This window comes from Vicia villosa, linkage group LG7, assembly GCF_029867415.1.
Source record: "Vicia villosa cultivar HV-30 ecotype Madison, WI linkage group LG7, Vvil1.0, whole genome shotgun sequence".
NCBI classification, from domain to species: Eukaryota; Viridiplantae; Streptophyta; class Magnoliopsida; order Fabales; family Fabaceae; genus Vicia; species Vicia villosa.
Window position 1 is genome coordinate 102,239,482 of NC_081186.1, and position 131,482 is coordinate 102,370,963.

Consider the following 131,482-nt stretch of genomic DNA (forward strand, 5'->3'; position numbering starts at 1 on the left):
AGGCTCAGCCTTCAGGCGTGATCAACGCTGATGGTTCTGATAATGAGTGGGATGAAGATTGGTATAATTATCTTCATTCGGAGGAGTTCGCTCGTCAAGAAGAATAAAGTGTTTTTATTTTGTTTGATGTGTATTTTGTAACGCTCGTCGGGCAGAATAACATGTTTTTGTTTTGTTTGACGTGTTTTGTTTTGTTCGGATTTCGGATTGTATCGCACAGTGTTTTTGTATTGGATTTATCATGTTAATAAAAATACGTACTACTGTAAGTAACAAATGACGGAGGAGGTGTAACCGGGGCCGGAACATATGACGGAGGAGGTGGATGTCCGGAGGAAGAAGAATCGGAGGTACGTCCACCGCTAGACAAAGGAGCCAATCATTGTAAGCTATAGTTTATCATTATCATCTGGGGACGTCATTTCTAAAAAATCAAGATTAAAAATAATAAGATTTTTTTCCCAATTTTTTGTAATGACGTCCCCTGATGATAATGATAAACTATAGCTTACATTGATTGGCTCCTTTGTCTCGCGGTGGACGTACCTCCGGTTCTTCTTCCTCCGGACATCCACCTCCTCCGTCATATGTTCCGGCCCCGGTTACACCTCCTCCGTCATTTGTTACTTACAGTAGTACCCCTTTTGAAATTTGGAAGCCTTTTTTTCTCCCCACCACTCTCTCATCCCCACCTACCCGCGTTCAACAATATGTAACTTTAATTTTATGTATTATTATCGTTGTAATCTTCACCCGATTAAATAAAGCGAATTGTTGTTGTTTTTCATTTTATTCTGTCCAGACATATTTTCGGAGGTTCATTTCCGAATTCTCCAAGGGGGGTGCGTTCGGAGATGAACTTCCGAAACACCACATTTTCTGAAAATGTAACTTTATTTCGGAGATGCATCTCCGAAACCAATATTTTATATTAAAAAAAACACGTTTTCGGAAGTTCATTTCCGAAAACACCTTTTTTTCAAAAAAAAGTACCGTTTCGAAAATGAACTTCCGAAACAAGGAGTAATATTGTAAATTCACCAGGGGTGGGCAAGAAGGTTAGGAGGTGGGTGAAGAAAAAACCTTATTTTTTTATATTCTACTCAACTAACGCCATCTTTATCATAAATATGAACCAAATAATCGTGCATTGAACATTCTATTTTCTTGGATATAGTATTCTACTATTATATATAGCACGAGACAATCATCCAAAATAAAAAAATTCGAACATATATTTTCTCATATTCTTAATCAGTGAATAAAAAAATATATTATATCATTTTCTAAACTAACTTTGTGATCCCAAACCACTATAAATAGCAAGCAACCCTAAGGTTACAAAACACACACAAAGCTTTTCTCTTATCTATAAACACGTTTGTTTGAGAAGCATCAAACTAAAAGATGACTTCATTGGTGAAAGATATCCATGGAGGAGGTGGCCAAATCCTGAAGGGAACTGTGGTGTTGATGCAAAAGAATGTGTCAAACTTCAATCCTGTCTCTGCAGCTAAAAGTTTTAGCCCTCTCATTGGAAATGTCATCTGTGCCAGTACTGGTGATGATAGCGATGAGTGTATAGTTGATACCACCACTACCTTCTTGAGCAGTTCATTAGCTCTCAAGTTGATTAGTGCTACCAGGGCTGATGGTAATATCTTCCTAATTTCATTATATACACTATCATGCATGCAAACAGACACATCTTTACTTTGATGATAACTTCTTTTTATATATATATATATATATATATATATATATAAAGTGATTATTTGACACCGGTGTCAAATATTAAGTTTTGACACAAAATCTTATCTGTTCCGTTTATTATTATTAATCTAGAGGCAAAGTTGATAAAAAAAATATTATTACTGTTGAAAATTTAAAAATAGTCTTATAAAGAAATAAAAAAAAATTCAAAAATGATCTTATATCTTTTATGGACATGGATAGCATTATTGTCAATTTTTTAAATATTTGTAATTAAAATTAAAATAATTAATATAAGTCAAACAACAACGATAATAACATGTAGGTAAAGATAATTAATATGGATAAAAAAATAAAAAAAATATAAAAATTGACAATTAAAATCTGTAAACATTATATATGTATTTGTGGATGAAAATATTAGTATTCAATGTTTTAAAACTTAGATCGATAAACCGATCAAATTGGTCCAATTGTAAACTGTTCAGCTAGGTGGGCTAGTTTAAATACAAAATCAAATTTTCCATTAAATTGAAGAAAATTGATGTGATCTGATTTAATAAGAGATGCAGGACTTGTTTCATTTGATTTTGTGAAATATCTTTAATTTTTTAAATTTAAAAATAATAAAACTTGTTTAGTAGTTTTGTTTCACAAAACTATCTTTTTAAAACTATTCAATAAAGTTTTACAAATTTAAAATCTAAAATAGATTTTGGATTTCGATTTTTAGTTTTAACTTTTGAAATTAAAAGCCAGAAAAAATGGATCACTTTTTATTAATAGCAAACTTATAATATTGTGATAAATTTTAAAACAATTTTTTTAGAAAATTACCAAATATGTATATTTTTAAAATTTTTTAATACTATTTTTTAAAATTAATTAATAAAATGATTTTTAAAAACTAAAAAAACTAAAACTTATTCGAACAAACCTTTATTTACCAAATAAAAGTTAAATAGATAAATTAACATAAGTAAAAATAGAATTACAAACCACAGTATATGAAATCTTTTACGAATTTAGCAATGAATCTGCTTTATTTGTTGTAATTATAATTGATTTATAATTTCTTTTGTCGGGTTTATTTCGAGTCTCAATGTAAATAAGTTGGAGAACCCTTTATTCTCCCTTATATAATATCTTACTTAAAAAAAAACAAAAACTACAACCCCACATTAAGTATTTAAAAAGAAGAAGTTGATTCAAAACTAAATATATGAATTATCTATTTCATATAATATATAATTATCAGATTTTTATAAAGCCACAATTTATCTTTAACCATACTATTTCTATTTTAAATGTAATTTATACTATTTTAAAATTTAAATTATAAACAAATAAAAAATAACATATATTATATCATCTGCTAAATCTTTTTTATTTACACAAATAATAAACACACAAAAAATAATATCTATTATATCATCTGCTAAATCTTTTTTATTTACACAAATTATAAACACACAAAAAAATAACATGAATTTGAGTTGTAAAGAAATTAAAATTTGAAAATTAATTCATGAGTGAAATTGAAAATATAATTTTTGACTTTTTTTATAGGAAATGGAAAGGGAAAAGTGGGAAAGAAAACTTTTTTGAAAGGTCCTCTCACCTCCATACCAACATTAAAAGAAAAACAATTTGCTTTTAGTATTCATTTTGAATGGGACCATAACATGGGAATTCCGGGAGCTTTTTATATTGAAAATTTTACGCATGATGAAGTTTTCCTTGTGAGTTTGACACTTGAAGATGTTTCAAACCATGGAACCATAAACTTTGTTTGCAACTCGTGGGTTTACAATGCTCAAAAGTACAAAAGTGAACGCATCTTCTTTGCCAATAAGGTAAATAGATAAAGTCTATTCTAACAAGTAGCTTATTAAATAAATATTCTCTTTTCCGAAGTTTGACACCATGGTTAAAACTATCTAGACATATCTTCCAAGTGAAACTCCATCTCCATTAGTGCACTACATACAAGAAGAATTGAAGACTTTAAGAGGAGATGGAAGTGGAGAGCGCAAGGAATGGGATAGAATCTACGATTATGATGTCTACAACGATTTGGGTCAGCCTGATAGACATGCTACTTTGGCTCGTCCAGTTCTTGGGGGATCAACCACACTGCCTTACCCTCGAAGAGGAAGAACCGGGAGAGAACTGATAGGAAGTTTTCCTATCAAAACTAAGAATTAGGGTTTCTACACTAAAAAGAGAAGAACATTAAAATTGACCAAATAAAATAAAGGAAAATAAAAGACTTTTTCATTTGATTCATCATACCTAATGTCTCAATGAGACTACAATATATAATACTATTAATGGATAATAAACTTAAAGGCCTAAATACTAATAAAAGCCCAATTCAACAACATTTAAAATAAAATACAACTAACATAATTATAATACTAATTAAAATATCTAATTGCACCTCCTATCATTACTCACCCCTTAAAGAACAACCTTGTCCTCAAGGTTGTAGACAAAACAATTTCATTCCAAGCCAAGACAAGGAACTGGAGCAGCACCAAAAGCAAATGAATAGCACATACAATACCACAACATGCCACCAAAAAGAAGATATATTGCTCCAATTTCATAATAAGTTGCAGCAAAGACTTGTAGACCCATAGTTACTGTCATGTCTAATAGGCTACCCTGTAGAAGCACTTTCTTTCCAAGTTTATCCATATTGAAACAACTTAATTCAAACAAATTGCATGTTGAAACATAATTATTTTTCATCTTAGATGGTACACCAAAGCTTTCAAAGACAGCTGAAGAGAAATAGAAAACAACATTTAAGTCAGAGAGTTGCTGCAAAGAAAAAATTCCTATTCCCATGAACATCACTTTGGCATGGCAGGCAAACAATAACCCAAGGAGTTTTGTTACACCAGTCTCATCATCTTTGTCAGACTTTGATTGTTTGCCCCTTCCAGGTTTAACAGCAAAGATATTCTTTTTTCTGTCAATAATTTTCATGGCACCATTTGACAGCCATTCTCCAATGTCACTTGTATGAAGCCAATCATCAACCATAACAACTGGTGGATTGAAAGCGTGCTTGCGGAATCTCCCCTGTTGTATGTGACTATTGGAAGCTGCAATTTCAAGTCGAATAAAATTCACTTTCAACTTTAACAAATGTTGTGTTTTTCCCTCAACGAAAATAGCAAAGGTAGAAGGAAAAATTACAATGTTGATTGTCTTCTTTAAACGAGAATAAGGAGGTTTTGGCGGAATTACTAACTCGACATTGTCGTGAAAATATCCACTATTGGAACCATCCGCTAGCCGCCTTACCGGGTCGAGATTCATGAAATTCCTAGGAACGATACCCTTTATGTGCTCTCTGACATATAGGGATAAATCAAAAACAATGTTAACTTCGAACGCTGATTTCACAACATCAACATTATTGACTAGGAGTTTCAAATCGACGTTGGATGGGGTTAAGACCGGAACGACGTTTTGAGAAGCTCTTAACAAATCATCTAAACAAAACTTTCTAGTCACATTCTCAACGAACACCAATCTCCATTGTAATGATACACCCAAAGCTGAAACGGAAACCGAACCCGAGACCAAACAAGAACCTGAATTACTCACACCACCATCACCAGCACCATTTTCAACATCAACACTCTTGGCATGTACTACATTTTCAGAATCACTTTTTGATCTTTGTCTATTTTGTTCCAGAGACAGTGTATCCAAATGAGAGAGCTTGTTGAAACTAGAAAAAAATTCACAGCTGAAATTATTATAAGTTACTTCTTTTCGATGTCCAAAACAATAGAGGAATATCATCCATGTAAGGGAACCACTGAGCTTCAAATAACCAATATCAGTCATAATGAAAAACAAGCGAGAGTAGTGAACCATGGTACAAATCTCAAGCAGAAGTGGTGTAACATAAAATATGGAATCCATAGCCAAATGAGAAGGGACAAGAGTGATTAGCATGTAATTGACCAAACCTGTTTGAGGTACAGAACATTGATGCTGGTCCAATTGAAAAAACAACAGTATCATATTTATGTAGTCTTGACACAATGTGCTATGAGGAACAACTCGTTCCGACTTGTGTGGGCTATTCAGAAAATCAATTTTTGTAGTCGCAAGTGGTCCTGGATCGTAGGTCATGGAGATGATACGTAACATCGCTTTGGCGAAGAAACTGATGCGCAACCCCTCTTTGGCGAAGCATCTGGCAGTGTCTCGTTCCAACATTTCATCAAACAGATGGTGAGTTTGTTCAAGTCGCAGCAGCAAGGCTAGTACCGTGATTGAATCAAGTGGCTCTGGAAGTGGAGATGACCCTGATTGAATCGATTCAGCACCATCATATCCATCAAGCACCGAAGCCCGACTTCCAATGACAACAGTGAAAACCTCAAAATCATCCTTAAGAGCTTCTTTCCTTGCCTGTTCAGCCTGATGGCCAACTAAAATATCTTTCTTTTCACGCTTTTTCAACTCTTTTTCCGCAATAGGCACCTCAAGTGGTTTCACATCAGGTCTATGCTTTTGCTCTAACTCCTCTTCAAATTTATCATCAGACCGTGATCGGGTTGCATCCCGAGATTTTAGTGTCGTCTTTGAAAAGCTTTGATCTGGAGGTTTTGGTGGAACTGAAAAATCTTCATCATCCCGAAACGCAATTACCTTGAAGGGAGCTTTGGCCATGAACATTGATGAAGAATCAAAGGCTGATGTGAGTTGAGTTGTGTGATCGAAACTTGATGGTTTCTCCGGTGGTGAGTTCTCTTCCAGGGACTCTATTTCTTCATCCTCTTTTGTCATCAGATTTGTTTGCGACACTTGATTTGTGTACAAATACGATGCTTCTTCTACATCCTTCTCAACAAGTTCTGAAATTGGATATAAAGACTCCGTAACACTTTCCTCCACCAAGGATGATAACTCTTGGACCAATTCCTCTTCCTCATCAGAAATCGGTAAAATCTCTCTCCATTCAGATTTAAAATGCCAAAGAAACACACTAGTGAAAGTATCCCAACAAGATGGTGGATGAAGTTGAGACCTCCAAAGCCACCATCGAAGAGCATGACCTCGAAATGATGTGATAGCTTTTACCACTTTTAATGTTTCCCTTGTTCCTTGCTCTTTGAAAAATTTCTCAACACAAAGAATCCACCAGTAGGCATCTTCTTCTTCTTCTCCATAGAACACTGGAAGTGCCATATAATTGGGGAGAATGAGATCGAAATGAAAGCACCAATTGATAGGAAGTTTTCCTATCAAAACTAAGAATTAGGGTTTCTACACTAAAAAGAGAAGAACATTAAAATTGACCAAATAAAATAAAGGAAAATAAAAGACTTTTTCATTTGATTCATCATACCTAATGTCTCAATGAGACTACAATATATAATACTATTAATGGATAATAAACTTAAAGGCCTAAATACTAATAAAAGCCCAATTCAACAACATTTAAAATAAAATACAACTAACATAATTATAATACTAATTAAAATATCTAATTGCACCTCCTATCAAGAACCCACCCAAAAAGGTTATGCTTCACAAATATGTCTGTTTTCTATTTTTTGTTGTCATATTTATTTTAACATATATTTTTGTTGATCCAAAAGCCTACTCTAAGTATTATTCTAAAGATTTTAGTATTGTTACTAAAAACATATTTTTTATTATATATATGAACAGATCCAAAAACTGAGAGTCGGAGTGACTATTTTTACATTCCAAGAGATGAATTGCTTGGCCATGTGGAATCGTCCGACTTTCTTGTTGATGTCTTCAAAAGATTATCTCAAAATGCCAAATCTCAATTATTATCTCTAAAACGTTTAGGCATGTTTAAAAATGATCAATCCGAGTTTAACACCTTTCAAGATGTGCTCTCGCTTTTCTATGGTGAATCAAATAAATCTCCACTACCAAAAGTGATCGAAGGTATATGAGTAAAAAATTCATAATCCTAGCAATATATTTAATCATATACAATATCTTATAAACAAAGCTCATGGATCTTTCGAAAATTTCTGAATATGAATAGTGGATCATTCGGCGTGGATGACTGATGAGGAATTTGCAAGGGAGATGATTGCTGGTGTGAATCCAAATGTCATCACAAAACTTTTGGTAATTAAATTTAATAGCTAAATATTTCAAAGTAAGTGCAAAAGAAATTTAAAAAAAAAAAAAAAAAAAGAAAACTATCAAACCCACTTTTCATGCTAGATTTATAATTGGTAACTAACCTTACTGCTTACTATATATTAAATGTAGGAGTTTCCACCAAAGAGCAAGGTTGATAGCCAACTCTATGGTGATAATACCACCACAATAACCAAAGAACACTTGGAGCCAAACATGGATGGGGTCAACGTAGAACAAGCTATCCAAAACAACAGATTATACATACTTGATCACCATGATCCACTATTTCCATATTTGAGGAAATTAAGTGCAACTGGGGCAAAGGCCTATGCTTCAAGGACCATTCTTTTCTTGCAAAATGATGGAACTTTGAAGCCATTAGCCATTGAACTAAGTACACCGCATCCTGAAGGTGATAGTTTTGGTCCTGTAAGTAATGTTTACTTGCCCGCAACTGAAGGTGTTGAAGCTTCAATTTGGCTCCTTGCCAAGGCATACGTTGTTGTAAACGACTCATGTTATCACCAACTTATCAGCCATTGGTATGAATTTCAGTAATCATTTTTATAATATCAAGTACTATAATTGATCTGTCTACGAGTAATTTCTTATCTACATGTGTGACAGGTTGAACACTCATGCTGTTGTTGAGCCATTCATCATAGCAACAAACAGGCAACTTAGTGTGGTTCATCCTATTCATAAACTTTTACTTCCACACTATCGTAACACAATGAACATAAATGCTGGTGCACGGAAAATTTTGATCAGTGCGGGAGGTATTATAGAGTCAGCATACTTGTTGGGAAATTATACTATGGAAATGTCTGCTGCTGTTTACAAAGATTGGGTTTTCACTGACCAAGGACTACCTAATGATCTAATCAAAAGGTAACCCTACCAAAAATTATATCTCATTTTTTAGATATATTGTTTGCGCGTTAATGTTATCTTTCTTGTATGTTATCTAGAGGAGTGGCAGTTGAGGATCCATCTGCTCCATATGGTGTTCGCCTTCTGATAGAGGACTACCCTTATGCTTCTGATGGACTAGAGATATGGGCTGCTATTAAGTCATGGGTTGAAGAATATGTGAATTTCTATTACAAGTCAGATGCAACTATTGCACATGATTCTGAACTCCAAGCTTTCTGGAAAGAACTTGTAGAAGTAGGTCACGGTGATTTGAAGAATGCTACATGGTGGTTTAAGATGCAAACTCGTAATGAGTTGATTGAAGCATGCACTATCCTCATATGGATTGCTTCAACACTTCACGCATCTGTTAATTTTGGACAATATCCTTACGGAGGATACATTGTTAACCGACCAACTAAAAGCAGAAGATTCATGCCTGAGAAAGGATCTCCTGAGTATGACGAGCTTGCTAAGGACTACGAGAAAGTGTATTTGAGTACAATCACACCAAAGAATGGTGCCCTTTTGAACATGACCATGCTGGAGTTACTGTCAACACATGTTTCTGATGAGCAGTACCTTGGACATAGAATTGAAGGTGATATTTGGACTTTTGATTCACAGCCAATAGAGGCCTACAAGAAGTTTGGAACAAAGTTGGCTGAAATTGAGAGAAAGCTCATTGAAAGAAACAATGATGAGTCATTGAGAAATCGATACGGGCCTGTGAAGATGCCATACACTATACTTTATCCTTCCAATGAAGCAGGATTGACTTTTAGAGGCATTCCTAATAGTATCTCCATCTAAAAATTGTCAAGGTTGTTGTGTTGTTTCTTTGAATAATCGATGAGAAGGAATCCAATTCCCTCACCCTCTTCGTATTTATGCGTGTTTGTTTGATTTCTATGGTCATGTTATTATGTATGTTTGTTTGATTGTTGTAACATATTTCATCAATAAAAACTAATATGTGTGTACCGTATAGTGTGATGGATTTTACTATATCAATTGCAAACTTTATATTTTAAGAAAATGAACTATGAACATTTGTACAAAGCAATCAGGAAGAGAAATAAAATATATTTCTAGATTTCAAAAATCAAAAAGTCGTAAAAGAAATTAATCCGCAACAACTCCCAGGAACTCTACATTGGACCATAAGACCGTGAGCTCCTTGATCCCCATCGGACCTGCTCCAGCAAACACATAGAATCAAAAATAAATCTTCTGATGAAGCCTCTGGAACACAAAACATAAAAGAAATTAGAATAGTTTACCATGATGGAATGCGAACATCAAGGACATGGAGAGTATGATCATCTTGTGATTTTCTTCAACCCAGGAGCATCGAGAACTAGTAACACGATGTAGTTCGAGGAGCAAAATCGTAATCGAAGAGTCTCCAATAGGGGCATTTTGGATATTAGAACACCGCCGGAGCACCGCCGTTTTTGCAAACTGTCAACCATATAGATGAATCACCGTCAAGCATGTGGATGAATCACGTCTAAAATTTAAGTGCAGAGGAAGGAAGATCACGACGATGATATCGTGTAGAAGAAAGGTAGAAGAAGATATATGAAAGAGAATATCTTACCACACCCTGGATATCTCACACACCATGTGAATTGTCTAAAATGTCCTCCAGCTTCCGAAGATATACCTCCGGAAGACCAATTTTTTTGTTTAATGTTGTTTTGTTCTGTAAATATACATACAGAAGTTTCTATAGATGCAAGAGTGGAACATTGGGTCATTCCGTAGATGCACCTACGGAAGAAACCTGTTTTTTCAAATGTAAGTTACTTCCATAAATGCATCTACGGAAGGTTCTAATATTTTTTTTCTTTCTTTTTCTTGTTATAACTACCTAGTAACTAACTCGATTTTTTTAAATCACAATGCAGACATTATGACCGATCATCCAGACATAGTTGTACATGGGAAGAATGCATCCGTGCGGCGTGAACGAATGTGTGTAGTATCACAGGTGACAGATGGAGCTGCCGTTTCAGCTCATGTTCCTGCTACACCCGTTCCAGCCAGGCCTTCTCAGTCTGTTTCAGTCGAGGGGCCTTCTCCATCCGTTCTAGTTGAGAGGCCTTTTCCATCTATTACTACATCACGGAGGCCTCACGATGATGCTGAGGGTTCCTCACAGATGCCCTCCGCCCGCAGACGTTGACGAGGTAGTTCTTCTACTTCTGTGTCGGTACCAATGACAGACGATGCAGGATCTTCGGTGCCATCTGCTGAGTTGCACGAGGATGATCTGGTGCTGGAGCCTGCACGGTCGGCTTCCAGACGATCCATAACGGGATGCTGATGGCATTTGCAGAGAGGTGGCATCCAAAGACCTCATCCTTTCATCTTTCTCACGGTGAGATTACCATCACTTTGGACAATATTTCATGCCTCTTACATCTACCTATCAGGGATATCCTCCTTAGTCACGCTAGGCTGACGAAGGAGGAAGCGATGGAGATGTTGATTGAGGAGCTGGGGTTGATCATGCTGACGCACTTAAGGAGGTGGACAGGACCCGCATGGCGCACGTGAGGTTCACACCTTGCAGCGGATATATGATGCGGAGCTTCTTGCGGCACATCAGATTGTTGGTGACGAGGCAAAGGCGGATATGCACAAAGAGTGGGTGCTGAGATATTACTTACTATATTTGATAGGTACTCAGCTCTTTGTGGACACGAGCTCGACGTACATAGACGTCGTTTACCTGACGTACTTATCGGATATCGCACGTGTCCATGAGTTCAACTGGGGAGCGGCTACACTAGCATATACCTACCACAGACTCGAAGAGGGATGCCTATGGAAGGCAAGGACTGTGGCTGGCAGTTGTACCCTCTTAGTTGTAACAACCTTATATCCTTCTAAATTTTCTCAAAGTTTATTATATATTTGTGATAATATGTTTGATCACCGTGTTTTTTTTTCCAGGGTTGGATACTACAGCACTTCCCTAATATTATTGGCTGGGGTGAGGTGTCGGGTTACATTGAGGACATGCCGCGTGCCAGAGCCTTCGCCCCCCCTTAGAGGAAACTAGGTGTCGGATCCTTACAGGCGCTGTCTTGATCGCATGACTGCGGAGGACGTCCAGTTCGACTGCTACGTTGATCACCGTGAGACGGTTCCATTTGATGAGATCATACTATATTCTGGATGGTTGGCTGCCAATTCAACCATCATTGTTATTTATCTTCCGGAGCGCGTCATGCGTCAGTTCAACTACCAACAGATGGTACTTCGCCACCCTTCTGACTCCGCTCCTATCGCCATGACCCGTCATCAGCTAGATGAGGTCTTTGCAAACTGGGAGCACCACATGGTCCTACCGAGGCTCGGGCGACCACATCAGAGAGGGACTGGAGCTACGTCGACGGGTACATCACCTGGTACTACAAAGTGTCGCACCCATAGATGCTTTCCACCGCACGTGGTTCACCGCCCAGACCAGCCCACAGGGAGATTTTGCGGACTCATCAGTCTCAGATGGACCACACTCAGGATGTTCTTCATCGGTGTTGTGAGATTGTCGACATGGCACGGGCAGGCATTGTCGATGTTTCCTGAGGAGTCTGCTGGTTTGCGTCTAGTGGAGGGTATCATTAGGGTGGCAGAGGAGGCATTTTTGTACCATGGAAACCGTTCCAGGACAGGTGGGCACTCAAAGGTAGATGTAGAATAGCCAGCAGATGGCGCAGTGAACAACATCATATATAGAAATTAAGATATCTCTCAAAAGATTAGAAATACTCAAGATTAGCTTCCACCTCCACTTAGCCAAAAGAGTGAAGTTGATCAAACAGGGATCTCTAAACCCCAAGCCACATTTACTCTTAGGCTTACAAACATCATCCCATTTAACTCAAGAGATCTTAGAGTCTCCCTTAACACAACCTAAAAGAAACCTTCTTTAAATTTGAACTATTTTCCTCCAAACTATTACAAACATTTTTTTAAATAAGACTTATATTGATTCCCTACTTATTGATCAAAGGGGGTGTTATAAATTACGATTATAAATTTTTATTAAGGAATAACTTCTATATTAATTCTCTACTTATTACACATGTCTTATAAATAAGAAATAACACAATACACTCTATTGATTAATATTATTTTGTTTATTTTTATAACATTATAGTTGCTTAGAACCGATAATGTTACAACTTCGATGGCGCTTTAAAGCATTATTGTAACACTATTGCATGCACAAAAAACGTTATCAAGTTCTTTTCTAATATATAGTGCTTTGAGACAAAGAAAAATCGAATATACTAAACTGATATCAAGTTTGGAGAACCATAGTTTTGACCGTTCCCCTACAAACTCCGTCCGTGAAGTAATAAAATGACATAAAAATTTCATTTCAATTACAGAATCTTTTAGCTTTTGTATAGCACAAACTAAACTCCAAAAGTAGTAATATTGAACGTGCTTCAATCGAAATAATGCATATAGTTAATTAGTGTGAAAACGTGATTAACAATAGGGCAAACAGAATAACACCAAAATTGTCACATATAACAATCAAAATAATCTTGAAAATATTATCATGTTATATTTTTGGATCATATAGGTATTATTATTTAATACACCACGAGATAATCACCCAAAATATGAAATATTTGTTAATTATTTAATCAAAAAATTATTTTATCTTGTGAATTGTGATCCAAAATTACTATAAATAGTAAGTACCTTCCATGGTAACAAGACACAAACTTTTCTTTCATTTGCTAAATATAGTATAAACACATTTGTTTGAGAAGCAAAGTTAACTAGTTAAGATGACTACATCACTGAAAGGAATTGTGGTGTTGGTGCAAAAGAATTCGTTTCACTTTAACCCTCACGCAGCAGCTCAAAGCTTTGGCGGTTTCATAGAAACTGTTATCGATGGTCCTGATGACATCGATGACTCTGCACTTGATACCGCCGAATCTTTCTTAGGATTGTCCGTGGCTCTCAGATTGATCAGTGCTACAAGGGCTGACGGTATTTACTTTCTTATTTCAGTATATACACTAATGAACAATTTTAAATTCTTTTTTATATATAAAATTTTTATGTAATGGTGACTAGTTTAAGTTTTGACATTTTGATAGGAAATGGGCAGGGAATAGTTGGAAAACAAACATTTTTGGAAGGTGTTCTCACTTCCATACCAACATTGGAAGACAAACAAGCTGCTTATAGTATTCATTTTGAATGGGACCATAACATGGGAGTTCCAGGAGCTTTTTATATTGAGAATTTTAAGCAAGATGAATTCTTCCTTGTGAGCTTGACACTTGAAGATGTTCCAAAACATGGAACCTTAAACTTTGTTTGCAACTCATGGATTTACAGTGTCACAAAGTACGAAACTAACAGAATATTCTTTACCAACAAGGTAAGATATAAACTCTACTTGTCTCTCAAAATTATTGTAGCATTAGTATGTAGCTTTTTAATTTATTAATCATGTTTTCCAAATATTTGACATATAACTGGTTAAAATTATATAGACATACCTTCCAAATGAAATACCCTATCCGTTAGTGTATTATGTACATGAAGAATTGAAAGCTTTAAGAGGATATGGAACTGGAGAGCGCAAGGTATGGGAAAGAATATATGATTATGATGTCTACAATGATTTGGGTGAGCCGGACAAAGATGCTTCCTGGGCTCGTCCAATTCTTGGGGGACCAGGATCCTTGCCTTACCCTCGAAGGGGAAGAACGGGAAGGAAAGCAACCGAAACAGGTTAGGCTCCAAATATTTATTCTACTTATGATACTAAAGATTTTAGTATTGTTGCTAAAGATCATACTTTTGTTATTATATATATGAGCAGATCCAAAGAGTGAGAGTCGAACTGACTATTTCTACATACCTAGAGATGAATTACTTGGCCACGTGGAATCGTCAGACTTTCTTGTTGACATATTCAAATTAGTATCTCGAAATACCATACCTGAGATAAGATCTCTGGATCTACCCGAGTTTAACACCTTTGAAGACGTGCTCTCTCTTTTCTATGGTGAATCAAGTAAATTTTCGATGCCAAAAGTTATTCAAGGTATATTAGTCACAAATTCATAGTCCTAGAAATATATTTTATTATATACAGAATCATATAAACAAAACTCATGGACTTTTTTTGTAAACTTCTTACTATGTGCAGTGGATCATTCTGCATGGATGACTGATGAGGAATTCGCAAGAGAGATGATTGCTGGCGTAAATCCAATGGTCATCAGAAAAATTTCGGTAATAACTCGTAAAAGTTAAATATTTTAAATCAAGTAAATCCAATGTTCTCTTTCATGGTATATTTATAATTGGTAATTAACCTTGTTGCTTATATATATTTAATGTAGGAGTTTCCACCAGAGAGCAAGGTAGATAGGCAACTCTTTGGTGATAATACCACCACAATAACCAAAGAACACTTGGAGCCAAACATGGATGGGGTCAATGTGGAACAAGCTATACAAAACAATAGATTGTATATACTTGATCATTACGATTCAATATTTCCATTTTTGAGGAAAATAAATGAAACTGGGGCCAAGGCATATGCTTCCAGGACCATTCTTTTTTTGCAAGACGATGGAACTTTGAAGCCATTGGCCATTGAACTAAGTCTACCACATCCTAAAGGTGATATTTTTGGTTCTGTTAGTAATGTTTACTTGCCAGCAAGTGAAGGTGTCGAAGCTTCAATTTGGCTCCTTGCCAAAGCTTACGTTGTTGTAAATGACGCATGTTATCACCAACTTATCAGCCATTGGTATGAATTTCATTCATCATTTTTATACATTCAAGTACTATAGTTGATCTGTCTATGAGTAATTCAATATCTACATGTGTTACAGGTTGAACACTCATGCTGTTGTTGAGCCATTCATCATAGCAACTAACAGACATCTTAGTGTGGTTCATCCTATTCAAAAATTATTACTTCCACACTACCGTAACACGATGAACATAAATGCCAGTGCACGAGATACTTTGATCAGTGCAGGGGGCATTATAGAGTCAACATACTTGTTGGGAAGGTATACTATGGAAATGTCTGCTGTTGTCTACAAAGATTGGGTTTTCACTGAAGCAGGACTACCTAGTGATCTAATCAAAAGGTAAACTTGCAAATACTACAACTTGGTTTAGTCTATTTTAATAAAAAACAAAGTGATCTCAAAAAAAGCTATCTTCCTTGCTTGTTGTCATCCAGAGGAGTAGCTGTTGAGGATCCGTCTTCTCCACACGGTCTTCGCCTTCTGATAAAGGACTACCCTTATGCTTCTGATGGACTAGAGATATGGGGTGCTATTAAGTCATGGGTTGAAGAATATGTGAATTTCTACTACAAGTCAGATGAAACTGTTGTACATGATTCCCAACTCCATGCATTTTGGAAAGAACTTGTAGAAGTGGGTCATGGTGACTTGAAGCATGCAACATGGTGGTTTAAAATGCACACTCGTGCAGAATTGATTGAAGCTTGTACCATCCTCATATGGATTGCTTCATCACTTCATGCATCGGTTAACTTTGGACAATACCCTTACGGAGGATACATTGTTAACCGACCAACTAAAAGCCGAAGATTCATGCCTGAGGAAGGATCTCCTGAATATGATGAACTTGCTAAGGACTACGAGAAGGTGTATTTGAGTACAATCACACCACAGGCTGAAACCATTTGGAACATGACCGTTATTGAGGTATTGTCAACGCATGTTATTGATGAGCAATACCTCGGACAGAGAATCGAAGGTGATCTTTGGACTTCTGATTCACAGCCAATAGAGGCCTACAAGAGGTTTGGAACAAAGTTGGCTGAAATTGAGAAAAAACTCATTGAAAAGAACAATGATAAGTCATTGAGAAACCGATATGGGCCGGTGAAGATGCCATACACTATACTTTATCCTACCAGTGAACCAGGATTGACCTTTAGAGGCATTCCTAACAGTGTCTCCATCTAAAAAGTGTCATGGTTGTTGTATCGTTGCTATGAATAATCGGTGAGAAGGAATTCAGCTCCCTCACCCCCTGTGTATGATGATGTTTTTATGTATGTTTATTTGATTCCCTAATGTATTTCAACAATAAAAGCTACTATGTTTATGTTTGTACCTTGTTATGTGATGGACTTTCTATATCAAGTGCAAACTTTATAATTTGTTAAAATAAATTATGAACATCGAGGTTTGTACAAAGCTTCAAATATGAAATATGGCATCACAAAATAGTGATTTCACTTGCAGCCAATTACCAATTGTGTTATTAATATTTATACTACATTTTAAGAATCATACATCAACCAATAAGACAAAAAAATTATTGGATATTTAAGATGAAAGTGCTATAAAGAATTTTTTATGAAGACATGCAGAAGAAAAAACCTGAGAAGTTGAGATGGGACGATCTGGATACCAATGTTCAGGTTTGAAGTTGCAACATTCATCTCTTATATCATGTGCCAACCATAATTTATCTATTCCATCTTCAATTCCTTGCAATTTAACTCTCCAAGCCCCAAATCCAAACCCTAACCTAATTTCCCCCAATTTTACTATGTGCACTTTTAATATGTCAAATCCAATTTGTATAATGATTTTAGAAACTTTTTTTTTATAAATATGTATCATTGTAGAATGTTTAATTAGTAAGGAACATAACCGAGCGGGGCGAAATAACATATAACGGAGTCGAGCGGAACGGAATAAAGATCTCGCTCCTGGTTATTTTACTTAAAATTTCTTTTTCCATCACATATATCCAAAATTAGATGAACAAAAAAATAGGGACTTGGATGGAACGGGATGAAATGAATTACATCAATTTTCTATTCCATTTCATCCATATGTAGCTATTACTAGTACTACTATTATTATTATTATTATATTATTATTATTATTATTATTATTATTATAATTATTATAGGTTAAATTTAAAAATATTTTTTGTATTTAATAGGGATAAAAAAATAATTAACCATATGTACGCTATTGAGGCAATCCCTACGTACGTTTTGATGACAAAGCAGATTCCAAAATAAGTGGTTATATTTTAGCAAACCTCACTAGAGTTTGCTAAAATATACCTACTTATTCTTATGAAGGTGTGTTTTAGCAACATGCACCTTAAGGTGCATTTAACTATTTTGTAGTTAATGCTGGCTAAAATAGACCTTCATAAGAACAAGTAGGTCTATTGTAGCAAAACTATATATATATATATATATATATATATATATATATATATATATATATATATATATATATATTTAATATTCATGGGTATCTCAAGATTCACAGATACATGTTTGACAGATACTCACACGAGTATAAGACTCATACAAATATCATATTTATTAAATGGAGACAGATAGCGAAAAACTAGTATCCGTACCTATTATTATCCCTACTCTCAATTTATTTGGTCAATAAAACTTTTTTTGTTACTGACAAAATGAGTGGCATTTAATATGGAAAATAGTTTTTGTATAAGAATTTACATCAAGGACGGTCCGATCCTATGCATGGGCAAGAAAGTGCTACAGCACAGGGTTGAGATTTCAAATTTTTAAAAGGTTTAATTTTTTCATAAATAATAATCAAAATAAATAAAATATTATAATAAAAATTCAATAAATCAAAAAAATGATATAATGAAAACTCAATACATACAAAATTGAGATAGTCAAAACTCAAAATAATTATAATTAAATATATTATTGATTAATACATAAATATAATTTTTATGTATTTTTTAATTATTATAATTCTATTTATATTTTAAATTTGATCACATTTTTAAAATTAAAACGGAACCTCTGTATTGATTGGACCGGCCGTGAATTACATATTACCTATATACCAAGATGAAAATTACATTATTACCACTTTGTTTATATATAAGATTCTTTTTATTTTTTTACAAAGGAAGGCCTAAGCCCAAGAAAAAGAAAAACTACACCAACACAGATCTAGAGAACCAGTTACCCCTTTGATCTTTATTCAAGCATTCCTCGAGCCAATAAGGAGCCTCAATAAAGACTTTATAATCACACCCCAACACTTTATCATGAGCAGCCAATTGATGAGCACAACCATTCACTTCCCGAAAGACATGAGAGATCTCCACCTTCTCCATCTTCTCCATCTCCATATGAATACGACGCACTAGGCTACAACGAATCCGCTTATCTATAGAGTTACATAAATCAGCAGCTTTCTTTGAGATTCTTTTTACATTGTTAGAGTGTCTCGAGACAATAATGATAACCACATAGTCTTTGTTCAACTTGCTATTTATTTTTAGTTCCAATATTTATATTGTAAATACTATTAAATGAAAAAAACGTGTGCCATCTAAATATGATTATAGGAATAATAAACAGTCACCAATCTTATCCTTATCGTAACTTCAATGCATACTGATGCAGGTAAGAACCTAACAAATAGATGTGAAAATAAGTTAAATTTTGTCGAACTAAATTTTATAATATCAACAATAAAAATAACTAAGCGCTAAATATGAGATCTAGTATATGATAAATTATTATTAGATTTAAACCTAAAGTTGTTGAACGGTTGGTATATCCTATCACTATTGTTAGTATATTTAGGATTTGTTTACATAATTGACTTATTTAAATCTATTTATTGATATAAATTGTATAGTGTTGTTTGGAAGATTTATTAAAATAGTTTTCTTTTTTAAAAAATAATAAATTATTTATTATAAAAAGTTCTCCAAAATAATTTAATTTTTTTATAGTATATATAAAAGTAATTTTAATCTATTTTATTTTTATTAAAAAACAATTTATATAAGTTTATAAGTTTATTTATAATTTTTTTTTGTTATAAGTTGTAAATAAGTTGTTTATTCAAGTAAATTTTTTGAATTATATTAAAAGTATTTAAATTCTTTGGAGAATGGTGAATCATCATAATTAAGAAGTGACGTTTTAGAATGCGTCGATCGACGATGATACATAAAAGATTATATCTGAAGTGGAGAAAGATTTTTCAATCACCTTCTTGGATGCTATTGCTCATGCTCGATCGGTTTATGGTAGAGATCTTTATTGAGGTCAAAACAAGTTTTTTTCACAAAAACGTGGGAATCAAAAGTCGATACCCACATACGACGTCACTGTTTTATTCTAGAACAAAAAATAGAGTGAGATGCAGAAGCTGCTGCGAAGTAGAGCTTTCGATGCGGCGGGGCAAGGACTTTTCTGTTCTGGAACCAATAATAGAGTGAGATGGAGAAGCTATGACGGAGTGCACTATAGAGAGCGTCATTCCTAAATTGTCATTTCAAGCCACATGTCAAAGAAGAACATCGAAACGTTTCAATGATGAAAAGACATTTAATGTGCTTGTTCTCCACTACTTTTACAATTGATCCAGTGTGTTTCCACTTCTTACAAGAAGTATGAAATCCTTATAGGTTGACCATGACTTCTAAGACATCCCCGACTAATAACTGCTCGACAAATTTAGGGAAACTATTCTGAGTTGGCTAAATGTCTAAAAAGCCAAAGCTCAATCTACTCCAAATGATCTAACATATAAAAAGCTTTCACATAGGATAAACAAGGTACATTATTCTAATTTTCACTTTTTCTATAGTCATTTTCAATTATTAACTAATTTGGATGTTTGAATATTAACCTTGCAGGTCCATTCCGCTCCACCACATCAGAGATCAACACCTTCGATTTATTATTCCTAACCATCAATTGACACCAATTTTAATTGTAGGACAATAAATATATATATATATATATATATATATATATATATATATATATATATATATATATATATATATATATATATATATATATATATATATATATATATATATATATATATATATTCTCAACGAAAAATTTGAGATTATCAAATGAATAAAAAAAGTGTTATTTTTTATTTTCTTAGTTAATTATTTTAGTGTGTTCTTTCTTTTTTTAACTCAAAAATTTGGTTCGTTTTTCAACAATGATTTAACTCATTTTTCAATGACGACTTTTAGTCTATAATATCAATTTTGTTTACAAAATTTATATTTTTAGTGTTTGTTTTTCTTCGTTGTTCAAGTTTTTGTCTCGTCATTTGTAATTTTTTAATTTTGATATAAAAAACAACACATATATTTAAAAAAGTATCAAAATGTACTATTAGTTTTAAAATTTTGAGATGATTGACATAGTTTTTTTTTTTGTTTAGGGTTTTTGTCAGCGTCATTTGTAATTTTTTTTTAATATAAAAACACATGTTTATTTAGAAATATTAAAAAATACTATTTGTTTTAAATTTTTATGATGATTAACATAGTTTAATAAACTTAAATTATTAACAAAATATATAATTGAAATCAAATATAAATATAGTATAATAATAGTAGTGATAAAAATATTGTTCAAGTAAATCAAAAGTTTTTTTAATAATATATAATTTGATTATTTTTTTAAATATTAATATTTTCAATTTAAAAATAATTACTCAGATCTAAACTTGACCTGGATCAAAGTGTAGGTAATTTCTCAATTAATCTTTTAAAACTATGAAGGATTTATTAAAATGATGACATTTTGGAGAATATATTTTATATCAAAATAAATTTTTAAAAAATATTTAGTCACTATATTTTTACATATTTAAATATTGACAACCTTATGTCATTTTGAACGTTCCGATCTCTATTATTAATACAATAAATACAGGGGGCCATAAGCCAACGCTACACATATAACAACCAAATTAAATAACATAATCATGCAATGGATATATCATTATTTTATTTGCCACGAGATAATCATCCCAAAATTAAAAAATACACATAATATGTGACTCAACGTGTATTTTCACATGTTACTAATCATGGAAACAAAAAATATTATTTTTCTTCACATCCCAACCACTATATATAGTAAGCACTCCCATAGTTACAAGACACACAAGCTTTTCTTTGATTTGTCAAAGATAGTGTAAGCACAAAAATAATCAAAATGGCTTCGTTTTTGTTTGGTAAGGGTTCAAAACTGAAGGGAACTGTGATTTTGATGCAAAAGAATGTGTTGGACATTAATGAGCTCACTGCAGCTCAAAGCCCTAGTGGTATTATCGGTGGTGCTCTCGGTACTATCGGTAGTATCACAGGCTCTATAATTGATACTGCCACCTCTTTCTTGGGTCGTTCGGTCGCTCTGAGGTTGATCAGTGGTACCAGTGCCGATGGTAATACCTTCTTTCACTTAATATGTTGTGTTACTTAACATGAAAGAGTGCTTGTGTTTTTTTTTTTTTTAAATTTAATATTTTTTATTATTATGAGAAGACAAGTGTACTCATTTGATTGGTCAAAATGATGAAATGTTTATGGTATTTGGTGTAATAAATGGTTTGGACTTTCTGTTTGCTTTCTATCTATAAATGGATCTACTTAGACGGAGGGATGCATATTCTCACCTCAACATTTTTATATATAACATCTACTACTTTTATAAGTTTAAAAAAATGTTATTACCTTTCAATAACATTTATTAAAACAACATCAACATCTTGATATCTTCAATAGCATCTATTAAAATAACATCAACATCTATTAAAATAACAATGATATCTTCAATAACATCTATTAAAATAACATCTGATATCTTTATAGTTTTAAAATATATATTGTCTTTTCTTAAATTATCATCAAATAAAAAAATATTTTTATTTCTCATTAAAATACTATAGAAAATTTATTTATATCAACACAATTGTAGATAAATGTTATTTATATTTATGGTTCTTTTGATTGTCTTTAAGAGCTTAAATTAGTATATGTCTATTTTGGATCCTTCAGTCCATTATCCTTGAAATAGCTATAACATGTTACTATTTGAGAATCATCATAATGAGTAAAACTAAAATTCAAATTTTGACATTTTAATAGCAAGTGGAAAGGGAAAAGTGTCAAAAGAGGCATACTTGGAAGGTCTTCTTACCTCCATACCAACCTTGGGAGACAAGCAATCTGCTTTCAGCATTCATTTTGAATGGGACAGTAACATGGGAATTCCAGGAGCTTTTTACATTGATAATTTCATGCAAGGTGGTGAATTCTTCCTTGTGAGTTTGACACTTGATGATGTTCCAAATGTTGGAAGCATCAAATTTGTTTGTAACTCATGGGTTTACAATTCTAAAAAGTACAAAACCGATCGCATTTTCTTCGCCAACAAGGTAACGAACAAGATATAATCCTTTTCTCAGATGTAGATTTTAATTTTTTTTTAGCTCACAACTCTTAATTTCATAAATTTATGTAGACGTATCTTCCAAGTGATACTCCGGCTCCATTAGTGTACTATAGACAAGAAGAGTTAAAGACTTTAAGAGGAGATGGAACAGGAGAGCGCAAAGAATGGGATAGAATATATGATTACGATGTTTACAATGATTTGGGAGCTCCTGACCAAAAAGCTACCTTGGCTCGTCCAGTTCTCGGAGGATCAAGCACTTTGCCTTATCCTCGAAGGGGAAGAACCGGCCGAAAGAAAACTATAAAAGGTTAAACCCAAGTACTCTAAGTACACTCTTATTTTTTCTTTCAATTCTTTTGTAGTAAGATGTTGGTATTAATATTGTTGCTAAACTATATTTTGTTGCTATATGTATGTGAATAGATCCCAAGAGTGAGAGTCGAAGTGACAGTGTATATCTTCCAAGAGATGAATCATTTGGTCACGTGAAATCTTCGGACTTTCTTATTTACATACTCAAATCAGCATCTCAAAATATCGTACCTCAATTGAGATCTGTAGTGACATTACAACTCAATAACCCGGAGTTTAACACCTTTCAAGATGTGCGCTCGCTTTATGATGGTGGAATTAAGCTTCCTACTGATATACTAAGCAAGATTAGTCCAATCCCATTGTTCAAGGAACTCTTCCGATCTGATGGCGAATCAGCCCTTAAATTTCCACCACCAAAAGTGATTCAAGGTATGTATTAGTCACAATTTTCTATCATAGATAACAATATATATAATTATATACTAATTCATATAAAGAAATTTGATGAATCTTTTGAATTTTTCAATATGATTAGTGGATCATTCTGCATGGATGACTGATGAGGAATTTGCAAGAGAGATGATTGCCGGAGTGAATCCACACATCATCAAAAAAGTTGAGGTAAACTTAGTACTTAATATCTGTTAATAAATTTCTGGTAATCAAAGACTAATATGTATAATTTTCATGCAATGTTTATAACTTTTTATCAACATCATTGCTTGGTTAATGTAGAGTTTTCCAATAAAGAGCAACTTAGACAGCCAACTCTATGGTGATAACACCAGCACAATAACAACAGAACACTTGGAACCAAACTTGGGAGGAGTCACTGTTGAAGCGGTAATTAATTACACAATTCAATCTTAATTGAAAGGATTAGTTCTAATGTTTTTATTTAAAAATTAAAATCAACACAAGCTAATTTTTTTCTCGTGGAACAGGCTATCCAGACCAACAGATTGTTCGTACTGGATCACCATGATCCATTATTTCCATATTTGAGGAAAATAAATGCAACTGACACAAAGGCGTATGCTACAAGAACCGTCCTTTTCTTGCAAGATAATGGAACTTTGAAGCCATTGGCCATTGAGCTGAGTACACCACATCCGGACGGTGATAGTTTTGGTCCTGTTAGTAAAGTTTACTTGCCTGCAGGTGAAGGTGTTGAAGCTTCAATTTGGCTCCTTGCCAAGGCTTTCGTTGTTGTAAATGACTCATGCTATCACCAACTTGTTAGCCATTGGTATGAAATTCGTTAATAATGTTTATACAATCAAACATAACTTATCTATGTATGAGCAATTGCATGAACATCTATCTTCATGTGTGACAGGTTGAACACCCATGCTGTTGTTGAGCCATTCATCATAGCAACAAACAGACATCTCAGTGTGGTTCACCCTATTTATAAGCTCTTACTTCCACATTACCGTGACACGATGAACATCAATGCACTTGCTAGAAATGTCTTGGTGAATGCTGAGGGTATTATAGAGTCAACATTCTTGTGGGGAAATTATGCTATGGAAATGTCTGCTGTTGTTTACAAGGATTGGGTTTTCACTGACCAAGGACTACCTAATGATCTCATCAAAAGGTAAGCTTACTAAATATTATATCTTAAGTCAATCTTTTTGTTAATCAGATCTTAGAAATATATATTTTTTCTATACTAATGTTAACTTCCTTGCATGTTATCTAGAGGAGTGGCCGTTGAGGATCCATCTGCTCCATACGGCATCCGCCTTTTGATAGAGGACTATCCTTATGCTTCTGATGGACTAGAGATATGGGCTGCTATTAAGGCATGGGTTGAAGAATATGTGAATTTCTACTACAAATCAGATGGAGCTATTGCACAAGATGCTGAACTCCAAGCATTCTGGAAAGAACTTGTAGAGGTAGGTCATGGTGACTTGAAGAATGCTACGTGGTGGTTTAAGATGCAAACTCGTAAGGAGTTGATTGAAGCATGCACCATCCTCATATGGATTGCTTCAGCACTTCATGCAGCTGTTAACTTCGGACAGTATCCATATGGAGGATACATCCTTAACCGACCAACTAAAAGCAGAAGGTTCATGCCCGAGAAGGGAACCGCTGAGTATGATGATCTTGCTAAGAACTACGAGAAGGCGTATTTGAGGACAATCACACCAAAGAATGATACTCTTACTGACTTGACCATCATAGAGGTTTTGTCAAGGCATGCTTCTGATGAGCAATACCTTGGAGAGAGAAGTGAAGGTGATGATTGGACTTCTGATACACAACCAAAAGAGGCTTTCAAGAGGTTTGGAAAGAAGTTGGCTGAAATTGAACAAAAACTCACTCAAAGGAACAATGATGAGACACTAAGGAATAGGTATGGACCTGTGAAGATGCCATATACTTTGCTTTATCCTTCTAGTGAGGAAGGATTGACTTGCAGAGGCATTCCCAACAGTATCTCCATCTAAGAAGGGTCATGGATATTATGTTGCTGCTTTGAATAAGAGATGAGAAGGAGTTCAGTTTTCTCAATCTAGTCATGTTATTATGTATGTTTGTTTGACTGTTTTAATATTTTATTTACATCAAATAAGAACTACTATGTCTGTTCTGTAACTTCTGTTGTACTTGTATGATATCAAATGCACTTTTAATGATTTTATGTCATGAATCTTGCACTATATATAATATATCTACTATCTATTATCTATATAACAACAAAGTATATAAAGTTGTAGAAGAAGTGAAGAAATAGAGTTAAATGTGGACTTTCTCACTGTTTTAGAAGAAGTGAAGAAATAGAGTTGTAGAGAAAAAAGAAGCAAGAGGCGATACTTATGTTTTTACACGGTAAAGAGTAAGCCGTTACGCGTTAGTCCCTCATTTTTTAGGACACACTCAAATATTTTTAAGTGTATAAATATTTAAACTTATACATATTAACTTTTAGATACTAATATTAGAGATTAAGTTAATATTAAGAGGTTAAGTGTAAAACGGAGTCCTCTGTGGAATAGAGTTGTTAGGTGAGCGGTGCAATAATGATTTGTTACGGTGAATTTGAGCTTCCAGTATGGTGGAGAGGGAAATGACCCGTAAGATTAACACTCCAACGACCAAGTCAGAGAGAGAATGTAAACTTTGTAAAGTGAAGTGAGAGTGAGAGTTAATTTAAATACCTGAGAATGACACACCTTTCTCTTTATATATTGTGGGCGATTAAAAAAACCTGTAAGGGATACGATGCACTATGCGGACAGTCTTCTAATTGATCTGGACGGTGGGTGATGCATTAGAGGATGAAATTGTTAGCTCTGGGTGAGATCCATATGCACTTGTTTTTCACGTTCGCTTTCCTCACTCTCTCATTTGACCTTTCATTTTGGACCTTGTGGATGACTTAAAACAGTTGCCTTCTAACCATTGTTTGTGCTCTGCACTCTGCAAGATAAGGAGTTTTGCCGTGTACACCCTTAGGTCAAACGCCGACCAAAGTAAGTGAAGTGTCTTGTAGGGGCGTCATTGGTGATGTTGGGAAAAGATGCATTCAATGTTTTCTTTCAATTGATGACGTTTCACCAAGAGGTCTTGACACACGTGCCTAATTTGTTAATAATGATTTTCCTTTTGTCCTAGGTCCCTCAAGTGTCTTTGGCGAATTTTCGAGAGAATGTGGACCATTAGTGATGCATTTCTCGCTTCACAATATGGGATATTGTTTGGCTTTCCATAATGGGCATACTTATAAGAACTTTCTAGCATGCCACTTTCCTCTTTTTGTCATCTGTGGGTTTTAGTAGATTCTTCTTCTTCTTCTTCTCCCTTGCTTGTGGATTTCCTCTTCACTGTCAAACTTCTTAGACAGGTCTTCGTTTCAAGTCTATTTGCATGATTCCCTCAGCAGATGCATTTCCACCTTCGTTTCTTTTTTAAGGAAATATTTGAGTTTCTTCTTTCCCTCTTCGTTGTTTCCCTTCTCTAGGGTTTCATACATTCTTGCTTAGTCCTCAATTAATTTCATTGCTCTGGGCATATTTTGACAGGAAGTGATGGATTCAAGTTTGAACTCGTTTTAAGTTCCTTTTTTAATCTTGCTCTTCCTTCTAATGGAGTTCATCACTATGGTGGTAGCACCAACCATGAGAAATAAGGCAATGAGAGATATTTCAGCAGATTTGGTAGACCAAGAGATGTTGGATACTACATCTGTCTTCGCTCGTGGGGACGGTACGAATCGTGTTTTTAGTGAAGTTAGGTCCTCATTAGATTGAGGGGGTGTTCCCTCCGGATGAAGATAAGAGGATATGCAATAAATATGACAAATGTGTCATTCGTCTTCACGAGTGCCTATTCTATTTAATCGAATTTGTCTTCCATTCAACGACTTTGAAGTTGGCATCTTGAACCACTTGACAATGGATCATTCTCAATTACACTTGATGAGTTGACATATGTTAAGGTCTTCCATAATCGATATGAGTACAAGAAAAGTATGCTGACCTTGGGGCTCTTCTTCTACCTCTTCAAGGCCCAACACAGATCGAATCATCATGAGCATGGCCAAGGCTTAATTTTTTTAAGAGAGTTAGGAATAGTGCATATGATACCTGAGCCATTTTTCAATTTGAGTTGTCAAATGGTTAATGTTGTGAGCCTGATTAGATGATGAAGAGGAGGATCCTTGACTAAGGGTCGGTAATGCTTAATGCTGGTTAGGTGTGAATGCCAAATTGCCTTGAACTTGCTCATTATCTCTATTAAAATCACTTTGAGATGCATCTATTTTGTCAAGAATAACTGCATAATAACTAATTGTGCCATCTTGCTTCCAACGGGGTGGATAACCATGCTTTTTGAAGAAAGAATCAACTGTGTGGTTGGTCATGCCGCAATGAGTGCATATTCTGGAACCTCGACCTCTTCCTCCAAATGATCTGCCACCTCAAATGCCTCTTCCATGAGAAGTTCCACTAGGTTTGGATGCATTATTCTAAGGTTGGTTGAGATTAGGAAAGGCTAATACCTTTGATTCATCAAGAGGGTAAAATAGCTTGTCTTTCTTGTTGAACAAGAAGAGGGTAAACTCGGCAGATGGTTGGAAGGGGTTCCATCAACATGATTTGAGATCTCACGTACAGCTGAATATTGATCATTCAAACTTTTAAGAAATCTGATAACTTGATCACCATCTTGTAAGCATGAATCTTGATAACAGCTTGGCAAGTAATGTCACATGAACATTCAGGAATTGGACAAAAGTTGTCCTATTCTTGCCACAATTTCTTAAGTTTGGACTAGTAAGAAGATATAGACGAATCACCTTGTTTCAGGTGGCATATTTCTTCTTAAAGATATGAAATTCTGAATATATCACCTTGATAAAAATGATCTCTCTATTTATTCCAAATTTCAACTGCAGTATCCATCCATAACACACATTGAGCTATATCTGATTCAGCAGAATTATGAATCCATGACATAATCATGGTGTTGCACTGATCCCAAGCAACAGAGTTGTGATCTTCATCCAGTGGTCGAGGCAAACTTCCATTGATGAAGTGACGCTTATTCTTAGATCTTAGAGCCATTGTCATGGATCTTGACCTAAAATGATAATTTTTGGTCGAAACAAAGGAGAAACAAGAACCAACGCTGAATTTTCATTGGGGTGCATGAAATAAGGATTGAGAGTATCAGTTTGATAACCTTTGTTATTAGCATTTGATGGAGGTCTGCGATTGATGCTGCTTGCACAACTTGCAACAGACATGGTTAACAGGAAAAAAAATCTGAAGAGAATCGATAGAGAGAAGAATGGAAAAATTAGAAGAAAAACAAGGTGGATGAGATGAGTTAATTGAGTCCAGCGGTGGAGGCTCGATCACATGTTGATGATACCATGTTAAGAATCAAGCTGAGCATATGGAAATGAAAAAAAAAAACTGAATGTAAAAGAAAAAAAAAAGTTGTAGAGTTCTATTACTGATCATCATGATCTTTGTATACAAGAGAAGTAGCTTACTTATATAGCAAGCTATGTCTAACTAACTTGAACATTCATCTAACTACTTGATAAATAACTAACTAGAAGTTAGTTATAATTCAGCTAATCTATCTTATGAACTAGTTAGTTTACATCAATCTCTTCATTATCATTAATAGTAATCCTTAGACGATCGGTCATCCTTTACCTTTATGTCCAGCGACTAAACGAACATAATTATAATCATAATCACCGCATATTATATAGATTAAAGTATATTCAATATATTTACCATATCAATTTTATTATAATAAATTTTTACAAGAACTAAAATAAAACAATGGAGATCAAAAACAAATCAGAGTACATTTGCATGAACTGAAAAACAAAACCAAAAAAACGATATATTTATAAGGTGAAATGTATATTCAAGTATTCAACCCATATTTTATATTTTTTAGTTCATCTATAGAGTTATAAGGATAAACAAATTAGTACTAAAATTTCACCAATAAAAGATTGGAGATTCTCATTTAAGGTAAGAATAAGTAACTTTTGTAATGCTTACACGGAAGAATCTAATTATCTAATTAAAACAAGTAAGAATCTAATTATCTAATATAAACAAGTAAGAATCTAATTAGCTTCTCATTAGATCGTCTCATTTCACCAATAAAACATTGGAAGTTGGAAGGTCTCATTTCACAAATAGTAACTTGCAATGCATACAAGCAAGAATCTAATTAGTTAATGAAGGTGAGAATAAGTTAAATTTGGCCTAAGAAATTAAATAATAATGTAATGGATATATTTCACATGTTATTAATTATCAAATAAAAAAATATCACTTTTCTTCTCATCCCAACCACTATAAATAGCAAGCACCCCCCACGGTTACAAGACACACAAGCTTTTCTTTGATAGTGTAACACAATTGTTTGAGAAACATCATATTAATCATGTTTCCTTCATTATTGTTTGGTAGAGGCCAAAAACTGAAGGGAACTGTGGTGTTGATGCAAAAGAATGTTTTGGACATCAATGCCCTCACTGCAGCTCAAAGCCCCACCGGTATCATCGGTGGTGCCCTTGGTGCTATTGGCAGTATCACCGGCTCTATAATTGATACCGCCACCTCCTTCTTGGGACGTTCTGTCGCTCTCAAGTTGATCAGTTGTACCAGTGCCGATGGTAAAAACTTATTTTCCTCACTCTATACAACATACTCTATTAGTCTTATTTAATGAAAACCTTTTAACATAAATTGTATTAATTATTTGTTCAACTGAATTAACTACGTAATATACTATGTGTCATAGAGTGTACAAAAAAAGAGGTGCATGTGAAACATTTTCCATTTAATAATCATCAGTAGTGAAACTAAGAATTCGATTTTTGACATTTTATAGCAAGTGGAAAAGGAAGAGTGTCAAACCCGGCATTCTTGGAAGGTCTTGTTACCTCCATACCAACATTGGGAGACAAACAATGTGCTTTCAGTGTTTATTTTGATTGGGACAGTAATATGGGAATTCCAGGAGCTTTTTACATTGATAATTTTATGCAAGGTGAATTCTTCCTTGTGAGTTTGACACTTGAAGATGTTCCAAATCATGGAACCATCAACTTTGTTTGTAACTCATGGATTTACAATTATAGAAAGTATAAAACTAACCGCATCTTCTTTGCAAACAAGGTAAGAATATAATTTGTATCTCTTATGTAGCTTGTTAAATTTCTTTGACTCGTAACTTTAATCTCGTAAATTTGTGTAGACATATCTTCCAAGTGAAACTCCGGCTCCATTAATGTACTACAGACAAGAAGAGTTAAAGACTTTAAGAGGAAATGGAACTGGAGAACGTAAAGAATGTGATAGAATATATGATTATGATGTTTACAATGATTTGGGAGCTCCTGACAAAAAAGCCACCTTGGCTCGTCCAGTTCTTGGAGGATCAAGCATTCTGCCTTACCCTCGAAGGGGAAGAACTGGCCGACAACCAACTAGAAAAGGTTCAGCTCCAAACACTTTTTTTCTTTCAATTCTTTTGTAGAAAGATTTTGGATATAGTTGCTAAAACATATTTTGTTGCTATATATGTGAACAGATCCTAAGAGTGAGAGTCGAAGTGACATTGTTTATCTTCCAAGAGATGAATCATTTGGTCATGTGAAGTCATCAGACTTTCTTGTTTACATACTCAAATCAGCATCCCAAAATATCATACCTCAATTGAAATCTGTAGTTACATTACAACTCAATAACCCTGAGTTTAACACGTTTGAAGACGTGCGCTCGCTTTATGATGGTGGAATTAAGCTTCCTACTGAGATACTAAGCCAGATTAGTCCAATACCATTGTTCAAGGAACTCTTCCGATCTGACGGTGAATCTGCACTTAAATTTCCACCACCAAAAGTGGTTCAAGGCAAGTATTATTCATAATTTCCTATCATAGATAGCAATATAATTAATTATATGCTAAATTATATAAATACATATGATGTATCTGTTAAATGTTTTTATCATGAGAAGTGGATCATTCTGCATGGATGACTGATGAGGAATTCGCAAGGGAGATGATTGCTGGTGTCAATCCACACATCATCAAAAAACTTCAGGTAAATTTAATCAGAGACAAATATGTCTAAATTTCATGTCATGTTTATAATGGTTAACTAACCTTATTATTTGGTTCATTTGATGTAGAATTTTCCACCAAAGAGCAGTTTAGATAACCAACTCTATGGTGATAACACCAGTACAATAACCAAAGAACACTTGGAGCCAAACATGGGCGGAGTCACCGTAGAAGGGGTAATTGGTGACACAATTCAATATTCATTGAAAAAAATAAGTTCTATTATTTTTATTTAATAATTAAAAATCAACAACACTGGAAAATTGTATCTTGTGGAACAGGCTATCCAAACCAACAGATTGTACATACTTGATCACCATGATCCATTATTTCCATATTTGAGAAAAATAAATGCAACTGATACAAAGGCATATGCTACAAGGACCATCCTTTTCTTGAAAGATGATGGAACCTTGAAGCCATTGGCCATTGAACTGAGTACTCCACATCCCGACGGTGATAGTTTTGGTCCTGTTAGTAAAATTTACCTGCCTGCAAGTGAAGGTGTTGAAGCTTCAATTTGGCTCCTTGCCAAGGCTTTTGTTATCGTAAATGACTCGTGTTATCACCAACTTGTTAGCCATTGGTATGAATTTCGGTTATAATATTTATAAAATCAAATATAATTTATCTATCTATAAGATATTTATGAATATATGTTTGTTACAGGTTGAACACTCATGCTGTTGTTGAGCCATTCATCATAGCAACAAATAGACATCTTAGTGTGGTTCATCCTATTCATAAACTTTTACTTCCACATTACCGTGACACAATGAACATCAATGCACTTGCTAGAAATGTGTTGGTGAATGCTGAGGGTATTATAGAATCAACATTCTTGTGGGGAAATTATGCTATGGAAATGTCTGCTGTTGTTTACAAGGATTGGGTTTTCACTGACCAAGGACTACCTAACGATCTAATCAAAAGGTAACCTCACCAAACATTATATCTCATTTTTTAGAAATATTGTTTGCGTGTTAATGTTATCTTTCTTGTATGTTATCTAGAGGAGTGGCTGTTGAGGATTCATCTGCTCCATACGGTCTTCGTCTTTTTATAGAGGACTACCCTTATGCTTCTGATGGACTAGAGATATGGGCTGCTATTGAGACATGGGTTGAGGAATATGTGAATTTCTACTACAAATCAGATGGAGCTATTGCACAAGATTCTGAACTCCAAGCATTTTGGAAAGAAGTTGTAGAGGTGGGTCATGGCGACTTGAAGAATGCTACATGGTGGTTTAAGATGCAAACTCGTAAGGAGTTGATCGAAGCATGCACTATCCTCATATGGATAGCTTCAGCACTTCATGCCGCTGTAAATTTTGGACAGTATCCGTATGGAGGATACATCCTTAACCGGCCAACTAAGAGCAGGAGATTCATGCCTGAGAAAGGAACCCCTGAGTATGATGAGCTTTCTAAGAACTACGAGAAGGCGTATTTGAGGACAATCACACCAAAGAAGGATACTCTTACTGACCTGACCATTATAGAGATCCTGTCAAGGCATGCTTCTGATGAGCAATACCTTGGAGAGAGAATTGAAGGTGATGTTTGGACTTGTGATTCACAACCAAAAGAGGCTTTCAAGAGGTTTGGAAAGAAGCTGGCTGAAATTGAAGAAAAACTCACTCAAAGGAACAAAGATGAGAAGCTAAGGAATAGGTATGGGCCTGTGGAGATGCCTTACACTTTGCTTTGTCCTTCTAGTGCGGAAGGATTGACTTGCCGAGGAATCCCCAATAGTATCTCTATCTAAAGAGATTGATATGGTTTGTTGTGTTTCTGCTTTGAATAACAGATGAGAAGGAATTCAGTTCCCTCAATCTAGTAATGTTATTGTGTGTGTTTGTTTGATTGTTTTAATGTTTTACTTTACATCAATAAGAACCATTGTGTCTGTTGTACCTTATACCATTCTAAGACATGTAAATATGTAATATTATATGCACATGAACCTTGTTGTATATTAATACTACTCATATTTCACCTTAAAATATAATACTAGTATATTATTGAGTTTAAGTTGTGTTTTGGTAAAACAAGTTAAAATTGTACATGAAGGGTTTTCATCAAATGCTTTTTCTTATCAAACATCAACCATGCATTGATTCTGCAAATGTACGAACAATAGAAGCAACAAAATAAGTAACTTGCTCAGCAAGTTACCCTTTTATAGGAGTTAGTTGGGGTTTGTAAGAGAGTTAATTATTTCAGTTAGTGAAGTTATGCTACTTAGCTAGCTAACTAACTCTTTCTTTCTCAGCTTGTTTAGCCATCTTTTCCAGCTAATGAGAATTCTAGTTTTTCACTCATTCATTGCTTTCTCTTAGTTTATTCATGAAGATCAGAAAATCTGTTATGGCATCATAGAGCCGGGTTTTGTCCAGCTCTTTTCTGTTATCTTGCAATGGCGACAAATAGTGATAACAAAAATACTAGCAACATTGCCGGAAATTCATCTTCAAATCCAGATGCTGCATTGGATCCGTATTATATTCATCCACCAGAGAATCCTAAAACGGTGTGTGTTACGTCTCGATTGGAAGGAGACAACAATTACCATGGATGGGAGAAGCAAATGCAGCATGTTCATGCCACCAAGAACAAATTTTAAAATATTAGTCGTGTAATAGTGGACTTAGTAGACTCATTTGGTCATTACTCACACCAACGTATTATCTCATTAAATTATCTTATTTAAATCAACAGGTAATAGTCAAATTTGATTTCTATTAAATGAAATATTTACAACTAAACTCTACCTATGACCAAATTTTATATTACCAAAATATCATTATGAGAATGGTAGAGTTATTAAAAAAATTAAAATGATACTAACCATTATTCCTCATTTTCTTAATATATTATTAGAAATTGAATTTACTATCTATTTACATGGGTTGTCATTGATACGAATCTTATTTTAAAATGTGAGCATTAATTGGTATATCAAAACCTTACATGTATTTCTCCCTTATCCGTCACCTTGTACTCCACAAGCCATTTTTTATGATCCAATATTCACCCACCACCTACGAACCAATCAATTAAATGAGCAAGAGCCATCAAATCTAAATATTACTAGCACCATGATTATACAAAAAATGCAAATGCTAACCTATGTAAGTTATTAGAGTATGTAAGATAAAGAACATTATGTTTAAAATATGCATTTAATTTTTTGTTAAGTTAAAAATTGCTTTTTTTTTTTAAAGCATAACTTTTATATAATTATTATTTAACATGTGCCATCCTGCCTTAAGACACAGGTAGAATCACGCTTTTAAAATCTATTCTTTGTTCCATTTCTATTTTTATTATGTCGTTCCATTCCATTACACTAGTATCCAAGGCAAGTTTTTGTGGGGGGGTGTGGATGAAAAGAAGAAGATTCATTGGGTGAGTTGGAAAAAAGTTAGTCTTGCTTTTGATTTGGGAGGTTTGGATATTAAAAATATTTTGGAGCTTCTTTTTTTGATTGGTTGGAATATAGTAAGGGCAAGAAGGTTAGGGAAGGTAATTGGGGTCTTATTTGGATGGCAACGGTGTGGTCCATTTGGCTTTTCCAGAATGGTATTTGCTTTCGTAATGTTGGGTGGAATGTTGATAATACAGTGTGGAATATTAAGTTTTTAGCGTGGAGATGGTCTTTTTTGGGAGATATTACCAACTCCAATTATAGTTTTTACGAATTTACAAAGGATCCGTTATATTTCCTTTCGTAACTTCAGTTGGTTGGTAATTTTCTCTTTTTCTTTTGGTTCGGAGCGGGCATTTTGTCCCATTTGTTGTAATCGGTGGGAGAACTATTTGTTCTTCCCTTTGGTTTATATATATATATATATATATATATATATATATATATATATATATATATATATATATATATATATATATATATAGATTATTAAAAAAAACAGATTACATAAATATATTCTTTTTCGGTTATGTTAAACTACCGTTAATATTTATGGAGGAACATCAAATGCAAAGACTCGAGTTTAAATTATTACATTTTTTATTTTTAAAGGTAAAATTCTAACAATTAGGCTATTAAAAAATAATCTTTTTCATTTATGTTTGGAGAAACAAAATCACACATACACGCAAAAGAAAATTCCTTTTCATTTATGTTTGGAGAAACAAAATCACACATACACGCAAAAGAAAATTCCTTTTCGTTTATGTTTGGACAAACACATATGGTCACTTTTACGAAAGTGGACCAATGTTCGGGGCAATCAATATTATTTTGCATCCACATATTTAACATATTTGTAATGGTGGTGTTTAGCCTAGACCTACTTTTTTTTCCTCTTACAGAGAAGTTGTACTTTTTATTTATACTAGCAGGTAGGGATGACAAACGGGCATGCCCGTCTCGTTAAGGTCTGTCTTGCAAAAGTCCGTAAAAAAAAGAAAGGGGTGAGATGGACATTGTTAAGGGTGTGAGTCTAAAACATTAATCCGTCCCGCAAAAATGTAAGGACTGAGCGAGCTAAGTCCTCCGGCACTACACCTTTTAAGCCTAAAAATGAAAAAATTTATGTTAATTTTGTTGGGGGGGAGTTTATAGTAGGGAGCATTGATACAAAGTTGAGGAACAAGCACCTTTGTAGGAGACACACCACTTGTCCACCTAAAACCTTAAGGTGATAGGAATGTTTAGGGTTTAGGGTACCAATTTGTTGTGTATTCAATGCCAATAACGAAGTATAAAACAATGAAAGAATAAAGAACAGGGAAGAAGAAGAACACAAGAATTGGTTATAACTGATATTCTTTCACTTTCTCTTAGAAAACAAGATTAAAAGTTTACAAGAATAACAAATAACCTCTCTCACCCTAAATTAAGATTTGCATCGTGCAATGATGAGAGACTAGTATGCTATTTATAATAAAACCTAACATACTACAATTTGGCACTTATCATTTATTAGGTTTAAAGACAAGAGATTGTGTAAAGAACACAAATCTTTAACTAATACTATTTTCCACTCTTGCAATCCATCACAAAGATTTTTTTCATACTCCTTTAAGTTTCACTTTTTTCAATTCTAATGTTTTCTTTATTAAAATTTGTAATTTACAACGTAGCATCTAAGATATATAGTGTGGCATATTGTCTAGTCCAAATAATTAAACTTATTTAGACTCACTAAAAGCCTTTATTGTCTAGTCCAAATGATTAAACTTATTTAGACTCTTAGTAAGAACATTTTACCCTCTATTTTATCTATGAAACCCTGATTTTCATTAATAGAAACAACAATATCACTTGTAATAACAGTTTTAGTGGGATTACCTTGAACAATCTAGTGGGGACTTTTGATTGGAGAAAAAGAAATATAATTTTGTCTGCAATTGATGGAGAATCAAGAATCATTTCAAATTCCTTATGAGCTTCACCGTCTCCAAAGGGTTCAGAGTTCTTACTATTTAGGTTATATATATATATATATATATATATATATATATATATATATATATATATATATATATATATATATATATATATATATATATATATATATATATATATATATATATATATATATATATATATATATATATATAAAAGGGGATTTGATCATTAGTATTATTCAAAGACTTTTGTTTGAACTGCTTGGACAAAGAAGAAACACCTCTAGACTTACCATCACCATCTCCTCTAGCTAGCGTAATATCATTCATTCGAACACCATGAACATTTGTAACAACTTGAGCAATTGAATACTTAGTCTTCATGACCAGTCGTATTTTCTTTAAACATCACTCCTTTGTTTATCTTTTCAGGCTTTGTTTACCGTGAAAATTAGTAAACAAGCGCTAGTCTTCTAAAAAAAAGAATCTTTGATTACTCACGGGATCGACTAGATTGATCGTAGGACATGTGCTTTATATTTCAAACTATGTTCTTGATAATGAGAAACACTTCGACTACGTTCATGTTCTCATTGAAATGTTTGTTTTGATCTACGTAATTCTTTAAAGTAATGCTGAAACTTGTAAAGAAAGTAAAGTAAAGGCAATTGGAAGTAAATTGCAAGAATGTAAGACTCCTATATATAATAATTCTAAATAACCGTTTTCAACGGCCTTTTGATCAAAGCATGCCACGTTTTGCTCGGTATGCCTTTCTTTCGTCATGAAGCTCCACGCGCCCTTTAATAAAATAGATAAGGACAAAAGGTATTTATGTCTTTGTTCAAAACTTGACTTCCCTATCGAATTCCCCTCTTCGTCGAACCAACCGTTAAACTTTGAAAATATTTCTAAGTCCATGTCCTACACTTTCCCTTATCAGAAGCGACTTCGACAGGCTTTTAGCAAACATGCTGTTTTATCAAAAACTCATAATATATTTAAAAGATATTTCATTTCCTTCATTAGTAACATGGTGTCAGAAACTCCAGCTAACAGGTTTATCATTAAAAACCATCTCAAAAGTGAGCAGTTAGACAAACAATTTATCAACTTTCATTGTGCCAACATCTTGTTCTTCCTCAATGGGAGTAACCCTGATGTCAAACCTCTTTGGTAGAGACCTTAGAATGTGTCTCACAAACTTCTCTTCTGACATCTTATCATTGAGATAAAAAAATTTATTGGCAATGTCGCGAAGACGAGCATTGAACTCAGCAATATATAGTTTCCTTCTCAATCATTTTCAAGTTTTCAAATTTGGCATTTAGGAGTTGATGCTTGGACATCCAAACTTTGGAAGTTCCCTCATTAGCTTCTTCAAGAGTTTTATTTAGAATTAATGAAGGTGTTAATGATCTTGTAAATATTCTTGTCAACTTCATTTTAAATAGAATTATGAGAGCGAGAATGTTAAAAAGAAATTTCATCTTTAATAGGGTCTGAATCCTTTTCAGGTTTCATGGATTCAGAACCATCATCGACTTTGATCGTAACAGACATCCATAGATTTCTAGGTCTTAATGTCCTTGGAATTGAGAAATTGAAGTGTGAATGTTTGCGGAAACCAAAACTAGATTTTAAAAACTAGCGAATGAATCCAACTGCACACACAATAACATATTCATCCACCAACAATTTATTGCGAATAAATGACAACAAGAAGCAATGGCTATAATAAAACTTGAAACATCGAAAGAAGACTGATTGTATAGTCAAATATCATTTGAGAAAAACAATTTGACACAAAATTATATCAAATTCATCCCGAAACCAATTTTGGAGCTGCATGTGGGATGAAAGCAATCACATCAAGACGTAATTAAGAAACAAAACCTAGAAGAAGAACTGGAAATGAACCACACCAAAAGAGAGAACAACCAGATTTATGGCTAACTGACCCCTAACGAGTTAAGAGGCAAACCAACAAAAATCACCAGGGATGATGAAGGCCATTGACGAAAAATTGGGTGCGCAACAACCCCATCGAGGTGCGAGGTGGTTCAAAGAGTCTCATCGGAAACCGCTACGGAAAAATCTTGTCGCACCAATAATAACATAATCTATATCTTAGAGGGAATTTTGAATATTTGATAAGGGATGAGTGTCATTGAGGCTAGAGAAAGGGTAAAGCTAAAAGGAAGTTAGAGAGAATAATAGTCTCTTATTAAAATTTGTATGAGGTATTTTCTTCGAGGACCTTGAATGGTTGTTTAAGACATCATGGTTCTGGAGACTCTTTCTTTGGGGATCTTCAATGGAGGGTGACTTCCTTACCCATTATATTTTTGGGATTGGGTTTGTACTCGATAATAGACATTGCCTCACCGGCATTTGTGACTGTTAGGGTCCAATCTTGGCTATTACAATATTATATATTGAGAGATAGTGGGGTATATGGTATGAACTATGATTTTGATAGAGATTTGGATGGTCTTAGTGCTGCGATTCCAGCTTTTGACCTTAGTAGTTTTTCTAGCAAGCACATTGTCCCTCCTAAAGAACGACATGTTTTGGCGAGTGTCCTTTTTAGTAAAAGTGCTCATGAAATGGATGTAAAGTTTTACAAGACCAGAAAACACAAAGAAGTTTTTGGTTGTTTACAAGGCACAATACTCAAAACTTTCTCCTTGATATTCCTATTGATGGGCTATGTCAATATATGTCATCGGTGGAGTACCGCACTATCATGAGATATTGCCTTATAGTTCCCTTATTTCCTGTTGATAACATTTGTCATGTTTGTTGCGACGCGTATTTGGATACATTTGCGAAACATACAATTCATCATAGGGAGCTTCCAGGTTTCAAATACGAGCATGACTCTGTTAGAGATGTTATCTGTGAAGAAAGAGGCGCTTGTGAGTTTTTTGACCGGTACATATGAGGAGAGATCAACACTTAGGGCAATAGATGTTCTAGTGCATGGATGTGTATGAGGAAAATATGCATGTGTGGTCTTGACAAGCGTTTCTCCACTAGTGGGATTGAAGACTAGAAGTTTTACAGTGAGACAGTCATCCTTTCAAAAGTGCTTCAAGTAAAGTGGTCAAACATGAAAAGTGTGTTCTGGTAATCAACATGCCTTCATACCATTTGTCTTGATACCATTGATTTTTTAGCACTAGAAGTAGTGAATCTTTTACCGAGAGTCCAAAATTGTATGCATAATAATATTGTATCTCCTAAGTCAATGAATATAATTTTTAAAAAGATTGATTTTACCATCTAAAAAAGTAGCAGTACAATTAATTGTCATTTTGCCTTTTATTTCTATATAAACTTTATTATATACTTAAATATAATATAAGTAGACCGTTCAATATTATAATTCTATTTTTTTAATATTTAAATAAGAACCTAATGCTTTGATGGGGATTGATGGTGGCACTACATCAACATTTTAATTAAATGTATTAATAATTTATTTTAATAACTTGAAAAAATACCACATCACTTTTAAGTTAAGTATTATGTCTGTTTTCATCATTTTAAAAATGAATAGACTAAAATTGTGAAATTAAAAATTTAAGAATTGATAAAAATAGAGATTAAAATTTCATTTAAGCTTATTTTTTAGTTATTGCATATTGAAGGCACATGTCAATGTCACGGATGAAAGTATTTTTTATTTAGTTTCCAAATGTCATGGATGAAGATAATTTTGTTATATTCATTATAATCTGATTCCCAATTCCTAGTAGTTGCTGTCGTTGAAGAAATTAAAGATTATTCACATATTTTATTTTCGTAACGAATAGAAAAAACAAAGAGGGTCATGTTAGTATCTTTAAATTTTGTTTTACGTGTAATCAGATTTTGAGAATATTTAATTCTCCGTTATATTGATATTTTGCTTTTAAAAAAAAAACATAAAAAGTCATTCATACTTATATTACTGAAATAAAATTATGTTCAAACACAAATAAAACTTAACGACAATTTTTTTCCATTCAAAAAACTACATTTTTTAAAATATTTTTTTAAATGGATATTAAGTTAACTATCATTGATTTCCATAAATATTATAGTTTTTTCAAAATATCATGTAAAATAAAATTAAAAATTTAAATTAAAAATCATACAAAAAAACATATATAAAAATGTTATTTAATCGTTAGAGTCCAGTTTTAAAAATACAACAGTTAAATCCTCTAAAAAAAACTTTGCTAACTTTGATGTTCATCTAAATTTTCTTTGACTCAAAAAATTAGTATATAAAAGTAATATCTAATTTACAGATAATATCTAATTTATAAACAAAAAAAATTAAAAAAATAGTTTAAATTGTGTCCTTAAACAAAAAAAAAAAAAAAAAAAGACTACTTCATAAAGAATATTTTTGTAAGTTTACTAAGAATGCAATTTAAAATACCTCAACTGATCCATTTCTCATTACATCGTCAAAGCTGGCACATAGAATTATGCAAAGCATACATTATATTTCTGTTGACTTAGGGCATAAATGATCATATATTTTATATACCACGAAAACTGCAAGCTTAATCCTAATAATATTTATATGATGTTAGTAATTAATAATTAATAATTTCAAACAAAAAAACTTTTTTGGATCAGAACATTTGCCCTATAAATAATGACAAGGTTGAAGATTGCAAACCACAAACTCTTCTTTCAAAAAAAATTCAGAAATAATTGTAAGTACCAAAGATGTATGCAGGAGTGAAAAGTTGGATCAAGAGAGACCAAAAGGTGAAGGGGACAGTTCTGTTGATGCAAAAGAATGTTTTGGACATTAATGATCTTACTTCAGCTACAAGCACCAGTGGTTTAATCAAAGGTGGACTCAAAGTTGCTGGTGGCATTACAAACTCTTTGATTGACACTTACACTTCAGGTTGGGGCCGTTCCGTCGCTTTCAGGTTGATCAGTGCTACCGCTACAGATGGTAATAACTTCTTCACTTTTCATACTATTTACAATAGCGTCCAGACAGGCACTCACGTGTCCGTCTCTCTGCTCTTTTTAATCCGCACAGACGTGTAATATAATAAGATATACCTATTGTTTTTGTATTTGTTGTTACATTATAATGATTTGTTAAGACAAAAAATTTGTGACATATTTGTAGGAAGTGGAAAAGGGAAAGTGGGGAAGGAAACATTTCTAGAAGGTCTTGTTACTTCCATACCGATATTGGGAGCTGGACAGTCTGCATTTGATATTCATTTTGAATGGGATAGTGAGATGGGGATTCCGGGAGCAGTTTATGTTGAGAGCAATATGCAAGGAGAATTCTTTCTTGTAAGTTTGACACTTGAAGATATTCCCAATCATGGAACTATCAACTTTGTTTGCAACTCATGGATTTATAACCATTCAAAATATAAAACCGAACGCATTTTCTTCGCAAACAAGGTAACAAAAAAATCATGTTTATATTATTTATCTGCTATTTCTATAAAATCAAGCTTGATTATATTAGTGAATATAAAATCTGACAACTTCAAATGAATAAATTTATAGACATATCTTCCAAGTGAAACACCGGCTCCATTACTCTACTATAGACAAGAAGAATTAAAGACTTTAAGAGGAGATGGAACAGGAGAGCGCGTGGAATATGAAAGGATCTATGATTACGATGTGTACAATGATTTGGGTAATCTTGACAAGAAAGCTAGCTTAGCTCGTCCGGTTATTGGAGGATCTAGCAACATGCCTTACCCTAGAAGGGGGAGAACCGGTAGAAAACCATCTAAGAAAGGTAATAGACTTTTTGTTCTATCATAACAAATAAATGAATGACATGGTACTAAAATATGTTTATGATTCTAAAGTTTTTTTTATATGTGATTAGATCCGAAAAGTGAGAGACGGAGCGACTTTTTTTACATTCCAAGAGATGAATCATTTGGTCATTTGAAGTCTTCAGACTTTCTTGTTTACATACTCAAATCAGCATCTCAAAATTTCGTTCCTCAATTGAGATCTATAGTTACGTTACAACTCAATAATTCTGAGTTTAACACATTCGATGAAATTCGTTCATTATACGAGGGTGGATTTAAATTACCTACCGGTATACTTAGCAAACTTAGCCCTATACCATTTTTCAAAGAAATCTTTCGAACTGATGGTGAATCGGCCCTTAAGTTTCCACCACCTAAAGTGATTCAAGGTATATATCTAGTAGCAATACACTTTTATCCGAACAATATATTTTCATACTATATATTCTCTCTGGTCATTTTTATAAGAAACAATTCATTTTTTAAATTCATCGATCAAAAAATGAATATAACACATGAATTGTTTATTGTAAAAAGGACGGGAGAGAGTAGTACGAAAGAAATATTATTAATTTTTGCAACACTCTTATTTTGAGCAGTGAATCAGTCTGCATGGATGACCGATGAAGAATTTGCAAGGGAGATGATCGCTGGTGTGAATCCACACATCATCAAAAGGCTTCAAGTAAACTTAATAGTTTAACAGCTTCTATGAAAACACAGAATCTAAACTATGAATATGAATATTTTGTCCTTTTTTCTTGCTATATATATTCATCAGTTATAAACCTCATTTTTGCTTGCAACATTTAATATAGGAGTTTCCACCAAAAAGCAAGCTAGATATCCAACTCTATGGTGATAATACCAGCACTATAACCAAAGAACACTTGGAAACAAACATGGGAGGAGTCACTGTAGAACAAGTAACGACACGATTTCACATTATTACTATGAAATATGAATAAATAATTTTGTTAAGAGTGGTTAATTTTTATTCAAATAATATTTGTTGAACAGGCTATCCAAAACAACCAACTTTACATACTTGATCACCACGACCCAATATATCGATTTTTAAGGAAAATAAACGAAACTGATACAAAGACATATGCTACTAGAACCATCGTTTTCTTACAAAATGATGGAACTTTGAAGCCATTGGCCATTGAGCTAAGTAAGCCACATCCTCAAGCTGATAGTTTTGGTCCTGTTAGTAAAGTTTACTTGCCTGCAAAAGAAGGTGTTGAAGCTTCAATTTGGTTCCTCGCCAAGGCTTTCGTTGTTGTAAACGATGCCACATATCACCAACTTTGTAGCCATTGGTATTCATTTTTCATCAATGATATATATAAAATCACATATATTTTATCTATCTATGTTAATTTCATGAATATCTACATGTTTGACAGGTTGAACACTCACGCCGTTGTTGAGCCATTCATCATAGCGACAAATAGGCATCTTAGTGTGGTTCACCCTATTCATAAACTTTTACTTCCACATTATCGCGACACAATGAACATCAATGCACTTGCTAGAAATGTCTTGGTCAATGCTGAGGGTATTATAGAATCAACATTCTTGGGCGGTGCATATTCTGTTGAAATGTCTTCTTTTGTATACAAAGATTGGGTTTTCACTGAGCAAGGATTGACTCATGATCTACTCAAAAGGTAACCCTACAAAATATTATATCAAACATTTGCAGTTAAATAGATATTGATCTCAAGTATTTTTTTCATGTTATTTATTGATCATGGTATATTGCTTGTTATCTAGGGGAGTGGCTGTTGAGGATCCAGCTTCCCCGCACGGTCTTCGTCTTCTGATAGAGGACTACCCTTATGCTTCTGATGGACTAGAGATATGGGATGCTATTAAATCATGGGTTGAAGAATATGTGAACTTCTACTACAAGTCAGATGCTGCTGTTGCGCAAGATTATGAACTCCAAGCATTTTGGAAAGAAGTTGTAGAAGTAGGTCATGGTGATTTGAAGGATGCTACATGGTGGTTCAAGATGCAAACTCGTGCAGAGTTGATTGAAGCATGCACCATCCTCATATGGATAGCATCAGCACTTCATGCAGCTGTTAATTTTGGACAGTATCCTTATGGAGGATACATCCTTAATCGACCAACGAAAAGCCGAAGACTAATGCCTGAAAAAGGGTCTGCTGAATATGATGAGCTTTCGAAGAACTTTCAGAAGGCGTATTTGAAAACAATCACACCAAAAAAAGATGCCCTTACCGACCTAACAATCTTAGAGGTCTTATCAAGGCATGCTTCGGATGAGCAGTATCTTGGACAGAGAAATGAAGGTGAGCTTTGGACTTCTGATTCACTGCCATTAGAGGCTTTCAAGAGGTTTGGAAGGAAGTTGGCTGAAATTGAGCAAAAGCTTGTTGAAAGGAACAACGATGAGTCGTTGAGGAATCGATATGGGCCTGTGAAGATGCCATATACTTTGCTTTATCCTTCTAGTGAGGAAGGATTGACTTGCAGAGGCATTCCCAATAGTATCTCCATCTAAAGAGATTGATATGATTTGGTGTGTTGTTCTGAATAAAATATGAGGAGTAATCAAACTCCTCGTTATGGTGATCATGTTGTTTTTTTGTTTATCTGTCTGTTTGCTGTTGTGTTCTATTTTAATTTATTATGATTGTATGTATTATCCATGTGACACGGTTGAAGTATTAGTAGTTGTTTATGGTTAAACATATGGACCATAAAAATTAAGTTTGTTTATTATTTTATAATTAAAAAAATAATAATTTTAAATCATAATTGTTTGATCTTCATCGGACGGCCAGAGAGACGATTGATCTTCAACCAGGCAACGTCACAATGCTTTATTAGATGAAACGTAACTTATAATCTTACAGACTAAGGAACAATAAATAAGGTTCTACACCCATTAAAAAAACTCTCAATCGGTTTAAATACCAAGGCGGTTAAATATCATTCAAACAGTCATATACCAACCATAAGTTGATGCAGTTTTTACTAAATGCTATAATTTTACCGCTACAATTCAAGCAATTTATTATAGTAAAAGAAATACATTTTTGCTTATAATAGAATATAGAGAGTATTTTATATAACTAAATATATATTATTGAGTATTTTTTTCTTATTGATTAAGTTTAGTGTACTTGTTTTAATTATTTTCTTTATACTTAGCCACCTCCTAAATAATGTTAACTTCACTACGCCAAATAAGCTATTTAATAGCATTTTTTTTTGTTTTTCATAGCGCTTAAAAGCGCTATTAACCGCGCCGCTATTGTAAACGTTTTTTGTTTAATAGCACTTTAAAAGTGCTATTAAAGTATTGTTTTTTAATAACATTTTTCTTTAAGTGCTATTGAAGTGGGCATTTTGCAAATTTTTATTTGATTTTGATACCACTTTCAAAATAAGCGCTATTATAGGACACATGTAAGATAGCACTTTCAATCAAAGCGCTAATATATGACATATGTTTGATAGCACTTTCAATGAAAGTGCTAATATATGGCCCATGTTTAATAGCGTTTTCTCTTAAAGTGCTATTATAGGATGTTTCACTAATAGCACTCTTTACAAAAACGCTATTGTAGTACATTTTAAAAAATATATAGAAATATAAAAAAACTACATTCAATTCAATACCAAATAACGCTTTAAGTTACTCATTGCATACATATTATGATCCATTAATACCAAATAATATTATCCAACTCATGACTACAAAGCATTAACTGTTACATCGCCATCAAGTTTCACTAAAAAGATAAATATTCTTGTTCTAATATTTAATTGTATACCAGGATTGATCTCATTCAATATGACTACATTACACTAAATCAACTAACATTCAAACAAATGTTGGGTATTGCAAGAGATAACTGAATCCAGCATAGAAGATAACTTGAACACCTAACCAAAAATCACTAATCTAACATTTCACATATCGATTTCTAGAAGAAAAAACAACGAAACAAATTATACAGATTCATACCCCTTGGATCTTTTTTCCAGTAACAGGACACGTCTTCTTCTTAGTTGTCTGATAAACCAACTTTCCACCTAAAAAAACCCCAATTTCATACACCAATAAAAAACACAATGTTATTTACCGTGAATCTTCAAATTAGGTTAAAATATTACAAAGCTCAGAAAAATTAGGGATTCACTTATCATTAGTCAACAATGGTAGAAACTAAATTATCTTCAAATCCCTAATTTTACAACATAAAGCAATAATCTAATAGAAGAAAGATTACCATATACCACTAAAGATAAAGATGACGGTGGTGAGCTGACAAAGGCTGAGTTGACGGAGATTTGGTTTTCTTCATTCTTTCTATTCGAGTGGAAATCATACGTGAATCAGAACCGACCGTGCGAAAAGTGCATAAAATCAGAGGGAAGAAAGGACTGGGTGAATCGATGAATCGGAAGAAGAAGAAGAAGAAGAAGAAGAAGAAGAAGAGGACTATGAGTGAATCGATGAGGACTATGAGTGAATCGATGAATCGGAGTAAGAGGACTATGAGTGAATCGGAGAAAGAAGAGGTCGAAGGATGATTACCAAATACATGTTTTGTTTTTTTCCAAAACTTTGTGCGCCAAAACACAAAGTTAGCCACCAAAAGACTTTTAATTAATTTTATTATTTAATTTGTATTTTATAATTAAATAGTGCTTGATAGTCAAATAATTGCGTTCTTTAAAAAGCATTATTTTAGTGAGATTAGTGAAGAAAATTAATAGCGCTTCTAAAAAAGTGCTAACATAGTGAAGAACATTAGTAGCGTTTTAAAAAAAGCGCTATCTTAGTGAAGTTAAATAATAGCATTTTTTTACGAAGTGCTATCAGAATCACATTCACTGTATCCTATAATAGCGCCTGACCATAGAGTGCTATTATAGATGTGTTTGTTTCCTTTTTAATAGCACTTTCTTTAAAAGCGCTATTAAATTAGGTGATACAAAATATCAATTTTGGCGTAGTGCTTCTTCTGTGCTGCTAAATCATGCACTCCACTTCCATCAAAAGTCATGCACCCAAGATGTGGAACCTTGATGTCAAGCTTTCAAACATTCTGCATAGAGCCAAGCTATGTCCCTCTCAGTACAAGCATGTGTTCAATGCATCAAAGACTTGACAAATGTTTGTTGCAATTTGTTTTTGGTTGGAAACAATATCCAAACCATATAGGCCCTACAAAAGTAAGATTTTTTAATATATTTTTAGATTAATTAAACATATTTGGTTCTATATAATCTTATTAAAAAAGTTTAAAGGTTGACTCTTACTTTCAACAAATTATTAAAAAATATTTAAAAATGTAATGCTATATTTATTTTTTTATTTTTTTGGTAAAATGCTATATTTATTTTGTTGTTATTATGTTATACTATATTTTGGTTGAGTGTCTTAACTAGGTGTGTAACTGTTATGGGTTAGTTGATTGCATCTTATCTATAGGACTGTAAATGCTATTGATGGATAGCTGACATGGAAGAGGGGAATTGGTTGGCAAGGTAAGAAGTAGTTGACTGAAAATTTATATTGTGATGTGAATAAGGGCATATACAGTTAACAAGCATGTATTATTATGAGTGAATATATGTTAAGAGAATGAAAAGAGAGGGAGCTCATCATAAATTTAGTATTTCACGATGCAACAACTATAATACACATCGCAGCAACCACAATCGCAACTGCTACCGCGGCTGCAACTAGGCATGGCAACGGGGCGGATCGGGGACGGTTTTTACTTTCCTAAATCTAAACCCGAATCCCCAATCAATCCCCGTTACCCGCCCCAAACCTAAACGGAGATGGGGAATTAAAACTCAAACCCGTCCTTAACGGGTTCGGATATCCCCGCCCCGCCACCATGTATTTCGTAAAATCAATTTTTTTAATAAAAATATTTACTTTTTCAAAAATCAAATTACATTATAAATAACAAAATAAAACAATCTCAAAAAATTTCATACATATATTTAAAATATTTAAAATAATAAATACAATTCAAATTATTAAAACATTAACCACATATTTAATAATATAAATTATGAAATATAAATAATAATGTACATATTGAAATAAACGGGGCGGGTTCGGGGTGGGTACTAGTGTCCCCATTACCCGACCCATCCCCATGTTTTCTAATCGGGGAAAACCCAAACCCGAACCCAAATTCAGTCAAAGCGGGTTTTCCCCGTCAACTTCGGGGCGGGTTCGGATGGGTACCCATGAGTCTGGATTTTATTGCCATGTCTAGCTGCAACTGCAATTTAAAACCATGATAGTAATATTGCATGCTGCATTAATTTATAATTAAGACCATAGTTCATACTCAACAAATTAATAGTAATAAGTCATACTTATTGTGAAAGCAACCATAATGACTACAATCGCGTCACAGCAGCTACAACTGCATCCATGACCGTAATTTAAAACAATTAGCGTGATATTGCGTGCTGCAATAATTTACAAGACCATAATTCATACTTGTTTACAAATAAATAGTAATAAGTCAAATAATTAAACTTAACTAATAAGCAACTCAATAACTACAACGCTGCAAAATCTTGAAGGAAACACAGGTCAATGCTTGAGGGTGATCTAAGGACTCCCATTCACACTTTAGCTAGTAGAAGATCTCATGATGATCTGCAAACGTATTTTAATGCAAGTACTGTAGTGGTGGATATACACCTTTAATAGTATAGCTTTTACAAAGTTACTGGTAGTAGCATTCAGTGTAAAATAGTTATTGCATTAACCAATCATATCCTAACTTTTAAACCATACAAAAAGACTTCTATATTTAGGTCTTCCCAAACTTTATTGAATTTAACCTACCATGCAATAATAGTAATAAATATTATCCACTTTTATTTATGGGAAAACTTCCTCCAAAGTACAAACATTTCATAAGACAGTAACAACACTTACACACATGAGTTTTGAGAAATATGAGAGAGAAGATTGTACTATTTTAACGCGTTCAAAGCGTGTTCCAAAGAAATATTTACTTGATATTATCATAATTTATAGGAATCCTAGCGTCAAGTTGACATGCATTTACGTTGTAGTTTTCAATAACTGTTCAAGACTTGCTATATAAGAAGTCACAATGTGAAACGAAATAATAGAATAGCAGAAAAGTGCTTAACAAGTTTGTTGGAGAAGCTGCAAGCATGTTTTCAATAGCGAGTGGTCGATTTAAGAGAAGCCAAAAGGTGAAGGGGACAGTTGTGTTGATGCACAAGAATGTTTTGGACATAAACGCACTCACTTCACTTCAAAGTGTCACTAGTTTAATAAAAAGTGGATTCAAAGCTGCTAATGGTATTGCTGGCTCAATATTGGATACATATACTTCAACCTTAGGCTGTTCAGTGGCTCTCAGGTTGATTAGTGCTACTAGTGCTGATGGTATGTATAATTAATTACTTCTTAATCTCTTTTCATAGATTTCTCAATATTTTTGGACTAGTAATTTGTGACATGTTTGTAGAAAGTGGAAAAGGGAAAGTGGGAAAGAGAACGTTTCTTGAAGGTATTGTTACTTCACTTCCAATTTTAGGAGCTGGACAGTGTGCATTTAATGTTCATTTCAAATGGGATAGTGAGATGGGAATTCCAGGAGCATTTTATATTGAGAATTTCATGCTTGGAGAATTTTTTCTTGTGAGTTTGACACTTGAAGATATTCCTAACCATGGAACCATCCACTTTGTTTGCAACTCATGGATTTACAATACTACGAAATATAAAACCGAACGCATCTTCTTCGCTAACAAGGTAATAAAAAAGTTTCATATTTATATGACATGTTAAATATAGATTATATTTCCAAAAATCTTACACCAGTAAATATATAAATATAGTCATATCTTCCAAGTGAAACACCGGCTCCGCTAGTGTACTATAGACAAGAAGAACTGAAGACTTTAAGAGGAGATGGAACGGGAGAGCGTAAAGAATGGGATAGAATATATGATTATGATGTCTATAACGATTTGGGAGCTCCTGACAAAAAAGCTAGTTTGGCTCGTCCTGTTATTGGAGGATCGAGCACTTTGCCTTATCCTCGAAGGGGGAGAACAGGAAGAAAACCAGCTAAGAAAGGTTATAAACTTTGTATTCTATCTTTACTTAATTTTAAAGTCATTCTTGCTGCTAATGCTTATTTTTCTGTTGTGTATGAACAGATGCGAAAAGTGAGAGTCGGAGCGACTTTGTTTACCTTCCAAGAGATGAATCATTTGGTCACTTGAAGTCTTCGGACTTTCTTGTTTACGTACTCAAGTCGGTGTCTCAAAATGTCATACCTCAGTTACAATCTGCACTATCATTACAGTTCAATCGGCCAGAGTTTAATACATTCGATGAAGTTCGTACTTTCTATGAGGGTGGAATTAAATTGCCTACTAATGCACTTAGCAAACTTAGCCCTATACCATTGTTCAAGGAACTCCTTAGAACAGATGGTGAAGCACCTCTTAAGTTTCCACCACCTAAAGTGATTCAAGGTATCATTAGCAAAACACTTTTAGTCTTAGTAATCTTAGTAATGTAGTTTCCTACCAAATATTGAAAGATTCTAAGATGTTTTGCATTGATCTTATTTTGAGCAGTGAATCAGTCTGGATGGATGACAGATGAAGAATTTACGAGGGAGATGATCGCCGGTGTGAATCCACATATCATCAAAAGACTTCAAGTAAGCTTAATAGTTTAGCAATTGTTATTCTCACACAATGATTTAACTAAGAAATTTTTGTCCATTTTTCATATTATATTTTCAATTGTTTAACCTAGTATTGCTTGCTACATTTATTGTAGGAGTTTCCACCTACCAGCAAGCTAGATAGACAACTCTTTGGTGATAATACAAGCAAAGTAACCAAAGAACATTTACAACCAAACATGTCTGGTGTCACAGTTGAAAAAGTAATTAAACAATTTAACATTGTTTCATTTTTATTTAAATAATTGCAATTACTGACATATTATATTTTTTAAAATAGGCTATCCAAACCAACAGATTGTACATACTTGATCACCATGATCCATTATTTCCATATTTGAGGAAAATAAATGCAACTGACACAAAAGCATATGCTACTAGAACAATCCTTTTCTTGCAAAATGATGGAACTTTGAAGCCACTGGCCATTGAGCTAAGTAGCCCACATCCACAGGCTGATAGTTTTGGTCCAATCAGTAAAGTTTACTTACCGGCAAGTGAAGGTGTTGAAGCTTCAATTTGGCTCCTCGCTAAAGCTTACGTTGTTGTAAATGACTCATGTTATCACCAACTTGTTAGCCATTGGTATGATTTTAGTTCATAATATTTATAAAATCAAATATAACTTATCTATCTATGAAATATTTATGAATATATGTCTGTTACAGGTTGAATACTCATGCAGTTGTTGAGCCATTCATCATAGCAACAAATAGGCATCTTAGTGTGGTTCATCCTATTCATAAACTTTTACTTCCACACTATCGCGACACAATGAACATAAATTCACTTGCAAGGAGTATCTTGGTAAACGCAGAAGGTATTATTGAATCGACATTCTTGTTGGGAAGTTATTCTATAGAATTTTCTTCTGTAGTATACAAAGATTGGGTTTTCACAGAACAAGGACTGCCTCATGATCTACTCAAAAGGTAACCCTACAAAACATTACATCTTCATCTTGGTTAAAAATATATTGGTTTCAATCTCAATTGTTTTTATTTTTATGTAAATGATATCTTCATTACTTGTAATCTAGAGGAATGGCGGTTGAGGATGCAACTTCTCCGCATGGTCTTCGTCTTCTGATAGAGGACTACCCTTATGCTGCTGATGGACTAGAAATATGGGCTGCTATTAAGACATGGGTTGAAGAATATGTGAATTTCTACTACAAGTCCGATGCAACTATTGTACAAGATTCTGAACTCCAAGCATTCTGGAAAGAACTTGTAGAAGTGGGTCATGGTGATTTGAAGAATGCGACATGGTGGTTTAAGATGCAAACGCGTAAGGAGTTGATTGAAGCTTGTGCCATCCTCATATGGATAGCTTCAGCACTTCATGCAGCTGTTAATTTTGGACAATATCCGTATGGAGGATACATCCTTAACCGGCCAACGAAGACTAGAAGGTTAATGCCTGAGAAAGGAACCCCTGAGTATGACGAGCTTTCTAAAAACTACCAAAAGCAATTTCTGAGGACAATCACACCAAAGAATGATACTCTTACTGATTTAACCATTATAGAGATTTTATCAAGACATGCCTCTGATGAACAATACCTTGGAGAGAGAATTGAAGGTGATCTTTGGACTTCTGATTCACAACCAAGAGAGGCTTTCAAGAGATTTGGAAGGAAGTTGGCTGAAATTGAGCAAAAACTCACTCAAAGGAACAATGATGAGTCATTGAGAAACAGGTATGGGCCTGTGAAGATGCCATATACTTTGCTTTATCCTTCTAGTGAAGAAGGATTGACTTGTAGAGGCATTCCCAATAGTATCTCCATCTAAAAAAATCATGTATGGTCATGTTGTTATGTATGTATGCTTGTTTGATGGTTATTATGTTTTTATTTACATCAACATAAAACTATTGCATCAGTTGCATTCCTTGTGTTGGGAAAAATAAAAAAGAGAAGATAAAGATTATTGGAAATGAGAGAAGGATTAGATTGCATCATACTTGATGATTGTTTATATACACAACATGTGTTACTTGCAAAGCAAGTAACAACTCATAACAAACTAAAAACAACCAAAACTAACCAACTTTAGCTAACTTTCCTTAGAAACAACCTAGCATTTTGATTGTTTGAATTACACTAACACCCCTTCTTAATTCAAACTATCAAATGCTATGACTCCAAGTTCCCTTCCAAGGTGGAGGCATGGCCGAGGACGGTGATGGTTTGCTGGTCCTCTGGCCTGGTGAGGATATGTCCCTGACGGAGGGGCAGAAGTGATATGACTATTGAGTCGTTCTGAGTGGACCAAGACTATTGAGTCGTTCTAAGTGTTGAAGTGGATTGGATCAATAATTATTTTGAAAATTTTAGTTATTTAAAAAACAATTTTACACACGAAAATTTAGATTTAAACTCACAAATAAATTGAAAATATGTTTCAAAAAAAACATATATAGGAGAAAAATACTTAATTTTTTTTTTAAAAAAAATTAATATTTTATAGATTTTGTATGGTGAAGTGAAGGAAGGAGGGATACGGTAAAATCTTCTTTCTTAGTTTTGAGAAAAAACAAAAAGACATGCGCAACTTTATTATGAATATAGATATAGACTTATCTATGGGTCTATTTTGCAATAAACTTTTAAATAACTTGTACGGCTTTTTAAAAATAATTCATTATTATTAAGTAATGAAATCTTGGTAGTCTGACTTTTGGTTGTCGAAAGATCTGCATGATGTAATGATTGATTATTTAAAGAATTAAATTGAAAGCACTTTTAATTAATTATAGAGGTTGGATATTAGAATAAATTTGATTTTTATTTTAACTATTTTATTTTAACTACTTATAAAATAAATCAAACGAATGATAGTAATAAATTAACCATTCAAAACTTCTTACATTAATAGTGTATAGTAATTGATTTTCAATTAAGATTTAAATAAATGGGTTGTCATGAAGCATTTTCTAGAGTTGATAGAATCGATTCTAAGACCCTTAAACCACATCATCCATCCCTCCTTTAAAGTGAGGACGAACAACTTGCATTTTTATAGTCAATTGGCACCTTGGAAAGTGAGGAGGGTGTCCACGATTTAAATGTGGTCATCAGGGTTCGTTGTCCCATCACGGGATCTTGTTCTCATAGGTTTTTATAGATTCATACGGATGGATTTGTCGTTGATCCGGAGAGTGAAAGCATTATTCCTTGTGGTATCCTCTTTTCCCCAAGATCTTTCTAAAGAAGATGATGATGCTGATTTTGTCAATGGTGTCTATAGAGCTTTTAAGGTGATTTTCTTCGCGATGATGGGGACTTGGGTTTTCCTAGAACATTCCAATTACTCATGAATCTCGAGGGAGTGGAAAGCTTTGGAGGAGGTGTTTGTTGACTTTATCATTGAATAAAGTATTTTCCATGTCTAGTTGGGTTAAGTTCATATTTACCCTTATATGTCTCATGGAAATTACATAGGGAGAGTTTTCAAACTTCCGACCTGTATTAATCTCCCATTCTATTGACCGATGACGTCTAACTGCCCTTGGATTGAGAATAAGAAGTCTCTTAAAAAATTGTTTGTTTTGTGGTTTGTCATTGGAACCCTAGAAATATTTTTGCCTTAGGGAGAACCCATATGTTGTTGTGGGGATGATGGCAATCCATGGGATTACGGCGAAGCACTTAACCCATATTGGTGCTCTTTGTTAACCCTCGCAGCCTCGTTGATTTTGGGATTCACCATCAGATCATGCTTATATGGAATCGTGGAAATGTGGGAAGACGATTTTAGTATATGACACCAAATGATCTAATAAGGACCTTCTTCTTCAAGTGTTGTAGATGACAAAGGACATAATGACGGATTGTGGAACGATCTTCTAGCTTTGTTCGGGGTTGGGGTGTACTTAGAATCTCTTTTTGCTCAAGTCAATCTTGGTCATAAGTAGTGGCGGAGCCAGGAATTTTAGGTAGCCTGGGCAAAAACTTTACCTCATTGATTATTTATCTGTTTTAATTTTTACACCCTATTTTTATTAATCTTGTCCCTAATTTTGCCCCTGAGTCTGCCTAAAAATCGACTATTAAATTGGGGAAAGTACAAAGAAAATAGGGGTTGAGCCCGGGCGCTTGCCCGGGCTAGCTGGGCCTTGGCTCCGCCCCTGGTCATAAGTGTGAGATTTTAGGTTATAGAATAATGTGTACATGAGACTGATTGCAGTCTATTTTTCATAGTGAGTTTTTAGGGTTTTGAGGTTCTGTACCTTCTGAATAGTCATAATTATCTTAGAGAATAGATGTAAGAAGATCTCTTAGAGTGTAATCTAATGGTCTTCATGATTTTGCCAACTATGATAAAATGTATTTCTAGGGCAGGTTCATCTCAAGATTTTGAATCACTAAAACCTCCTTAGGCACTTCTCCTTTTGATATGATATTAGAGTGTAACCACTTTGTAGATCTAAAAATTGTGATGGATAAATTGTTGTCACTGTGTAATGTTGCTAGACATGGACATACTAGGTCTTAACCCATACCATAACAAATACGAGTGCACTTTTCTACATTTTTCATGTAAATATATTTAAAAAAATCTACAAAAATACATAGATATGTTTTAATCCTTTTTATTTAAATTTAAAGATAAATGGATATAATAGTTTTTATATGAATCGAAAAATAAAAGATGATAAGAAATGTGGACCCAAAAGAAAAAGATGATAAGAAATATTTTCAAGCTTGATTAGAAATCTTGCATTCAAACTCAACCTTGAATACACCATAGTATTAAATTATCTCAAAGAACAGTTTTATAGTTGACTATATTTTTTTTTTCGATTTAAAAAATTAATCTTCGTAATTATGCATAGAAAATAATGAGTTTTATAAAATAATTGATAAGTTGAAGACGCCACTAACAAAATATCATATACGCTTCTCTGAATTTAACGTCACAAGTAATTGTAGCTATTGTTTAAAAATGTATGGCCCACTAGAGACAAATACCCACGTTTATTAAATGTTACTTCCCAAAGTTATATAAGTTTCAAGTCAACTATTAACTTTTCCTCTATATGATAAAAAATCAACTATCAACATAGTATCCGTCACACACACACACACACAAAAATATATTATCCTGTTTTTCCTACAAAAACAAAACTATCAACCAAGTCACCATGCAATTAATTAATGTTATTGTTAATATGATTTTGTTGATAAAATAAATCAACCACGTGAACCACGATTCTCGCAAACATGCATTTTTCTAGTGTGCCTGGTAGTCATTGAAAAAACTAAAATATACTAACAACACTCAACAATAATTGACATTAATTATAGTAAAAATAATAATGGACGTTATAATAATAATAATAATAATAATAATAATAATAATAATAATAATAATAATAATAATAATAATAATAATAATAATAATAATAATAATAATAATAATAATAAGGGTCTTGCTAACCAATACCCTCAGGACAATGGTTAAGCATTCCAAAAAAAAAATTATAGAAAATTTAATATTTCAATTTACTATTTTTGAATACTTAACCATTGTCCGGTTAGTATTTCCCTAATGATAATATAGTTCTTTTAATTTGTGTAGAGCTGCTTTTAGTATTAGCTTTTCATCTTTTTATATAAATAAATTAGCATTCATAATAAAAAAAATTGATTTAAAATAATAAACATATATAGTAACTTTTAATGACACTTATACAAATTTTATTTATAAATTAAATTTACAACTAAGGAGTGTGTAGTACATACACACTGACTTTTTTAAATTACAGGGTTATAATATTATTTTTCAATCTAGTATTGCATGATTATTAAAGTATATTAACAACATACATATATAGAGTGTCTGATATTTATTAAATGAACGATAAATATTTATTTAAGGATAATAAATATTTTCAATAAATACACTTTAATATTTTTTTGATTATGACAAAAAATAAAATAAAAATGATTTCTTTCCACGTATTCTTCGGTTTCAGCTTAAACCCGAACTGAATAAGTTTTTTAATTAAAAAAATTACATTGTTTACATATAATATTAAAATATATTGTTACAATAAATTCAAGTTTTGACAAATATTTGCTCTTATTACTGGAGAACAACAAATCTTTGTTGTTATCCAGATTAGTTTTACACCCTTTGTTCTCCACATACACTCAATAACTTATCCAACTTTGGATAAGTTATCTGTTCTAAATATGAGAATTTTTCCGCACTTGCAATCCATCACAGAGATATGATGTTCACGAGCGTTTCTAGAGCAAATATTTTCATGAGAAATGCTTTCACAAGAAAGATAACAAGATATACCTTCTGATTAGCAATATCTTGAGCAGATTTTATTGTATACCTTTTGATTAACAAATAGGAAAGTTATTTGAAAACAACAACAACATCAACATCATTATGTGGAATATATTGCAAGGGTAGGAAAAATGTTTTCTTTAAGATAGAAAGAAGAATATTGAAGATTTTTCTATCTTACAATCCATCCAAAAGAATGATGCGTACGATTTTGGAGTGGCTACATATAAGTTAGATTTACGTAAAAAAATTATCAACGAGTACTTTTATAGTAAAATCTGATTATATATCCCCTCGATTATTAGAGAAACCGAGGGAGAAGATGATTTGTAAAATAAAGGTGTCTTTTTGGTTCTAAATAAAACTTAAAATTGCAGGAGTTAGGAATCGAAGTTCAAACCCTTAGCACCCTTATATGTCAGTTTTGTTTAAAACCAAGGTATAAGATTTCTTCTTTTCTAAAAAATGAAAGCGTTATAGGTCATTTGACCTCGAATTTTCAATGGTTGGGGTGAATGATTTGTCATAAAATGTATTATTTGAAGTGGTGGTGGCACCTCCTAGAGGAAATCCTTGCCAAAATTCAGGGCAATACGAATAAACTATCTAAAATCCCAGGAGAAACTAAGAGTTTTACCAAGAGGGACCAAACATAAAAATATCACCAAGAGGTCCAACGCCTCGCTTGAGGGACTTGCAGTCTCATCAGTCAGGCCCTATATAACTTTTCCTGATGGACTAAGATTCCTAGTATATATAAGATTCCTAGTATATCTAAGATCCTAGCTTAAGAAACATAGAGCTTTACCGGACAGGACCATGCATCAAAAAATCGCCCAAGAGGTCCAACGTCTCGCCTGAGGGACTTGCAGTCTCATCGGTCAGACCCCATTTAACTTTGCATGAAGGACTAAAATTCCCATACTATCTAAGATCTCAGCCTGAGAAACTTAGAGTTTCACTAGGCGGGATCAAACATAAAAATCTCGCATAAGAGGCGCGACTGGAGTCTAGCCTAGGAGATTTAATTATAAGTCTTGATTTAGGGTTTGATAGAAGTCCCGCTCGAGAGATCCAACGCCTCACCTGAGGGACTTACAGCCTCATCTCTCAAGCTTCATATCACTTCTCCTGAGAGACTTATAGATCTCATCAATTGTTATAAACCTACTAATGCCTTTAAGTATTCCCAACAATAACTCGTATGAATTTGAGATTCCAACATTAAAACTTAACTCCGTCAGACTAAGCAACGTTGATTGGACCATATACGCCAACCCAAGAATGAGCGAGTTGACTACCTTACCCTAATACACTTAACAGCTAGGCAATATCTCAATTCTAAATTAGTACTCCCTCAGTTTTTATTATAAATCTCTTTAGAAAAAAAGTTGTGTCAAATTATAAGTCACTTTATATTACCAATGAATTATTAATGTTATTTTTTCTATCATATCTTTAATTATTTATTATTCTTTGTTCTTTCAATTCCTTAAATGTATCTTTCTTATTTAATTAAAGAAGGACAATTTTTATTTTAAAAAAAAATCATAATTTCTTTTTTCATACAATAAATAATCACATTTTTTTTAATATATATGAAAATATCAAAATAATGTATAATAAAAAAAAGATGAATTGTTTTTTTAATAAAAACAACACTAATTACCACTCACCTTTACAACTTCCTTCCTCCAATTAAGATCATAAGGTCATCGCTAAAATAAGTTGGTTTAGTTGGTAAGAAGTTGACTCACACAACCAGAGATCGTGGATAAGCCCTCTCTAAATCCCTAAATCCCTGCTCCGATTCTGACGAATCCAAAGAGATTTCTCACCACTTCCAACCCAAGAATGGGTGAGTTGACTACCTAGCACACTTAGCAACTAGGCAATATCTCAATTCTAAACTAGTGTTTTATTTTTTAATAAAAAAACACACACACACACTAATTGTTCTTCTATAAATACCCACCGAGGTTACTTGACTTTCTCACAACCCTCCTATCCATCTTTAGCAACTGTTTTTTGCTTGACTAAAAACCAAAAATGTCCTTCATATTTGGAGGTGATAAGATCAAAGGCACATTAGTGCTTATGCAAAAGAATGTGTTGGACATAAACAGCTTAACAGATCCTGCAAAGATTCTAGATGGAGCCTTGGATGGTTTTGGATCCATACTTGATACTCTTACTTCCTTCTTAGGTTCATCCGTTTGTCTTCAGTTAATTAGTTCTACTAAACCTCTCTGTAAGTTTTCTTTCGAATACAGCGGAGTTTGTTTTCCGTTTATCTTTTATTTTTGTATAAACTTTTAAGCTTAAATATTTTGCAGTAAGTGGAGAAGGAAAAGTGGGAAAAGAAGCTTATTTAAAACAAGCAATTACCAATTTACCAACCTTGGGAGACAAGCAAACTGCATTCAGCATTGAATTTGAATATGATAGCAGCTTTGGAATTCCTGGAGCATTCAAAATCAAAAACTACATGTCAACTGAGTTCTATCTTGTCAGCTTAACTCTCGACGATATTCCTAATCTTGGAACCATTCACTTTGTTTGCAACTCCTGGATTTACAACGCCAAGAAATACCAAACCGATCGCATTTTCTTCGCCAACAACGTAAGAACAATCTGTATATCTACCAAATAGTATTGGAGTTTGATTTTTTATATTTTAAAAAAGTTAATTCGAAAACATATGTTGCAGGTTTTTCTACCAAGTGATACACCGGCTCCGTTGGTCTACTATAGACAATTAGAGTTGAAGACTTTACGAGGAAATGGAACGGGAGAGCGTCAAGAATGGGATAGAATTTATGATTATGATGTTTATAATGATTTGGGTGAGCCTGATAAGGGTCAAAGCTATGCTCGTCCAATTCTAGGACGATCTAGCGATCATCCTTATCCTCGTAGGGGAAGAACCGGGAGAAAACCTACTGCAACAGGTTATATACTTGTGTTCTTCAAGTCTTATCTCATTCTTGATGATGTCTTTACTTATAGTTTTGTATATTCAATTATGTTAACAGATCCTAACAGTGAGAGTAGGGGGAATAGTGTGTATATTCCAAGAGATGAAGCTTTCGGTCACTTGAAATCCTCGGATTTTCTTGTTTATGGACTTAAGTCTGTTTCTCAAGATGTAATTCCATTGCTACAATCTGTGTTCGACATAAATTTCACACCAACCGAATTTGATAGCTTTGATGATGTGTTTGATCTATATGAAGGAGGAATTAAGCTACCGACCGATATAATTAGCAAAATTAGTCCTTTACCAGTGTTATCAGAAATCTTTCGAACCGATGGTGAAGAAGTCCTCAAGTTTCCACCACCTAAAGTAATTCAAGGTATATCCTACTCACCTTTTGCAAAATTGCGAGTAAAATTAATAATTTTGTTTTACTTAACAAAAGACTTATTGAATACTCGATATTATTTTGAGTAGTGAGTAAGTCTGCGTGGATGACTGATGAAGAATTTGGAAGAGAGATTGTTGCTGGTGTAAATCCCGGCCTAATTCGCTCCCTCCAGGAGTTTCCTCCAAAAAGTAAGCTTGATAGTGCAATCTATGGAGATCATACTAGCACAATAACCAAAGAGCAGATAGAGCTTAACTTGGAGGGTCTCAGTACTCTTGATGAGGTAAAGATAACTATTATATGATCCATTGTTTTTGTTTCTTTATAGCCAAAATTGACCAATTTACATTTTTATCAGGCTATACAAAACAAGAAACTGTTCTTGCTAGAACACCATGATGCAATAATTCCATATCTAAGGCTAATAAACTCAACTTCAACAAAAGCCTATGCTTCAAGGACCATTCTTTTCTTGAAAAGTGATGGAACTTTAAAGCCTTTAGCCATTGAGTTAAGCCTTCCACATCCTCAAGGAGATCAATTCGGTGTTGTTAGTAATGTTTACTTGCCTGCAATTGAAGGTGTTGAAGCTACAATTTGGCTACTTGCCAAAGCTTATGTTATAGTAAATGACTCATGCTTTCACCAACTTGTCAGCCACTGGTATATATACAATTTGTCGATGAAATGTATTTTCGTGTATATGAATTGGCTATGAATAACTTTTCATGGATTATGCAGGTTGAATACTCATGCAGTTGTTGAGCCATTTGTGATAGCAACGAATAGGCAACTTAGCGTGCTTCATCCTATTTATAAACTATTGCATCCGCATTATCGCGATACCATGAATATAAACGCACTTGCTAGACAATCCTTAGTCAACGCAGATGGTATTATTGAAAAGACATTCTTATGGGGAGGGTATGCTATGGAGATATCATCCAAAGTTTATAAGGATTGGGTTTTTACAGACCAAGCCCTACCCGCCGATCTCATCAAAAGGTAATTAAAGTTGAATGATATGATCGTGATTTTATCAGGACAAAAAATATATTTAACCGTTTTACTCTTGTATATTTAGAGGAATAGCAGTTGAGGATTCAACTTCTCCTCACGGTCTTCGTTTACTGATAGAGGATTACCCGTATGCTGTTGATGGGCTCGATATTTGGGATGCTATTAAGACTTGGGTGCAAGACTATGTTTCGATATACTACATAACAGATGACAAAATTCAACAAGACTCGGAACTCCAAGCTTGGTGGAAAGAAGTTGTAGAAGAAGGTCATGGTGACAAGAAAGGCGAGCCGTGGTGGCCTAAATTACAAACTCGCGAAGATTTGATTCATGTTTCTAGTATTATCATTTGGACTGCTTCAGCTCTTCACGCAGCTGTTAATTTTGGACAATATCCGTATGGAGGTTTCATATTAAACCGTCCAACTCTCAGTAGGCGATTAATGCCTGAGAAAGGTACTTAGTGATTCGTTTTTTTCTCTTTGAAATTTCTTCGTATAGACTAAAATCAAATATTTTACGTATTACAGGTACTACTGAGTACGATGAGCTAGCGACTAACCCTCAAAAGGCGTACTTGAAAACAATTACACCCAAGTTTCAAACTCTTATCGATCTATCGGTCATAGAAATCTTGTCAAGGCATGCTTCTGATGAGTACTACCTTGGACAAAGAGACAGTGCTGAGTATTGGACTTCTGATACAAATGCCATAGCAGCTTTCAAGAAGTTTGGAAAAACACTAGCTGAAATTGAGGGACAACTCATTCTGAGGAACAACAATGAATCATTGAGAAACCGAGTTGGGCCGGTTAGCATGCCTTATACTCTTCTTTATCCTTCAAGTGAAGAAGGACTTACTTTTAGAGGAATTCCCAACAGTATCTCAATCTAAGAGAGTGTTGCTACATATTGTGAATGATTGTGTTGTGGTTTGGAATAAATTGTGTGAGAGAGGGAATTTCAATTCCTTATCACACCACTTGTGTAAAATTGTGTGTTTGATTGCTTGCTTGTTCATATGACAATAATGTAAACAATGATGTTTTTATGTAAAATGTTGTATTTGCAGTTTGTAAGGTGGAATTCTCAAACTTCTATCTTGTAAAATATTTTACTTCATGTCATATTATTTGTTTATAAAGTACAGATTTTGGATTTAAGTTGGTATCATGTCATAGTATTTTTTATGGATGATTTTGTTTAATATTTCATCCTAAATATTTCCTAGTCGATAGGTTTATCCACTAAAGACTTTACTAAAATGAAATTGAAATGCTTAATTACACTAACATCTTTTGATATGTAGAATGAAAAACAATAACAATCAAACAATGGTTCAAGTGCAATAAAATAATAAAAGACAATAATACAAAAAATAATAATAATAATTGTTTATCTAGTTTCTTCAATTTAGAAGAAGATTTACATGAAAATAGTCTTCAAAGTTTTTAAAAACAAACACTATTTTCTATCTTCAAATGTTTTTCAATCTCTTTAATTTCTAACATATGAATCACACAAATTCAAGGTGTTTAAAATGTTTTTCAAATCTTTATGATTATTTTAAAGGCGGACAAATTCCAAAAATAAAATCCTAGAAATTTCTACCATTATTTCTTACAAGGATTTCTACAGTTTATGCAACTCGTACTAAGAACAAATGAGAGAAAATCAGGTTTATAAATATCGAAACCCTAAAGATCCACTACGGTTTGAGAACCAAAATGACTTGGTTTGTTACCCGCGAACCACCACCATCACCCGACCTTTGCCGCTGCCACCACCTAAAAACTAAGTATACTAAAAGTGTTTTTTCCGCTTTTTATCACTTGAGATTTTAAGACATATTACAACAATTCTCCCATTTGACTTTAAACTGATGGTGATGTCATTTCAACCATCAACCACTTCGTCAGTCTCTCCAAACCTTGAATTACTCTTAAAAAAATTGGTCAAGTCCAGCTCATACTTAAACCTTGATTTTGACACTGATTTGATGAACGTGTCTAATGGATTCTTTTCTAAGAGCACCTTCTAAATTAGAATCTCCTTTAACTCGATCATGTCAGATATAAAGTGCAAACAAATGTTGTTGAGACAAATGTCGCACTAAAAATGAAGTAATGTTGTGATAAAGAGAGGTTTTCTTGAACAAACATATAAAAACAATTCAGTTACAAAGAAAGAGAAAAAGACAAAGTTGGTTACAATAGTTTTACTATTTATTTTCTCTAAAAATAGAGTTTACAGATTACAAGTGAATAATAACTTAACCACTACCCTAACACACTATATCTCTAGGAGAAGTTGGTTGCATGTCTCTAACACACTCAGGGGCACCCCAACACAATTATTTGGGTCCTCGACTCCATTTCACATCCTATTTGCTCACATTGGAGGGAATTCATTTGCACAAACTTTGTGTGGTGATGTCTTTCTAGCCTCATCGACGCCAAAAATTAGGAGCGGTGTTGCACCAGAGATCCTCTCCCTTCTTTGTGTTTGGTTATGGTGAACTAATTTTCGCATCATAGAATATCTAATCGTGGTATTTCGTAAGAATTACTAGTCGATTCTCACAAACGGCGTCATTATTTCAGATCAAAATCAAATTTATATAGTATGAATTATGATGATGGACTCCTATAGCAGTGATGTGATCCTCTGATGCACAGTGGTGACCCACAAGATTAACGCTCCAACGTAATTAATAAATGAGTCAAAAAATAACTAGAGTGAAATATAAAAAATGAATATATACTTTAGGCCTTACAAGTGTAAAAGCATTTGTACCCTGAGTAGTTGTTGCTTATTCCTAGAGTGACAAATGAGCTTCCCTCCCTGCTTCCCTTAAAGTCCGCCAACAACAACACTTGAAAAACAAAAACAAACAGCATACTCCAAACTTACAATGCCTAACAGAGCATTATTATCAACCTCTTACTCTAACAAAAAACACGACGTATTTCTCAGTTTCAGAGGCGAGGACACTCGAATCGGTTTCACAAGCCATCTCTACGATGCTCTGAATCACAAATCAATCAAAACATACATAGATTACCTCCTAAACAGAGGAGAAGACGTTTGGCCAACACTTTCTGAAGCCATTGAAGATTCACATGTCTCCATCGTTGTTTTTTCAGAAAACTATGCTTCTTCAAAATGGTGTTTGGAAGAGCTTGTTAAAATACTTGAATGCAGAAAAGTTCACGGTCAAGTTGTTATACCTGTTTTCTATAAAACAGATCCTTCTCATATTAGAAATCAGAGAGGGAATTTTGAGAAAGCATTCGCTAAACATGAGAGAGATCTTGGAACTAATGAAAGTGATGAGTCAAGACGAAAAGTGCTTAATTGGAAAGCTGCTCTTACTGAAGCTGCTAATATCTCTGGATGGGACTCCAAAACTCACAAGTAAGATTAAATCTATTTTTTATTTATATATAATTGTATTTTTAACACGTCATTTTTAATTATTATAATTGTATTTTTTTATTTATAATTTAGACTCATTTTCGGAGCCTCCGTATTGATTGGGCATATAGAGAGAAGAGTTGTTAAAAATGATCTTGAAATTAACGAATTGGATAGAAGTATAGTCTGAATTGTTGTTCTAGAAAAAAAAAAAGACTGATTAGAAATTCAATTATGGAGAAAAATCATGGTTTTAAATTTCTGCATCCGTAATTGCGTTAGTAATATAGTTGTAGTCTCTGTTATTAAACCTTAATACTCGTCATATAGTGATAAATTTAATATTTCCTTATGTTTGATTTGTGATAGGGATGACTCTAACCTCATAGAGAATGTTGTGAATGATGTATTGCAAAAGCTACAACTGAGGTACCCTAATGAACTAGAAGGTATTGTTGGGATTGAAAAATTTTGTGGAGGGGTAGAAACATTAATGACTAGAATTCAGATAATTGGAATTTGGGGTATGGGTGGAATGGGGAAGACAACCATTGCTAAAGTGTTGTTTGCCAAATTCTTTGCCCAATATGACCATGTATGCTTTGCGAACGCAAAAGAATATTCACTCAGCAAGCTTCTATCTGAGCTACTAAAGGAAGAAATTTCACCATCTAATGTTGTAGGAACTACATTCCATATGAGGAGGCTGAAAAGTAAAAAGGTTTTCATTATACTTGATAATGTTGACAGTTTAGATCAGTTTGAATATTTATGCAGGAATTTCGGCGACCAAAGTAAGGATAGTAGACTCCTTATAACGACGAGAGACAGACAATTGCTCAGTGAAAGAGTTCAATCGATATATGAGGTCAAGCAATGGGAAGATAAAGAATCTCTAGAGCTGTTTAGCTTAGAAGCCTTCAAACAAAGCCATCCCCGAAAGGGTTACGAGGATCTTTCGCAAAGGGCAGTTGCTTATGCAGGAGGCGTTCCACTTGCTTTGAAAGTTTTGGGTTCAAATCTGCGATCCAAAGGTACTGATTTTTGGGAAAGTACTTTCAGAAAACTCGACAAGTTTCCAAAGGAAGAAATTCAAAAAGTATTAAAAGTGAGCTATGATGGATTGGATCCACTAGAGAAGAAGATATTTCTAGACATTGCATTTTTTTTCAAAGGAGAAAAGAAAGATCATGTCATAAGTATACTAAATGCTTGTGGCTTGGAAGCAAGTAGTGGAATAGAAGTCCTAGAAGACAAGGCTTTGATAACTATTTCAAATGGAAATAGAATACAAATGCATGACTTGCTAAAGAAAATGGGTTCAGACATTTTGCGTAAAGAATGTGGCATAAACCCTGCAACTCATACACGATTGAGCGGGAGCGAAGCGCTTGAAGTAATTAAAGAAAACAAGGTAAGAGAGCAAGAAACAAACTCATTTTTCAAAATATTTTTTCAAATAGAGACTGTAACTAATGCGGTTTACTTTTTGTCTTGTCAGGGGACTAGTTCCATTGAAGGTATAACACTGGATTTGTCTAAAAATAATGAGTTGCCTTTATGTTCCGACACATTCACCAAGATGAAATCCTTAAGAATTCTTAAATTCTATATCCCATTGGGTCAGAGTTGTAGTAATGCATACCTCAACCTTCCGATGGTACTTGAGCCATTTTCTAGTGAATTGAGGTACTTTGAGTGGATTGGATACCCTTTCGAGACACTTCCACAACCTTTTTGTGCCAAGTTGCTTGTTGAGATTCATATGCCGCACAGTAATGTTAAACAACTTTGGCAGGGGATGCAGGTGAAAATATATTCGTAATAAGTAATTTTTTGTTGTTTAGAATTTTGCATTTTGATGTCTTGTTTTGAATTGTTAACAGGACCTTGATAAACTAGAGGTGATTGACCTAGGTGAATGCAGACATTTCGTTCAGCTTCCGAATTTGTCTAAGGCATCAAAACTTAAATGGGTTAATCTCTCCGGTTGCGTGAGTCTGGTGGATCTTCATCCATCTGTTCTTTTGGCTGAAACACTTACTACTTTGATACTCGACGGATGTACAAAGCTTAGGAGTGTTAAAGGCCAGAAACATTTAAAATTTTTGGAAAAGATCAGTATCATTGGCTGCACAAGTCTTGAGGAATTTGCTGTCTCCTCGGATATAATTGAAAACTTGGATTTAAGCAGTACAGGGATTCAAACACTTGACCTATCAATTGGGCTTCCTCGCAATCTTAAGCGGCTTAATCTTGAGGGTTCAAGACTTGAGTATCTTCCAGATGAGTTACCTAGCCTAACATCTATTAAGGAGCTTAGGATTTCTGGCAGTGGACTAAAAGTTAAGAAACAGCAGCTACATGTCTTGTTTGATGGCCTGCGATCTCTACAAATACTACATTTGAAGGATTGTAATAACTTGTTTGAACTCCCTGACAACATCAGTGTCCTATCAAAATTACAGGAACTAATTCTAGATAGAAGCAACGTGAAAAGGTTGCCGGGAAGCATCAGGAATCTTCAAGAGCTAGAAATTCTGTCATTGGAGGATTGCAGGGAGATTCAGTATCTTCCAGAGCTTCCCCCTCTCATCAAATTGTTAAATGCCATTAACTGCGCGTCCCTGGTTTCAGTTTCAAATTTAAAAACTATTGCAACAAAGATGATGGGAAATGCCAAAAACATTTCATTCAGGAACAGCCTGAATTTGGATGGGCGTTCACTCAAACATATAATGGAAAGTCTCAATTTAACAATGATGAGCGCTGCATTTCAAAATGTGTCTGTTAGAAGACTTCGCGTGGATGTTCACAGCTACAATTATACCAGTGTTGATGCTTGTCTACCAGGAACAAAGGTTCCAAGGCAGTTCAAATATCAAACTACTACCGAATCCTCCATTACCATTAAACTTCCTAACCATTGGAACTCACTGGGATTTCTTTACTCAGTGGTTCTTTCTCCCACAGGTGGAACGAAGAAGGGTGGAACTATGATAAAATGTCGATGCGACTTGGGAGAAGAAGGTATAAAGGATACAATGTTTAATACTTATGTCACAGAACTGAAGTCGGATCATGTTTTTGCATGGTACGATCCATTCCATTGTGACAGCATTCTCAAATATTATGAACCAAAGCTTCGGTTTGAGTTTTATGTTACTAATAATATGGACGAAGTTGATGGTTCAATCGGTATTAAAGAGTGTGGGGTACGACCTGTATGTGCTGATGAACTGCTGAGTGTTTTACATCAATTGGATTTGGATTCGGAAAAGAGAAAAGAGTTGAAGAAGGCTGTGATATTAGAATCAGGAGGTAGGATAACCTTGAAGGCAATTGAAAATCGTTTCAAGAGCATTATACAAGGTCTGCAACTTCTTTATTAAATCAAATCCTTTTTCATCTCATTTTCATAAAACTAACTTAAAACAGTTTAATATTCATTAGAAACTGTTATTTTTGCCATGTTTTCAACTTCATTGTCTTTAATCACATAATTTGACTCAGAGACGGTTGAACCAGAGACAAATTCTGATTTGGAAGAAAGCAGTTCTAGAAAAGGTCGACATCATAATACCTCAAAGCTTTCAAAAGGTTGGAGTCGCTTCTATTCTATTGGCAAACTTCGGGTTTCATCTTTTCTGAAAAATTCAAAAATACAAACCAAGTTCAGTGCTGCAAGTGGTAGCAAGAAGAATGCCAAAAACTCTACAAAAATCGTGAGCACTTATTTTTTCTTGACAAAATTCCCTTCCATCTTAATTGACAAAACCACTATTTTGATTTTCAAAAATATCATTTTGTTACTATAGTGATTTGTCTGTGCAGGTCAACAGCGAAGGAAATAATGGAACGCTAATTGAACCTGATGATGGAACCGGTCAGGAGGAGAATATTACCAACTCTGCAGAAGTTGTAAGTCACTACTTTTATTTTGACAAACTTTGTCAATTTATAGATAGAGAAATGTTATTTGGACACGTTTTTAGGTGTCCAACACCGTATTTCTAAACGGTATCGTTTGTTTTTAGTTATTTTATTCTCTGTCCTTTTGTATTTTTATATGGTGTTGGATCCAGTGTCAATAGTTAGGTGTTCAAATAACACCACTCTTACAGAAAAGTGTCAAAAATACAAAATTATAGCCATTGCATTTTGTAATTATTTCATTTTTTAGCTCTGTAATTTTGTCAATATGATTATTAGTTTATTAGAGCGTGTGAGTCAAAAGCAAAGAATTTAGTCTCTTATCTTGTGAACATTAAAGCAAAACTTGAATACAAATATATACAAGCTATCATGATTCATGAACTAACATAACAAATAAAAGTACATAATGTTAATATGGTTATTGAATTTCTTGAAGCCACCAGCTCATCTTGCCTTGACCAATGCTTTTTCATAGTGCAGTTCAAAGGCAAAGAAAGTGAAGTAAAACCATCTGAATCTGAAGCTAAATTTCATGTACCGATAACGTCATCTGTTGAAGACAATGCTTCTGATAACAAACCAGGTGAAAACAAAAATCATTGGCAAGCTAATTTTGATGAGACTAAGAATTCGGAAGAAAAACCAAATATAGCAGGAGGACAAATCAGTGTTCCTGACACCAATGATCTGATAAGTGAACCAAAACAAAGAAAAGAAAATGCACCAATAATGAATCTTAGCGAACCTGAAGGTGATCAAGAAGATGGATCAGATGAGGATCCTTTTTCTGAACTTGAGAGCATCCTGTTGGGAAGTCCAGAGTCCTCACCAAAAGCAACCTGTTCCACAAATGATGATGCTGTAAGAGAAGCTTTGCATAACCTTGAAAGCCTATTGGAAAATTCACTTGAGTCCGTTGCCAGTGATGTTGAGATACAACGGCAACTACTAATGTCTTTGGAATACATAAAACAAGCATCTCATGAAAATGTTTCTCCTAATGTTGTGAAGCTTGTCCAGAGAATGACATCCTCTATTGAGAACCTCTTCAAAGACTTTGTCGGGACTAAAAAAGTGGTTGAGGATCACATTAATGCTTTGAAAGAAAAAGAAAAGCTCAAGCAGCGAGTGAGAGATGCTAAGAAACAAAAGGAATCAAAACAGAAAGAAAAGAGTCAGTTGGAAAATGAAGTCAAGCGTCTTAAGGAAGAGGGTGAAAAGGTGGATGAAAAAATTAGAATTCTTGTTGAGCAAAAGAAAAGTATTGAGTTGGAAATAACCAAGTTGAAGGAGAGCATGGAAAGATGTGAAGGTGAAAAGAAGAAAGTGAAAAATGAGGCTAAGAATATGATAACTGAAAGCAAAGAGCTTATGTTGAATATTAAAAACTCTAAATCTGCATATGCTGCTGCCTTGTCAAAGCAAAAAAAGTTGAGAGACCAATGGGAAGGTTTTAGAATAGATTTTGCAGACAACTTTGGAAGTAGCACTACTTGAGAAATATTGATATGTTGGGTTCAAGGGTGTGGTGAGTCTCACATTAGCAATGCACGACTTAAATATTAGACATATAAGAAAGTTGACTCATCTATCTAAAGAGAGCTGACTCATCTACCTAATGTCTTAAGGTTTTAGATGGAGATTTAGTATCCCATTTTCATGATTTTCATGATCTTAGAGTATGACCAATTGTTTCAAATAAAAAATTGACTTGAAAAGTATTATGTATTCAATGAATAACGAGGATGCATGGTATGGTATGGTATGCCTTTATATGTGCTAATGATTTACTCCCTCCGTTTTTTATTATAAGTCGTTTTAGACTTTTCACACATATTAAGAAAAATAATAATTGTTGTATGAAAATGAGAAATTATGAAGGTTTTTACAAAATTATCCTTCATTAATGATATTGTGGAAGATAAATTTATATAATTGAAAGGAGAGCAAATAATAAATATTTAAGGATATAATAGGAAAAATAGCATTAATTATTTATTGGAATTGTAAAGCGACTTATATTAAAATACAATTTTTTTTCCAAAACGACTTATAATAAAAAACGGAGGGAGTATCTTTTAGAACATGAAAATAGAAAAATTCCTAGCAAACTTTGATATATAACCTCTAACTAATAACAAACCTTGATCTATATTCTCTAACAACTCTAATGAATTATAACTAATAACTAACTCTCAGACTTACTCCCAATATCTCTAATACTCTCCTTCAAGGTGGAGTTTGGGGATAATGAACACAACTCGAACATAAGATCATGAAAAGCTTTTACATCCAAGGATTTCATAAACAAGTTACCATTTTGTTGTTTGGTTGGCAAGTAAGTCATGTTTATGCACCTTCTCTGATAAAATGACAGTTAACTTCAATGTGCCTTGTCCTTTTAAGAAAAACTGAATTTGCATCTAAATTGAATTTGTTCACAAAGAGTGTGACTACGTCACCTATGCAGACAATAATTGAGGTAAGATTTTAGGTGAAAGTATTATGGAAAACCCATCCACAATCACCATAGATGGTGTTCTTTTAGTTAAAGAGCTTAAACACAACCTCTTAAGCATTAATTAATTATGTGACCATGAGTATTCCATCATTTTTTATACCTTAAGTTATTTAATTGAACATAAAGCTAATGAGAAAAAAGTGTTTAAGGATTCTATAATTGATAATGTATATATGTTGAACATAGATGATATATCAAATAGTGGTACCAAATGTTACCTAAAGTGAAGACTTTTGGTAATGACATAGACGTCTGGGGCATGTTCATTTATATTTGATTGATAAGATGGCATCTAAGAATTTAATGATTGGTGTATCTAAAATAAAATATTCAAAAAAGAAGATTTTTTTTTGGGTAAAAGTGAGAAAAGGAAAAGTAAAGGAAAAGCATAAAGTTATCTAGAAAATAAAGTCTCACTAGCATATGCTAGTAGGAAAGTGATGATTCCAACATGAGGCTTCGCAAAGGAATAGTATGTCGCATCATTATCATCCCCATATTTTGTTAGATAGTAACCTCAAGCATTCTCCTCTCTAAGAGTATGAAATAGTTGAGCTTGTCATTCCCTAGAGAAAATCTCTTTAATATTGTGAAGAATGTTGGCATAGTGATGTCAAACATTAAGAGACGCTAAAATAAATTTGATAGCTGAGTTGGAGTCAGAATAACACATTAGGTCTTTAATGTCAAGTTCTCAGATCATCCGCAATTTGTGATATAACGTCATCAATTCAGCGTAAAGGATGTTGAAATAACCAATATTACTCGCAAAACCGTTAACCCAAGCACCATTAACATTTTGAAGCAATCCACCAAAACCCAAAACACCGGGATTACTGAGAGTCTGAGACTACTGCCATCAATATTCAAAATCATATTACTACCTCTATGTGCATTTCACGTAATCGTTCTTGTTAGATGAGACAAGTTATACTTGGGAAAATATTTAGCTAACATGTTAGCATAATTCATTATGATGAGTTTCAAAGTATAGGAAGATACCATCGATAGAGCCACCATCGATCTCATGTCTAATCTAAACATATAAACATATAAACATATAACATTGTTTGTTCCTAGCGCGCCATAACCACTAGCAAGTAGGCAAAAGGATGGAGCCACCATCCATCTCATGTCTAATCTAAACATATAAACTATTCTCTTTGAAGAATAAGGGTCCAAGATTTTTAGAAAAGAGTAGTAAATTTACAATCTCTAAATAGTGTAGATTCATCTCAGCGTAGGACAAAGATTTATATTGAACATATCATAATGACACAATATTGATCTCATAGGAACATAGGAAAGATACTTGTGTAAAACTGTTAAGAAAACAAAAATATGTCACACTCACTTCTCAAGTCGTTCAAAAAAAGAAGATATGTGATGTATCACAAATAGGGGTGGAAATAGGCTGGGCCGAGCTAGGCTTTGTCAAGCCTAAGTCTGGTCTGTCAAAAAAACTAAAGCTTAAGTCTAGCATGTGGCCTGTAGTAGGCTTATTTTTTAGGCCTAAGTTTGGCCTTTTCGAAGGCCTGGTTAGCCTATTAGCCTATATAAAAGCCTATTTGTTTTAAGCATATGTATATAAGCAATTAAAATAATGTTTAAATAAATTAAATAACTAAACGACTAAGAGACTAAAAAAAATTTTGTATTGACTTATTTTTACTTATCTCTTAGCATAAGTTCTAGGAGACTATTTGTTTAAGAGAAGTTATGAAAACAATGCTCATCAGATGTTTTTATCTTATTTTCACAAGTTCTTCAAGATAACCAAATTTTATTTATGTATTTTAATTCAAAGTATAAAACATAACATAATGATAATAAAAAAAGTATTCATATTTATTTAAATAGGCCGGTCTGATAGGCTTAAAAAGCTTCTTTTAGAGTCTGAGACCTAGCTTTTTTAACTAAATAAATTTATAAAAATAGCCTAAGTCTTTTCTATTTAAAAATAATATGTGGTCTGACCTGAGCTTATATAGACTACCTTGTAGGCTCTTGTTGACCTATTTCCATCCCTAATCAGAGATGAAAAAGCAAAAAATGAATAATTAATTTCTTGAAAAATATTGAAAATTTCTTTACCCACCTCCCTATGGGGTCACCCCCAGCGAAAACTCCACTTTACCCCTGCTTCGAAAATGCATTTCCGAAGTTTTTTTTTTTAAAATTTTCTCAGACTTTGGAAGTGCATCTCCGAAAACACCAAATGGGGGGTGTTTTCGGAGATGCACGTCCGAAAACACCAAATGGGGGGTGTTTTCGGAGATGCACGTCCGAAAACACCTTTTTTTCAGATTTTGGGGAGTTTCGAAAATGCACTTCCGAATTATGCAGAAATTGATTTTTTTTTTATGTTTTTCGAAACAGTCTCGTATTTTTAATTAAAGAAAAATGCCAAATAAAATAAGCGACATATAAACAGAAAATACTAATATGATAAATCAAATCCAAATAATATATATAAGCCGATCCAAATAGTAGTAGTGTGCGAGAGATACAATCCGAAAACAAAAAAAAATAAACCAGGACCCCTACTGGGTATGCCTAACCCTCTCTCCCTGGGACCTCCTCTGCCGCCTGTATGCCGCCGCACGGCCCGCATCAGTGACGATCCCCTCCATAACGGCGACTGCCTCTGGACCGCCCTGATCAACGATACCTCGATCCAATGTGTCCCGCCCAAGCATCTCTATCCAGTGGCAGATCGGCAGGAGATCAATGGCGTGGTCATCCTCGGCCTGCTGGTTCTCCAGGATCTCCTCGTGTGCTGGCCTAAGAGCGCCGGGAGCGTCGGGTGTCATCAGAGGATGTGACACCCGATAGAACCATGTGACATAGCCCTCCACATTGTGTCAGTCCTGGGTGACCCGAATGCGACGATACTCCTCCGGGGCCACATGACGCTCCCAATCCTCAAATATGCTAGTGAGCTGCACTCGGGTCACTGTGTCGGGAGCAGCCTCAAAAGGTGACCTGGGTATCATCTGCACATATCCAAACTGTCGCATGCACCGCTCAGGGAGATACCGCACCATGGTGCTGGTCCCGCATGCCAACTAGCCAGAATATAACGATATGCCGTCAAAGGGGACAACATCAGTGTAGTCGCTGAATGGCCTCCAACAGACGTCATCGTGCATCGTGCGGTCGAGGTACCCACGGTATGATCCCACTGCATTGTTCCCCCTCTTGAGAACGTATCAGGCGATCCTGGGCATGGCGTCCTCGTACGCGGAATCAAGGCCGAAGTCGTGGATGCGGGGGAAGTAGGAGATGATCCAGCTCTTAAACACAAACACGAAAATCAGATAAAACTAAATACGAACCATAAATAAATGTGAAACAATTAAAATGAAACGTACCGTGAGTAGTGTGCAGGATCCGGTCAACTGTCTGGTCCTCCAGTTGGAGGCCTTATTCAGCTTCTGGTATAGGTAAGCCAGAACAGCTGACCCCCAGTTCCACTGGTGAACGGTAGTCAAGTCCATGAAATAGCGGAGGTAGGTCACGTCGACGTACCTTACACTCTTGTCCACAAAGAGTGCAGCGCCTACCACAAACATGAACCAGCATCGGAGAGCGCAGACACGATGATACTCCACAAATAGACCGTTATCCGCCTCCTCGGATTCGGACGCCGCCACCAGGTGGTGCTCAAAATAAGTGCTTAGTGTGGTGAACCGGATATGAGGCCCAGATGTCGTGATGCACTCATAGTCAGCAACCTCGGGATCCATACCCAAAAAGAGCGCCATCCACTGACTGGCTTCGATCCTCTGGATCCGGGAGTGGTCCCCAACCGGTAAGTGGAAAGAAGACGTCTCCCTGTGCCACCGCTCCACAAAGGCCCCCTGCATGCCGTGGCTGATGGTGGTATACCCCATCATGCAGAGCCCACTAAGCCCTGAAGCTCTCACCGCGTCGTTAAACCACTCAGCAGTTGGTTTAAACAGACTGAAAACCTTCCGGGAGTGGTTCACCATTTTCAAAGGCTCTCTCTCATGTTACAAAAAAACAAATAAAAAAGTATGTTAAATAGACCGTTAAGAAAATATTGAATAAACGGCTAAATTATAAACAGTTAAATAATATAGTCGGGCAAGTTATAAAATATACCTCTTCCTCCCAGATACGCCGAGCGACGTGCTCGTGGTAGGTAATCAACACTGAAGTGTCACTGGGCCCTCCCGGGTAGCCATCCTCCGGCTCCTCCTCCTCCCCGTGTGGAGGGTCAACATCCGGTACCTCCTCCGCCTCGTGGTACCTCACTGCCTCATCCTCCTCCTCCGCCGCCTCCTCCTCCTCCGCCTCCTCTTCCTCTCGTTGGCGGGAAGAAGATACCCGGGCCAGACAAATCCTCGATCCAGATGTAGAGGTACCCTCGTCCATCTCCAGAGGAACTCGCACACGTCGTCCCCGGCCCTGCGTCGACGCCAGCTGCGCCGCCGCCCGCTCGCGTCTAGACGATGCAGTCTGGGTCTCTCAACCCTGTCTGATGCGTGCTTGGTTGTCTGACATGTTCCTGAAAACAATTGAAATCGATTAATATGCGAGACAACATAAAAAACTAAAAAAAAATTGCATTTCTGATAGACTTCGGAAGTTCATTTCCGAAATTGGGAATGGAGGTGTTTTCGGAAATGAACTTCCGAAACACCCCTGCGAAGAAGTTTTCTGCAAATTCCATGGCAGACCCCAAAAACAAACTTCAAATCTATGTTTAGTCATTCTAAACAACCTAAATAGCAGTACCAAACTAACATAATACAATTTTTGCTATTTCTAAACACCCTAATAGAAATTTTAATCAAAGATCTAAAACTCGAAAAGCTTACCGATTGAAGAGATTGGAGGGCTTTTGAATGTAGTATAGCAAGGTTATTGGAGCCTTTGATGTAGCCTTGGAAGTGGTTTGCACAAAATTTCTCTGGGGTTGTGTTTGAAGTTGAATTAGGGTAAATGAATTAGGGGAGGGGGGCTGTTTTGCTAAATCTGCAAAACGCGCAGTATTTCGGAAATGAACTAGCGAAATGCTGTTTTCGGAAATGCATTTTCAAAATAAGACAAATTTTGAAGAAAAAAAAAGGCGCTTTCGGAGATGCATCTCCGAAAACACCTTTTTCTTCCATTTCGAAAATGCATTTCCGAAGTCAGGGGTAAATGTGGTTTTTCACCAGAGGTGACCTAGAAGGTTGGGAGGTGGGCAAAGAATTTTCCAAAATATTTCATTTAATGAATTTTCTCTATTATTTTTTGATTTAATTATAAAGAAACATGATATTTTCTGCAAAACAACAAGTAAAAACGAATGTGTCTGTCTGTCTGTCTGAAAATCAAATTTATGTTCTATGAAGCTTATTCATAGCGAATAACTCGTTTTTAGCTGAAACTGAAACAGAAAGAGAAACAAAAAGAAGAACCCGAAGTGTTGTTGAATTTGAATTTGAATGGGGAATCAAAAGCTGAAATGGACGCAGGAAGAAGAAGACGCACTCATTGCCGGAATTGACAAACACGGCACAGGAAAATGGAAAACCATTCTCGTTGATCCTCAGTTCGCTCATTTACTCACTTCACGTTCCAACATCGACCTCAAGGTCCTCTTCTTCTTCTTCCATTGCTATCTACTTTTTTAGGGTTCTTAGTTTTTTTTTATTTTTCTCCAATTTTTTTTTTGTTAAAAATTCTTTTTTTTTTATTCAGGATAAATGGCGAAATATGAATGTTTATGTGAATAATGGCTCACAAGGTTCTAGTTCTAGGACTCCGAAACCTAAAGCTGCTCCTGTTTCTACCAGTGCCGTTCTTCAAATTTGTGCTCCTCCTTCTGATACTGTTGCTGCCTCTGATCCTTCTCCAATTGAACCAGAGGTTAAAAATCCTCCAAGGTATGGTAAAATCCATATATTCTCATTAATAGAAGATTTTTCATGCTAGGTTAACAAAAATTAAAGAAACAGGATCGGCTACATAGATCAAATTCTGTCATAATGTTCTATCCGAGACCCCATAATTATCGTAATCTTATGATGATCTGATGGAGAAATATGTTATCCACTCATCTACTCCATTTTGTGATTGTGATGTAATAAAGCATGATGTTGCCAAACTGTTCGTTCAGTTATAGTTTACACTGAACAACATTAGCTGACTAGTAGTAGTTATAGTGACTATCAATCGTTCTTTTGCGGTTGATTTGATGTAGCATTTTAACATGACATACTATTTGTTGACAGTTAATATAGCTATTGTATTATGTGTAGTTATTGCTACTTTTGTTCGTATCAGGTATAATGCCATGGTTTTTGACGCTCTATCTACATTAAAGGATACTAATGGGTCCGACCTAAATGCCATTGCTAGTTTCATTGAGGTCAGTTGAAGTTATTTATTACTTTTAATTTTCCATATATTTGACAATATACACACAATACCATTTTATGAGTTAGTTTGAAATAAAATAACCCTGTTTTTGAGATTATGCAATTAAAATTGAGTATCAACGCCTAAAATGGAAATGCATATAATTTTTCTTGATGTAAGATGGGAAATTAGTTCATATAGAATGTCTATTGTGCAAGTTGTTCTTTTGTATTGAGTATTTTACATTGTTTTCCCTCTTTTCATTTTAGCCTTTTAGAAGTAATCATAACTCACATATATTGCTGCAGCAAAAGCACCAGCAGGTTCCTCAAAATTTCAGAAGGGCATTGAGTTCAAGACTAAGGACCCTTGTGAATCAAGGGAAGCTTGAAAAGGTAAATCAATCCTCTGTGAGGCTTATTGTGATTGTGATATTGTATGTCATTGTTATTCATATTTGATATTTCCACTTGTGGAAATTTTACTCAATTTTATTGTTAAAGCATGTTATTTGATTGTCTTGGCTTTAATACATGGTATATCTATTAGGTAGTGGCTGATTGCTGATTCTTTTGCCAAAAAAAAAAAACGAAGCAAAATCTGCCTGTCTTAATGCTCCACATTTTTTCTTGTGTTACTTAGCACCTTTGCCATCACTTTCTGTTACTCTAAAAGTCACCCTTGTTCAAGCGTACTAGTCTACCATTACTCTCTTAGTCTTAACAACATCTGTGTATTTAAGACTTGGTTAATTGGGAGACTTTTAGGCTATACCGTGTAGGAGGGTTATTTAGATTTTTCCGCAATCTGATGTCATAGAACATTGCTTTGGCAACTGGCCAGGGTGTTTCCCACTAGAAACTTCTCTACAATGTCGCAGGTGACAAGGTCTGAGCATTTGTTTTCCACCAGAATACGCGGGCATGGCGACCCGGAGATATATGCAACTTACTCGAGTCTTTTTGAAATCCGTTGTATTCTTTAGACCTTATTGATTTCTTTTAGAGAGGGTAGTGGCTCTGTTATTGTAAGAATCTTGGGTGGGGGATATGTCTGCAAGTAGAGGCTGTCTCCAAGGTTTCTGCAAGCAAGACTGTCATAATTACTATAGCTACCATTGTTAGGAATATAAGTCTATAACCTTCGTAAAATAGATGTTCATGTGCTTCCATTGGGCCGACCTTCTCACGAAGGTTCTGCACTCTTAAACTGGAATATCTTGAAGCTCATTTTTCTTCTGTGTGATGTGATTTTTTCAACTTACCATCTACTGCAGGTACTAAATTGTTATAAGATAAAAAAAGACGCCCCATTGGTGACAAAAACACCTTCGCCAAAACAAAAGGATGTAAGGCCGCAACAGCAATTATCTGTCTATGATGATATGGTGAAGAAAGCAGCTGATACTGCAGCATACATGGTTGCAGAGGCTGAAAATAAATCTCGTCTGGCAAGTGAGGCAGTCATGGAGACTGAAAGATTCGCACGATTGGCTGAAGAAAATGATGCAGTGTTGTTGCTAGCAGAACAACTTTATGAACAATGTAATGTAGATAAAATACTCATTTCTACTTGTTAGTGAATTTTCAAATAGCATGATTTTCAATATTAACCATTGATCTTGCATCAAAAATTTATTAAACCATTGATCTTGTGGGGCTATTTATGCAGGTTTGCACGGTGAAACCTTCAAGTGGGCTTAAGTTTGTCAATGCAAGGTTGATAAATAGATTCATTTTGAATTTGCTTTTGGTATGTAAAAATTTACTGTCTAGTGAGTTAGTGTTTTAAGTTGCAGGGAAACTCTTGTATGACTAGATGGAATTTGGACACAAAGTGGAAGCAATAGAAAATATAAGATTTAATTGTATTTTCAATGTTGTCGTCATCGGGACAGAGATTGAACCGATTTAAACATTCAAGTTATAGTTCAATTACAATTGGTTTAATCAAATTTTAAAGATACAAAATAAATACATGTTGAACAAGTTTTCTATAAAAAGAAAAACTGTTTGAACTTTGAACAATCGGGGGGTTCAACAAGTTACAGTTATGAGCGATCAGTAAACAACAATTCGTTGAACTACTCAGCAATATAGTTTGTTCTTGGTAGAGTTGATTTCAAAATCAATTTGTTATTTTCTTCAAAAATAGAAGAAAAAGAGAGAAATTGATCTCTCAAAAATTGAGTGACTTTTGGTGATGTTTTTTACTATTATTACATGTGAGCCCGAGTGTCTCGTTTATCTTAAGTTGAATTGATTAAGTTGCTTTAAAAATTGAATTGATTAAATTGCTTTAAGTGTTTTCTTACTAAGTTTCTCCTCTTCAAATCTTAGACTCATCCAATAACAAACTAAATATAACTATGATTAATTGCTTTAAAAATTGAATTGATTGAATTGAATTGAATAAATTTAATTTTGAATATAATTACAAACTGAATATAAATATGACTATATAGTTTCAGTACTTTTCAAAAACTCGTATGTCACATAAGTGGAATTGAATCACGCGGTGTCGCCCTGGAGCACACATTTTCTTCGATCAAAATCGTTGATCTTCATTCAACAATCATATGTGTTCCACACTGGAAAATCTAGAAATGGTTATAACAATCTCTCCAATATAAGTGTGGTCATGACATGAGTCATACCCAAGTTAGACTCAACTCACACATGAAATATTTAACTTCAATATCATACTAACTTGAGTGTTAGAGTGCTAACAATTTTTTTGCATGTAGTTTCTCCACTCACCAGATAACTGTCACCACCGTATCAAAAACTTACTATGGTGACCTTGATCACCATATCACTTATTCTCTTCTGCAATTTAGGACACTACATATATTGACTCATTTATTGCATCGATTTTTTTCTTCTTCCTCTTCTCTTTTAATAATATCTCGTTAGAAAACATATATTTTGTTTATTTTTGATTCAAATCAATTAGAATAATTAAAATACATGTATTATGCTAAACGAAAAGTTTTCAAATCAAATTTAAGTTTGGTGACTTATTTGTACTTCATCTTATAAAATGTTAGTTGACTATTGTGATTCAGAGTAGGCATCTTGTCCCATTACCATAAAGTCCATTTTAGACTATTTAATAAAACTTTAAAATGCTCCAATATCCTCGAAAATAAATAGACTAGCCATGATTTCTTGATCCTCAAGTGAAGTTGAGTATTGTGCAACGACATGTGCTATTAATAAAATACTATGACTACACAATTTGTTAGAGATTATTAAAGTTCCCTGCATCAAACCCATGTTTCAGCATTGAGACAATCAAGCAACTCTTCATTTAGATAGATGCAAACCTAATTTTTCATAAAAAAGACAAGGAGTATTGAAGTTGAGTGTCATTTTATCAGAGAACAAATACATTCGGACAACAAAATGGTAACATTTTTATATAAAATCCTTAGGTTTAAAAGCTTTTCAGGATCTCAGATTTGAGTTAAGTGTTCATAATCATCAAGTTCCACCTTGAAGGGGGGGTATTAGAGATATTAGAAGTAAATTTGAAAGTTAGTTATTAGTATATTTTGTTAGACTTGTTAGAGAATATATATATCAAAGTTTGTTATTAGTTAGAGGTTATATATCAAAGTTTGTTAGGATTGATTCTATTTTCAAGTTCTAAAAGATAAATAATTAACCTATATATAGGCATACCATGCATCCTCGTTAATCATTGAATACATAATACTTTTCGAGTTAATTTTCGATTCATAACAACTGGTCATACTCTAAGATCATAAAAAATGGACATGACACCTCCATTCAAAATCTTAAGACATTAGATATATGAATCAACTCTTTTATATGTCTAATATTTAAGTCGTGCATTGCTAATTTGATACTCACCACACCCTTGTACCCAACATATCAATACTTCTCAAGTACTGCTACTTCCAAATTCGTCTGCAAAATCTATTCTGAAACCTTCCCATTTGTCTTTTAACTTCTGTTGCTTTGACAAGGCAGCAGCATAAGAAGATTTCGAATTTTTAATACTCAACATAAGCTCTTTGCTTTCAGTTATCATATTCTTAGCCTCATTTTTCACTTTCTGCTTTTCACCTTCACATCTTTCCATGCTCTCCTTCAACTTGGTTATTTCCAACTCAATACTTTTCTTTTGCTCAACTAGAATTCGAATTTTTTCATCCACCTTTTCACCCTCTTCCTTGAGACGTTTGGCTTCATTTTCCAACTGACTCTTTTCTATCTGTTTCGATTCCTTTTGTTTCTTAGCATCTCTCACTCGCTGCATGAGCTTTTCTTTTTGTTTCAAAGCATCAATGTGATCCTCAACCACTTTTTTAGTCCTGACAAAGTCTTTGAAAAGGTTCTCAATAGAGGATGTCATTTTCTGGACAAGCTTCACAACATTAGGAGAAACATTTTTATGAGATGCTTGTTTTATGTATTCCAAAGACATATGTAGTTGCCGTTGTAGCTCAACATCACCGAGAATGGACTCAAGTGAATTTTCCAATAGGCATTCAACGTTATGCAAAGCTTCTCTTACAGCATCATCATTTGTGGAACAGGTTGCTTTTGGTGAGGACTCTGGACTTCCCAACAGGATGCTCTCAAGTTCAGAAAAATGGTCCTCATCTGATCCATCTTCTTGATCACCTTCAGGTTCGCTAAGATTCATTGTTGGTGCATTTTCTTTTTCTTGTTCTGGTTCACTTATCAGATCATTGGTGTCAGGAACAGTGATTTGTCCTCCTTCTATATTTGATTTTTCTTCTGAATTCTCGGTCTCATCAAAATTATCTTGCCGATCATAGTTGTTTTCAACTGGTATGTTATCAGAAGCATTGTATTCAACAGATGACGTTACCGGTAGACGAAAACTAGCTTCAGATTCATATGGTCTTCCTTCATTTCCTTTGCTTTTGACCTGCACAGACAAATCACTATAGTAACAAAAATGATATTTTTGAAAATCAAAACATTGGTTTTGTCAATTAAGATGGAAGACAATTTTGTCAAGAAAAAATAAGTGCTCACGACTTCTGTAGAGTTTTTGGCATTCTCCTTGCTACCACTTGCAGCACTGGACTTGGTTTGTATTTTTGAAACTTTCAGACAAGATGAAACCCGAAGTTTGTCTATAGAAAAGAAGTGACTGCAACCTTTTGAAGGCTTTGAGGTATCACGATGTTGACCTTTTCCAGCACTGCTCTCTTCCAAATTAGAATTTGTCTCTGGTTCAACCATCTCTGAGTCTAATTCTGTTATTAAAGACAATGAAATTGAAAAACATGGCAAAAATAATAGAGTTCAGACATATTTGAGCCAAAAAAAATGGTGGTTTGATTATTTGAAAGGAGATACACCTAATGGTTCTTAAAATCAACCTTCTCTCCACTCTCTCTCTATCCAACACCAAGCTCTAGTCAGAGCATAATTGGATTATCCACGGTAACGCAGTCATGCAGTTATGGATCTGGGTCATGGAATCAAAATTGGACGAATCAAATATTCCGAGTTAATTTTAAAGCCGATTTAGTAAGGATGAAATGAGTCCAAATTTCATCCAACAGAATAAATTGCTTGACTGCGTAAGCCTGTTTCCAATCCAAACCACAGGGATACTCTTCTAGGGACCATTTTGTGTCTGACTCTACTTAACTCACATCCACTTCAACTCGAGGAGGACTATTATATGTGTATGTTATGTTTAACTAACAGCAAGCTCATGAGAACTTACTGTAGGCTTAATACATTGTAATACAGCACTGTAACTGTCTAACACAGATAGAAACAGTTGCAACAACCCTAACAAACTTACTGACTCAGTCACAGGCTTGACCTGCTATAGAAGGTCATCAAAAGGATCTATTCATTCAATTAAGTGACCATACATTCATTCATCATAGCATATATGAGACTAGGGAAAGGGAGTAAGAAGTTGCAAACCTGGTATAATGCTCGTGGAACGCTTTTCAATTGGCTTCAAGGTTATCCTACGTCCTGATTCTAATTCCACTGCCTTCTTCAACTCATTTTTCTTTTCCGAATCCAAATCCAATTGCTGTAAAACACTCTGCAGTTCATCAACACATACGGGCCGTACCCCACACTCTTTGATACAGATTGAACCATCATCAACTTCCTCCATATCATTAGTAACACAAAACTCAAAAGAAAGCTTTGGTTCGTAAAATTTGAGAATGCTGTCACAATGGAATGGATCGTACCATACATAAACATGATCCGAGTTCAGTTCTGTGACATAAGTATTAAACCTTGTAACTTTTGTACCTTCTTCTCCCAAATCACATTGACATTTTATTATAGCTCCACCCTTCTTGATTCCACCTGCTGGAGAAAGAACCACTAAGTAAAGAAATCCCAGTAAGTTTGAATGGCTAGGAAGCTCAATGGTAATGGAGGACTCGGTAGTAGTTTGATATTTGAACTGCCTCGGGACACTTATTCCTGGTATACAAGCATCAACACTGGTATAGTTGTAGCTGTGAACAGCCACGCGAAGTCTTCTAACAGACACATTTTGAAATGCCGCGCTCATCATTGTTAAATTGAGACTTTCCATTATATGTTTGAGTGAATGTTCATCCAAATTCAAGTTGTTTCTGAATGAAATGTATTTGGCGTTTCCCATCATCTTTGACGCAATAGTTTTTAAATCTGAAACCGAAACCAGGGACGTGCAGTTACTGGCATTTAACAATTTGATGAGAGAGGGGAGCTCTGGAAGGTACTGAATCTCCTTGCAACCCTCCAATGACAGAATTTCTAGCTCTTGAAGATTCCTGATGCTTTCAGGCAACCTTTTCACGTTGCTTCCATCTAGATTTAATTCCTGTAATTGTGATAGGACACTGATGTTGTCAGGGAGTTCAAACAAGTTATTACAATCCTTCAAATGTAATATTTGTAGGAATCGTAAGCCATCAAACAAAACATTTAGCTGCTGTTTCTTCACTTTTAGTCCACTGCCAGAAATCCTAAGCTCCTTAATAGATGTCAGGCTAGGTAACTCCTTTGGAAGATGCTCAAGTCTTGAACCCTCGAGATTAAGCCGCTTAAGATTGTGAGGTAGCCCAATTGATAGGTCAAGTGTTTGAATCCCTGTACTACTTAAATCCAAGGTATCAATTAAATCCGAGGATACGGCAAATTCCTCAAGACTTGTGCAGCCATTGATACTGATCTTTTCCAAAAATTTTAAATGTTTCTGGCCTTTAACACTCCTAAGCTTTGTACACCCATCAAGTATCAGAGTCGTAAGTGTTTCAGCCAAAAAAACAGATGGGTGAAGATCCACCAGACTCACACAACCGGAGAGATTAACCCATTTAAGTTTTGATGCCTTAGACAAATCCGGAAGCTGAACAAAATGTCTGCATTCACCTAGGTCAATCACCTCTAGTTTATCAAGGTCCTATTAACAATTCAAAATAACACATCAAAAATCAAAATTCTCAACAACAAAAAGTTACTCATTACGTATAGATTTTCACCTGCATCCCCTGCCATAGTCGTTTAACATTACTGTGCGGCATACGAATCTCAACAAGCAACTTGGCGCAAAAAGGCTGTGGAAGTGTCTCAAAAGGGTATCCAATCCACTCAAAGTACCTCAGTTCACTAGAAAATGGCTCAAGTACCATCGGAAGGTTGAGGTATGCAATACTACAACTCTGACCCAACGGGGTATAGAATTTAAGAATTCTTAAGGCTTTCATCTTGGTGAATGTGTCAGAACATAAAGGCAACAATTTATTTTGAGACAGATCCAGTGTTATGCCTTCAATTGAACTAGTCCCCTGACAAGACAAAAGTAAACCGCATCCTATTAGTTACAGTCTCTACTTGAAAAAATATTTTGAAAAATGAGTTTGTTTCTTGCTCTCTTACCTTGTTTTCTTTAATTACTTCAAGAGCTTCACTCCCGCTCAATCGTGTATGAGTTGCAGGGTTTATGCCACATCCTTTACGCATTATGTCTGAACCCATTTTTTTTAGCAAGTCATGCATTTGTATTCTATTTCCATTTGAAATAGTTATCAAAGCCTTGTCTTCTAGGACTTCTATTCCACTACTTGCCTCCAACCCACAAGCATTTAGTATCCTTATGACATGATCTTTCTTTTCTCCTTTGAAAAAAAATGCAATGTCTAGAAATATCTTCTTCTCTAGTGGATCCAATCCATCATAGCTCACTTTTAAAACTTTTTGAATTTCTTCCTTTGGAAACTTATCGAGTTTTCTGAAAGTACTTTCCCAAAAATCAGTACCTTTGGATCGGAGATTTGAACCCAAAACTTTGAGTGCAAGTGGAATGCCTCCTGCATAAGCAACTGCCCTTTGCGAAAGATCCTCGTAACCCTTTCGGGGATGGCTTTGTTTGAAGGCTTCTAAGCTAAAAAGCTCTAGAGATTCTTTATCTTCCCATTGCTTGACCTCATATATCGATTGAACTCTTTCACTGAGCAATTGTCTGTCTCTCGTCGTTATAAGGAGTCTACTATCCTTACTTTGGTCGCCGAAATTCCTGCATAAATATTCAAACTGATCTAAACTGTCCACATTATCAAGTATAATGAAAACCTTTTTACTTCTCAGCCTCCTCATATGGAATGTAGTTCCTACAACATTAGATGGTGAAATTTCTTCCTTGAGTAGCTCAGAGAGAAGCTTGCTGAGTGAATATTCTTTTGCATTAGCAAAGCATACATGGTCATATTGGGCAAAGAATTTGGCAAACAATACTTTAGCAATGGTTGTCTTCCCCATTCCACCCATACCCCAAATTCCAAGTATCTGAATTCTTGTCATTAATGTTTCTACCACTCCACAAAAATTATCAGTCCCAACAATGCCTTCTAGTTCATTAGGGTACCTCAGTTGTAGCTTTTGCAACACATCATTCACAACATTCTCAATGAGGTTAGATTCATCCCTATCACAAATAAATGAACAAATCAAACATAATGAAATATTTGTGTTAAATCCTAATTAATAATAAATATCCAAAGAGTTTTTAAGATGACCTAAAGTTTAGACTTTATATATTATATGTTCATAAAAAAGAGCTTAGACTTTATTATAATCTTACTTGTGAGTTTTGGAGTCCCATCCAGAAATATTAGCAGCTTCTGTAAGAGCAGCTTTCCAATTAAGCACTTTTTGTTTAGAATCATCACTTTCACTATTTCCAAGATCTCTCTCATGTTTAGCAAACGCTTTCTCAAAACTTCCACTCTGATTTCTAATATGAGAAGGATCTGTTTTATAGAAAACAGGTATAACAACTTGACCAGGAACTTTCCTTCTGCATTCAAGTATTTTAACAAGCTCTTCCAAACACCATTTAGAAGAAGCGTAGTTTTCTGAGAAAACAACGATGGAAACATGTGAATCCTCAATGGCTTCAGAAAGTGTTGGCCAAACGTCTTCTCCTCTGTTTAGGAGGTAATCTATGTATGTTTTGATTGATTTGTGATTCAATGCATCGTAGAGATGGCTGGTGAAACCGATTCGAGTGTCCTCGCCTCTGAAACTGAGGAATACGTCGTGTTTTTTGTTAGAGTAAGAGGTTGATAGTGCTGTGTTGGCCATTGCATGTTTTACAGCAAAGCGAAGAAGGAGTGTGGTCTTTCTCTTTCAAGTCTTTGACTAAAATTTCACCTACCTTTTTTTTTTTAATTTCTATTTTTGATGACATCATGGTAATTTGTTAAGAGCAATTTGAATTTTTGTATTCCAAAATTATTCTCATGATAACATGAATGTTATCCGGTAAATTGAAGTATTCAACAATATCATTATAAATTTATAACCAATGATTATAATAGGGTGTTTTGGATTGACCATCGTAGAGAAAGATTTTTCTGGATTAATTCGATCCGGCCATATTTTTTCTCATGAGCCTGATACCACCAGACGTAACATCAAGATCTAGCTCAAGTACATAAAGCATATGAAACCTTCTCTTAAAAACTGAACCTCTGTTAATTTGGAAGCAAGAGATTCATCTCTCTGACGCATCCAACAGTCTTTCGCATCCTATGCTAGTTAGTAAGCAAATTAATTATGCGACTCTTTTATATATATATATATATATATATATATATATATATATATATATATATATATATATATATATATATATATATATATATATATATATATATATATATATATATATATATATGTGTGTGTGTGTGTGAATGGTGTCATTTTAGGTAACAAGTTTCGAACACAATTTCAATACTCTCTCATCATTCACATACTGACTTAAGCATTGGGGTGGTAATCTTAATAACAACGCTCTTCAGCAACAAGGCGTGATTTTCCCTCTACCACAGGTGGGAACAATCCAAATACTGTTGTTTTGTATTCCATCTCCAAATCCTATGGAGCAATATGAGATTTCGCGAGGTTTCAGAATTCTTGAGGCAAACCTCATATCTTAAGGTGCAAACGAATTGATTAATAGCATTTACAACATCGTTCAACAACAAAACTCTAAGGCGATAAAAGACATGTTCCTTCGTTTGGAGGAAAGCCTCCAACACGTTCAACCTCGGGAACATATAGTGCAAGAAGCTGATTAAAGAAAAAATTAAACCAAACGACTGAATCCGTCTGCAGCATAGGAAGAAAGGAAAATCCAAAAGTTGAAAGAAAGCTCCAAAGGTGGTAAGCATAATTCTCCTCCTAGGCACCCATGAGGAGATCGAGGAAGTTACGCTCCCTCCTCGGACCGTGACGAGCGTCAACCAAACTGAGCACAACCTAAACATCTTCTATGTCGGTCATAATGTCTGCATTGTATTACAAATAATATCGAGTTAGACACAATTTAGTTATAAAAAGAAAAGATAAAAAAACAAATTTACCTCCGTAGGTGCAAATACGGAAATCTTCCGTAGATGTAGCTACGAAAGCACCCAACATTTCAAAAAACATGGATTGTTCCATAGGTGCATCTACGGAACAACCTAATGTTTCATTTATTCCGTAGATGCAACTACGGAAGGTTCTGAAACTTCAAGAACGCAACAATGGCGTCCGTCACTGTTCCAACCACTATAAAACCCTATTTTGGTAGCTTGATCGTCTGTTTTACACATCAAAAAAATACTTACATTGTCTCTAAACTATGTTTCTAAAACTTGTAAGTATCAGATATGCCTAAGAGGGGGGGTGAATTAGGTTTTCAAAAAATAATCGATTTTATGAGAATACTTCTAATAATTTTTTGTTAAGTGTGTGAAGGTTGTTGAATGGTTCTTTTCTTTTCTTGGTAATAGTGATGAAAGCGATAAAATGCGGAAAGGTAAAGAACGCAAGGATATATACTGGTTCCCCTCACAATCCGAGAGTACTCCAGTCCCCTTTCAAATATGAAAGAGATTTCACTATAGTTAGAATTATTGTACAAGCCTATGCTTACTATCTAACCTATAGGGTGATCAAAGGTTTTTAACACCTTTAAGATCAAACAACACTAATGTGAATGAAGAACAATCCTCTTCAAACACAACACTTACTTCCAACAATCTTGGATAGTAAGGAGAAATAATATTTTGAATTTATACAAGAGTTTATGATGAAAGATGGAGAGCAATATCAATCTTAGATTGATCTTCTTCTTCAAGTAAAACAATTCTCAATAAGTATATAAGTGTTCACAAATGAATGTATGAAACTTGTAAGGATTTCTCAATGAAAATGTGTATGATAAGTTTCACCAAAAATTCTAGTTTATATGAACACTTGAAGATTTTGAAAGATGAAGAATTTTAATGCTTATGAATTGTTAATGAAGAAGGTGATTTATGAATATGAAAGTTGCAGAATATATATTGTGTAAAACACCCTTTGGAAAGGTTATATTTCCATGAAACAATGCAATGGTTATGTGAAAATAATACAATTTCGTTTGGGTTCAATTATGCAAGAAAAAGACACACTGGTTCAGTAGGAACCGGTTCCTGCCTGGGACAACCCGGTTCCAGCTGAACGTTACAGCAGAAATTTGAAATTTAACACATGGGAACCGGTTCCCAGAGGGGTACAACCCGATTCCTAGTAGTAAAAACCAGAACCTTTGTTTTGCTGAATGCTGGAACCCGGTTCCCAGCTAGGGAGGAACCGGTTCCTGGAACCTTTCCTTAGAATTTTGCTTTTGAAAAAGGTTTCAAATGTTTACTAAGGTATGAAACTTTTATAGTATGATATGAAATGCATGTAGAATATATTGTGAACATTTATATATCAAAGTGAGAACTATTTATACCTTTGATGCTTTAGCTTGATTTAAATCTTCACAAATCTTCAAGACTTGAAATGGTGTGAATTTGCCAAAGCTTGATATTCTTTTTGCACATCCTTTATGAAGGTTGGTATCCACGTTGTCTTCATCAAAACCAAGTATGATTGAGAAGCTTGTAATTACAAAACTAACTAATAATTTCTACACGTAAAAGTGTATTCAAACTCTATTACAGAAAATACTCTAAAATAACTCGAAATCTCGAAAACTTACCGATTAAATTGAGTCTTGAAGTTGTTGAAATGTGTTGATCGTTGATGCACACGTTTGAGCCGAACTCGAGAGAAAATAACAACTTTAGTGGATTTTGATTTTTGAGGTTTTGAGAGTTTGAGAGTATGAAGAAGAAGAAAAGTGAAGAATGAAAGAGGATAAGAGTTTGACACGAATATAACATCACATGTTTCCGTATATACATCGTTGGAAGTCTTTCGTAGATGCACCTACGGAACAAATGAACTATGAAATAAAAAAAGTGCTTCTAAAAATACATCTACAGAAGCCGAAGACATTTTTGACAACACGGATGATGTATAAGAAACCGAAGAGGTGAAGTTAGAGTTTCTCTTAATTTTTTGAACAAAAATGCAAAAAATATTTTTAAAAAATTTAAATCTAAAATAAAAACTAATATTGAAAACAGATAAAATATAATATTAAATCACATTAAAAAGAAATAAAAAATATTATATTTTATATTTTTTGTATAAATATTTGATTATTGAATGAAATAAAAAATAAAATAAAATATATGATGATAGTATAAAGATATGAGAAAGGGTAAACGTGTAAAACCGTAAAGTTTGTTTTATTTTACCCGAGTATATTAACACTCTCTCTTCCATTCTCATTCCTCTCTCTCTAACTCCACGGTGTAGATCCGAGGAGTTTTCCCTTTCGCTATCTCTTCATTCCTCCGCTTCTCTATTCTCCAAACACTCTTCAACGCTCTTCCAGGTTTCGCTTTTTTTCTACAATTTCATCAATGTATTATCGTTAATGTATTATGATGAATCTGTCGCTGATCTAATTGTTTCTCGTTCAAATTTTTCATCTTTTAACGAAACCCATCATTGTTATATGTGTTTTCATGCGGTTTATTCAGTGTTCAGGAAAAAAAAAATCATGTTTTTAGATTTGTTGGGTTATGGGGTGGTGAATAATGACTAATGTATTGATTTTCAATTTAGATTCTCAGCGTGATTTAATGTAGTGTACTCAATTTCAGCCTACCAATTAGGATTTGAATTGTTTTGGACTGTGTTAAGTAGGTTATAGATGTGCGAGAGTCGGAGTCGTCTCTGCGTAGTTAGTCACGGTTTAACCATGGCAAAATAAATAGAGATAGAGACCCTATTAAACTCCGATTTAACTCTGACAATATTTTTTAGACTCTATTTAACCTTAAAAAATAGTGGGCCCGCCCTCCTTGCATGGCCTGAAAGACGATTCTGGTGAGAATAAAAAAGGACAAAAGTTATGTGCACTAGTGTTGGTCTTGAACAGATTTTGAGGCTTTTGTTTATTATATGTTTTAGTTTTGCTGGAATATCTGAATATATGGTTTTTTTTGTTTTTCTTAACAATTTTTTTGGGTTTTTTGTAGTGATGGCAGGTTTGGCTCCAGAAGGATCGCAATTTGATGGTCAACAATATGACTCTAAGATGAATGAACTGTGTGTTCCTGTGCTTCATGCTCTTTGCTATTCGAAATTATTGAAATCATTAGCCATGTACTTTTTTTTCTTCTCTGTAATTTGATTGCTGTAAATTAACTTCACAGGCTTGCTAGTGACGGGCAGGAATTCTTCACCTCGTATGATGAAGTCTATGATAGCTTTGATGCTATGGGGCTGCAAGAAAATCTTCTCCGTGGCATATATGCTTACGGTACGTACTGGCAAATTCCTCCTCTTATATTAAATGGTTTATCTTTTAATTTGTGGTGTTGGTTTCTCAGTAAGCACTAAGCAAGGTTAACATTTTTGAGTATGCTATGGATTATATCTAATATGTTTGGACTTTTGATGTATTCGCCTTGTCGAAGTTATAAAGTTCCTGAGTCCTATACCTAAGTGTCTGATGTTTTATTTTGTTCTAAAGGTTTTGAGAGACCTTCTGCAATCCAGCAAAGGGGAATTGTTCCTTTCTGCAAGGGTCTTGATGTGATTCAACAGGCTCAGTCGGGAACTGGAAAGACAGTAACATTCTGTTCTGGAATTTTACAGCAACTTGATTATGGATTGGTTCAGTGCCAAGCTTTGGTTTTGGCTCCAACAAGGGAGCTTGCTCAACAGATTGAGAAGGTTATGCGAGCTCTTTGTGATTTCCTTGGTGTTAAGGTTCATGCTTGTGTTGGTGGGACTAGTGTGCGGGAGGATCAGCGCATTCTCCAAGCTGGTGTTCACACTGTCGTCGGTACTCCAGGGCGTGTGTTCGACATGCTGCGAAGGCAGTCTCTTCGCTCTGATTGCATCAAGATGTTTGTTTTGGATGAAGCTGATGAAATGCTTTCACGTGGTTTCAAGGATCAGGTTCGTCATTATGCTTGTTTTCCTCTTTTGACTTCACTAATTTCATTGTTTGTAAACACTCGTGTTGCCGTAACAGTTTGATGAAGCATGGATTCCATATTTTTATTGCCAAGGGACAGGTGTAGTGCAAAATAATGATTCATAACTTCAAAGAAAACATGAAAGCTACATGGAACCATTGCGTAGAATCAGCATCATAACTTCACCTAAGCTTAAGTCGAATGTTATCTTTTTTTGGTTTTTCACCACCGGTATAATCCGATCAGCCTCCTTCCAATCGAATTTACGGGGGATCGAACCGTAGTCCTCCCTACCAAATCTAGTACCAATCACCACTGGACTAACTAACTATTGATTATGATGGACTAATTTATTACAACTCTTTACAAAGTGATTTTTATAATATTATAAATTTATGTCTAAAAGTTAAAAAGGTTTTTCTTTAAAGAAAAATTAAAATAAAAGATTTTATTTCAAATCTTTTATTTGTTCAACTTCCAAATTGCAACGGTAACTGTGTTTAGTATAATTATTTCAAGTGATCCTTCCAACTTCCACCACTTTCAAGTATACAAGGTATATCAACCGTTGCATCCTTCACGTTCCATTAAATAGTTAGAATCTTTTTCACACATTTCACATATCCAAGCGGAAGTGCTATCACCACCATCACCAAACAAGAAAAAAAAAACTAACGAAGGAGTAAACAGTTGGAATCGTGCAACCTTAATCCACTCTCATTTCGCTTTCTTCACAGATTTTACGTAAGCTAAATTCAAACCCATTTCGTTTAATTCTCTTTTACGCTTCACAGCTTACTGCGTTCTGCTCTAGAACCCTAGTCTATAATGGCGACAGAACAGGTCCCCTACTCCTCAAAGTCAATTAAGGTAAGTCTTCCTCTCTTCAATTTCAATTACTATGATATTTATATCACTTCTATTTTAATTCACTGAGTTGCAAATGATATTCTTCAATTAGTACCTACATGATTTGTTTCTGTCTTGTTTTGAATTAAAGCTCACAATATAATTCCACTTAATTTTGCTATCTTGTTATCTTTCTTTTCTAGGATCAAAAAGACAAATCACAAGATGTTAAGCTTGCAACAAGCTTAACAACACTTTTGAGCCTTAAATTGACAAGTGAAAAGAAAAAGTTAATGGAAAATTCCATTTTTTTCTACTTTGTTGAAAGTCAAAGATGGAAAAGAGAGTTCTGCAACTCTCATATCAAGTTTTTGCAAATTATATGAACATAAAAATCGAAGGTTTGTCTTAAACAATGAGACATCCTTCACTTTTTGTGTCCAAGAAGTAGCGGATGTCCTCGGTGTTGAAAATACCGGGACTGATTACGTTCCGTCTAATAGGTCAACACTTCCTCAATCTGTATATGAGCTTCTTCGGGATGCAAGAAATAAACTCAATACAGCACGTCTTAAGGATTATTTGAGAACGATGGCTATTGATGACGAACAGAGCAAGTCACTCTTCAAACAACTGCTGGCATACTTTATAGTAGATCAGATTTTACTATGCTCTTCCAATCCCAAGGTCCTCCGTTCTTCGTCTTGGGGGGCGGTCGCAGATATGGAGGCTTTTGAGAAAATCAACTGGGCAAAAGCCGTTTTTGAACACATCTGTAAAGCTCTCAAAGAACTTAAGGAGTTGATTCCAAATCCTGGTCAGCATACTTTTAAGGCATGTGGAAATATTTTAGAGGTAATAATTTTAGTTTAATGTCGATATTTCTCAAATCAGTTTTTTGGTGATCCACTATTTCCCGTTATTGATATTTGACAACAATGATGTTAGACAATCCTGTACAATAGGATATCTTCCATACAGCCACAAATAATGTCTGATCATCCCCTCCAAAAGTACCGTCCCAAAAGGTTTGATGCTGCGTCTATCGAGGAAAAGCTTAATAAGCTTAAATTATCTGAGGTACACTTAGTTTCTTTGCACTCTTTTCATGCGTAACAAACTATTATAAAATTATGTTATTGTATTAGAGTAGGATTTCCCTGTTCTTTTCTTTGGTATCATAGGATGTGATGAAAGAGAAGGGGATAAATGGTTCAACCGAATCAAAGTAAGGTTGTAGACTTGCTTTCTTCCAATGAATAGCTTGCATACTATGTTGGGGAATGACTCTTCTAATTTCTGTTATGCTTGTTTATCTGGAAAATACCCTGTTGAGCCACGCCGAAAATGATAAGTGAAGAATGATTTCATAAACAACTATGGTTATCCTGAACAAAGGTTATTGATAAAATCCAATCATGGTTTGTTAAATAAAAGGCAATACCTGGCATATGATATTTAAATAAAATCCAATCAAAGGTCGTTGAACGTATGTATTTACTTTAAGTACATTCATAATTCATTTAATCAATTTTTTCTTCCTTTTTTTCAGATAATTCATTGCAAATGCTGTGAGGGTGACGCACTAGAGGGTGATGCAGATGATGCACTAGAGGGTGTTACTTGCTCAGTGGAGGACCCTCCGTGAGAAGGTCGGCCCAATGGAAGCACATGAACATCTATTTTACGAAGGTTATAGACTTATATTCCTAACAATGGTAGCTATAGTAATTGCGACAGTCTTGCTTGCAGAAACCTTGGAAACAGCCTCTACTTGCAGACATATCCCCCACCCAAGATTCTTACAATAACAGAGCCCCTACCCTCTCTCAAAGAAATCAATAAGGTCTAAAGAATACAATGGATTTCAAAAAGACTCGAGTAAGTTAAATATATCTCTGGGTCGCCATGCCCGCGTGCGACATTGTAGAGAAGTTTCTAGTGGGAAACACCCTGGCCAGTTGCCAAAGCAATATTCTATGACATCAGATTGCCGAAAAATCTAAATAACCCTCCTACACGGTATAGCCTAAAAGTCTCCCAATTAACCAAGTCTTAAATACACAAATGTTGTTGAGACTAAGAGAGTAATGGTAGACTAGTAAGCTTGAACATGGGTGACTTTAGAGTAACAGAAAGTGATGACAAAGGTGCTACTGCTAAGTAACACAGGAAAAAATGTGGAGCATTAAGACAGGCAGATTTTGCTTTGTTTTTTTTTTTTTGGCAAAAGAATCAGCAATCAGCCACTACCTAATAGATATACCATGTATTAAAGCCAAGTCAACCAAATAACATGCTTTAACAATAAAATTGAGTAAAATATCCATAAGTTGAAATAGTATCAAATATGAATATCAATGACATACAATATCACATAAGCCTCTCACAGAGTATTAATTTATCTTTTCAAGCTTCCCTTGATTCACAAGGGTCCTTAGTCTTGAACTCAGTGCCCTTCTGAAATTTTGAGGAACCTGCTGGTGCTTTTGCTGCAGCAATATATGTGGGTTATGATTACTTCTAAAAGGCTAAAATGAAAATGGAAAAAAAAAATGTAGAATACTCAATACAAAAGAACAACTTGCACAATAGACATTCTATATGAACTAATTTCCCAACTTATATCAAGAAAAATTATATGCATTTTCATTTTAGGCGTTGATACTCAATTTTAATTGCATAATCTAAAAAACAGGGTTATTTTATTTCAAACTAACTCCTAAAATGATATTGTGTGTATATTGTCAAATATATGGAAAACTAAAAATAATAAATAACTTCAACTGACCTCAATGAAACTAGCAATGGCATTGAGGTCGGACCCATTAGTATCCTTTAATGTAGATAGAGCGTCAAAAACCATGGCATTATACCTGATACGAACAAAAGTAGCAATAACTACACATAATACGATAGATATATTAACTGTCAACGAATAGTATGTCATGTTAAAATGCTACATCAAATCAACCGCAAAAGAACGACTGATAGTCAGTAGTACTAGTCAGCTAATGTTGTTCAGTGTAAACCATAACTGAACAAATAGTTTGGCAACATCATGATTTATTACATCACAATCACAAAATGGAGTAGATAACATATTTCTCCATCAGATCATCATAAGATTATGATAATTATGGTCTTGGATAGAACATTATGACATAATTTGATCTATGTAGCCGACCCCCATTTATTAATGTGAATATATGGATTTTAACATACCTTGGAGGATTTTTAACTTCTGGTTCAATTGGAGAAGGATCAGAGGCAGCAACAGTATCAGAAGGAGGAGCACAAATTTGAAGAACGGCACTGGTAGAAACAGGAGCAGCTTTAGGTTTCGGAGTCCTAGAACTAGAACCTTGTGAGCCATTATTCACATAAACATTCATATTTCGCCATTTATCCTGAATAAAAAAAAAAGAATTTTTAACAAAAAAAAAATTGGAGAAAAATAAAAAAAAACTAAGAACCCTAAAAAAGTAGATAGCAATGGAAGAAGAAGAAGAGGACCTTGAGGTCGATGTTGGAACGTGAAGTGAGTAAATGAGCGAACTGAGGATCAACGAGAATGGTTTTCCATTTTCCTGTGCCGTGTTTGTCAATTCCGGCAATGAGTGCGTCTTCTTCTTCCTGCGTCCATTTCAGCTTTTGATTCCCCATTCAAATTCAAATTCAACAACACTTCGGGTTCTTCTTTTTGTTTCTCTTTCTGTTTCAGTTTCAGCTAAAAACGAGTTATTCGCTATGAATAAGCTTCATAGAACATAAATTTGATTTTCATCTCTGTCTCAGACAGACAGACAGACACATTCGTTTTTACTTGTTGTTTTGCAGAAAATATCATGTTTTTTTTTATAAATAAATCAAAAAAGAATAGAGAAAATTCATTAAATGAAATATTTCTCAAGAAATTAAATAGTATTCATTTTTGTTTGCTTTTTCCTTTGTCATGCACTCCCTCCATTTTTATTTATAAATAAATTTTAATTTTTTAAGATAAATTGAATAATTAATATATCTAAAAAGTCAAAATTTAATTATAAAAAGTTAAAGTTAGGTCTAACTTTTTATTTACTTTTCTTCTCCTTATAAGAAAATGGAGGGCCAAACACATTTTTTTATAAAGTTTTTTTTAAGATAAAAAATTGAATAAAAGGAGCTTATAAAAAAGGCATTGAAATCAAATTTTCGGAGCTTACAACATGTGGTCGTGGTTTGAATCCCAATAAAAATATTTTTCTTTTAAAAAAATGGCACTAGTGCAATTGACGTAAGTTTTTCAATTTTTTCTATGGTTCATGGCATCTAGAATAATCATAATCAAACAACTTGTAAATTAAAAAAAAATTTAAAAAATAATCATAACCAAACAACTTTAACTTTATTTTAAAAGCTCTTATTTTTAACTTTAACTTTAAAGTAACTTTTAAAACTTAAAAAAGTTGGGCCAAAATAAATAATTCGTTTTAGATTCATTTGCATTTTTTCTATGTCTCAAAATAAATGTCTCTTTTAGAATACTAATACAAGATTTATTATTTTTTCTACTATTATACTCCTATTTATTAACTTTCACATTTTTCAACAACTCCACTACCTATAGTAAATAAGAGTATTTTAGTAAATGATACTAATTTTATCATTAAAACTAACACATCTAATCATTTTCTTAAGAAGGCGCCAAGAGCTCAAATAAGACACTTATTATGAGACAAAAGGAGTATCACACATCTTCTTTTTTGAATGGCTTGAGAAGAGGGTGAGACATATTTCTGTATATGAGACGATGAAATTATTCTTTTGAACGACTTTACATAAATTTCTTTCTACGAGATCAATATTGTGTCATCGTGGTAATGCTTCAGATAAATCCTTGTCTTATATACAATCAGGACGCTGAGGCAACTCTAAACTACTTGAGAGACTATGCATTTGTTTTTCGCTTTTGGAAATTTATTGGCTTCTTAGACCACTTGTTTTTTCAAGGAAATAGTTTATATGATTGGATTTGACAAGACATCGATGGTGGCTCTATCTTTTTGCTTGCTTGCTGGTAATTTTGGCGCCCTAGGAACAAACGATGTCTTGCGAATGCAGTGGTATCTTTCTATACTTTGAAACTCATCACAGTGAATTATGCTAACCTATTAGTTAAATGTTTTCCCAAGCATAACATGTCTCATCTAACAAGAACGATTATGTGGAATGCACATAGAGGTAGATATATAATTTTGAATATTGATGTAGTAGTCTCGGTAATCCCGGTGTTTCGGGTTTTGGTGGATTGCTTCGAAATAATAATGATGTTTGTGTTCACGGTTTTACGGTTAATATTGGTTATTTCAACAACCTTTATCCTGAATTGATGACGTTATATCATGAATTGCACATGGTCTGAGAACTTGGCATTAAAGACCTAATGTGTTATTCTGACTGCAACTCTGCTATCAAGTTTATCTTAGTGTTTGTTAATGTTTGACATCACCATGTCGATATTTTTCACAATATTAAAGAGTCTCTCTTTAGGGAATGACGAGTTCAACTATTTCATACTCTTAGAGAGGATAATGTTTTTGTTGACACTTTCCTGCTAGCAGATGCTAGTGAGACTTTATTTTCTAGATGCTTTTATTTTTTCTTTTCTTTCCCCTTTTTCACTTGTACCAAAAAAAAATCTTTTTGAAAAATTTATTTTAGATAGACCAATTATTAAATTTTTAGATGCTATTACATCAATCAAATATAGATGAACATGACCCTAACGTCTATGTCATTGTCAAAAGTCTTCACTCTAGATAGCATTTGGTGCCACTATTTGATATATCATCTAGGTTCAACATATATACATTATCAATTATAGAATCATTAAACGCTCTTTCCTTATTAGTTTTATGTTCAATTAAACAATTTAAGGTATAAAAAATGATAGAATACTTATGGTCTCTTAATTGATTAATGCTTATGAGGTTGTGTTTAAGCTCTTTAACTAAAAGAACACCATATATGGTGATAATGGAGGGATTTTCCATAATACTTTCACCTAAAACCTTACCTCGATTATTGTCTCCATAAGTGACATAGTTACACTCTTTATGAACAAATTCGATAAACATTGAGGCGTCCCCCGTCACATGCCTCGAACAACCATTATCCAGGAACCATATCCTATTTGTAATAGTAAGACATTCTCGCATGAAGATCAATAAGGTAATTTAGGTACTCAACTCATGTTGGGTCTTTAAGGGTTAGTACTAGGACCTTTAGGTATCCATGCCATGAGACTCCTACAAACTTTTACGTTTTTAATGTGACATAGATGGTTAATATGACCCTTTTCACCACAATAATGACAAATCACTTTAGAAGAATTATTCTATCTTCATAGTGAAAAATAAACATTCTTTTATAAGATTTTCTAAAACTTTGCGCTTTTTCACTTGAACTCATAGAATTAATACTAGGTGATTTTGTGAGATGTATTATTTATCCTTTCAAGTTTTAAACAAGAATCTCATATGCATTGAAGCTGTAGATTCTCATGGTGGCATATGAAAGAGTTCATACTCCTTAGTTAAAGTGTTATTTCATATTGCTTGACGTCTTTAGTGCCCTCATTGAGAACTTAAAGAGCATTTCACATTGTCTAACTCATTTTACAATATGAAATCAAGAAATACACATTAGCGCTCAAGGCAAAAATTAGTATATTTTTTATTTTCATATCATAAGAGACTTTCTTAGATTCATCATCTGTCCAATCTTTAAGGAATTTATTAATAGAAATGTCATTGATGATACTTTTTTGGGACAAAAGGACTGTCCTTGATAATAACCCAAATAATTTTATCTACTTACATCAAATTGCATTCATTCTTTCTAATATGCATAATTATTTCTCTTGAATATGGGAGCTTTATTGCACGCACCCTTGGGATCATCCTTACCCATATTCAAACCTTTTGAAGTGCATCTTAGACTATTTATTGAAACTTTAAAATGCTCTAATATCCTAGAAAACAAATAAAAAAGCCATGATTTATCGAGGTTGAGTGTTGTGCAATGTGTGCTAATAGTGAAATACTATGACTACACAATATGTTAGAGACTAGTAAAGTTCTTTGCACCAAACCCACGCCTCTGCAACGTGACAATAAAAAAAAACTATTCATTTAGATACAAACTTAGTTTTTCATAAAAGAACAAGAAACATTGAAGTTGTCTGTCATTTTATCAGAGAACAAATAAATCCAGGTGCATAATCACGACTTACTTACCAACCAAACAACAAAATGGTAACATTTTATGAAATCCTTAGGTGTAAAAGCTTTTCATGATCTTATGTTTGAGTTGTGTGTTCATAATCCTCAACCTCCACCTTGAAGGAGAGTATTAGAGATATTGGGAGTAAATTTGAGAGTTAGTTATTAGTTATAATTCATTAGAGTTGTTAGAGAATATAGATCAAATTTTGTTATTAGTTAGAGGTTATATATCAAAGTTTGCTAGGATTTATTCTATTTTCATGTTCTAAAAGATAAATCATTAGCATATATAAAGGCATGCATCCTCGTAATCATTGAATACATGATACTTTTCAAGTTCAAGTTAATTTTCTATTTGAAACAATTGATCATACTCTAAGATCACGAAAGAGGGATACTAAATCTCCATCTAAAACCTTAAGACATTAGGTAGATGAGTAACTCTCTTTAGATAGATGAGTCAGCTTTCTTATGTGTCTAATATTTAAGTCGTGCATTGCTAATTTGATACTCACCACACCCTTGTACCCAACATATCAATACTTCTCAAGTACTGCTACTTCCAAAGTTGTCTGCAAAATCTATTCTGAAACCTTCCCATTTGTCTCTCAACTTCTTTTGCTTTGACAAGGCAGCAGCATATGAAGATTTAGAATTTTTAATATTCAACATAAGCTCTTTGCTTTCAGTTATCATATTCTTAGCCTCATTTTTCACTTTCTTCTTTTCACCTTCACATCTTTCCATGCTCTCCTTCAACTTGGTTATTTCCAACTCAATACTTTTCTTTTGCTCAACAAGAATTCTAATTTTTTCATCCACCTTTTCACCCTCTTCCTTGAGACACTTGGCTTCATCTTCCAACTGACTCTTTTCTTCCTCTTTTGATTCCTTTTGTTTCTTAGCATCTCTCACTCGCTGCATGAGCTTTTCTTTTTGTTTCAAAGCATTAATGTGATCCTCAACCACTATTTTAGTCCTGACAAAGTCTTTGAAAAGGCTCTCAATAGAGGATGTCATTTTCTGGACAAGCTTCATAACATTAGGAGAAACATTTTCATGAGATGCTTGTTTTATGTATTCCAAAGACATATGTAGTTGCCGTTGTAGCTCAACATCACCGAGAATGGACTCAAGTGAATTTTCCAATAGGCATTCAAGGTTATGCAAAGCTTCTCTTACAGCATCATCATTTGTGGAACAGGTTGCTTTTGGTGAGGACTCTGGACTTCCCAACAGGATGCTCTCAAGTTCAGAAAAAGGATCCTTATCTGATCCATCTTCTTGATCACCTTCAGGTTCACTTATCCGATTATTGGTGTCAGGAACAGTGATTTGTCCTCCTGCTATATTTGATTTTTCTTCTGAATTCTCGGTCTCATCAAAACTATCTAGCCGATCATAGTTGTTTTCAACTGGTATTTTATCAGAAACATTGTATTCAACAGATGACGTTACCGGTAGATGAAAATTAGCTTCAGATTCATATGGTCTTCCTTCATTTCCTTTGCTTTTGACCTGCACAGACAAATCACTATAGTAACAAAAATGATATTTTTGAAAATCAAAACATTGGTTTTGTCAATTAAGATGGAAGACAATTTTGTCAAGAAAAAATAAGTGCTCACGACTTCTGTAGAGTTTTTGGCATTCTCCTTGCTACCACTTGCGGCATTGGACTTGGTTTGTATTTTTGAAACTTTCAGACAAGATGAAACCCGAAGTTTGTCTATAGAAAAGAAGTGACTGCAACCTTTTGAAGGCTTTGAGGTATCACGATGTTGACCTTTTCCAGCACTGCTCTCTTCCAAATTAGAATTTGTCTCTGGTTCAACCATATCTGAGTCTAATTCTGTTATTAAAGACAGTGAAATTGAAAAACATGGCAAAAATAATAGAGTTCAGACATATTTGAGCAAAAAAAAATGGTGGTTTGATTATTTGAAAGAAGGTACACCTAATGGTTCTTAAAATCAACCTTCTCCCCACTCTCTCTCTCTATCCAATGCCAAGTTCTAGTCATATCATAATTGGATTATCCACGGTAACGTAGTCATGCAGTCATGCAGTTATGCAAAATTGGACGAATCAAATATTCCGAGTTAATTTTAAAGCCGATTTAGTAAGGATGAAATGAGTCCAAATTTCATCCGACAGAATAAATTGCTTGACTGCGTAAGCCTGTTTCCAACCCAAACCACAGGGATACTCTTCTAGGGACCATTTTGTGTCTGACTCTACTTAACTCACATCCACTTCAACTCGAGGGGGACTATTATATGTGTATGTTATGTTTAACTAACAGCAAGCTCATGAGAACTTACTGTAGGCTTAATACATTGTAATACAGCTCTGTAACTGTCTAACACAGTTAGAAACAGTTATAACAACCCTAACAAACTGTATAATGAGACAAGGGAAAGGGAGTAAGAAGTTGCAAACCTTGTATAATGATTGTGGAACGCTTTTCAATTGGCTTCAAGGTTATCCTACGTCCTGATTCTAATTCCACTGCCTTCTTCAACTCATTTTTCTTTTCCGAATCCAAATCTAATTGCTGTAAAACACTCTGCAGTTCATCAACACATACGGGTCGTACCCCACACTCTTTGATACAGATTGAACCATCAACTTCCTCCATATCATTAGTAACACAAAACTCAAAACAAAGCTTTGGTTCATAAAATTTGAGAATGCTGTCACAATGGAATGGATCGTACCATACATAAACATGATCTGAGTTCAGGTCTGTGACATTAGTATTAAACCTTGTAACCTTTGTACCTTCTTCTCCCAAGTCACATTGACATTTTATTATAGCTCCACCCTTCTTCATTCCACCTGCTGGATAAAAGAACCACTAAGTAAAGAAATCCCAGTAAGTTTGAATGGCTAGGAAGTTCAATGGTAATGGAGGACTCGATAGTAGTTTGATATTTGAACTGCCTTGGGACCCTTCTTCCTGGTAGACAAACATCAACACTGGTATAGTTGTAGCTATGAACAGCCACACGAAGTCTTCTAACAGACACATTTTGAAATGCAGCACTCATCATTGTTAAATTGAGACTTTCCATTATATGTTTGAGTGAATGTTCATCCAAATTCAAGTTGTTCCTGAATGAAATGTATTTGGCATTTCCCATCATCTTTGACGCAATAGCTTTTAAATCTGAAACCGAAACCAGGGACGTGCAGTTACTGGCATTTAACAATTTGATGAGAGAGGGAAGCTCTGGAAGGTACTGAATCTCCCTGCAACCCTCCAATGACAGAATTTCTAGCTCTTGAAGATTCCTGATGCTTTCAGGCAACCTCTTCACGTTGCTTCCATCTAGATTTAATTCCTGTAATTGTGATAGGACACTGATGTTGTCAGGGAGTTCAAACAAGTTATTACAATCCCTCAAATGTAGTATTTGTAGGGATCGTAAGCCATCAAACAAAACATTTAGCTGCTGTTTCTTCACTTTTAGTCCACTGCCAGAAATCCTAAGCTCCTTAATAGATGTCAGGCTAGGTAACTCCTTTGGAAGATGCTCAAGTCTTGAACCCTCGAGATTAAGCCGCTTAAGATTGTGAGGTAGCCCAATTGATAGGTCAAGTGTTTGAATCCCTGTACTACTTAAATCCAAGGTATCAATTAAATCCGAGGATACGGCAAATTCCTCAAGACTTGTGCAGCCATTGATACTGATCTTTTCCAAAAATTTTAAATGTTTCTGGCCTTTAACACTCCTAAGCTTTGTACACCCATCAAGTATCAGAGTCGTAAGTGTTTCAGCCAAAAAAACAGATGGGTGAAGATCCACCAGACTCACACAACCGGAGAGATTAACCCATTTAAGTTTTGATGCCTTAGACAAATCCGGAAGCTGAACAAAATGTCTGCATTCACCTAGGTCAATCACCTCTAGTTTATCAAGGTCCTGTTAACAATTCAAAACAACACATCAAAAATCAAAATTCTCAACAACAAAAAATTACTCAGTACGTATATATTTTCACACCTGCATCCCCTGCCATAGTCGTTTAACATTACTGTGCGGCATACGAATCTCAACAAGCAACTTGGCGCAAAAAGGCTGTGGAAGTGTCTCAAAAGGGTATCCAATCCACTCAAAGTACCTCAGTTCACTAGAAAATGGCTCAAGTACCATGGGAAGGTTGAGGTATGCATTACTACAACTCTGACCCAATGGGATATAGAATTTAAGAATTCTTAAGGCTTTCATCTTGGTGAATGTGTCAGAACATAAAGGCAACAATTTATTTTGAGACAAATCCAGTGTTATGCCTTCAATTGAACTAGTCCCCTGACAAGACAAAAGTAAACCGCATTAGTTACAGTCTCTACTTGAAAAAATATTTTGAAAAATGAGTTTGTTTCTTGCTCTCTTACCTTGTTTTCTTTAATTACTTCAAGAGCTTCACTCCCGCTCAATCGTGTATGAGTTGCAGGGTTTATGCCACATCCTTTACGCATTATGTCTGAACCCATTTTTTTTAGCAAGTCATGCATTTGTATTCTATTTCCATTTGAAATAGTTATCAAAGCCTTGTCTTCTAGGACTTCTATTCCACTACTTGCCTCCAACCCACAAGCATTTAGTATACTTATGACACGATCTTTCTTTTCTCCTTTGAAAAAAAATGCAATGTCTAGAAATATCTTCTTCTCTAGTGGATCCAATCCATCATAGCTCACTTTTAAAACTTTTTGAATTTCTTCCTTTGGAAACTTATCGAGTTTTCTGAAAGTACTTTCCCAAAAATCAGTACCTTTGGATCGCAGATTTGAACCCAAAACTTTGAGAGCAAGTGGAATGCCTCCTGCATGAGCAACTGCCCTATGCGAAAGATCCTCGTAACCCTTTCGGGGATGGCTTTGTTTGAAGGCTTCTAAGCTAAAAAGCTCTAGAGATTCTTTATCTTCCCATTGCTTGACCTCATATATCCCGTGAACTCTTTCACTGAGCAATTGTCTGTTTCTTGTCGTTATAATGAGTCTACTATCATTACTTTGGTCGCCGAAATCCCTGCATAAATATTCAAACTGATCTAAACTGTCGACATTATCAAGTATAATGAAAACCTTTTTACTTCTCAGCCTCCTCATATGGAATGTAGTTCCTACAACATTAGATGGTGAAATTTCTTCCTTGAGTAGCTCAGAGAGAAGCTTGCTGAGTGAATATTCTTTTGCGTTCGCAAAGCATACATGGTCATATTGGGCAAAGAATTTGGCAAACAACACTTTAGCAATGGTTGTCTTCCCCATTCCACCCATACCCCAAATTCCAAGTATCTGAATACTTGTCATTAATGTTTCTACCACTCCACAAAAATTATCAGTCCCAACAATGCCTTCTAGTTCATTAGGGTACCTCAGTTGTAGCTTTTGCAACACATCATTCACAACATTCTCAATGAGGTTAGATTCATCCCTATCACAAATAAATGAACAAATCAAACATAATGAAATATTTGTGTTAAATCCTAATTAATAATAAATATCCAAAGAGTTTTTAAGATGACCTAAAGTTTAAACTTTATATATTATATGTTCATAAAAAAGAGCTTAGACTTTATTATAATCTTACTTGTGAGTTTTGGAGTCCCATCCAGAAATATTAGCAGCTTCAGTAAGAGCAGCTTTCCAATTAAGCACTTTTCGTTTAGACTCATCACTTTCACTATTTCCAAGATCTCTCTCATGTTTAGCAAACGCTTTCTCAAAACTTCCACTCTGATTTCTAATATGAGAAGGATCTGTTTTATAGAAAACAGGTATAACAACTTGACCAGGAACTTTCCTTCTGCATTCAAGTATTTTAACAAGCTCTTCCAAACACCATTTAGAAGAAGCGTAGTTTTCTGAGAAAACAACGATGGAAACATGTGAATCTTCAATGGCTTCAGAAAGTGTTGGCCAAACATCTTCTCCTCTGTTTAGGAGGTAATCTATGTATGTTTTGATTGATTTGTGATTCAATGCATCGTAGAGATGGCTTGTGAAACCGATTCGAGTGTCCTCGCCTCTGAAACTGAGGAATACGTCGTGTTTTTTGGTAGAGTAAGAGGTTGATAGTGCTGTGTTGGCCATTGCATGTTCTACAACAAAGCGAAGAAGTAGTGTGGTCTTTCTCTTTCATGTCTTTGACTAAAATTTCCCCTACCCATTTTTTATTTATTTTTTTATTAAGTACCGGACGTAACATTCTAGATCTGGCTCAAGTACATAAAGCTTATGGAACCTTCTCTTAAGAACTGAATCTCTATTAATTTGGAAGCGAGAGATTCATCTCTCTGACGCATCCAACGGTCCTCTACATCCTATGCTGGTTAGTTAGCGAGTTAATTATTCAACTCGTGTATATATGTGAATGGCGTCATTTTATGTGACAAGTTTCGAACACAATTTCAATTACTCTCTTATCACTTACATACTGACTTGAGCATTGAAGTGGTAATCTTAATAACAACGCTCTTCAGCAACCAGGCGTGATTTTCCCTCTACCACGGGTGGGAACAATCCAAATACTATTGTTTTGTATTCCATCTCCAAATCCTATGGAGCAACATGAGATTTCGCGAGGTTTCAGAATTCTTGGGGCAAACCTCGGATCTCAATGTGCAAACGAATTGATTAATAGCATTTACAATATCGTTCAAAGACGATAAAAGACATGTTCCTTCGTTTGGAGGAAAGCCTCCAACCCGTTCAATCTCGGAAACATATAGTGCAAGAAGCTGATTAAAGAAAAAATTAAATCAAATGACCGAATTCGTCTGCAGCATAGGAAGAAAGGAAAGTCCAAAAGTTGAAAGAAAACTCCAAAGGTGGTAAGCATAATTCTCCTCCTAGGCACCCAGGAGGAGACCGAGGAAGTTACGCTCCCTCCTCGGACCGTGACGAGCGTCAACCAAACTGAGCACAACCTAAACACCTTTTATGTCGTCCATAATGTCTGCATTGTATTACAAATAATATCGAGTTAGATACAATTTAGTTATAAAAAGAAAAGATAAAAAACAAATTTACCTCAGTAGGTGCAAATACGGAAATCTTCCGTAGATGTAGCTACGAAAGCATCCAACATTTTAAAAAACTGGGATTGTTCCATATGTGCATCTACGGAACAACCTAATGTTTCATTTGTTCCGTGGATGCACCTACGGAAGGTTCTGAAACTTCAAGAATGCAACAATGGCGTCCGTCACTGTTCCAGCCACTGTAAAACCCTATTTTGGTAGCTTGATCGTTCGTTTTACACATCAAGAAATACCTACATTGTCTCTAAACTATGTTTTTAAAACTAACTAATAATTTCTACACCTAAAAGTGTATTCAAACTCTATTACGGGAAATACTCTAAAATAACTCAAAATCTCGAAAACTTACCGATTAAATTGAGTCTTAAAGTTGTTGAAATTTGTTGATCGTTGATGCACACGTTTGAGCCAAACTCGGGAGAAAAAAATAACTTTGGTGGATTTTGATTTTTGAGGTTGAGAGAGTTAAAGAGTGTGAAGAAGAAGAAAAGTGAAGAATGAGGGAGGAAAAGAGTCTGGCGCGAATATAACATCAAATGCTTTCGTAGATGCATCGCTGGAATTCTTCCGTAGATGCACCTACGAAAAAAATGAACTTGGAAATTAAAAAAAAAAGGTACTTTCATAAATACATCTACGGAAGCAGAAGACATTTTTGACAACGCGCATGGTATATAAAAAACCTAAGGGGTTGAGTTAGAGTTTCTCATAACTTGTTGAACAAAAAAGCAAAAAAAATATAAATATAAATCTAAAATAAAAACTAATATCGTGAACGAGATAAAATATAATATTAAATCACGTTTAAAAAGAAATAAATATTATTATATTAAATTTTTTTTTATAAATATTAATATTGTGAACGAGATAAAATATAATATTAAATCACGTTTAAATAGAAATAGATATTATTATATTTAAAAAAAATTGTATAAATATTTATTGATTTATAAATATTTGATTATTGAATGAAATAAAAAATAAAATAAAATATATGATGATAGTATAAAGAAATGAGAAAGGGTAAACGTGTAAAACCGTAAAGTTTGTTTTATTTTACCCGAGTATATTAACACTCTCTCTTCCATTCTCATTCCTCTCTCTCTAACTCCACGGTGTAGATCCGAGGAGTTTTCCCTTTCGCTATCTCTTCATTCCTCCGCTTTCTCTTTCTCTCCAAACACTCTTCAACGCTCTTCCAGGTTTCGCTTTTTTTCTATACTTTCATCAATGTATTATCGTTAATGTATTATGATGAATCTGTCGCTGATCTAATTGTTTCTCGTTCAAATTTTTCATCTTTTAACGAAACCCATCATTGTTGTATGTGTTTTCATGCGGTTTGTTCAGTGTTCAGAAAAAAAAAATCATATTTTTAGATTTGTCGGGTTATGGGGTGGTGAATAATGACTAATGTATTGATTTTCAATTTAGATTCTTAGCGTGATTTAATGTAATGTACTCAATTTCAGCCTACCAATTAGGATTTGAATTGTTTTGGACTGTGTTAAGTAGGTTATAGATGTGCGAGAGTCGGAGCCGTGTAGGTTAGTCGCGGTTTAACCATGGCAAAATAAATAGAGATAGAGACCCTAGTAAACTCCGATTTAACTGTGACAATATTTTTTAGACTCTATTTAACCTTAAAAAATTGTGGGCCCGCCCGCCTTGCATGGCCTGAAAGACGATTCTGGTGAGAGTAAAAAAGGACAAAAGTTATGTGCAATAGTGTTTTTCTTGAACAGATTTTGGGGCTTTTGTTTATTATATGTTTTAGTTTTGCTGGAATATCTGAATATATGGTTTTTTTTGTTTTTCTTAACAATTTTTTTGGGTTTTTTGTAGTGATGGCAGGTTTGGCTCCAGAAGGATCGCAATTTGATGGTCAACAATATGACTCTAAGATGAATGAACTGTGTGTTCCTGTGCTTCATGCTCTTTGCTATTCGAAATTATTGAAATCATTAGCCATGTACTTTTTTTTCTTCTCTGTAATTTGATTGCTGTAAATTAACTTCACAGGCTTGCTAGTGACGGGCAGGAATTCTTCACCTCGTATGATGAAGTCTATGATAGCTTTGATGCTATGGGGCTGCAAGAAAATCTTCTCCGAGGCATATATGCTTACGGTATGTACTGGCAAATTGATCCCCTTATGTTAAGTGTTTTTTCTCTTAAGTTGCGGTGTCGGTTTCTCAGTAAGCACTAGTCAAGGTTAACATTTTTGAGTATGCTATGAATTAGATCTAATATGTTTGGACTTTTGATATATTCGATGTACGTGCCTTGTCGAAATTATAAAGTTCCTAAGTCCTATACTTTGTGCAGTGAAGCTAACTGAATTTATAAGTTTTGTTTACAAATCCGTAAGATCTATTGTTTAGTAATTATATTTGCAATGGTAATGATGAACAACAATGTTTTTGATTTCGTATATGATACATTTTTGTTTACAGGTTTTGAGAGGCCTTCTGCAATCCAGCAAAGGGGAATTGTTCCTTTCTGCAAAGGTCTTGATGTGATTCAACAGGCTCAGTCAGGAACTGGAAAGACAGCAACATTCTGTTCTGGAATTTTACAGCAACTTGATTATGGATTGGTTCAGTGCCAAGCTTTGGTTTTGGCTCCAACAAGGGAGCTTGCTCAACAGATTGAGAAGGTTATGCGAGCTCTTGGTGATTTCCTTGGTGTTAAGGTTCATGCTTGTGTTGGTGGGACAAGTGTTCGGGAGGATCAGCGCATTCTCCAAGCTGGCGTTCACACTGTTGTCGGTACTCCAGGGCGTGTGTTCGACATGCTGCGAAGGCAGTCTCTTCGCTCTGATTGCATCAAGATGTTTGTTCTGGATGAAGCTGATGAAATGCTTTCACGTGGTTTCAAGGATCAGGTTCGTCATTATGCTTGTTTTCCTCTTTTGACTTCACTAATTCCATTGTTTGTAAACACTCGTGTTGCCGTAACAGTTTGATGAAGCATGGATTCCATATTTTTATTTGGTTGGTGTTGCAGATCTATGATATCTTCCAGCTGCTCCCTGGCAAAATTCAAGTCGGAGTATTCTCTGCAACAATGCCACCTGAAGCTCTTGAGATTACTAGGAAGTTCATGAACAAGCCAGTGAGAATTCTGGTGAAACGTGACGAGCTGACCCTCGAGGGTATCAAGCAGTTTTACGTCAATGTCGACAAGGAAGAGTGGAAGCTAGAGACACTATGTGACCTGTATGAGACACTGGCTATCACTCAGAGTGTCATTTTCGTGAACACAAGGCGCAAAGTGGACTGGCTCACCGACAAGATGCGAAGCAGAGATCATACAGTCTCGGCCACTCACGGTGACATGGACCAGAACACTAGGGATATCATCATGCGTGAGTTTCGGTCTGGCTCTTCTCGTGTTCTCATTACCACCGACCTCCTGGCCCGTGGTATTGATGTGCAGCAAGTCTCATTGGTCATCAATTATGATCTCCCAACTCAGCCTGAAAACTATCTCCACCGTATCGGTCGTAGTGGACGATTTGGAAGAAAAGGAGTTTCCATAAACTTTGTGACATTGGATGATGCTAGAATGCTGGCTGATATTCAGAAATTCTACAATGTGACTATAGAGGAGCTCCCATCCAATGTTGCTGATTTGCTCTGATGAGTTAAGTTTTGTTCTCTGCTGAGTCATCTGGATTTTTCTTTTGGACAAGTTCTATCTTGTTAACTTTTGATTATTTTTTTCTTTAATTTAAAATTTTAGAGATCAAACATGTGATCTGATACTATTTGTATTGGGATTTTTATCAAATTTGTTTGATTAATTAAATTAGTTAAGAGAAGTTTGCATGTATTTATTCTTATCTCCTCTAAATTTCTTTTGTACAGTATCATATCAACTTTGATTTCTAACTATATGATTATTAGGATCATACTCCAACCACCATTATGAATCTGGATTTTAACATGTAATTAGGTAATATATGAATTAATGATGTTTTTTTAACCTAATGTATAATTTTGGTGCATTTACCCTAGGTTGGTCCTGTAAACTACTATTTTTAAGGAACTTTCGGTTGATACAATAATTTCATTTTATGGTATGTTATATGTAAACTATTTTCTTTGTTTAATAAAAAGGCACGCACTTCATTTGTACACGAGTATTTTTTTTTATAGAGAATCAAAGAGGGGAAAAAGAAGTCAAAATCTCCGCCTTCTAGATTTAATTCCAAACACAAAAACATGTGGCCAACCATTGAGATACTATTCAATAATAAGTGGACTTTAATACTTATATATCAGTGTTTTTTTTAATTTCATTTTTCTTTAATATCTTAATTTAAATGAAGCACTCACGCTGGAGTGGTAGTGTTTCATTCTCTGGAACCAGAGTACCAAAGAAAAAAAAATCTTAATTTATTGAGTTAAGGCGGTTGATAGACAAATTTTTAAGATTTGAATTTTGTTACGGTCAAATTTTGAGGATTTGGTTACTGGTCAAATGTTTAATGATGGTCGTTAATATTGTGTATCTATAAACACTTTGATAATTAAATTAATAGAAGTTATAACTATTGTGTGGGGTGGACATGCAAGTTAACACTCCTACGCCCAAGTCAGTTATAGAGTTCAAGATGGGTGAAGTGAGAAAGTGAAGATCAGAAAAGTGTATCTTGAATCTCTCGTGTCCTGATTATATACATTGAATAATTTTGATTGGGCTTTGAATGGTTGGGCTGAATACTTGGATCTCGTTTGCATTGGACCTTTGGCCGACCCATAACAGTTGTCCCAAAGGCTTGTCGGGTATTTTACCAGTGGGGAAGTCTTTCACCTGACCCTTTGGTGAGAATCGGCGTAACCATTAAACTTTGTTGTCTCTCATCTTGATTGATGAGAGTCAGAGTAACTACCAAGTTTCGTCATTATCCGTCCCATTCGAAGGGAACTAATGTAACTATTGTGCTTGTCATCACTCGTCCTAGTCGAGGGGAGTTGGTACAAGTCTTTAGCGTCACTAGGAACCATCCTCGACCAAAGGTGAGGTTTATATTCCTTCCACTAGTTTTTATCCTAGTTTGCGGTGGACATCTCTTGAGCTCCAACATTTACGCTCTTAGAATGGCTAGTTCCTAAATGGGGGCACGTCAGTTGCGCTTTAAGCACTTTTCGCCCAGTAGGATCTTATTTTACAAATTAAATTTATACCATATTGTCGAGGGTTATATTATTATTTGTGAGTACAACATTTCTTTAGGCAAAATCTTTATTTATTTAAATTTCTAGGAACCTTGAGAAATACTTATCTTGCGGAGAGGATTGACATGCATCCCTTGGACAATCGACAGTTGGAGGTCCGCGCATGATTGTCTAGCGATCGCTTTTACCTTTGATGGGATATGAGTCTGCGAAATTTATTTCCTAGCCTGCTTCTTCTCTTTACAATGATTCGTGGGGCTCGAGTCCTACAGGTTTTCGTATAAGGCATTTCGTACGGAGTCAGCGGAAAATTTTGTCGCATTACCACCTCTCTTGGTGTTGAAATAGGATGCTTGAAATTTTGACAACATGTTTCATACTTGTTGGCCTAAAGTATGCGCTACTGTGACTACGAGGTATTGTCTAATTTGGGGTGTTAGAATTCTTACAACTTTGTTCTTTAGAAAAGGCACCTCGTTGGATTGAATTGTTGTGTGTGTCAGTTCATTCGACCGAATGATAAGAGTAGGTTTGCCCAATATGTCTCTCTCCGTAGGCGGATAACAAATTTGTTGGATCCATGGGATTTTCTTTCTCCTTCCATTTCGGATTGTGTGTATGAGATCTGCTTATTTGTTCATCTCAAACTATATTTGGATTGATCAAACTTTCACTACAGATTGAGTCTCCTAACGTGGTATGACCTATTGCTAGGACAGAGAAGGAATTTGAATTCGTGGTGGAGGTTCGTTTATTCAATCGCGATAGCGCATGATTCTCGTTTTCTTTTGGTTTCTTTTTCCGATAGGGTGAGATTTGGCAATAATGAGGGAATTGCCTCCATCATAAGGTTTTCTCCTGAATCCTTCTAATGACATTAATCAAAATATATAGTTGGAACAAAAAGATTTGGAAGACGAGCTCCTTGGCACGAGGTATGGAAAATTTCTTCTTTCAGTTAAGACTCAGTTGCAATATGGCTTTTGATCTATCATAATTTAATTTTCGAATCTCGTGGGAATTTGAAGTCGATTCCCACAGACGGCGTCACTATTCTGCGCGGGAACTAGAATTGATTTTGATTGACGATATTGAACTCTTGAAGGCCAATGTTGATCTCCAATACTATAGCACGGGGATGTTCCTACAAGGTTATCACTCCAACGTCCAAGTTAGTTATACAGTCCAAGATGAGTGAAGTGAGAAAGTAGAGATAAAAAATGTGTATCTTGAATCCTATGTGTCTTGATTATATAGGTTGGATAATTTCGATTGAGTTTTTAATAGTTTAACTGAATACTTGAATTTTGTCTACATTAGACCTTTGGCCGAGTCATTCAACATAATATGAATTTAAGGATTACAGATCCTAAAAACTTCTAATTCAACCAAATAGGCAAACATCATATTTGGCCCACGAGCCAACCATCTAGAGCATAACAAAATGACGTCTAGCTGGCACGTCTGGTGGTGACCTCCGCATGGGCAAAAGTTAATGTCATCTACTTCAAGACGGTCAAGATACACCTGAAAGGGCTCGATCGCCTGATTCTCTCTGTATGGGGCAAAGGCAACAACATGTGGCCAATCCACACTGTTTTTAGGCACAAGTTTCCACCCAAAAATGCAAGGAAAGTGAGAGATGATTCATCTCTGAAAATGGTTCCGATAAAATATTAATAACAAGTGTAACAAAAGAGTTATTAAAATATTAGTAACATTATATTAGCGTAAGCATCGTGCAACTTCCTGTCAATTGCTTTGTCTTCCAAAGACAATATCCGCCCAACTTTGAGTACAGGTAAACCAAACAGTAGGCCCCCCAATTGTACTCGTGAATCATCGTTAAGTCGATGAAGTATTTAAGATAGATCACATCTACGTAGGTTACACTTTTGTCTATAAACATGGACGTGAAAACCAGGAACAAGAGGTAACACCTCAATACACACTATCGGTGCTACTCAGCCTGCATATCATCACCTTCGTCAGGCACAACCATCTACAAGTGTTCTTTAGAAAGCTCTTCAACGAATTTAAATCTAGCACAAACACCTATAGTGTCAGCTACCTCATTTGCAACATCACTTGGGTCAGCTTCCAAATAGGTAATCATCATCTCACTGGCTTCCTCTTGATTAAGCCTTCTGTGGTCTAGCAATTTTCCTCTAATAGAAATTTGTAGGAGGCATGAGACATCATCCAGGGTGATGGACATCTCGCCAATAGGAATATAGAAAAATGACATCTCTGAACACCATCTCTCTATAAATGTTGTCTGTATGCCATGGTTCATGGTCTTGTACATAACAATACATAAATCGACAATCCTAGTGTGGCAGATAACATTCTTGAACACGTCATCTTCGGGTTGTTTTAAATCCAAAATATTCCTTTTGTGGCTTACAAATTTTAAACATGAACGCTCCTGTAAAAAAAAAATATCACAATTAGATGTGGTTAAATTAGTTGCAACAAATGTAATGCGAAAGTAAATAAATATACCTCTCCTTCACAGGCATGTCTAGAAGCATGGTCTCCATAAATATAAAGTAAGGAGGTGTCAAATGGACATCATGGATAACTATCTACAGAGGCATCCACATTAGCAGCGGGTTCTTCCTGATTGGCCTCACAGGCTTCAAGAGATGCAGGGGTTTCATTAGCAGGGGACATGTGGCCCCGTGAAGTAGATGTCTAAGACAAGTGACTTCTAGAAGTAGAAGCAGATGGTTGTGAACCTCGACCTTGTTAACCATCAAACGAGGTGGCATCGACTTGTGGCCTCGTAGCTCTGTCCCTGGCCTTCTCACGTCGTACATATCCGTATTAAGATACACAATTGAGCCTAATTCTGTCCCAGTTATTTTTAGCCATTGTACATGTGATAAAACCAAAAAATCACATCAAAATGCAGTCAGGCCAAATCCGGAGATACATTTTCAAAAACTAGTTTAGAGAAAATTCGGAGATGCATCTTTGGATGAACTTGCGAGTTGTAGAAATGACAAAAATTCCATTGATGTCCTAAAATCTAACCAAGCAGGAATGTATGTCTGTACCAGCTATCTATTTCGAATGTACTCCTATCTAATCATCTTAAACGACTTATGTTACATAAAACATCATCCTAATCTAAAAAAAAAATGAAATGAGAAATTTACCAAATTAGAGATGTGGATGAAAAACTTGAATGAAGTGAGTGACTTTGCAACAAATATATTAAAATGGATGAGTTAACTTAAAAAATATCCTTGAATAAACTTGCTCAAATGAGATTTGAAAATGACTAATAGCAAAAGACCTCAAATGAGATTTTAGTAACTTTGTATGAAATGAAGAAGGAAGAGGGAATGGTCTGAAGCAGGTTATGAATAAAATGCGTATGAAGATACATTTTTGTAATACCTCTGAATTTTGAATTAAAGATACGAAAATGCATTTTCAGACTCACCTTAATATTGATACAGAGATGCATTTCTAGACTAAATGTGGCAACAACAAAAAATGTAACTCACCAATTTGTGTTGAAGAGTGTATAAAAAAAAAATATGTGCGAAGATACATCTTCGAATTATACGAATAATTGTGACTTTTTATCAGGGTAGAGAAGACCATAAGATCTAAAAGTTTTATATTTTGAAAGAATAGGTGTCCGGATACCTCGTAAGATGTCTTAGAACCTTTGCCACTAGTATTTTTGTAAGTTTACCTAAGATGGTGATGCATTAATTTCTATTTAGTAAAAGACAACATTTACTCTATTATAGCCAGCTATATCCCTCAAAATTGAATAGCCACTTTTGACACTTCCACATGTGAAAGCCACAGTCAAACCCCAACACCTCATGCAACTCATCTCACTTAACCAAAATTCAAACTTCTCTCTCTCTCTCTCTCTCTCTCTCTCCATACTTACTCCATTAAACAAAAAACAACAAAACTAAATCACCACTTTTCAACTGCCTCCTATTCAACCAAATTTATTATTTATAAATTATAATATAAAGTTAGTAAACACATTCAAAAAAACCATTAACCACCAACCATATATTCTTCTCTTATTACACAATTTCTCACCTTAGAAGTTTCAACACATCCTTAATTCAAGAACTCTCATCATGGAATTCAGATCCAAATCATGCAAGGATCAAAATTTTCAGATTGAAAGCTACAATGGAGGAAGAGTAGCTCCAACTAGCATGCAAGATCTGAGAAGTTATAGTACAAATTATGCTGGTTTTGATCAAAACAAGCAGATAGAAAAAGGGAAAACAACAAAAAGTTGGAGTTTTAGTGATCCGGAATTGCAGAGAAAGAAAAGAGTAGCTGGTTATAAAATATATTCTGTTGAAGAGAAAATGAAAGGGTCTTTGAAGAAGAGTTTTAGGTGGATCAAGAACACATGCAGTAAATTATGGTAATATATATAGTTGTGTTTTTCTATAGTAAAACAAGCTTGTTTATGTTTTTTTTTCTTGTTGTGATTTACTTATTTAAATTTGGATTATAAATCTATCAAAATTAAGTTTTCTATACTTAGAAAATGTTCAATTCCATGCCCAAATTAACCTCTTGTTAAGCTAGCATGTGACTTATTGCTTCATATAGTTAATAGTGTAATTATTGACTTAACTAGTATTAATTTAGCCTAACTAAAGTTATTTAATATAGTTTGGACAATCAATATATTTTTATATTAGTTGTATTTGATGTTTTTGGTTTTTTTTATGTGAGATAATTTATCTTTTATTAAGGCTAATGTATATTTGTAATTTAGACTATAGTATTATATATATGATTTGTAACAGTGAAATCTTAATTCATTCAAATAATATGGAGATACATTTGCTCTCTAGTCCCATTCTTAAATAAATATTGTGTTTATTTATGTTTGGATTTATTCTTTTGTTATAAGGTGATGTTCCAAAGAGTGTATTCCATCAACTGTATAAATTTCTATTATTTACACTGAATGAGTTCTAATTTGTATATATGTTTAAGATTTCTTCATTCAATTGAAAATTTATTGGAATGAATTGGAGAATTATCGGCGCCTTCTTCGTTGCAAGTGTTCTATCCTTAGTCAAGTGATGGAATTATGTGATTACCCTTTTCAAATTAAATTAACAATTATCACATTATAAATCTTAAACTTTGATGATGAACCCTCTTCTCGATATTGATCATGCATTGTCTCTTATGATTCAACAAGAACATAAAATGATTAAATCTGTCTCTTATATGATTCAACAAAAACATAAAATGATTAAATCTGCTCTTAGGTCTACTACTCATGATGTTGAACATGTACTTGCAATATTCACTACAATGCTACAACAAGTTGTACCAAACGTGTGTTTATACTCATGATGTTGAACATGTACTTGCAATATTCACTACAATACTACTACAAAAAGTTGTACCAATGTATGGCAGTTCTCAATCCATGTTATTACTGAGTCTAACAAAATTATTTCGGTACGGCAGTTCTCAATCCCAAATCATATGCAAATGTTATTTAATAGTTTTTTTTCAAATCAAACTGTGCTTATTACAGTGAATCGAATAATTATATTTTTTAATAAAAAATCATTTTAATTTATGATTTTGTTTATTCGGTTAATAAAAGTTCAGTATTGGAGAGGCTGTTAATTAATCTAGAAACAAAATTTCAGTATTGGAGAGGCTGTTAAGTAATTTCGAAACAATAATTCAGTAACTTTTTATTCGGTTAACAAATAATGCTTTGACAACTTTTATTCGGTTAATAAATAAATGTTTTGATAAATAATGCTTTTATAAATTTTTTGAGCAATCAGAAACACTTAAGATAGTCAATTTCCAACAAAATAAACAAAAAATTTGAATAGAAAAACAGAGTGGACCAAGCTTATATATCGTTTAAACATAGAATTTGAATTTGAATAATTCTGAGAAGAGATCAAGCTCTCGAATTCCTTGAAACTGCGTGAAACCGAAATCAACCCTCTCGAATTACTTATATAGGAATTGTCTTTTATTAGTATACTATCTATTTCTTTAGTTTATATGTCAATTATGTATATGTTGTAATTATGTGTATGTTGGAAGCTCATTCTGTCGTAAATAAAAGTCGATTATTTCTAAAATTTAGTACTTTGGTACGGTTTTCATCAGAACAATCCCCCTATTTGTATTTCACAATGATATGCTTTATCTTTATACCCCGAAGGCTAAAAATATCAAAGAAAACAAATGATAGTAAAGTTTGCCAAAAATATTAGTCTGTGTAACACACTGTATGAACAGAAGCCTTGTACGAGGCTAGTTTTGTTGTGAAACCACCAAAACATATCTTTATTGTTGGGAAGACTCTCCCAATTTGTTGGCAGCTTTTTCTCAGCAAAATGCACTGACAACACTCCACTCCCCAGTTTGTGAAAATGAGTATAAACCTTCCAGAATTTACAAGGAAGAAAGGTGATCTGAGAGTAGCAGCTGCTAATACTGTGCCCTCTCGTCGTTTAGATGCAGACTCTCGATGCCTCTAAGAGTTGAATCCAAATTCTTTATGTTTGATGATGTGTTTCTTCCAGATGATACTCGGTTGTGCTCAGATGACATGATATGTGAACTTCTCTGAGCACCAGAGCTTTTACGGATAGCTCCTTGACTTGGGTCCTGCGTGGGAGGTCGGGAGGAGGGCTCAGTCTCACTGTCAACAACTGCATCACGGCTGCTGTTTAAGATGGCACTTTGCCTTGCGGATCCACTTGGCCGAAAGAAATTCGAACTTGGCAACTGCATAAACCATGCAGAAACATAAACATTAATGAGTAATGTGAAATCAAATTGCCATATAAACAGATAACCTTGTATAAACTTACCGGCGGGATTACATGAAAAACTATACTACACATGGATTTATAATCATTTTCTTTGCTGATAATAATATGCATTGTACGACAATATTCACACCAATAAACTCATAGTATGAGTCCAAAGAAGTTTTGAGAAATATTTACAAGCTGCTTATCTTAGGCCTCAGCTGTGTATATAATCGCAATTGATACAGCCAATATTTTGAAATCCAGTAATGACCAAAAAATACAAGATGCAACAACACAAATGCTTCATTCCAAAAGCAACAAGATGCAACAACACAAATGCTTCATTCCAAAAGCAACAAGATGCAACAAAACAAAACTTCAATCTTTACTTGATTAAAGGGTAAACCAAGATAGTCAAGATGAGTGTCAAATCGTAGATATGTACGATCAACAACCATGGAATCATGCTGTGATTCAAGCAAGACCGCTGGCACCCTGTTTCATGGTCAAGATTGTGAGTTTGATGCAGGATCTTCAATGATTCCGTGTTGGACCACCCGTTTAACATCAGGCCTTGCTGAACTGGACTGGTTTTTATGCGGAAAAACCATATATTTAAAACCAAAAAATCCCGTACTTGTTTGAATTTCCTCTGCGAACAGAAAAACTAATCCAAGTCATTCTCACCCCTGCTTGCAATGCCGGTTTCTCCTCCCCCGTCCAACGTTCTACCTTCCTCCCTGAGATAGCTTCCCCTGCAACTCTGTTTCACGGGCCCAGACTAGTTTCTATGGATCATGTATCGAGTTATTTATTATGAATTCAGTCTTTTGAGTTACTTTTATGAACTTATTACTTGGTTGTTATGAACAGACAATGATGGTTATGAATTTTTAATTAACTTAGTCGTGATTGATTTATACATTATTTTGTTCATGTATTATTATATGTATTATAATCTTTTTGCTTGTCTGTGTGTGTATAATTACAATTTCGCTATTTGGTAGAATCTTACTAGTTAAGTTACAGTCCTCGTCTTACAATCTTTCACCGGCCTTCCGATCCTACTTAATACTTATGACTACATTGGGGTAAACAGTATTCATATACTTTCTTTTTATAAAACAATCCAATATTCATTTCGTTAATCGGAAATGGTTTGACAGGAATAATAATGCTAATTTAAGAATTCTAGAAATTATGCATAAAGCAACCATCATCTTTGACTTCTGCAATTAACATAATGCAAAAACTAGCCCAGATATAAAAATACGCACCATAGCATCTTTAGATCCAGTTAATTCATTTGTAACCGGGGCTTTTTCTCTAGATAAGATTCCATCAATGGCAATAGGTCCAGAGTTTCTCCTACGAGTAGGATCAGTTGAAGACCACCCAATATGCCTGCCATCTTTTCCGCCTACACAGAAGGCATCACATTAAAAAAATTAAAAAATGGACTGGTAAGTGGTAACAAATCAAAAAGCATTGCAGGATGAGTCAAATGGCAATATATATATATATGGAGTGTATCACAGAATGATATGAAACTACAGTCTAACAATCAGTCTGTAACCATCTCAATCAAAGCACAAATCATAGATCAGGGATGTGAAGCTAAATGAACAAGGATACCTGACTGTCCATCAGCATTTGCAGAAGTTAGTGGCAGACCAGAACTTGGGCCGGCAGCAAGACCCTGCAAATGTCACATTGTCACTTCCACTGAAAATTAAATAACCTAATCCTAACAAACAAACAGCTATCGCAATTAGATAGCACACCATCACTTACAATACCACGAGAAGGAGGAGTGGAAATTTGAGATTGCTGATATTTCAAAATGGTCCAATCAAAGACATAATCAAACTGGAATCCTGGAGCAACAAGACGAGAAAAACAGTCAAAAACTGACATTAAAACATATCCCGTCTAGACCCTAAAACAATGTTTTCATATGACTATAGTGCATTTCAAAAATAAAATATAAATATGAAAAACAAGGCTCAAACCTTCACGGATGAATAGATCACGCAAAAGTCTCTTCAGATATGCATAATCTGGTTTATCATCAAACCTTAGTGACCGGCAATAATGGAAGTATGATGCAAATTCTGAGGGATAGCCACGACAGAGAGACTAGCAAAGAAGCAATCCACAATCAACTATGAGTTTAAATACATATGACATACATACACTCTATAAAATAAATTACTGTTTTATCACTCAATCATACCTCAATAGAAGTAGAAACTTTCTTCTCACTGATTCTCTCATACTTCTGCTTCTTAGTACCAGCTTTCAATCCCTGCCAAGGCAGACTGCAGAAACACCAAATAAGAAATACTAGGCAATTAAAAGATATACACGAAGGGCCAAATAATAAAGGAGGGAGAATAAATACCTTCCTCTTAAGAAATACATAAGAACATATCCAAGTGACTCTAAATCATCTCTACGGCTTTGTTCTATTAAAGCACAAAATTGAAGTTTTCAGGTCAAAATCAATGTCAATAAGAAATGGTATTGATTAATCAAGTGAGATTATGAGAGCATACCAATTCCAAGATGAGTATTCATACTGGCATACCTAGCAGTTCCTGTCAAATTCTTATTCTCTCTGCAAGGATTACAAGAAAGTCAAATTCACAGAAAACACAAGTATATTTCCTTGAACTCTAGAAGCAACATAAGTTAAGTGCTAACTTGATCTTTAAATAATCGTAATTGTTGGCATACATTCAGCAGAACAGAAAAACACAAGTATATTTCATGAGTCTTATTGATCTAATCACTGAGTTAAAAGCTCTCATAAAGTAAATGAAATCTACAAAATTTCACCGAAAACAAAAACTAATTGTTATTTAATTGGACTGCTTGATTTTAACATTTAAAATGTGAGTATACATCAATTATTATTAGATTGCATACCTATGATATGGATGTCCAAATTATATAAAAAAAAAGTATACATGACTACACAATAATATTATTATAGGATTCAAGGATTGAATTGGTTAGTTTCACACATTAGAAAAAGTTATTATGTGTGTATGTATGGCAGCAATGGATCTTGGTTCAAACAAAGGCTAACAAAACAATCATCAAGAACAGATTACTTAAAGAACTGGTGTAACTAGTCATGCAATGATTATAGAAAATTACAAATATAAACAAGTCAATATGCAGAAAGTAGAATCGATGTTGGGAATGCAAAACCATGAAAATTTCCGGCGCAAAGCTAAATTAGGTTCGCATCTTTCAACGAAGTTAATTTTGAAGCTCCTATTTCTATTACAAGAAAACTCTCCCCTCCTACTAAATAGTAGTACGCCGTTATTCACATAAATAATCAAGAGTAGCATAACATCCAGTTATACATTTTATGGTTTGATGTTGAACAATGCAAGCGTGCTGAATATAATCAGAAAACTAAATATGCACCTGTAGGGAATATGCTGATTATTACTGTCTCTGAATTTCTTAGCAAGACCAAAGTCAATGACGTACACCTACAAAAGAGACAAATATGAAATGAATACATAATAAGCATTGGAGATGATCATAAACTTTGAGAAAAGAGCTGTGGAAAAAACAAGAATTAAACAAGTACTTGATTTGCACGCCTCCCTAAACCCATGAGGAAATTGTCTGGCTTGATATCCCGGTGTAAAAATGATTTCGTATGAACAAATTCGACTCGATTTATCTAGGAAAAGATCCAGAGACATTATAAGAAAACAGGCAAATTTCAATTACAAGCTTATGCAATACAGGAAAACCTACCATTTGATCAGCAAGCATGAGAACAGTTTTGAGGGACAATTTCCTATTACAAAAATTGAACAAATCCTCAAGACTAGGACCAAGTAAATCCATCACAAGGACATTATACTCTCCTTCAACACCAGACCATTTCGCATTCGGTATCCCAGCTTCCAAATTAAAGATACCCAACAAAAAACATTTTAACCCGGGTCAATAACCCGAACAAAATGATAAACAAAGTTCCAAAATACACAAATTCATCAAGATGAGAGCTTACTTCCTCCTTGCAGTAATTTATACAGCTTCGATTCATACAACAATTGAGGATGCTTGGTTTTGGCATTTTCCTGAATCAAACAACACATAAATAAATTTGTAATCAATTGCTTCAATTCAACATCACTAATTTAATCAAAATTGTTACGAACTTCGCAATCACGAAAAATCAAAACAAAGTTAACATTTTTTTTCATTTCATCATCCAAATTAGGGTTTGTAAGAACTCACAAGCTTAACCGCAACCTCTTCATTCGTCTGAATATTGGTTCCTGCATCAAAAAACAACAAATTGAACAAACGTAAAATTCAAAATCCATAAAAACGCAAAAAATCAACAAACGATTGTAACCTAAACGCACCTAGATAGATCTCACCAAAAGATCCACTCCCAATTTTCCGACCAAGACGGAACTTATTCCCAATTCGAGGTTCCATTAAACCCTAAAAGGTTTGGGAAATCGAAAATCGAAATTGAAAAGAAAAAAAAAAGCTACAGCTTCAACTTCAAGTGCTCCATCGTAGAATCTGAGGGCATAACTGAGAAATGAAGAAAAAGCAAAGGACAAAATTGGAATTGGAATAAAAAAAGAGAAACAAAACGAGAACGATGAAGATGAGAGAGAAATGAATCAATGATCGTTGTCACGCGCTTACCTTCCGAATCTCGCTTCACGCTTTCTTCGTCAACCTTACCTACCGGTTTTTTTGTGGTTTTTTTTTCAGACGGAAACTTTTTGTTTGAAAGATGAAATGAAACATTTTCTTTTTTAATTGTTTTGATATTGAGAATTTTTTTCTATGCTTTCTCATTATTACAAATCAAAACTCTGTCAAAAAAAAGTTGCTGTGTAATAATTAAAAAGCTAATTAACCATTTTTGTTAAAAAAAAAAAAAAAAGACAACTGTTACAGGTTTTCAAAAATATTATTAAATAGACAAAACTAAATTATTGTTAACAAATGAAATCTTTAATTAATTAATTAAAGTATTATAAAGTTTAATTAACTGTAGAAGACATATCTTGAGTTAATTTTAAAAGTATTGTGATTAGATGAGACTAGATTTTAGAAGATTAGATTTTGACTCACAATAAATTTTTGAAATTTGATTATGATTTATTATTATTTGTTTGATCTATCTTTTTAAAAGTCAGTGGTATAGTTCATTTATTTATTTTTGAAATAGATTTTATATATTATTATTTAGTTAATCTTTTTAATAAATATGCATAAATATAGGTGGGTCTATCAAATTTCATAATACTAATTTAAATATAATATATTTATTTAAATAAACTTTTTAAAAATATTGAGTCTAAAATTTTTGTTGATCAAACCATCTCAAAATTGATCATACATGATATGTCATCTATTAAAAAAAAAATCTTCTTAACAATTTGTCACTTGTTCTAATTATATTTCTTAAATTTAATTTAATTTATATATATATATATATATATATATATATATATATATATATATATATATATATATATATATATATATATATATATATGATCTTATCGGAATCAGACGATCGTCGTGAACTGCGGACTGGATTGTGGTTGGTTCAAAAAAGATGAGAGAGGGAGTACCTGCAAGACACTTTGATGCCAAAGTAATGTTAAGAGTGAAAACAAATATGAAATAGAGTAAAAATGAATATTTGACCCTCTTATGAAAAAATGTATTTATAGTGCCCCCAACACTAGGCTAAGGTATGTTATTTTGGGTTGGATTGCGCAGGCCCAAAACAAGAGACTGCCAGATTCCTACGTGGGTAGGGCAAGGTCAGCATGTAACCTTCATCCCGGGTCAACTTCTCGTGGATCTCGGAGGAGGAGGAGGAGGACCGATTCTTTCGGTGGGCAGTTGACCACGTGCTCTTAGAAGGGCATGTGGCTGTGACGTTCCCCAACGGCTATAAATAGTTTGATCTCTTATTGGCCCTTCATTGTGGTAGGCGGGACTGGGTCCTGCCCGACGGTGAGTCACCCACAGGCCCAGTCCAGAATAGGAGCCCCCAATTTGTTGTTCCTAGTCGAAAGAGTTATGGCTTAGAGTCAGCTTGCGAGTTAAGGAGTGTCAAAGAATTTCGAGCCTGTGTCGTGGACGTTCCTCAACAGTTCGGCAGAGAGAAAAGTTCTCAGCGCCACAAGGGTCCGGCCATGCGCGCGCTCGTTGAAGGATTTATCGCTCGAGGAGATGAGTTTGAGTGTGCACAAGCTCGTAGTTTAGGACGTTGTAAGCCATGTCAAGGAGATGAGCTCGAGTACACAGAAGATCATTGTTGGAAGCGTTGTAAACCATGCCGAGGAGATGGGTCTCTCGACGAATTTGGCCTCTGAGAAGGTGCTCGCGGGGAGACTAGCATTTGGACGTGATAGACCATCATCTGGGCGTGTAGTCGTGTTCTAAAAAAATATGCCCGTCGTAGGTGTGACTTGACTTCCATTTGGTCGACCATGTCTGGCCGAGGCGATGGTGTGTTGCGAGCTCGACTTTGGGACGTGAAACGTTTTGATTTATCTTGTGCCCTATCTGGGAATACAGAGTGTTGCCTTGTGAAGGTGAAAAGTCAGAACTTTAATGGGCCACGCGTGGCGGCCATTAAATATGTCATTATGGCCTAGGGTGGCCTAGGGGTCTGGGAAAATATGACGTATTTTGCACTTCCCCGTGTGGTGGGGTTGGTTATAAAAGGAAATGGGGAGGGCCATTTAGAATATTTTCCAAGTCTTTTGCTCCCTTGCTCTGTTCTCATCCTACTCACAACCTTCTCGAAGTTCTTCCGTCTACCGTTATTTTTACCGCCGTCAAGGTTCTTCATTCTTCATCTTCCAAGTAAGTAATCTCACATTTTCACCGTGTGTTATTTTAGGAATTTACTTAGGATTTCTGGGTAGATATAAGATTTCGATGATGTTCTTGGTGAGTCCATGGAATTTCTAATGATTTGGATGAATTTTCCGATAAGATCCACGAGTTTCCCAATGAGTTTCATCAATACCCCGAGGAGACTCATGCATTCCCCGAGGATGCTCATGAGTTTCTCGACCAGATTTGCGGGCTCGTATTATACGTCGGGGATGGAGCCTTGGCCGAGGACGTGTCCTCTGTCCTCTTCTCGCCCTTTCACTTGATCTGCGGTATAAGGATGGATTTGATTTCAATCGAATTCACTATTTTCTTTTGCTTTTCAGGTAGAATGGCTAAAGATCGAAAAGAAATCGATATTACCGAGGAAGAAGCTCAACCAGAAGTCGGCATTCTCGAGGAGGGCGTGGCGCTTGCCGTGGATGCGGGTTACAATTTAGATTGGGTAGTGCTGGATGAAGGATAGAAAAACACTTAGAAGGGGGGGATTGAATAAGTGTGACTTTAAATCTTGGACGATAAAAATAAATTGCACAATTATTTTTATCCTGGTTCGCTGTTAACGAAGCTACTCCAGTCCACCCCCGCAGAGATGATTTACCTCAACTGAGGATTTAATCCACTAATCGCACGGATTACAATGGTTTTCCACTTAGTCCACGACTAAGTCTTCCAGAGTCTACAGATCACAACTTGATCACTCCAGGAACACTGCTTAGATACCCTCTAAGACTTTTCTAGAGTCTACTGATCAACACGATCACTCTAGGCTTAGTTCACTCCTAAGACTTCCCTAGAGTATTCTGATCAACCTGATCACTCTAGTTACAAACTGCTCAGCCAACTGCCAAGACTTCCTAGAGTATACTGATCACACGATCACTCTAGTTCCTTACAACTTAATGTAATCTATTCAAGAGTTTACAAATGCTTCTTAAAAGCGATAATCACAACTGTGATATTTCTCTTAATCGTTTAAGCTTAATCTCACTAAAATATTACAACAGCAATGTAGTGAGTTGATGAAGATGAAGATTCTGAGATTTGATTTGAACAGCGTTTCAGCAAGTTTGATATAAGTTGTTTTGGTGCAGAATCGTTAACCTTGCTTCTCATCAGAACTTCATATTTATAGGCGTTGAGAAGATGACCGTTGAATGCATTTAATGCTTTGCGTGTTCCGTACAGCATCGCATTTAATGTTATACGCTTTTGTCAACTACCTCGAGCCTTGTTCACGCTGTGTCTACTGACGTAGCCTTTAGTAGCTTTTAACGTTCCTTTTGTCAGTCAGCGTAGTCTGCCACGTGTACTTCCTTCTGATCTGATGTTTGTGAATACGACGTTTGAATATCATCAGAGTCAAACAGCTTGGTGCATAGCATCTTCTGATCTTCTGACCTTGAAGTGCTTCTGAGCGTGATACCATCTTCTGATCTTCAGTGCTTCTGATCTCATGTTCTTCTGATGCTTCCATAGACCCATGTTCTGATTCTGCTTCGACCATCTTCTGATGTCTTGCCAGACCATGTTCTGATGTTGCATGCTGAACCATTTGAGACACAACTTCTGAGCGCTGAATTATGCGTACTCTTTATATATTTCCTGAAAGGGAAATTGCATTGGATTAGAGTACCATATTATCTTAAGCAAAATTCATATTATTGTTATCATCAAAACTAAGATAATTGATAAGAACAAATCTTGTTCTAACAATCTCCCCCTTTTTGATGATGACAAAAACATATATAAATGATATGAATTTGCGATCAGAAAGAGTAGACGGCAAAAGACAAATTACACAGCTATAGCATAAGCATATGAATATGTCTCCCCCTGAGATTAACAATCTCCCCCTGAGATAAATAATCTCCCCCTGAAATAAATACTCGAAGAACTTTGATAAAAGACTTCCCTGATTATTTCGGTAGAGACGATCATATAAGCTTCTGCCTTCAGAGAATTCATAGCTTCTGACTTCTGCTTCCATTGGACAGCTTCAGAACTTGAATTTCTTTAGATCCTTAGAACACTCACAGCTTCTGATTCCTGCTTCCATCGTGGACAGCTTCAGAACTTGAATTTCTTTGATCTTCAGAACATTCACAGCTTCTGATTTCTGCTTCCGTTCAGGACAGCTTCAGAACTTGAATTTCTTTGATCTTCAGAACATTCACAGCTTCTGATTTCTGCTTCCATTCAGGACAGCTTCAGAACTTGAGTTTTCTGGATCTTTTAGAACATTCACATCTTCTGATTTCTGCTTCCCTCGGATAGCTTCAGAACTTTGAATGTCTACCAACATCACTTCATGCTAGATTTGTATCAGAACATTGTTGAATGTACCAGAGCATCATCAGAGCATCTCTACATCCTGAAATGTTACAGAACAAAAACTAAACGACAAAAGTCAGCATGAGCGAGTTAGAACATAAAATGTATGTTTGAACACATTATATGTATCAGAGCCATATAGGCTGAAATAATGTATCAGAGCAAATAATGTATCAGAGCCATAACATTATATGTATCAGAGCAAATAGAATTTTGTCAGAATAGGATAGACAATGATATTCAAATTCTATTATCAGTGCTTCTGATTCATTCTTCTTTCTTGCTTCTGATTTCTGAAGCTTGACAGCACTCAGCTTGCTTCAGTTTCCATGGTTTTACTTCTTGTGTTTGCTTTTTGCTTTGAAGATTCTCTTCACTTCTCTGTACCTGCAAAACACTTAAACCATATAGAACTTGCCGTTCTTGTTAGTGAATGTGTGGGAGCCTTTACCCAGCAACTGATAGATTTAATCAAATCATTTATCATTTATCTTCTCCCCCTTTTTGTCATAACATCAAAAAGAATATTTCAAAAGATTCAGATGCATAAGACAAATAGAAACACTGGAATGTAAAACAAAGAAACTTTTTCATTGATAATCAAAAAAGTTTACAAGACAGGAATGCAGGAAAAACAGATGCAACAAGGAAGGGAAACAACAAAGACCAAAAGACTAAGATCCTAGCCTACGCAAAATCCGCGCCAGAACATCATGAATCCCGTCAGTGCTTGTAGCTTGCCTTGTCATGAAGGAACGAAACTCAGCATTGGCTGCTTCTTGCGCGTCCAAACGAGAAGCCAGCATAGCTTGATTCTGATGAAGAGTTTCCAAGGTCTCCATCAGAGCTGAGGTTTCACCAGAGGAAGAAGCACCAGTATTTCTGCCCAGAGGGACAGCAATCTCAGCAGGGTGATCTTCTGGAAGATCTTCAGCTTGTGCATCTCCCATTTCCTCATCTGAGTCTGACTCAGAAGGAGCCTTGGCATATTCTGGTTCAGGCAGCTCAGAAGTTCCATCTTCCAGTGCTTGAAGAATAGCTGCTAGGTTTGTTGGAGGAGTAGGACCAGCAACTTCAGCACGATAAACCACTACTGGAAAGACCATGTGAGGTGCTTTTTCAGAAGGGTTCATTCTGAACCAGTTGAACAGCCACTGAAAATCTCCAGTCAGCACAGGAAACCAGAGCACAGAAGACCGGGGTTTCCACACCACGATATCT

General features: G+C 34.7%; 15 protein-coding genes and 1 pseudogene across 16 annotated transcripts; 11 read left to right on the forward strand and 5 right to left on the reverse strand.

Moving 5' to 3' along the window:
* The first annotated feature begins 1,368 nt into the window (after positions 1–1,368).
* Positions 1,369–9,606, forward strand: LOC131616244 (linoleate 9S-lipoxygenase-like). The gene is made up of 9 exons (XM_058887519.1): positions 1,369–1,654; positions 3,283–3,569; positions 3,658–3,895; positions 4,956–4,958; positions 7,423–7,671; positions 7,775–7,860; positions 8,008–8,420; positions 8,506–8,769; positions 8,850–9,606. Exons 1-9 carry the CDS (start codon positions 1,408–1,410, stop codon positions 9,604–9,606), a joined length of 2,544 nt encoding a protein of 847 aa, XP_058743502.1. The 5' UTR covers positions 1,369–1,407.
* Positions 9,607–9,806: 200 nt separating this feature from the next.
* Positions 9,807–17,486, reverse strand: LOC131616243 (uncharacterized). The gene is made up of 3 exons (XM_058887518.1): positions 17,226–17,486; positions 10,077–10,257; positions 9,807–9,989 (listed from the first exon to the last, which is right to left on the reverse strand). The coding sequence occupies exons 1-3, from the start codon at positions 17,469–17,471 to the stop codon at positions 9,919–9,921; spliced, it is 498 nt and encodes a 165-aa protein (XP_058743501.1). The 5' UTR covers positions 17,472–17,486; the 3' UTR covers positions 9,807–9,918.
* On the forward strand, positions 13,532–17,023 carry LOC131616242 (linoleate 9S-lipoxygenase-like). The gene is made up of 8 exons (XM_058887517.1): positions 13,532–13,821; positions 13,932–14,218; positions 14,334–14,574; positions 14,666–14,890; positions 14,996–15,081; positions 15,192–15,604; positions 15,690–15,953; positions 16,049–17,023. Exons 1-8 carry the CDS (start codon positions 13,614–13,616, stop codon positions 16,803–16,805), a joined length of 2,481 nt encoding a protein of 826 aa, XP_058743500.1. The 5' UTR covers positions 13,532–13,613; the 3' UTR covers positions 16,806–17,023.
* Positions 17,487–21,799: 4,313 nt separating the features above from the next.
* Positions 21,800–26,071, forward strand: LOC131616240 (linoleate 9S-lipoxygenase). The gene is made up of 9 exons (XM_058887515.1): positions 21,800–22,079; positions 22,783–23,072; positions 23,159–23,399; positions 23,516–23,836; positions 23,943–24,028; positions 24,143–24,250; positions 24,352–24,656; positions 24,747–25,010; positions 25,116–26,071. Exons 1-9 carry the CDS (start codon positions 21,851–21,853, stop codon positions 25,870–25,872), a joined length of 2,601 nt encoding a protein of 866 aa, XP_058743498.1. The 5' UTR covers positions 21,800–21,850; the 3' UTR covers positions 25,873–26,071.
* A 4,236-nt stretch (positions 26,072–30,307) lies between these two features.
* On the forward strand, positions 30,308–33,955 carry LOC131616241 (linoleate 9S-lipoxygenase-like). Its single transcript, XM_058887516.1, has 9 exons — positions 30,308–30,578; positions 30,797–31,083; positions 31,163–31,403; positions 31,499–31,819; positions 31,927–32,012; positions 32,101–32,208; positions 32,314–32,618; positions 32,702–32,965; positions 33,046–33,955. The coding sequence occupies exons 1-9, from the start codon at positions 30,347–30,349 to the stop codon at positions 33,800–33,802; spliced, it is 2,601 nt and encodes an 866-aa protein (XP_058743499.1). The 5' UTR covers positions 30,308–30,346; the 3' UTR covers positions 33,803–33,955.
* Positions 33,956–42,117: 8,162 nt separating this feature from the next.
* LOC131618083 (linoleate 9S-lipoxygenase-like) lies at positions 42,118–45,908 on the forward strand. The gene is made up of 9 exons (XM_058889350.1): positions 42,118–42,379; positions 42,563–42,849; positions 42,958–43,198; positions 43,292–43,612; positions 43,823–43,908; positions 44,042–44,149; positions 44,244–44,548; positions 44,636–44,899; positions 45,006–45,908. Exons 1-9 carry the CDS (start codon positions 42,142–42,144, stop codon positions 45,760–45,762), a joined length of 2,607 nt encoding a protein of 868 aa, XP_058745333.1. The 5' UTR covers positions 42,118–42,141; the 3' UTR covers positions 45,763–45,908.
* Positions 45,909–50,335: 4,427 nt separating this feature from the next.
* On the forward strand, positions 50,336–53,906 carry LOC131618084 (linoleate 9S-lipoxygenase-like). Its single transcript, XM_058889351.1, has 9 exons — positions 50,336–50,673; positions 50,756–51,042; positions 51,129–51,369; positions 51,453–51,773; positions 51,879–51,964; positions 52,087–52,194; positions 52,272–52,576; positions 52,660–52,923; positions 53,031–53,906. The coding sequence occupies exons 1-9, from the start codon at positions 50,436–50,438 to the stop codon at positions 53,785–53,787; spliced, it is 2,607 nt and encodes an 868-aa protein (XP_058745334.1). The 5' UTR covers positions 50,336–50,435; the 3' UTR covers positions 53,788–53,906.
* Positions 53,907–60,312: 6,406 nt separating this feature from the next.
* LOC131618085 (seed linoleate 9S-lipoxygenase-3-like) lies at positions 60,313–63,841 on the forward strand. The gene is made up of 9 exons (XM_058889352.1): positions 60,313–60,553; positions 60,639–60,925; positions 61,013–61,253; positions 61,338–61,658; positions 61,757–61,953; positions 62,029–62,333; positions 62,412–62,675; positions 62,755–63,146; positions 63,221–63,841. Exons 1-9 carry the CDS (start codon positions 60,352–60,354, stop codon positions 63,583–63,585), a joined length of 2,574 nt encoding a protein of 857 aa, XP_058745335.1. The 5' UTR covers positions 60,313–60,351; the 3' UTR covers positions 63,586–63,841.
* Positions 63,842–65,604: 1,763 nt separating this feature from the next.
* On the forward strand, positions 65,605–71,723 carry LOC131619871 (TMV resistance protein N-like). The gene is made up of 7 exons (XM_058890913.1): positions 65,605–66,107; positions 66,477–67,521; positions 67,609–67,914; positions 67,994–69,479; positions 69,621–69,832; positions 69,942–70,028; positions 70,524–71,723. The coding sequence occupies exons 1-7, from the start codon at positions 65,605–65,607 to the stop codon at positions 71,538–71,540; spliced, it is 4,656 nt and encodes a 1,551-aa protein (XP_058746896.1). The 3' UTR covers positions 71,541–71,723.
* Positions 71,724–77,858: 6,135 nt separating this feature from the next.
* Positions 77,859–81,039, forward strand: LOC131618086 (telomere repeat-binding factor 4-like). Its single transcript, XM_058889353.1, has 6 exons — positions 77,859–78,173; positions 78,280–78,464; positions 78,865–78,949; positions 79,248–79,334; positions 80,216–80,483; positions 80,611–81,039. The coding sequence occupies exons 1-6, from the start codon at positions 78,024–78,026 to the stop codon at positions 80,640–80,642; spliced, it is 807 nt and encodes a 268-aa protein (XP_058745336.1). The 5' UTR covers positions 77,859–78,023; the 3' UTR covers positions 80,643–81,039.
* A 1,809-nt stretch (positions 81,040–82,848) lies between these two features.
* Positions 82,849–88,564, reverse strand: LOC131619872 (TMV resistance protein N-like). The gene is made up of 6 exons (XM_058890914.1): positions 88,054–88,564; positions 86,853–87,897; positions 86,456–86,761; positions 84,888–86,376; positions 83,976–84,199; positions 82,849–83,865 (listed from the first exon to the last, which is right to left on the reverse strand). Exons 1-6 carry the CDS (start codon positions 88,554–88,556, stop codon positions 82,849–82,851), a joined length of 4,584 nt encoding a protein of 1,527 aa, XP_058746897.1. The 5' UTR covers positions 88,557–88,564.
* Positions 88,565–92,086: 3,522 nt separating this feature from the next.
* Positions 92,087–112,840, forward strand: LOC131616246 (eukaryotic initiation factor 4A-8). 2 transcript variants are annotated; one of them, XM_058887521.1, is made up of 5 exons: positions 92,087–92,235; positions 92,885–92,954; positions 93,062–93,168; positions 111,462–111,892; positions 112,015–112,840. In XM_058887521.1, exons 2-5 carry the CDS (start codon positions 92,887–92,889, stop codon positions 112,648–112,650), a joined length of 1,242 nt encoding a protein of 413 aa, XP_058743504.1. In that variant the 5' UTR covers positions 92,087–92,235; positions 92,885–92,886; the 3' UTR covers positions 112,651–112,840. The 2 variants fall into 2 exon arrangements, with proteins under 2 accessions (XP_058743504.1, XP_058743503.1); XM_058887520.1 differs by lacking the exons at positions 92,087–92,235; positions 92,885–92,954; positions 93,062–93,168 and adding exons at positions 110,056–110,207; positions 110,851–110,920; positions 111,028–111,134.
* On the forward strand, positions 93,922–96,504 carry LOC131616248 (uncharacterized). The gene is made up of 4 exons (XM_058887523.1): positions 93,922–94,702; positions 94,885–95,536; positions 95,630–95,761; positions 96,234–96,504. The coding sequence occupies exons 2-4, from the start codon at positions 95,273–95,275 to the stop codon at positions 96,327–96,329; spliced, it is 492 nt and encodes a 163-aa protein (XP_058743506.1). The 5' UTR covers positions 93,922–94,702; positions 94,885–95,272; the 3' UTR covers positions 96,330–96,504.
* LOC131616247 (telomere repeat-binding factor 4-like) lies at positions 97,039–98,478 on the reverse strand. Its single transcript, XM_058887522.1, has 4 exons — positions 98,198–98,478; positions 97,907–98,091; positions 97,473–97,557; positions 97,039–97,173 (listed from the first exon to the last, which is right to left on the reverse strand). Exons 1-4 carry the CDS (start codon positions 98,345–98,347, stop codon positions 97,078–97,080), a joined length of 516 nt encoding a protein of 171 aa, XP_058743505.1. The 5' UTR covers positions 98,348–98,478; the 3' UTR covers positions 97,039–97,077.
* On the reverse strand, positions 102,475–108,061 carry LOC131616245 (TMV resistance protein N-like; annotated as a pseudogene).
* Positions 112,841–120,413: 7,573 nt separating the features above from the next.
* Positions 120,414–125,845, reverse strand: LOC131616249 (casein kinase 1-like protein 2). The gene is made up of 15 exons (XM_058887524.1): positions 125,705–125,845; positions 125,410–125,587; positions 125,279–125,319; positions 125,049–125,118; positions 124,790–124,938; positions 124,617–124,712; positions 124,448–124,515; positions 123,562–123,623; positions 123,408–123,471; positions 123,240–123,324; positions 123,016–123,142; positions 122,798–122,880; positions 122,639–122,702; positions 122,281–122,423; positions 120,414–120,974 (listed from the first exon to the last, which is right to left on the reverse strand). The coding sequence occupies exons 2-15, from the start codon at positions 125,483–125,485 to the stop codon at positions 120,675–120,677; spliced, it is 1,428 nt and encodes a 475-aa protein (XP_058743507.1). The 5' UTR covers positions 125,486–125,587; positions 125,705–125,845; the 3' UTR covers positions 120,414–120,674.
* Positions 125,846–131,482: the final 5,637 nt, after the last annotated feature.

Excerpts from the sequence above, each read along its gene's own strand:
- LOC131616243 (XM_058887518.1), bottom strand. The coding sequence starts at position 17,471 with ATGATACATATTTATAAAAAAAAAGTTTCTAAAATCATTATACAAATT. Across the intron at positions 10,258-17,225 it reads GTCCCATCTCAACTTCTCAG|TTTGCAAAAACGGCGGTGCT; the intron begins GTTTTTTCTTCT and ends TATGGTTGACAG. Across the intron at positions 9,990-10,076 it reads GATGTTCGCATTCCATCATG|GTCCGATGGGGATCAAGGAG; the intron begins GTAAACTATTCT and ends TTGCTGGAGCAG.
- LOC131618083 (XM_058889350.1), top strand. The coding sequence starts at position 42,142 with ATGTATGCAGGAGTGAAAAGTTGGATCAAGAGAGACCAAAAGGTGAAG. Across the intron at positions 42,850-42,957 it reads GCATTTTCTTCGCAAACAAG|ACATATCTTCCAAGTGAAAC; the intron begins GTAACAAAAAAA and ends ATAAATTTATAG. Across the intron at positions 43,199-43,291 it reads TAGAAAACCATCTAAGAAAG|ATCCGAAAAGTGAGAGACGG; the intron begins GTAATAGACTTT and ends ATATGTGATTAG.
- LOC131616240 (XM_058887515.1), top strand. The coding sequence starts at position 21,851 with ATGGCTTCGTTTTTGTTTGGTAAGGGTTCAAAACTGAAGGGAACTGTG. Across the intron at positions 24,251-24,351 it reads GAGGAGTCACTGTTGAAGCG|GCTATCCAGACCAACAGATT; the intron begins GTAATTAATTAC and ends CTCGTGGAACAG. Across the intron at positions 24,657-24,746 it reads CACCAACTTGTTAGCCATTG|GTTGAACACCCATGCTGTTG; the intron begins GTATGAAATTCG and ends CATGTGTGACAG.
- LOC131618085 (XM_058889352.1), top strand. The coding sequence starts at position 60,352 with ATGTCCTTCATATTTGGAGGTGATAAGATCAAAGGCACATTAGTGCTT. Across the intron at positions 60,554-60,638 it reads TAGTTCTACTAAACCTCTCT|TAAGTGGAGAAGGAAAAGTG; the intron begins GTAAGTTTTCTT and ends AATATTTTGCAG. Across the intron at positions 61,954-62,028 it reads GTCTCAGTACTCTTGATGAG|GCTATACAAAACAAGAAACT; the intron begins GTAAAGATAACT and ends CATTTTTATCAG.
- LOC131616246 (XM_058887521.1), top strand. The coding sequence starts at position 92,887 with ATGGCAGGTTTGGCTCCAGAAGGATCGCAATTTGATGGTCAACAATAT. Across the intron at positions 92,955-93,061 it reads GACTCTAAGATGAATGAACT|GCTTGCTAGTGACGGGCAGG; the intron begins GTGTGTTCCTGT and ends TTAACTTCACAG. Across the intron at positions 93,169-111,461 it reads CCGTGGCATATATGCTTACG|GTTTTGAGAGGCCTTCTGCA; the intron begins GTACGTACTGGC and ends TTTTGTTTACAG.
- LOC131616242 (XM_058887517.1), top strand. The coding sequence starts at position 13,614 with ATGACTACATCACTGAAAGGAATTGTGGTGTTGGTGCAAAAGAATTCG. Across the intron at positions 14,891-14,995 it reads GATGCCAAAAGTTATTCAAG|TGGATCATTCTGCATGGATG; the intron begins GTATATTAGTCA and ends TACTATGTGCAG. Across the intron at positions 15,082-15,191 it reads TGGTCATCAGAAAAATTTCG|GAGTTTCCACCAGAGAGCAA; the intron begins GTAATAACTCGT and ends TATTTAATGTAG.
- LOC131619872 (XM_058890914.1), bottom strand. The coding sequence starts at position 88,556 with ATGGCCAACACAGCACTATCAACCTCTTACTCTAACAAAAAACACGAC. Across the intron at positions 87,898-88,053 it reads TGGGACTCCAAAACTCACAA|GGATGAATCTAACCTCATTG; the intron begins GTAAGATTATAA and ends TATTTGTGATAG. Across the intron at positions 84,200-84,887 it reads TTCCACGAGCATTATACCAG|AATTAGACTCAGAGATGGTT; the intron begins GTTTGCAACTTC and ends CTTTAATAACAG.
- LOC131616241 (XM_058887516.1), top strand. The coding sequence starts at position 30,347 with ATGTTTCCTTCATTATTGTTTGGTAGAGGCCAAAAACTGAAGGGAACT. Across the intron at positions 31,084-31,162 it reads GCATCTTCTTTGCAAACAAG|ACATATCTTCCAAGTGAAAC; the intron begins GTAAGAATATAA and ends AAATTTGTGTAG. Across the intron at positions 32,209-32,313 it reads GCGGAGTCACCGTAGAAGGG|GCTATCCAAACCAACAGATT; the intron begins GTAATTGGTGAC and ends CTTGTGGAACAG.
- LOC131616244 (XM_058887519.1), top strand. The coding sequence starts at position 1,408 with ATGACTTCATTGGTGAAAGATATCCATGGAGGAGGTGGCCAAATCCTG. Across the intron at positions 3,570-3,657 it reads GCATCTTCTTTGCCAATAAG|ACATATCTTCCAAGTGAAAC; the intron begins GTAAATAGATAA and ends AAAACTATCTAG. Across the intron at positions 8,421-8,505 it reads CACCAACTTATCAGCCATTG|GTTGAACACTCATGCTGTTG; the intron begins GTATGAATTTCA and ends CATGTGTGACAG.
- LOC131619871 (XM_058890913.1), top strand. The coding sequence starts at position 65,605 with ATGCCTAACAGAGCATTATTATCAACCTCTTACTCTAACAAAAAACAC. Across the intron at positions 66,108-66,476 it reads TGGGACTCCAAAACTCACAA|GGATGACTCTAACCTCATAG; the intron begins GTAAGATTAAAT and ends GATTTGTGATAG. Across the intron at positions 67,915-67,993 it reads AACTTTGGCAGGGGATGCAG|GACCTTGATAAACTAGAGGT; the intron begins GTGAAAATATAT and ends AATTGTTAACAG.
- LOC131616247 (XM_058887522.1), bottom strand. The coding sequence starts at position 98,347 with ATGGGGAATCAAAAGCTGAAATGGACGCAGGAAGAAGAAGACGCACTC. Across the intron at positions 98,092-98,197 it reads GTTCCAACATCGACCTCAAG|GATAAATGGCGAAATATGAA; the intron begins GTCCTCTTCTTC and ends TTTTTTATTCAG. Across the intron at positions 97,174-97,472 it reads CCATTGCTAGTTTCATTGAG|CAAAAGCACCAGCAGGTTCC; the intron begins GTCAGTTGAAGT and ends ATATTGCTGCAG.
- LOC131618086 (XM_058889353.1), top strand. The coding sequence starts at position 78,024 with ATGGGGAATCAAAAGCTGAAATGGACGCAGGAAGAAGAAGACGCACTC. Across the intron at positions 79,335-80,215 it reads ATCAAGGGAAGCTTGAAAAG|GTACTAAATTGTTATAAGAT; the intron begins GTAAATCAATCC and ends CATCTACTGCAG. Across the intron at positions 80,484-80,610 it reads AGAACAACTTTATGAACAAT|GTTTGCACGGTGAAACCTTC; the intron begins GTAATGTAGATA and ends CTATTTATGCAG.
- LOC131616248 (XM_058887523.1), top strand. The coding sequence starts at position 95,273 with ATGGCTATTGATGACGAACAGAGCAAGTCACTCTTCAAACAACTGCTG. Across the intron at positions 95,537-95,629 it reads CATGTGGAAATATTTTAGAG|ACAATCCTGTACAATAGGAT; the intron begins GTAATAATTTTA and ends CAATGATGTTAG. Across the intron at positions 95,762-96,233 it reads ATAAGCTTAAATTATCTGAG|ATAATTCATTGCAAATGCTG; the intron begins GTACACTTAGTT and ends CCTTTTTTTCAG.
- LOC131618084 (XM_058889351.1), top strand. The coding sequence starts at position 50,436 with ATGTTTTCAATAGCGAGTGGTCGATTTAAGAGAAGCCAAAAGGTGAAG. Across the intron at positions 51,370-51,452 it reads AAGAAAACCAGCTAAGAAAG|ATGCGAAAAGTGAGAGTCGG; the intron begins GTTATAAACTTT and ends GTGTATGAACAG. Across the intron at positions 52,577-52,659 it reads CACCAACTTGTTAGCCATTG|GTTGAATACTCATGCAGTTG; the intron begins GTATGATTTTAG and ends TGTCTGTTACAG.
- LOC131616249 (XM_058887524.1), bottom strand. The coding sequence starts at position 125,485 with ATGGAACCTCGAATTGGGAATAAGTTCCGTCTTGGTCGGAAAATTGGG. Across the intron at positions 123,143-123,239 it reads AAGTTTCTACTTCTATTGAG|TCTCTCTGTCGTGGCTATCC; the intron begins GTATGATTGAGT and ends CTTCTTTGCTAG. Across the intron at positions 120,975-122,280 it reads CTGGATCTAAAGATGCTATG|TTGCCAAGTTCGAATTTCTT; the intron begins GTGCGTATTTTT and ends TGGTTTATGCAG.